Source organism: Lontra canadensis, unplaced genomic scaffold (genome assembly GCF_010015895.1).
Source record: "Lontra canadensis isolate GAN:19392208 unplaced genomic scaffold, GSC_riverotter_1.0 scaffold109, whole genome shotgun sequence".
NCBI classification, from domain to species: Eukaryota; Metazoa; Chordata; class Mammalia; order Carnivora; family Mustelidae; genus Lontra; species Lontra canadensis.
The window spans coordinates 4,717,085-4,861,263 of NW_022631103.1; the positions used below are offsets into that span (position 1 = coordinate 4,717,085).

A 144,179-nucleotide genomic window follows, 5' to 3' on the forward strand; every position below is an offset into this window, starting at 1 on the left:
TCACTTTACAGTTGAGGAGACTGAGGCTGAGGTATTAAATGATTTGTCTTTGTTATTAAGATAAGTTAGGGGTCCAAAATAGGAGTCCAAGTTTTCTAACTCATAGTTCACTGTTGTAAGTTCTAAGATTGGGCTGTATTCTGACCATATCAATAAGTGACTCTCTTTATCTGTCCAGCTCCATGTTATTGTAAGGGTCTAAAAACGGATTATCTTTCCTTTACTGGATATTATTCTATTATAATATGACATGGTTATCAAAAGAAACAACATCATAATTTTTTGGTCAATGTACTTTCCATTCAAAAATCACAGTGCTCCCCTGAATCCCTGGCATTACGGAAAGAGTCTGAGTTTGGGACTCAGTCCTAGCTCCCTTATTTACATAGTATCTGATTTTAGGCACTTTTTAAAGCCCTGCAGACCCTCAGTTCCCTCATGTGTCAAATGGGCGTAATCGCATTTACCTGTTGAGCTGTTGCAATGGTCAAATTACGTGTGTGCCGTGCGTACAGTGCCTATAAGGTCAAGTGCATGGTGGGAGTGAGGTCAATGTGACTTTTCTCTCCTTCCTTTTATCTAGCATGCTTCTGGTCCACTTCCAGATCTCTAAAACTGTCTCCTAACATAGTAACTAATAACAGTGGAAATGAATCTTTATCATTAATGTACGATCCATCTGGGAGAAAACCATTCCTTCTTAAATCAGGACTAATCAACGGGGCCTCAAGACCCAGCTCCGTCCTACCACGAGCTTGTAGGAACAGATGGAAAATGGGCTGGGCAGATGGAAAAACTCCATTTTCCAACAGGAATTATTTATTTGTGAAGTTGGAACCACTTGGAATGAATATTTTGAATTAGGAGGATGAAATATTGTAAGATTCACAACAGGGCCATGAAATTAACTAATGCACTGTGACTACCAGTCACTGTGAGGCAGGGAGTAGGAATAATAATGGGGCCTTCAAAAAATGGTTCAAACACATAAATTATTTACTTGTGTGTGTGCGTCAGTGTCAATGACTCCCTTGAAGCGGTTCTGCTGACGGCATTATCCTTCATGCCCTTCCTAAGAAAGGCTTTTCTTACTGCAAGGTCCTTTGTCTTTGTGATCAGGTTATTCTAGACATGAATATTATAAAACACGTAGCTGTCACTCTATGAGACCTGTTTAGTGTTAGGTACTGTGCGTGTTTTCCACACCTTATATCCAGCCTTTATAATGATTCTGGCAAATAGGTACTTTGAATCCTACTGTTTTACAGATGAAGAACCTCAAATTCAGTGATGTTCAGTGACTTACCCAAGTTACACAAATCGTATGTAAGAGGTTTTCCTGCCTCTTGTCTTGCATCTCAGAGCTTCCCCCTAAATGGCCCCTGAGCAATCAAAACATTCATCTGATCATACCACAGCCCTTTCTGCTTCACATGGAGTCTTGGCTGGGCATCAAGGGCCTTTGAGACCTGATTCTACCATCTCCAGCTTTGCCTCCTCCACTTTCTCCTGGAGCATCATGCTTGAAGTGTAGGTAACCACAGCTCACAGTTCCCAGAACAGAGGGTAGATTCATGTCTCAGGGGTTTTGTTCATCGTCTTTGTCCTATCTGGAGAACTCAGTCCTGCCACCCAAGCATGCCAACCCCATCCCCATTTTGGCCAGTTGCTTCTCCTTTGCCAGAACTTGTCTCAGTCCTAAATACTCTAGGAAGCCTTCCCTGACAACAGCCACGCTGTGGTCACTGGGCTGAGCTGTGTCCTTCTCTGTTGTGGCCGAGTACTTCTGGCTTCTCTCTTGCACAGATCTTAGACTCTGTTGGACTTGACATCTCTAGTGTCTGCTTTTGCTTACAGACTGTGAGTCTTGCCTCATTCATCTCCATATGCCTGGTATCCAGCCCAGCTCTAAGCACAGTGGGGTGTTTTTTTGCTGCTGTTATTGAACTGATGAATGAATGAATGGATGGATGGGTGGATAGGAATGACAAATGCTTCCTGCTGAAGGATCTGTGTGGTATATCTGTGGTTTCCATATGGCCTCAGACCAACAAATAACTAAGTTATCCAGGTAGGAATAAGTCACTCATGCCTCATCAAGATCCCAGAGAGGGCTCAGGGAAACCATAGTTTTGGTTGAGTGGTGTTCACAGAGTGAGAAGGATTAAGTGAGGAGAGAGGTAAATGGGAGTAGACTTGCATTTTCTGATCCACTAAGAGCCAGGGAGAGAAGCTACCAACACTCCAATTCCAGACAGAGGTCAGTATTAGAAGGAAGGAAGTCCAAGTCAGTCAGCAGGGTTTGGGCAAGGGCATTTTTTCTGGGAAGTCTAGAACTATTTTGGGAAATGTGACTGAGGCCTGACTATAGTAGGTGCTCAGTAAATACTTGTTAAATAAAAAAGAGAGAACTGTACAGGTGTGAGTTCCTCTTTTCTCTCCCTAGACACAAACAATCCCAGGTTATTAGAAGCCCCAGAAGGAAGCAGCACCCAGGTCATTTCTGCCCCCATAGGCAACCCAGTGTGGGGGTCATCACAGGATTTGGAGCTGGGAAAGTCTGTGTTAAGTCATGTCTCTACCGCTCTTTTGCTGAACCTTTGAGCCTCAGCTCTTCATTCGTGAAGTGGGAATAATTCCCATTTCTGAAGGCTGTCATGAGTATTGGGGGAAATTATAGTACCGGGCCCACAACATGTGTGTAATACTGAGAGCTCCCTTCCCCTTCCCTTGGGTTCAGGGAAACTTGGCATGAGGCAGCAGGACACAGATCCCAAGGCGTCCAGTGTGTGGGAACACAGTTTCTTGCACTCTGCCAATCTGGCTCTTGGAGTGGACAGACGTACTGCTTGCAGCTAGGAAAAAAGCCAGGAGGGAGTGGGACTGGCAGGACTGGCGAGGAATGCCCCTAAGGATGGTGTGAGTAAAGGAGAGTTCTCATCTGTCTCCAGCAATTCCCTCACCTTTAGCAAAGTCACAGAATTTCTTGGAGGCTCATCATGTTCACCTGCAAAATGCCCACCATTCTTGCATTTCACTCCACTCCTGGCCAGTTCTTGTGCTTTTTGTCTTCCTTCAGGATAGAGGGTTCACCTGGAAACATGCCCTAGATACTGCACAGGACATCGCAGCTGACCTGGTCAGAAATCAATTCCTTCAGGAGGCGGGGGGATAATGATCCCTAAATGTGTCTTCCAAAGGCAGGGTGTAGATTCGATCTCAGACTCTGCAATCTCCCATTGTGTAGAGTTCTTTTTTTTTTTTTTTTTTTTTTGGGGGGGTGGTCTGCCTGAGAAAGACCCAGGGCCTGACTAGACTGAATGCAAGAAAATACTGATTTAATTACAAGTGTGATGATGGTTACATAAGAGCAGAGGAGACTAAGCCTGTCTAAGGATAGCGGTAACTTCTCTCTCCTTCTTTGTCATTGGGTGGAGGTGTCCAAGACCTGGCAAGCTATCTGATGCTTTATAACCCAAATATTTCATCATTTGTGTTATCCTACACTTGGAAGGACCTGCTCATCATTCCCATCCCTGATAGATTTTCATCCATCTCAAGTGCTTCTGGTGGACAGAAAGCTACTGACCTTAGGGAGCGGCCCACTTTATTGTTTATCAGTTCTGATCACTAGCATGTCTTCTCTCTGGTTGAATCAAAATCCATCTACCTATCCAGTCCTTCCTCCACTCATGGACCCAAAAGGAACAGAGTGCCTCTCATACCTGCCTTTCTGCTTCATGCTCTCTGTCACATGCTGGATACAGGGGCACGTGGTGCCATGGTTGAGTAAGGAGTAAGTAGTGTTGCTAACCAAGGGAAGGGGTGGGGGTATTCTGAGTCTGAAATGACTTATTTGGGATGGGCTTCTTATTCAGAGGTACATACATAGGAAGGTGGAAATGGAGAGTGTAGGTCAGGGTATGCATTATGGAAAGTTTTATACAGTAAGGGCCCCTTCCTTAGCTCCCTCCCCAACTGGAGTCAGTCCTAGAAGAGAAAAACAAAGTTTTCTTTTCTTTTCTTTTCTTTTCTTTTCTTTTCTTTTCTTTTCTTCTTTCTTTCTTTCTCTTTCTTTCTTTCTTTTTGTTGTTGTTGTTGTTGGTGGTGGTGGTGGTGGTGTTTTGTTTTTTATTTTTAACTCCCTGATGCCTGGAAGGTCCAGACACAAGGTTAGCACAGTTGTTGTTGCCATGATTGCTTGATGAAACTTTACATCTCTTTGGCCACAATGGAGGGTTGAAAGGAGATTAAGATAGAGACCAATTGCAAAAGAACAAATTGGAGCTGTCTGGAGAAGGACTTGTCTTAGAGATGGCAAGTAATGAGGTCTGCATCCCTGGAGGTGTTCAAATATAGGAAGTCTGGAGGAAACTCTACTTAGAGACAATATGAGACTGTTGAAAATGGTCCTGCTGGTTGGAATCTCCCAGGGACTGGCTTGTTGAACAGTATTTTGGAATTCCAGTGAGACAGAACCTGGTAGAGGTCCCCTTGTGGAACTGTTGAAGAGTGTATCGGAGAGCATGATGTGTGTTTTGAGCAAGGGCTTGGTGCAAGGCACCAATTGATTGCTTTCCACCAGCTAAGTTTTCATCAGAGCTCAATCCGCTTGCGAATTTGTCTGGAATCCATTCCTAGCAGCACCATCTGTTTGCGATTGCCCTTCCATCTGACCATTTACCCTCTGTCAACTCCCTTCCTCTGGATTCTCCCACTGCCAGTTAGAGTCTACCCATTGTCCCAGCTACATAAACTGAGTCTGAGGAGAGACTGTGCAGTAGAGAGGGGAGGAGGAGGGAGACCTTCCAGTGTGTTGGCACGCAGGATCATGACATGTCTGGAAAGTCCCCACCGGGACTTCACATAGAATCTGGGGAGAGAACATGTGGCTGAGCCAGAGCCATATTGTGTTCCAGGCAGTCTGATGGCTCCACAAATAATATTGATGCCTTTTGTTTGGAAACTTTTCTTGGAGGCTTCCCTTTTCCCAACAAGCCACGCTAAGTGCAGGGCCTCCCCCAAGCCACTGCCTTTTGCATGGTCCTACGGCTAACTGTGCAGGTAGATGAAGGGCCCTGAATGCTAATGAGAGGGATGGCTTGGCATTCCTGAGGCACCCCAGCTCGGGGACCCCCCACCTTTGTTGCTAGGGAGCATTGGAACTGTAGCTGAAAGGCTCTAAGGAGGAGGGGAGAGGAGAGAAAGAGAAGAAAGGCCAGCATTTGTTTGTAGAGCTCCACAGTTCTCTGGCCTGCTCCAAAGCTGTCCAGTTGCTGATCCCAATTAGAATATCAAACCCTGTATTCTTTCTCTTAATGATCTTGGGAAATTCCTCTGAAGAGTCAGGGAGCACTTAGCAAACTCTTTGGACTGCATGATCTATACAGTTGTTTCTGCTTGTGTGAACACACAATGCCAAGAGTTCTGAAAACACCTTTCCTTTAAGTCCCCACAAGGCAGTGAGGTAGCTGGGAGAGCCAAGAGAGGGCAGAAGGCCATGGGGCTTCCAAAGTTTCATGTGGGGGCTCCATTCAACAGGTGTTTTCCAGGTGCCTACTTGGGGGGTGAATCTGTGCTCTGTGCTGGAGACAAAGCTGGGGAAGACATCAGCCCTTACTGGGAATGACCTCCAGACGTACTGGGGAGAGAGACCGTGTATCCTAGAGAGAATTTTGCAGGTTCTTTGCCCTGTGACCTGCAAGTTGTTGTTGGACTTGAAGTGGTGCCCTGGGTTCTAATCCTGCCTCAGTCATTCAATAGCTATTAGCCCTTATGCAAGTACCTTGATCACCCTGAGCTTCAGTTTCTGATCTGTACAATGGGCATAGTAGTGTCAGCTTAGCTGGGTTACTGGGAGGAGTCAGAGCAGGTGAGAGAATGAAGAACAGTAATGTGGAGGGCTTGATTTCTGCCCTCCAGGACCACACGATCATTGAGCTGCCTGTTAGCTAGGAAGGGGTCTGTACTTGGAAAAGGCATCGATGATTTGGTTAACTGAATGGGGTAAATGGAGATACTGTATAAGAATAAAATAGAAAGCCAGTTTCCCCTGATGGAGTATGTCTACGTGAGAGGTATAGTACTGGGCAGTTGGCACCATTATCTCCTTCAATATGAATGGCTCTGTGAGATAGGTCGTGAATTGCTCAGGGTCATACATCTGGGAAGGAGTCTGCCCAGCTGTTGGGATTCACAGCCTCTACCATGTCTTCAGTGATCCGTCTTTAGAGGCTGAGGCTTTCAGACAGTTGGGGGAGACACAGTTGACCCTGAGTCTCTCCAGGGCATACTGGAGTTTGAACAGTCCACTGTATACAGATACCTATGTAGAAAGGTTCTGCTAGAGAAACCTGGTCAAGACCACAGACACCAGACTTTCTCTCTCCAGTATTAGAAATTCCCAGTGATACAGTCACAGGGAGTGTACAAAACAACACTGATCTGAGGGAAAAAGAGAGAGAGAAAGAAAGGTAACAGATTTTCCATAAGCAAATCATGGAGAAGTCCTAGGATACAGGTCAAACCAGATTCTAAAGCATAATGACCTCATAGCATTTTCCTTTCTCTTTCCTGTGGTTTGTCTCAAGGTAAGACCTCATCCAACATCTGCTGTCACATTGTCACCTTGGTATCCTAGCTTTATCAATGACTTAAGTTGAATTTTGGTTCTTTTAATGTTTACTCGGAGAAAATCTAATGAGCATATACTTTTGCAAAGTTGAAGTCTTGCAAAGGCCCTCACGTGCACATTTGTGTGCACACACACATGAACACACTTACACACATGCACGCACACCCCTTGGGGTAAAATAGTGGACAATTCCAGACAGAAGATGATCCAAAAACAATTGTCTCTTGGTTCTAGAAGACAGATGTACCTCAAAATTTGTTTTAGCTATAGGGGTAGCCTCATGTCCCTATGTCATTTCAGGGACTATCGTTCAAACGTCCTAATGTTCAGCAGCTGAGGGAAAGGGCCCAAGAAACATCCATCTCCAGAAAGTTCTGTGCAAGAACTTTCCAAACGACATGACTCTCAGTGTTTAAAACACTCCTGTGAAACTCTAAGTATTTATATTATTCCTCTTTTACAGTTGAAGGAACTGAAGTTCAGAGAGCTTAAACACTTGCCAAGGCTCCCACATACAAGTGCCAGAGTTGGATTTTGGCTGGTTATAAAGCCTTTTTTTTTTTCTGCTCTCTGTTGAAGGGTAGGTAGTAGTGGTGGGGTGACTGTGGATCCAGATATGGCCATGGTTCCCCCACTTCCAGAAGCATTCATTCAGTCAGCCAGCTCTGTAGGAGGACGAGGTGTGCGTGACCTCTAGTCGCATAGCTCTGGGGCACCTTTCATGTTTTGTTGCGTGTCAACAGAGTCTCCTCCAATTGTGTGAGTTGGTGAGTGCTGAGGCTATCTATCAGGAACTAATCTAGATGTTGCACACAAAGAATTGGGTAAGGTGGGGCGTCTGGGTGGCTCAGCGGTTTAAGCCTCTGCCTTTGGCTCGGGTCATGATCTCAGGGTACTGGGATTGAGCCCCACATCGGGCTGTCTGCTCAGCGGGGAGCTTGCTCCCCCCCTCTATCTGCCTGCCTCTCTGCCTACTTGTGACCTCTCTCTCTGTCAAATAAATAAATAAATAAATAAATAAATCTTAAAAAAAAAAAAGAAGAATTGGGTAAGGTAAGGTTATAGCCTCCAGGATCTCATGATTGAGTCTGATAACCCTGGCTTCATGTTGAGGGCCTCCCATCATCCAACCCACTTTCCAGTCTACTTCCCCACAGAGATGTAGGGTGGACAGGGCATTCTTAGGATGTGACCAATGATCTCCATAAGGCTCTATCCCCCTGGCCAGTTATCAACAGGAACAGCCCAACAGTTTTTCTACCCTTTACTTCTTTGAGCCTCTCTTTCCTCAACGGTGTTGTGTACCATTTACTCAATATGGTAAAACACACCACACTGAGTTGTCAGAGTTGGATGAAACAAAGTATGTCCAGTTCCCAGCACATGTTAGTTGCCCAATGTATGCTTATTTGTCTGATCTAATGTTCTAATTTTCTAATATTCTAATATTCTAATTTTCCTCATTTGACATTTTGGTAGCATGAGAAAGCCATGTTTGTTTGCTTACTTCTCTGACCTAAAAGGCAGCTAGCAGTGCAAGGGTTCTAGAATGTTAGATGGTCAGCTGGTCTCACGAGGCATTTTTCTGGGTTACTCAGGGATTATAAAAACTGAAGCAGGTCAGACTTGGAGCCCTTGGAGATCTTTGATGTTAGTGGATCAAAATTATTTTGTTCTTAAGGTTTTGTTTATAAGATTTTATGAGATCCCCCCATAAAAATGGATAAGAAGGGATGTTCAGAGAGCATTTTACTTTCCCCCTTAACCTAACTCATTTGTCCTGTCTCCCACACAAATTTGAAAACCAGAATCCAGGTCACTCGGCATTAATGATGGTTCTGGGAACACATTTTTCTCTGAAGTCCTAGGTTAGTATTCCTTTGGTGAGCTCATACTATCTATGTGGTGTGATGTGCATGTGAGTACGAATTCTGTGGGAGATGCAAAGTTGGATAGAAGAACTATGGGAACTTGTGGAAAGTTTTGCTTGATTTTCCTGCCAGAGAGAGCAAAGGTGTTACCTACTTCCAGAACCCATTGTCCGATGTGTCAATCATTAAAACTTCCAAGTTTTAGATATATCTGGGAAAATATCTTTGGGGACAGTGTAGCATCATCTAGTTTTGTACTATAGAAAATATCTCACTTATTCAGAGAACTCTCTGGCAATTCTTTATTTTTCTTATGATGTGGAAATCCTTCCTAGAATAGTAACTATAGGAAAAGTCTAGTTTACTCATCCAAAAATGGTGTGTCAAGGTCTCTTATGTGACAGGCATTTTGGGGGGTTGACAACAATATCTAGCATATTTTTTACTCTATGTAATTGCAGGTTTGCAAAAACAAAGTTTCATCAGGAATATAGAAAAAAATCATGTAATGTTAATAAGGAGCTTTATTAGAATAGAAGGGGACTTAAAGAAATTGGGCTCTTGCTACCTTGGCAGAGGAAACCTGTTTTTTTGTTTGTTTGTTTGTTTGTTTTGGGGGGGTCATTCTGAGCTGCTTATGAGGCAGCATTATAGCCAGAAAAGAAGTCCAAGTTCAGAGCATCTCCAGATCTCCAGTCACTGTATCAGCCTCACTCAGGCCAGGGAGAAACACGTGTCTGGGTAAAAAGGAAGATAAAGGAAACATCTGTTCTCACAATATGGGCTTGTTATCATAGCTCCTTTAAGTACCGAAGTGCTGGCTCCAAGAGCAGATTTTCTCCCGCACGGAATTACCTCAAGGCTTGGTCAATTTTCCGAGGGCTCAGGGACAGGTTGTAAATGAGATTGTAGTTGTGAATGAGGCATCTGGCCCGTTCCTTCTCCAGGACTCTTGCAATTGGTTTGGGTGGGTGGGAAGTTTTGAAAAGCATGTGGAGAAACCAAAAAAGAGAGAGAAAAAAAATCTATATTAGCTTGAATGACTTCTGAGTAAAAACAAAATGCTAATATTTTTGACATTTTCAGCTTCTTAAAGCAATTTAAGCTTCTTCTTTGTGGTTATAAAACTTTAAAGGCCAATTTTTAAAACAAGGGGGTGCCTGCTAAAATCAATTTCTAATTTTTCTGGTTTATTTATTTATTTTTTTCTTACTGAAGTAGCCAAACATGTTCCTAAACATGCAGGATTGAAACAGCTCATTTTTATGCATTTCTGGAAATGTATTTACTGTGACTCCCTCCTGCTTGCTGTGTGATCACAGGTATATCCTCTCGTTTCTCATGGCTCAGAGTCTGAATCTGTGTAATTGGGCTGGTAGTGGGTATCACCACAGGATGTTCTTTCGTACCTGTCCGTTATATGCATTAATGCCAAGGTCCCTTCCAAGTTAAGGGTAGGTGGACTTGGGGAGTTGTAGAGAGGACCTTTAAGTGGAGAACATGGCATCAGCAAAGATGAATAATAATTCATTCTTAAGCCCCTAATTGTGAGCTCATATATGTCAGATACTATGCTTAAGAATATAGAAGATTTAAAGAAGGAACCTTTTACCTCAGGAAGCTCCCCAACCTTTAAGATGGTAAGATATGAAGAAAATTAGCTAGAGTATCACAATAGTGACTGATATTTACACATGTATATAACATTTACTATATTTCAGTTATGCCCTCAAACATTTTACCAGTAGTAATACATTTAGTACTCACAACAACCCATTTTATAGAGGGAGAAACTGAGGCATAGAAATGGTAAGTCACTTGCCCAAGTTTGCTTGAATTCATGCATTTAACCACTACACTCCATCACAGAATAAGGGGGAAGAGATTGTTGCAAGTAAGGCTCAGATCGTTTCCTAAAGATGTTCTTTGAATTGTGGAGATCTATACCACAGGTTCAAGAAAAGCTTTTCAGTATCTTTTATAGGGATTGAAGATGCATCCCTTGCAGTTTGTTCTTTTATCATCCTGTACTTGTACAGGCTGTAACAATGATTGTGATTTTCTTTCTTAAAGAGACCAGATGCGGTCCTCCTGTCATTTCATTTACAAAATGAAATGCCACAACAAGTCTATTAGAGTTAGAGTTTGGACACCTATTAACTCTGTTTAAGTGGCCAAATATTGTTCATATTTAAATGAGCAAGGACTGGGCACCTGGGTGGCTCAGTGGGTTAAGCCGCTGCCTTTAGCTCAGGTCATGATCTCAGGGTCCTGGGATAGAGTCCCGCATTGGGCTCTCTGCTCAGCAGGGAGCCTGCTTCCCTCTCTCTCTCTCTCTCTGCCTGCCTCTCCATCTACTTGTGATCTCTCTCTGTCAAATAAATAAATAAAATCTTTAAAAAAATATGAGCAAGGACTGCTGGGCATGGTGCTCCCCTCTGAACCTCTCTGTGATGGGTGTTCTTAACAGTGGGCTACAGATAGCTGGGGCCCTAATGTGATTTATTCTATCCAGTTCTAATTCACTTCTATACTGTCCCATTCCATCCCATCCCATCCCATCCCATCTCTGCTTATCTTCTGTTCTGTGTAGGGTTGTTTATTGTCTCTCTCTTCTATTAGAATGTTGATCCTTTCCTCTGCAGAAATCTCTTTCTGTGAGTTGGTCAATTACATCTTTGCAATTTTCTCCACTGGATGTCTACTGTTGGTCTGGTCTAGGTTGGATCTCTCAAGATATTTCCTCATATTCTGCCTCTGGAAATATAAGGCATGGGCTTTGGAGTAAGTGTCTGACTTAGGAAGGCACTTGAACTTTCTAAGCCTCAGTTTCCTCAACTTTAAAATAGGGATAATTAAACAATATGAAAATCAATAAAATAACAAAATCTTAACACAGTGTTCAGAACTATTAAGCACCAATAATACAAGCATTCTTATAGGATGATTATAATGTTGTAGCACCAATATTATTCAAAATAAACAAGAATGTGTTTTAATAGGAAGAAATTTTTAAAATGTATAAAATTGAGTTTATATTTAATTAAAAATTAAAAGTAGTGTTAAAAAATACATGTAGGAATCACCACTGGTCTGGGTAGGGGCATTTTCTACTATTTTCTAAGCTTTACTATTGGTAGAGGAATCCTAGTGTCAAACAAAAGTCCATTGACTGAAATTTGTATCTAATTTACTGTCATTTGGGGCTGCCCAGGAAAGCTGCATAAAATAACCCTTACAATCCATTTTAGTGTTGAAAAGCCTGTTCTTGTCCCACCAGAACCAAAATGAAAGGCATAAGAAGAAGAAACTCCTTAACATCCACTTCATTCTATAGTTTGCAAAGAAGCTCTCAAATCTCGTGTGATCCTCTCTCCATGCGGGAGATGTTTTATTATTATCAGTCTTATTTTATAGATGAGGAAATAGTCTTGGAGAACATAAACAACTGGTCTTCAGGGCTCAGCAATTAGTCTATTCTGGACTTGAGTCTAAGTCTCCCAGTAAAAACAGAAACAACCAACAAAGCAACAAGCAAAACCTCGTGTTCTTTCTGGTATGTCATGGGAGTTTAGTGTAGGGGAAGTTCAACAGAATTGGGTTTGAATTATGGCTCCACTTCCCACTGGCTAGTCTTTTACCACTTTAAGCTTGGCTTTTTCCTCCTTAAATAAGGCCATTAATCCCTTCAGCATGTGGTTGATGTGAGGAGTTAGTGATTCACTGTGTGCAAAGGCTAGACTCACGCAAAGAATGTCCTTGAGGGCTCTCATTGCATTCGGCCTCCTTGAACTGGAAAACGTTTTCTATCTAGCCTTCAGTTCATTGGGAAAATTCCAAATCTACCATTCACCCAAACATTTATCCCAACCCCCTTCTTTCTTTAGAAAACATGACCAGTTACTCACAGTCATTTCTTATTCTTTCTCCTCAAGGATATTTTCTTGACAACCCCTGTTAGAACATAAGCACAGAGTAGGTTCCCAGAAACACTAATTTGATGATGGATGGTCTGTCTTCACCCTGAATGAAGAACACTCTGGCCTACATATTTCCTTGCACATAATAGAGAACACTGATTCATCAATAGGCAAAGAAGGTATCATCTGCTCAGTGTCTCGAATGAGGCTGTGGTGGTCAGCTAAATACTGTGGTTAATAAACCAACTAAATGACCTCAGTTAATCCTCTTTCCTCATTAAAGATAGTTATAGATCAGGCTGACACATTCCCTGGCTGACGAGGAGCTAATGAATTTCATAGAAACAGAGAAAACAAGCATAAATAGTGAAGAGGCCATGAGAGAGGCATTTCAAATCTGCCGGAATCTGCCTCCAAAGTCAACAAAACTCTGTTTTTCCTTAGAACAGTTCAGAAGTATGAGAAAGGTCCCAGTCTTTGGGGAGTCTCTTAGCAACTAAGTTTATGATCCATCATCCATCACTGCTACTCAGCACTTGTTTCTTTAGAAATGTCTTCCCTTTCCACCTGATTTTTTTTGTATTTGTTTGTAACCCCGTCACCACTCTATGGTAGAAATACCTAGACTCGTGATTTATTTTATTTTATTTTTATTTTTTTTCGTGATTTATTTTTTAATTTAAATTCCATTAGCCAATATATAGAACATCACTCATTTCAGAGGTGGAGTTTAGTAATCTATCAGGTGATGTAACACTCAGTGCTCATCACATCAGGTGCCTTCCCTAATGCCCATCACCCAGTTACTCCATCCTCATGATTATTTCAGTAACCTTTTGATTTCCTTTTCTCCAGTATCTTCCCTAAATTATCCGTCTCTTCTTTTATGGTGCTCTCCTCTGGTCGAAACTTTAGTGAACATTGGGTAGAGGATTAAGCCTCAGCCTAGCACTTGAGAGTCACAATAGGGTCTCAACTTTACTATCTAATCTAGCACAAACCTTCTAAGCTTTGCAGGAGATGGTTTCATTCAACTCAGAATGCCTTCTCCAGCTATCCAAAGTCAACCTCAGCCTCTCCTGCAGTCTCACTCAAGCTCTCTTTCTATGGAACCTTCTCGGAAAACTCAACTCATATTTGTTTCTTAAGTTATAATACTTTGCTATATGTTGCCCTTGAGAATGTTTGTTTTTCAGCATTGAACTATTGTCTATCTTGGCGTCTTTCCTAAAAGGTCCTTGACCCTTTTTTTTTTTTTAAAGATTTTTTAAATTTATTTGACAGAGCTAGAGCACAAGCAGGGGGAGTGGCACGTAGAGTGAGAGAGAAAAGCAGGCTCCCCACAGAATAGAGAGCCTGATGTGGGGCTCGATCCCAGGACCCTGGGATCATGACCTGAGCTGAAGGTGGACACATAACCGACCCAGGCACCCCTTTGGTGTCTTACCTAAAATGTCCTTGAGGCCAGAGATCATGTCTCATTCTTTTGTTTTCCCTTCTGGTCCAGCCTCTAGCACAGTGCTGGGCTCTGTGTTTAATAAGTTTAAACACTTAAAAGTTCATGTTTAGGGCACCTGGGTGGCTCAGTGGGTTGAGCCGCTGCCTTTGGCTCAGGTCATGATCTCAGGGTCCTGGGATGGAGTCCCACATCGGGCTCTCTGCTCGGCGGGAAGCCTGCTTCCCTTCCTCTCTCTCTGCCTGCCTCTCTGCCTACTTGTGATCTCTCTCTGTCAAATAAATAAATCAAATCTTAAAAAAAAAAGTTCATGTTTAATAAGTTTAATAAACTAGATGAATTTTTCATTTAAAAGTTTCATCTCCTCCTCTCTTTGGTAAAGTGATTATTAGAAGTCCTGAAGTTATTGTATGGTAGTTATACTTTATGTGGAAATCCAAAACAAAATGAAACAGAAAATGCATTGCTACTGTTATGTGATTACTTCTAGAGAATGCTAATGTATCCCCTATTTTTTTGTTGAGATATAATTGACACAAACCATATTATAAATTCAAGGTGTACAATGTGATGATTTGATACATGTATATATTGGGAAATGTTTAACACAATAAGGTTGGTTAAAATATCCTTTATCACATGTAATTACCACTTTATTGTGGTTGTGTTATGGTGGTGAGAACATTGAAGCTCTACTGTCATAGCAACTTTCAAGTATACAATACAGCATCATTAACTAGAGTCATCATGCTGTATGTTAAATTCTTGGAACTTGTTCATCTTCTAACTGAAAGTTTCGTGCCTTTTGACCAAAATCTCCCATTTTTCCCAGCAACCGCCATTCTAGTCTCCACTTCTGTGGGTTCCATGTTTTTAGGCTCCACATGTAACAACTAACTCACCATAACTACAGAATGTAATTAAGCACCATCATTTCAGGGCACCTGGGTGGTTCAGTGGGTTAAGCCTAAGCCTTCGGCTCAGGTCATGATCTCAGTGTCCTGGGACTGAGGCCCGAATCAGGCTCTCGGCTCAGCAGGGAGCCTGCTTCCCCCTGTTTCTCTGCCTGCCTCTCTGCCTACTTGTGATTTCTCTCTCTGTGTCAAATAAATAAATAAAATCTTTTTTAGAAAAAAGTACCACCATTTCAGTCCATGTGCTTTTATATCTGCTCCCTCTTTCCCAGGTTTCTGACCTTGTTCTGGACTTCATTTTCACTTGGACATTGCAAATCCTTACTCCTTTCCCTACTTTCTCTTTCTCCTTCAATCTGCACATAACCATCAAGGATCTTTCTGAAATACAACTTCATCATAACGCTTCCTTTCTTAGAAACACTCAGTTCTACTTACTCTTTTGCAACTAAATTCAAATTCCTCGATCTGGCATCTAAGATCTTCCTAGATCTAGAGTGTTACATTTCTACCCTTATCATTTAACATTCTTCTTAATAGCCCTTATATTATTTCCAATCAAAACTTCTTGCACCGAGCTTCACACATAACAATTTTCTTGGCTAATGCACACCTTTGTCAAAAAGGTCTATTTCATTTCTTTATATATAAACTGCACTTTATCTTTAATGGTTAATTTTACACTGAGATAACCTTCCCTGACCGCCTCACTAGGAAGGAATACTCCTTTCTCTGAATGCCCACATTGCACACTGTAATGGAATTTATTACCTTTCTTCTTGGATTTATTTATGTGTTTACATTCATTCCTTTCTTCTTTCCCTCAAAAAAAAAAAAAAGTTGAACAGAACTGTGCAAAGTGCAAGGGTAGAAGAAGGAATATAGCCTACCGGTGAGATTGTAGTAAGTCTCCAAATGAAAAAAATATTTATCAAATATGGTAATGGTTGTTACAGAACTCTAGGAGGCCAGACAAAGGTTAGCCTAGATCTGTCTGGGGAAATCTGGGGAGTCTCAGAGGAGTAGAGCCTGAGTTCTAACCTGAAACATGTTTAGGCATGAGCTAGCCAGATGGACAAGATAGGAAGTTGGTGGGAGTGGGGTAGAAAGAAGAGAGGCAGACAACTCAGATGGAGAGCATAGGGTGAGAAAAGGAGCAGCCACAGGAGAAAGCATAGTATGTTTGAGGAAGGCAGGTTATCTATTATGATAGGGTAGGAGAAACTGGGAGAATACCCACTGAAGAAAAAGAGACTGGTTAGGTGGACAGAACTAGCTTTTGCCTTGCTAAGGAGTTTGGAGTTCAGCCTATCAGTGGGCATGCTGAAGATTTCAGTTGGGAGTTACAAGACTGGATTGTAGGTTAGACTCCAGGAGTTGAATGGAGGAGGATCAAAGACACAAAGAGACTGTGAGTAACTTGGTGGGGGATTCAGGTCTTCCTCTGATTCATCTCTGTATTTCCCAATTGTGCTCCCAGTGCCAGTGCACATGGTTTATGGACAAACTGTGTTTGTTAAGAAGTGAAAGAAAAGGAGGTGTCCACTTCCAGACTAGAACACACATGGAAAGTCCTATCAGCTCTAAGCTTCTCACTTTACCTGTATTACTCCGATCACACCGCTAGAGGGCATTTTCCAGCTTCTTGAACCCGTCAATCCATGTCTCATATTCTTCAGATTGGTTCTTCATCGTTGGACTTACAAAAGACTGTGAGACTGGCCTGACCTTCAGAGCATTCAGGGGATCTTAGGTGGCTGAAATCTCAGCAGGAAGGGTTTTTGGTTGTGGTTCTTCTTCTGGAGTCTTCCACCAAAAATAACACAAGCATCTCACTGGCAATACATATACCGCACAGAGCTCCTCCAGTCTCTTGGCCAAAGATGAGGCCACACAGCTAGCAATATTTATTGTAAGGTCTGGTTTTGTAAAGCTAGAGGATGTGTTTCAAATCCTCAGTGCCATAGGACCATATCTGCCAATTCTTGCTGTATATAAATACTATTTTTTTTTTAAGGGAAGGGTGGAATCACGACTTTATTCAGTTTACATTTCTGATTTACACAAAACAAAGGTTTTTGTAACTGAGACTTTTCATGATATCCTACTCTGTTTTATACTAGTGGGATACACAAGGGATAGGCTTCAGGCAATGCTTATAATTTCTTGATTGGAAAATGCATCATGAGTGTGAGATTCTTGACAAAAGGTGCTTGAAACAATATTGATATTATCTTAAGCTCATGGGTTCATTCTAACAAACCATAAAGCCCCTCTGTGGTCTGGCAATCCTACTCCTTTGGCAGAGAAAGCTGTAGCCCAGGGAGTGGAAGTGATTTACTAAGATCATAAGTCAATGGTAGACACAAAACTAGAAGGAGGGTATAGAAGTTACATCCAGCTCATTTTGGTATTCTAACTAAGTGTCCAGCACAAAATAGAGATGCTTTTAGCACAAATAGACAGATGAGTTCCCAATGTACCATGTAAGACATCCTATCATCTACTGTGAAGAGAGACAGTGGCATCACCTGTTTGATCTGCCCAACCCTGCTGCTCCAGGAATTTCCCACCCTCCCTATCACCATAGCTGTGGAGAGAATTGCCATGAACATGGTGCAGGCCTGGGCATCAAATGCAAAATGGGCCAACAAACAGTATGTTTTTTGTCCAGTGGTTTTGGAAATATTTGAGTGATAGTAACAGAAAGGTAGAAAAACAGAGGCCATTCTCTGTGAGATGTAGGAACTCTAGCCAGTTTTCCTCTTTGTATTGGAAATGAGAAAAAGATGGTCTGCTGAGGTAGACAGACAGATGGAAAAATAGGTTGATAGAGGTTAGGAAGCTGACAGCAGAGAGAAGAGAAAAGATACAGGAATTCATGATGTTGTCCAAGATCCTGATCTTAGTTCATTGTTACGGGTCTGTCCTTAGGTTGTATTAAATTGGTAGAGTTGGTTCTGTTCACCTCGATGCAAATAATCTTAACTAATTTGCCATAGAATTATGTCTCTAACTTCTGTAAATCTGTGCTTTCCCCAATTTTCAAATATCTGAATTTCTCATTTTGTACCTTTGTCTCAAGCTTCTCACATACAAGTTGTGAAAATCCCACAGCCCTAAAGAATGGAAATTGCAATAAGACCCCAAGTTTTGAGTTTGTTAAACACTCATTAAGCTGCTGTGGGGAATGGGAACGATTGTTTTGTCTGAAAGAATAGAATGCTATATGAAATTATAACCATATGGATGACCAGCAACAAGCAAATTGTTAAGAGATTAATATAAAAGAATTCTACTTTGATAAAATCAATTTTGAGAAAGAGCTGAAGGTTTTCACAAAGTAAATAAATAGGATTATTATACTTTTTAGAGCTTTGGACCACTTTAGAAATCTGAAGAATACTTGGATAATCTACCCAGCTAAATGCACATTGGCATAGATTTTGGTGGATGATTTTAGAGAATTCAGAGAGGTCCTTGGATCTGAGAAACTGTTTTTAAATAAATTTTTGTATTCTTTCAGATAGTTCAACATTCTCTTTGCCCACTAAAGGCGGTAGGGGGTGGTTGTATAGACCTGAATTAGGCTTAACTAAATGAGTAAGTAGTAAGTAAATAAGTAACATGCCCTATATTCTTTTGGTCCCACTGTATCAGGATAAAGTACAAATTCCTTACTTGGCACATAAGACCATTCAAGTTATCATTATTGCTTCTCTTCTTTTAGTCCTATGTATGCATCTTTTTCTCTCACCTTTTTCCAGGAAAAAAAATGAAAGTGCATGATGTCTTTATGCGTTATACATGCCATTCCCTCTGTCATGAGAGCCCTTCTTACCACTCCTGTCTTCATTGGTTGGGCTTCTACTCATCCTTCAAGACTCAACTCATATTTTGCCTCTTGTGGGGAGCCTTCCCCAAAACCCCAGGTGGTGTGAGGGGTGACTCCTTGTAGACCCCTTTGTCCATCACAGCATGTATTAGAGGATATTGTGACCTAAAGTTAGAGTATCTGTCTCCTCTACCAGAGATCTAGAGACGAGGCCTGTGAGGTAGGCATCCATGGACCTTCAAGGTCTGGTTAGCGGCCAGCACATAGTTGGTTCTAAAGACATGTTTACGGAATGAATAAATGATTTTCTCTGGGAAAAGAGGAAATGTGCTTTACCAAACTTCTGCTTCAATTTCACTCTCTAAAAGTGGGGCAATGAATGCTACTCATAGAGGAATGTGAGAAGAATCAATTATTGAAGAGATGCAGTAAAATCCTCAAACAAGAGGCAAAATAAAAGAGCAAAGTATATTTTTTATAATCTTATTCACAACAGACTTAACACTCAAGGAGAAAAGCATTTGCTGTTGTTTCTTGCGTGGCAAGAGGCTTGCCAAAATGGATACTATTTTCTAAAATATTTCAAAGTGTGAAGTGCGTGAAGAGGCCTCCCGTCATTTTAAGATGAATTATGTTCTAATCCGGGCATTTAAAAAACAACAACAACAGAAAAACTCAGGCTGTTTTTCAATTCCGTCTGCATCTTCTTTTGGCTAAGTGCTGGGAATATTAAAACGGATTTTAACTGCTTGCCAGATTTTTTTTTTTTTTTAAATCAAAGAGCCCATTACATTTTATAATGTGATGTCTGGGGAAAAGGTCACCCTCAGTTTCTGGAAGCTGGGCTTTCGATGTTAAAATAGGTCTCATAACCATCTTTTATTTTGATGGCAGTTGGTGGATTGGTCACGGGCTTTGGAAGGACACCTGTATACAAGCTACAAGTCCAATTTCTTGGGGCAGACGCAGGCCCATCACCGTGTGATTTCTGCATGCATATCAGCAAGGATAGGAACCAACCCACAGAGAAGGGAGTTCTGCCTCCCTTCTCTGTTGCAGCAGAGTCTCAAAGTCAAAGGGAGCCTGACATCAAGGTGCTGGGTGGAAACCAAAAACCCAGAAGGGAGGGCCCCACCCAGCCCCAGAGAATAGAAGACAAAAAATGGTCAAAGCCCCTCCTCCAGCTCTGTAGAGCCAGGTGCACACCACATGTTTTGTTTTGCCTGGAGACATCTCTGGGACTTTAGCCTGTGTTACCAGAGGTTTTCTTTAAGTTCTTTCCTGGACAAGCAAGAAAAAATGGAAGGGTTTAGTTTGTTCTCTTTATGTTAACATCTCCACGTATGCACCCAGGCCAAGAGAATGCGGAGGCTCTGTTAGGTGGTGGACATTGTGTTAGGTGATAGGGATACATTGGTAGATTGGAGCTCTGGTACCTGTCTTGCTGGAGTTCACAGAGGGCACGTTGATGCTAAATTACTACTCAAAATTATTATTGGGTTACAAAGTACCATAAACACAAACAGGGAAAAGGTGAAAATATTTACACTTATTTTGAGATGGGGCAGGAGTTGGGGAGGATCGGTGAAGGCTTGCTGGAGGAGTGACACTTAAACTGGGGGTCCCTGAGGGATGAATAGGAGTTTCCAGGTCAGAGTGATGCTGGCAATGCCTCCTGTGTGGCAGATTGTTCCAGATAAGCAGAGACAATAGCCTATAGCATCGCCTTGAATCAGGAGGGCTTCTACAGTTTGGCGAGCAGCAGCAAGGGGCCTCTTTCCATAGCTTGGCTTCTTTCCCCAAAGCAGGAACTTCTGCCTCTCACTCCATGCAGATGTGTACCTCAAGGATCAGGGAAAAGCTTTGTCTTCCCCCTTCCTTACTCCTGTCAGTGTTCAGAGGTTTGAACATTATCCCTAACCTGGAGGATTCTACCGTCCAGGTACTACTTGCTCAGGCTGATGCCTTATGAATAGAAATTTCCTTAGGATCCAGGAAAAGACATGCAGATCTTCTGCTCAGGTGTTTTCAGGCTTACAAGTGGGTATCATTCATTCGTCACTAGCACCTTTGGTGACTTATTCATTTATTTTACAAATCCAAGCAACTACCACACCGTACAGATCTCTGGGAGCTTTGGTTTCTGTATTTGGTGCATAATTCAAGTATGCCATTAACAAATGTATATGGTTTCTCACTGCCTTTGATAAAGATGGTTCAATCACTAAGTTTTTTCCTTTTTTTCAAAAGGTGGAGAGTAGCAGTGTAACATTGTGGTGGAGAGTGGAGGCTCTGAAGCCAGATGCCCTAGGATTGAGTCAGTCCTGGCTCCTTTCTCTATGACCTGCGTGACCTTGGGCAAGTTACTTGTCCTCTTTGTGTCTCAGTCTCCACTTCTGCAAAAGGTGGCTAATACCACCCATAGTTTATTACGAATAAATGGGCTAGAAGCTGTAAAGCAAACACCTGGAAATAGCAAGTGCTCAGTAAATGTGAACTAATAGTGTCATCTGTGTAAGGACATTCATGTAAATTAACTTACGTATCAGATTAAAAAAGGTTTGCCTCCCCTTTAATATTGCACCTGTGAATTATTATCAATTCCCCGCCCTCAGACTCTTGATGAAGACAATGTGACTTCAGAATGTCCACAGGCCGGGCACCGAGCAGTAGAATAAGTACTCAGTCCATGTTTGTAGATGAAATGAATGACTATGTGCCCTGATAGGAAGTTTAGAAATTAAAGCTGCTGAATGGATAGTTGTATTTCTCCCAGTTCCTTTTCAGACCTGATGGGAGGATAATTTTTTCTCTGCATTTCTTTATCTGCCCATCCCTAACCCAGATGTTAGATAGAGTACAACTTAATAGATGCTTCATGAGAATCCTGATAGCCAGCTAAGGCAGATCTGTTTTAATTGCTATAAATTTGTCACAGGAACCCATCATCATCAGGCAGCCCTGGGCCCTGCTCTTCTCACCCTGTATGTGAGAGAAAAGCCTTCTGGTTGCTGCCGGTGAAGAAAGGTTCTAATTACTCTGAATTACCAAGGTTGAGAGTTAAGAGGATTTTAGAAGCAGTATAGAGGATATAAGAAAAACTTGGTGTCATACCTGAATGCTAAACCCGATTCTCGCTTTTACCAGCTGCAACTTTTCAGATCTTAATTTTGTCAGTTGTGAAAATCGGACCAGCAGTTTGCAGGAAGATTGTGGAGATTAAAAAAAAAAAAAGTTACCAACTAAAAATACTTAACACAGGAAGATGCTCAGTGCAAGGCATTATCTGTAACTGTGTTATCGTTATTATAGGGTCTTAAACAAATCTAGCTTCCCCAGAAGAGAGGACTTAACATTAATTATCATGTGCCAGGCAGTTTTCTGGGCACTGTTCCTGTATAGTATCCCTTTTAGCCTAAGATCTAGAACCTAGTCTTTGTCCCAGGACAATTTCTTTCTGGGGTCTGCACTTCTCGAAGTTACATTAGGAGAAAATACATGCTGGTCTTCCTGATTTCGCTTAAGCTTCCCTTTCTCCCTTCTAATACCTAGGAGCATTTAAAAAGGTAATGGTTTGCACATGTAAAAATGGTTTGAGAAACCCGAGGCAGAGCTAATTTTTTTTTTCTTTCTAACACAGCAGGAAGGATAAATAATAACCATCTGTCTAGTCTGCCAGTTGATGATTTGTACTGGAGGAAATAAGCCAAGCTGGCTTCTAGAGATTTCCAGGTGTTGGAAGGGCCAGGTTTTACAGGGCTTCCAGTGGATTCTGACAGTCACACAGCCGGCCCTCCCCTCCCCCCTCCCCACTAATGACTTGAAATCAGTGGTCTTCAGCGCTGGCTGCTAATGTGCTCCCACCTGGGGAGCTTTAAAAATTACCAGTGTCTGGGCGGCACACCAGACCAATTAAATCAGAATCTCGAGGGGTAAGAACCCAGCTCAGGACTTCTAAAGAATTCCCTAGGTAATTCTAAAGTGAAGCCACGGGAGAAAACAGATTTGAATAAAAGCTTCTGGCCTCATTGGACCTAGTGAATGAAACTTTTATGAGAAGGAAACGTAAATATATGTTAAATATCTATATATGCCAGACATTTCTCACAGGTTTTCTTACTCAACCTAAAGAATAACCCTGTGAGGTAAAAATTACCTCCATTTTACAAATGAGGGGACTGAGGCAACACCAGGTTTGGTTTCTTGCTTAAGACAACAGAGGTAGGGATGCCTGGGTGGCTCAGTGGGTTAAAGCCTCTGCCTTCTGCTCAGGTCATGATCTCAGGGTCTTGGGATCGAGTCCCGCATTGGGCTCTTTGCTCAGCGAGTGAGCCTGCTTCCTTCTCTCTCTCTCTGCCTGCTTGTGATCTCTGTCTGTCAAATAAATAAATAAAATCTTAAAAATAAAAAAGACAACAGAGGTAGGGTTAGGTCTAGATTCTAATTCGTTCACTCACTCAACAAACATTCGTTAAATGCTAACTGTGATACAACAATGAACAAGACAGAATCTTCCCATAGAGTGTGTGCATTCCAGTGGTGAGGGCAAAAGAGAGATATGTAAAATAATGGCAAATAGTAATAAGGGCTAGACACACAGCTAAAGCCAATTATGGGGGTAGAATGCCTTGGCAGTTGTTATTTTATTTTATTTTATATATTTTTAATTTATTTATTTGTCAGAGAGTGAGAGAGAACATAAGCAGGCAGCGTGGCAGGGAAAGGCAGAGGGAGAAGCAGGCTCCCAGCTGAGCAAGGAGCTTGACGTGAGACTCCATTCCAGGACCCTGGGATCATGACCTGAGCTGAAGGCAGCCGCTTAGCCTACTGAGCCACCCAGGTGTCCCAGTGGCAGTTGCTATTTTAGGGAGGGAATTCACCAAAGGCCTCTCCACGTGACATTCAAATAGAGCCCTGAGAAACATGGGGGGAAAGGCATGCAAATGTCTGCAGAAAGAGCATTTCAGGGAAAAGCTATCATAAAGGCAAAGGTCCAAGGGAGGGAGAAGTGTTTGGTACATTCAGGCAATAGCTGAGAGGAGAGCTTAGCCGAAGTGGGATGAAAGGGGAAGAGAAGTTTAACTATTCACAGAACTGAAGGGCCTCATCGGCCATGCATGTGACTGGAATTGATTTTCTTTTTCTTCCATCATTCATTTCTTCTCTGGCGATTGTCTTCTTCATTACCCCCTTCTGGTGATAGCAACTATATTTTACTTTGTGCCCCCCCCCCTTCTAGTACTGTGGTTTGGTAAGAATGACACCTAGTTCCAACTCCAAGGTTGGTCTCTGATTAGTTGAAGACCATCATGGTGTTCTAATCACAGTCTTGGTTCTAGGGTGGATATAAAACTCAGTCTAAGCCTCTGAGATGAGAGGAGACATCTGCTACAGTTTCTCAACTCATAAAATTCTCTCCTTCTGGGCAGGACTGGCCAAAAGAGTGCTGTGAAGATATGATGACCTTGGCTACCATAGCTATTTTGTTATTAAAGTGTCTGGAGAAGTTGAGGCACTACCATGTAGAGCTTAAAGTTGATGCCAGCACCATATACAGCAGAGCAGAGAGCCAGAAAGAAACCAGATCCCAGATTTTGACATTTTTTTTTAAAGATTTCATCTATTTGACAGAGATCACAATAGCAGGCAGAGAGAGAGAGAGGAAGGGAAGCAGGCTCCCCGCTGAGCAGAGAGCCCGACGCGGGGTTCAATCCCAGGATCCCAAGATCAGGACCTGAGCCGAAGGCAGAGGCTTTAACCTACTGAGCCACCCAGGTGCCCCCAAGATTTTGACATTTTTAATGACTACATCAAACCAGCCTATGGCTCTTACTGCTACCAAACTTTTTATTTACATAAACCAAAACTCTTTATTGTCTAAACCAACTGAGTTAGCTTTTCTGTCCTGTCAAGAGAAACAGTTCTAAGTAGGAATTACTATGATTTTTTTTCCTTAATAAAAGGGAGGTTAAACTCTTAGTCATTTTTCTGTGTTGTCTTGAGTGATAGGTCTTCAAGAGATATTTGAGGGATCAATGAGACTCTAAAATTATGATTATTCTTTCCAATTTCCCTCCATTAGCAGCCTTGCTATAACCCTGCTCTGTGTTTCCTGCTTTTTCTTCCTCTTCCTCACTCACAGGCTCTACAGTGAAGAGATTTAAAGTTGGAGCCATACTTCATTTTTGTGAAATACTATTTTAGACCTCAGACAATAGCATATCTGGAGGGGTCTAAGCTCTTTTTTATTTGTCTCCATGGGAGTTCATAACACTTCTTGGATCTCTGGCTTGAGGTCTTTTATCACTTTTGGAAATTTCTTCATCATAATTGCTTCAAATACTGCTTTAGCTCTATTCTCTTCCTCCTATCTTTCTTTAGATGTATACTGAATATTCTTGCCATTTCCTATATATCTCATATACTTTTTTTGGTATGTTCTATCCTCATTGTTCCTTCATGCTTCAATCTGGATATTTCCTACTGAACTATATTTCAGTTCACTAATCCTCTCTTCAGCTACACTCAACCTTCTGTTCAACTCATCTAGTGAGTTTTTAAAAATTAATTTTTATGTTTTTCTGTTCTAGATATTCTTTATAAATTCAAATGACTTACTGAAATTCTCCATCTTATCCATTCTCTTAAACATATTAATTACAGTTATTTGAAAATCCATGTCCTGGGGCGCCTGGATGGCTCAGTGGGTTAAGCTGCTGCCTTCAGCTTGGGTCATGATCTCAGGGTCCTGGGATCGAGTCCCGCATCGGGCTCTCTGCTCAGCGGGGAGCCTGCTTCCCTCTCTCTCTCTCTCTCTGCCTGCCTCTCTGTCTACTTGTGATCTCTGTCAAATAAATGAATAAAATCTTTTTAAAAAAAGAAAATCCATGTCCTATCTTGTATCATTCCTGATTATTTGTAATTGAATGCTGGACATTTTGTATAAATAAGTCTCAAGGTTTTATATGATGTTAACTTCTTCCAGAGGGTTTTTTCCTCTTTTTTTTTTTTTTTTTTTCTGGTACTCAGTTTGAATTCCAAATAATAGCTTTCAAAAAGATGTTGTTTTATATTTTATCTAGTCTTCTAGTTGATCTTGCCAAGAGGTTTGGTCTGCTGTAAACTAGTGCATTCTAGACCTTAGCCCAAGTCACAGATATTAAGTATTTATATGATTATCATGTATGCATTAAAAAAGAATTTCATAGGATTCTTGGGGGTCCCACTGAGATAAATTTGTGATATAAGGCAGTACATATAAAAATGAGTCATTTTAATAGTTTATTATAGAATTTTTGAGTGAAATGAGGCTCCAGGAATGAAAAAAATCACAATTCTTTACATCCAAAAGGAGTAGCTGCCTTTAGTTTCTTATAATGTATTTTCTTTCAAGAAAACAGGCAAGTAAAATGCACCTCCCTCAGAGCACTTAATCATCACAGCTCCAGCAACACAGAAATGGGAAGAGATTAAGGCATTAACTTTCTCAATAAGCTATGGACTATCACAACAACAGTGCAATAGAAGTATCACCAAAGTCAAAGTTCTGTTGCTCTGTGGAGTGCAATATTGCCTAAAAAACTTTTTCATACTTGTAATCACCCTATCAGAGCAATAGAGCAGGTATTTTTTTTTCCTACTTTGGGTTCATTTTAAAGATGAGAAAAATGAGTCCAAGAGAAGTAAAATAAGTGTTCCAATAGAAGACGGTTATTTAGTTGCAAAGGTGAGACTTTGGCTCATCTTTTTGTACACTTTTCTATGTCATCCATTATGGGTTGAATTCTGCTCCCCCAAATACATGGTGAGGTCCTCAGCCTTACTTAGTACCTCAGAATGTGACTGTATTTGGAGACAGGCTATTTAAAGAGGTGATTCAGTTCAACTGAAGTCATTAAAATGAAGACACTTGTCTGACCGGTGTTCTTATAAGACCAAAAATTTGGATACACAAAGAGACACCAGGGATGTGCCTGCACTGAGAAAAGACCATGTGAGGACAGTGAGAAAGAGGCCGTCTGCAAGCCAAGGAGATTTCTTTCTCTTTTTTTTTTTTTTAAATTTTATTTTATTTTTTCAGTGTTCCAAGATTCATTGTTTATGCACCACACCCAGTGCTCCATGTAATACGTGCCCTCCTTAATACCCAGCACCAGGCTTACCTAACCCCCTACTTCCCTCCCCTCCAAAACCCTCAGTTTATTTCTCAGAATCCACTGTCTCTCGTGGTTTGTCTCTCTCTCCGATTTCTCCCAATTCACTTTTCCTCTCCTTCTCCTAATATTCTCCATGTTATTCATTATGCTCCACAAGTAAGTGAAACCGTATGATAATTGACTCTCTCTGCTTGACTTTTTTCACTCAGCATAATCTTCTCCAGTCCTGTTTATGTTGATACACAAGTTGGGGATTCATTCTTTCTGATGGAGGCATAATACTCCATTGTATATATGGACCATATCTTCTTTATCCGTTCATCTGTTGAAGGGCATCTTGGCTCTTTCCACAGTTTGGTGACTGTGGCCATTGCTGCTATGAACACTTGGGTACAGATGGCCCTTCTTTTCACTACACTTTCAAACTTGCTGACACTGGGACTTTGAACTTTTAGTCTCCAGAACTCTGAGAAAATAAACATCTGTTGTGTAAGCGACTCTATCAAAGAAATACATCAAGTGAACTGGATTTATACTAGAGAGAGAAAGAGAAAGTATTTGGTTTAAACATTTGTTGTGATCACCTTTGGATGTCTTTGTTTTGTTTTTCCAACAAAACTGAGTTCTCTGAAGTTATAGATGACATCATAAAAAATGAACCCTCACTTGCTATTACCCTATTGTCTTCTAGCACATCCCTTCTGTCTCTTTTCTATAATGCTGGGATGGGGATCTACAAGTACATTTCCCTGGCTCACTGGCTTCAGGCTAAATTTCAGCACGGGGAGATGCTTGGAGGGAGATTAAACTGTGGGGAGAGTAGAGTAGAAGTATTTTCTTCTTGTTTTTGGAGTTTGTCAGTATCTGTCCATCACCAGGGGAGAGCTACTGCTGTTGCTATGATTGATCTGTCAGAGAAGCCTCCTGGACCTCACTCTTGGGTCTGAAGGAGACTCCTGAGTGTTTTTCAACATTCTGAGCACAAGTCATATGTGAAAATTCAAAATCTAGATGAATAGCAACAGGACATCCCATTCAGTAGGCCCAGCATTCACCACATTGTGTTCTGTCAGAAATCCAAGCACCAGCCCTATTTGTGAAACACTGAGTTTCAAACTACACGGTGTAACCAGCTGTGTGGCACCTCCTTCAAAATTCTTTCTCTAACTGCTTGGCCTATTCTTGGAGATCCTAGAATCAGTGATGTAGTAGCACTTGCCAAGATTCTGCTAACAGTACACCTTTCACTATGTTCCCTCAACAGTAAGGATGAGAGCTGGTTTCCACAACTCCTAAGCTCTGGGTTACCTCAACTGTCATGGGTTGAATTGTGTCTTTGAACACAGCTACCACTAGTACCTGTTAATATGACCTTATTTGGAAGCAGGCTCTTTTTATATGTAATCAAGTTAAGATGATGTCATTTTGGGTTCGGGAGAGCTCTAAATCCAATGAACAGTGATGGCTTTATATGAAAAAGGAGATACAGAGACACCAAAGAGAGAGAGAGAAGAAGGCCACGTGAAGGTGGAGGCAGACAGTGGAATTAAGCAACCATAAGCCAAGAAATGCCTGGAGCCACCAGCAGCTGGAAGAGGTAAGGAAGAACGCTTTCTTAGAGACTTCAGAATGAGCATGGCCTGCTGACATCTTGGTTTCAGGACAGGCTTCTGGTCTCCAGAACTGTGAGACAATAGATTTCTGTTATTTTAAGCCACCCAGTTTGTCGAACTTTGTTGTGGTGGCTCTAAGGAAATGAATACACACACCATCCTTTTTGCTTGTTTAATGCTTGTGCCACCTGTTCCCCAATCCTCTGTTGTAAGTTCCCTGTTTGAAACACCCAGTAAGGTTATTGTTCTGCTGGAATGCAAACTGAGACACCACCCCTCCCCTCAAACGTTTGGTACCTTGTGTTTTGATCCAAAAGGTAATCACTAAATGGTTGATGAACGTAGTAAATAGAAATTGCAACAGCAGATTAATATCAATGCATATTTTTTCACCTGTCACATTTAAAACTTGCTAATTGCTAAATATTTTGCACAAATTAATCTTTATAATTTCACTTAATAATATGTCTTGGAAATCTTCCTGTATCAAAGCCAGCCATGTTATTTTATAGCTGCATAACTTTATCAGTTGGATATACCGTAATTTAATTAAATTGCCCCTGAAGGATTTCTTATTGTTTCCATTCTTATTTTTAACTTAAAATTTTTTTCTACCTCCATTTTTAGAGGCATTTACCAAAAAATGCTACACTGAACATTTTATTTTATTTTATTTTACTCTAATTTTATTTTTTTGAGATGCCAGTAAGGTAATTACCTAGGTGTGGCATCCTAGATCTAAGGGACTGTTCAACTGAAGTTCTAATAAATCATGTCCTCTTCTTCTCTAAGAGCTGCATTCATCTGAAAGGGCTCTCACTAGAGAATGTTTCATGATATAATACAACTTGGTGAATTATGCCTTTTATGATCCCCCTGGCCTAAAAGAATAGCCAGTAAGGCAATCCTGAGTCTTATTTTTTCTGCACTGCTGAGCCATTTACATTTCTGAGAGCAATAAGATGAAACCCAACCAGAAAACCACTGGAGCAAAGCAGCAGAGTCAACAGTGGCTCTGAGAACTGGGATGTCTCTCGAGGAACTAAACCACCAAACTCACCTGTGGGCAAATCAGAGGAAGCTTTGTTCAACAATTCAACAAAATTCTGCCGTCTGTACAAGAAAAGTAAACATAGCATTGGTACTCAATGTAGAAATCTCTGAAAGAATGTGCAATAAGGTCAATGTTTATATTGATAGTGATATTGAAGGAGCTTTTTGATACCTATATCATTCAAGGTATAATTCAGGAAACAGAAACTATTTTAGGGGTCTCTACTAGAACAGGGCTTTGATATAGGAAATTTGGTGCCTACGGAATTATTGCAGGGGTTAGTAGAATGGAGGTTGGCATCTGCTGCTAGGCTCAGAATTAGGCCTCACCAGTTCTGGAGAACTGCAGAAAATTTTGACGAATGTCTCAGTTGTCCCTGACTATGAGGTTGGTGACTAGGCAGTACAAAATGCATTTTGGCCACTGCAAAAACTCTTGCCTGCCAGGATCTGGAGTTGCTACTACTTCAGGAAAATAAGTAAATACTTAAAATGTCCCTGCCCCCACCCCCGCCACTTCTGCCTTTCAAATCTCACCCATGGAGATTTCACTGATGGAGCTTAAATCAATTCCAGAACCTTGGTGTCAAGGGAGTTAGAAATGTTATTTATAGTCTTCCCAAGAATGGGAACTATTGTGATACAGGAAAAAACACAAGAGCGGATAGATATGAGTTCTGAGTTCAAATAGATAACATTTAGTGAAATCCCCAAGCAGGAAGAGCATTAAGCATATAATTACATGTGACAGTCACTGAAGGTTTACAAGTACTTTAGGAAAACGTTGGTCATGAAAATTACCTGTATTTGCTTGCCTGACATCCATCCTCCATTTATATTCAAATGGTCTTCTCTGGGATGATGGACTATAATCAATATCCCATAGCCTACCCTGGCCAGTGTTGTGACTCACCTTGTCTAATTAATCTCTATCTATTTATCACTTTCTCCACACATCCTTCCCTAATTTCCTCCCTCTCTCCCATTCCCTGTCTCTGTATCTCTCATTAACTTTTGGCTCTGGTTCTTCCCAAAGTTTTATTTTCCCCCAGTTTTGTGTATAACTCCATATCTTTTCAAAATACTTCTTTTTGTTTAGGTTAAGACAGTTTCTGTTGCTAGCCACCAAACTGCGACTGGTAAGAATTGTTATCTCCTCCTTGCCCATCAGTGGTTAAGGAAATATAAAGCCCAAATTGTGAGATATAGAAGCCCTGGATTTTCTAGATGAGTTTTTTTTTTTTGTCAAGCATTTGACTCTTTACTAAGTATTAAAATATTTTGATGCATGCCATCCTGAAAGGGAGGTTGCTTATGGAAACAACCTGGAAGCTGGAAGCTTAAAAAACAGGGATGAAAAAGTATCTAGTGTAATTTTCCTAACCAAAGAAAATAATTGCTTTCTCATAGCCTGAAAATTACACAAACTCTTTTGCCCCTCACATTATAAGGCCATTTCCAATTTCCAAGTATGGCTGAGACCTCAGGTTATTCACATATTCTTTGAACATCAATATTTTAGACAATTATTTTTAGGGCAAGGTTTACATTGGATTTCATTTCAGTCTTCTGCCAATTGGCAGTATCACTATACAATTGATATTGAAACTTGTGTCGGCAAATTGCCTCAACCAATACTTTTTTTTTTAAATTTTTTTTATAAACATATAATATATTTTTATCCCCAGGGGTACAGGTCTATGAATTGCCAGGTTTACACACTTCATAGAACTCACCATAGCACATACCCTCCCCAATGTCCATAACCCCACCCCCCTCTCCCAAACCCCCCTCCCCCCAGCAACCCTCAGTTTGTTTTGTGAGATTAAGAGTCACTTATGGTTTGTCTCCCTCCCAATCCCATCTTGTTTCATTTACTCTTCTCCTACCCCCTTAACCCCCATATTGCATCTCCTCTCCCTCATATCAGGGAGATCATATGATAGTTGTCTTTCTCCAATTGACTTATTTCGCTAAGCATGATACCCTCTAGTTCCATCCACGTCGTTGCAAATGGCAAGATTTCATTTCTTTTGATGACTGCATAGTATTCCATTGTGTATATATACCACATCTTCTTTATCCATTCATCTGTTGATGGACATCTAGGTTCTTTCCATAGTTTGGCTATTGTAGATATTGCTGCTATAAACATTCGGGTGCACGTGCCCCTTCGGATCACTACGTTTGTATCTTTAGGGTAAATACCCAGCAGTGCAATTGCTGGGTCATAGGGTAGTTCTATTTTCAACATTTTGAGGAACCTCCATGCTGTTTTCCAGAGTGGTTGCACCAGCTTGCATTCCCACCAATCTAGAAGAGTTTTAATATCATGTGATTTTACTCTTTAAATAAAAACGATTCATTGTTTTGCTTATACCTCATATAACTTTTCCCATACATGACATTTCAGGTCAGAGTAGTTATTTTTTGGTATGGAAATCTGGCCTCTGGGGATTCATGTCAGTTTGGGCACAAGAATAGATAAGGTGGAGGTATGCAGAAATCATAAGCCTGATAAGATGATGACTCTATCAGCTGCTGAAGGGATACACAGGGAAAGAATGTTGGAAAAGCAGCACTGTTGGGAAATATCAATGATCATGCAAAGGTCTGATATTAGCACAGATCTGAAGTGAGCTACAGGGGAAGCAACTCCTGACTTCGATGCTTGCTGCAATTCTGTCCTCCTAGAAAGGCCAGGTTTAGGCCTATAGCATCTTCTGGCCCATAGAAAAACAGCCACAACAATGTGACAATAATAATCTAGATCCATCAATGTTTCTGTTGTAACCTTTGTTTTTTCAGAGCTCTTAGGAGTTATCAAATATGGGACAAGTCATCTGGACCAACAGCACCAGAAACTCTTCTGCCCCTTCTTGAATATTGCTGATAGTAGGGGGAGGAGACTGTGAGGAAAGTTTATTAAGTATTGAGCCTGGACACTGCCTGATTTAAATGTATAGGACTTATGTGATCAACGGAATCCTTGAGATCCTTCTAATTAAATTTTTTCTTTCTTCTGTATTCTTTACATTACCCTAGGACCTTCAAAGAGCCATTGGCAATTTAAATGGGAGAATGGGTTCCAGTTACCATAATAGGCACTATAAGTCTAATCACAGAAGCAGGTGCCAAACTCCCAACGCAGTCAGAGAGTTCAGGACTGGAGGACAAAGTCTGCGAGCCTGATTTTATATTCAGGCAAATCTGAGTTCAAATTCTAAATTCCACTAGGTTATTAAGTTAAAATAGCCTTTAGTAAGTATTCTGAGTACTTTGTGTGCATTATCTCATTTAATTGAGACAGCCATCCTATGAAACATGTAAAAGAGTTGCCCAAGGACCCACTTGATCAATGAGGTAGCCAGAATTTAAACTCTGGCTGTTTGACTCCAAATCTTGCATTCTCAACCATTGACTTATATGGCCTTACACGTGAATGTAATATAATTTGATTTCAGTTACATTTTTTTTTTCTCATGAACACAGCTCCAGTGTCTTCTGGTATTCTTTATTGCAGAAGTTTGAGGTCAGTCTGATTTGGGTTCATTTAAAATTAATGTTTTCCTTCCTTTGCTTTGGTTTAGTTTTATTTTGGTTTTGGTCTGCCTCCTTAAGTAATTTTCTTGTCTATATAAACACAAAACTCTTGTTAGGATAGTCATGGATGTATTTTTCCCTTCATTTAGCTTAGTCATACTGAGTCCTTTTGATCTGTACACAGAGGTTTTTTTTCTTTTTTCCCATCTCTGCAAAGTTTTTTTCACTTGTAGGTTTTGTTGTTAGTTCTTGTTCCATTTTTCTAGTTTCTTCTTCCACAATGCCAAGGCCTCTTAGGTTCAATTTCTATTTTTTCTCTTCTATGTCTACTATCTTCTTTCATTTTCTTCTCTGGTTTTTGTTTCTAAATTTTGTGGAAAACTTTCAAGTGTGACATTCTTAATAGATTTTACCTAGTTTCACTTTTTTTTTTTTATCCCTAGTTACCTCTTTTATTTTAGTAAATAGTATTTTATTGGAGGGTGAATGGATCACTCGGTTGGTTGAGCATCCAACTCTAGGTTTCTGCTCAGGTCAATATCTCAGGTTGTGAGATTGAGGTCCACGTTGGACTCCACACTCAGCATGGAGTCTACTTAAGATTCTCTCTCTTCCTCCTCCTTTGCCCCTCCCCCCACCAATCACGCTTGCTTGCTCTCTCTCAAAAAAATCAATTAATATTTTATTGGAACACAACCACAGCCATTTGTTATGCATTGTTTGTGGCTGCTTTCAAGCTACAGTGAAACGGTTGAGTAGTGTAAATAGGCTGTAGACTCATAAAACCCAAAGAGTTACTATCAGGTCATATATAGAAAAAGTTTTTTTTTCTTTTTATCTTTTTCTATAGAAAAGATACAAATATTTTAATATCATCAACTATCTAGCAATGATCAGATTTCCTTGATTGTCTCATAATTTTTTATTGAGATCTAATTTATATGTAACATTATATTAGTTTCTGGTATACAACATAATGATTCAGTATAAGTATATATAGACAAGGGATCCCATTTAGTCTAGTGGACATACATCAGTACATATAGTTACACTCCTGATTATCACTTAATTTGGTTTATAGAAGCTTCCACTTCCTTGAAACTGTCCATGTTTTACCAAGTTCCTTCAGTTTCTTCTGTTCACTTTAGTGCTTTCTAAATTTCATTTTAGTAGTTTATTATGCTTATTACTTTCAAGTTGGTTTCAATAGAGGACATGGCTCCATACAGCCTACAGAGAACATCAATGGTTTTCTAAACATTTCCTAGTGTTTAGAGTAATAATTTTCAAGAATTTGCTGCTATTTGGAATCTGTAGGATTCTCATTGCCTCTCTGTATTCTGCAGTATTTTTAAAATTAGATGTCATATTTGGGATTCTCTCTATTCACTGTCAAATGAGGAACTCTTCACATTCTGCACAACTCAACAGATCAGTTGCATAGATTTTCCTTGGTCCTATTCACTGCTCATTTAGTCCTACAGTCACGGAGTGAGTGCCAATCCTCACTGACACCTGGTGGCCCTTGGTTGGGACCAGCTCAGATGGGTTGTATATTAGACATGAAATTATCATGTATGTCATCATCAATACATTCCACATATACAACTACCAGGGATCTACCTCTCTCTGCTCCAACTCACATGACTTTATTGGCAGGAATTTCATCTCATCAAATGCAGACATCACAGCAAGGTTTGTCCCTGCCCTCCTTCTCCACCCCAAATTTTTGCTCTGTCATTCTCAGAAGTTGTGCTTTCTGCATTGGTACAGAAAATCAGTGTGTGGGTGAGCGTATGGGTATGTACCCTTAGGTGGGTATGGACACAGGCTAACAATACTCTTGCAGCTACAGAAAGTGGTGCTTATGTCATTTTTTAGTAGGTCAAGACTTGGGGCCTCCAAATCAAGGGGAAGTCTGGTGAAAGGATGAGAGATCTTCTGTCAGCTGTACTTCTCACAGGTAGACAGGGCCAAGGATGAATGCCAACTCACTGATTTTCCCAGATTCCATTTACTTATAGTTAGTGGAGACTCCTTCTAGATTTTGGCACTAGAGTGCTTATTAGTTTTTGCTACTGGTGAAGTTTTTGCCTCTTTATTTATTCATTGGAATTTTAATTATGGATTGTTAAGTGGATAATATTTTATACAGTACCTGGATGACATTTTATACAATAAGTCATTTTATACAGTAAGTCTTATATATCAAAACAACATGGAACAAAAGCCTAAACATACCAAACATACAAAAGGTGGCCTATTTCATAGAAACACCCTGGTAATCTTGATTAAGTTAATTACAGGTAACCTGTTTCTTTATGAGCTTCATAAAGGCTTAAACCAAAAGTATGTTGGTGCTTACTTCCTAAGCCCATTACCTTTCCCCAGCTTATGAAATGAATGCTCCTGCCATAACCAGTAGTCATAGTTCTCCAAATCCACAATACTTTTGCTTGCTTCTTTGTCTTGCTCTTTTTCTCTCTAAGACACTCTTCTCCTTCTCTTATCTGGTTAGTCCCTACAGGTCTCCACAAACTCAGCTGAAATGTAGTGTAGAATAGCACTGAGGTGCCAGCTTGTTCAGATTGCTAGAACCATAGTTTAAATCCCATGGTCTGAAGCATTTAATTATCATGCCATTCCCTTAAGGATCCTGTAATATTCTCCTCCAGCTGAGAGAGTACAGAATATTCTAGAAGGAGGAGGCAGGTAGGCAATTGTACCAGAATACCATAGGCTGGCAGTTAAACAACAGAAATTTATTTTCTATGGCTTGGAAAGCTAGAAGTCCAAGATCAAGGTATCAGCAAGTTCAGCTTCTTCTGAGGCTTCTGTCATTGGCTTGTAGATGGCCAATTTCTCACTGTGTCCTCATATGGTCTTTTCTCTGTATTAACCCATCTTTGGTGTTTCTATTTCCAAATTTCGTCTTCTTGTAAGGATACCAGTCAGACTGGATTAAGGCTCACCCTCATAGCTTCATTTTATTTAACTCAATCACCTCTTTAAAGACTTCATCTCCAAACAGGGTCATAGGGTAAGTTATTGGAGGTTAGGGTTTCAACGTATGAATTTGGGGAGATGCAATTCAGCCCATAACAGAAATAAAGATTCAATGAAGCCCAGCTTTTGGGACAATTTACTTAAGGTCTCTGAATCTCAGTTTCATCATGTGTGAAGTGGATATAAAAACACAACTCATGGGGCTATTAGGAGTAAAATGAGATAAGCCATGTAAAGCATTTAGTCCCATGCCTGGGGCATATAAGGTGCCACATGAATCAGTCCCTTACAGCCTCAAGTCAGGAGGTTATTTTTGTTATGTCATTTAACTCAGCCACTGGGATGCTCATTCCTCTCCACCATCTTCCTTTGTGTTCACCTTCTTGATGGAGGGCCCTGCATTGTATTCTTTTTGCCTTCCAGTTAACTGTGAGAAGCACAACACTTCCTTGATTCATAAGGGAATAAACTCTCAAATCCATACAAAATAATTTTTGTTTCCATTTGACAGATGAGAAAATTAAGGTAAAGAGAAATTAGTTACTTGCCCCACTTCCCAAAACTAGGGCATTCCAGAGCAAAGCTTTCTATCTAGGTCCATATGATTCTGGGACTCAAGCTGCCTTTCCCCAAGGTAAGGGGCTGAAGGGCTAGGGGAGGTGCTCAACCGGTGAGGGGAAGTTACCTCCTGGGCTGGGCCCTGGACTTCTTTGGATCATGACTCACCCTGGAACTTAAGAGCCTCCTTGCTTTTGTATCTGTATCTCACACCTCTCCTGGGTCTTAGGGAAGAGGAATGGAGATACTGAGCTCCTCAAATCCAGACTGCTCAGCACCAAGCCCAAGAATGGAGCCAGCCATGGAACTCAGTGGGTTTGCCTAAAGCCCTTATGCTTAGTCAGTGTTCTAGAAGTGTCCGACTTTCCTAGGACTTGCAGGAGAGTCTATATGGTGTATTGAGAGTTAAGACTCTGAAGCTGGAGAGCCTGCTTTTGACTCAGCCTGATTGATGAATTCATTAATCAGTTACCTATTGGTTTTACCCTCTCTGTGCCTTAGTTTCCTCTTTTGCAAAATAGTAGTACCTACCTCATGGAGCATTTACAAGGATTAAAAGAGGTAATATTTATAAAACACTTAGAATATTGCCTATAATATAGTTATCAGTATATAAATGTTGACTCAATAATAATGATAATAATATCAATTATTATTATTATTATTCAGACCCCATATGGATATGGACTTCTGCAAAAGAAGACAAAATTAGTGAACTCTTAAGAGCCAGGTCCAGTTCCCAAGACCCAGCTGATGGGAAGATCCATAACATTTCTCTAATTGCTCACTATCTACCAATTTTCCTATTCCCATTTATAAGTAATTGCTGAATCGGACACCTCATGTTTGCTTTATCTCCTAAAATCCTCTGATTGTTCCTGGGATTATCAAACCAGTCCTTTTCAACCTAATTGCGCTCTTCATAATGGGCCAGATGTGTATGATAAGTCCTACTTGTGGCTGTGTCAATTGCTGCATTCTATTTATGCAGCTTCCAGAGCAGCTTCATTATTTATCCCCTCCCCCAACACAATTTGGCTTGTGTGCCTGTGTTTTAAACTGGGTTTGAAGCATTTAATTTTGCCAATACAATTTTAGGGTATTAGTTTGCCTCCTGTTCTCTCTCTGCCCTCCTTAATTACCATTTATTGCAAAGTCACACAGAAACATTAAATGCTAATTCTGACTTACGTGTTCCTGGCCAAGAATGAGGATAATAATTTCCATCCAACACAACCTGAACTCATTTTACATAAGGGTGATTCAGAGTAGAGATTTGAAATCGTAATCAAGTCTTTCTCAAAATCGCCTTACCCTAGCAGACATTCACTAATGTCTCTGCTAATTGGTAGGCAAATGGCAATAAACAAAATCTCAGTTTAAAAAAAAACAACAACAACAACACAAAAAACAACAACTTTGTAACATCATTCGTGAAATTGCTCCTCTCATCAGCTCTTGCAACGTGACAGTTTAAGAAGGGAACACAACTCATTTTATTTGGTTAGATGGGGCTAATCCCACATCACCATAATCCCTCCTGATGTTTTATTGATTCTAAAGGACATTTAATCAGGAAGCAGCTCAGCACTAGAATCCTGCTAATTAGCAAGCAGCCACATTCCAAATGGGTTCCCAATTGAACAGCAGATTAATGGACAATATGTACTAAAATAATGATTCGTGCATTCAGCTCCTAAAATGTGTGTCTAAATTGCATCTTTAATCTCTTAAGGATATAGGTTTGCATACAAAGCCCTTAACAGAATGGATTTAATTCAATAGAAGAAGCTTTAGCCAATGACTGTTTAAGGATGAAACAGGTTTATCACTTATAAATGCAATTCTTTACTAGTTCTCATGGTTTGATGTCCTTGAACATTCAAAGGTCAAAGACAGGTGAATAAAGAAATCGGTGTGCTTCTCTGATATGCACATAAAACAGCGGGAAACTGACAATATTGATATACATAGCCTAACCTCATTTGCTCCCCAATCCCTTTATTCTCATATATCTGTTTCCTGGAATCTTGGTTCTGGACCCCATCTTTTAATCAAGTATACTATGTACCAGGTATAATGTGAGTGCTGATACTTGCTTTTCTCCATTTTGGGGGGGTATTTTGGGACTCCCAATTTTAGATGATTGGTTTTTACTTGGCTCTTAGCCCACTTTTCTGCCTTTTTTGCTTAACCACCTCCCTCCCCGCTACTCAACCACCCCCAAGGTTTTAGATGAGGGAAACCCCATGTCCCAAAGCTGGCCTGGTGAAAATTCATTGGCTAGATTCAGTCTCCTTCCATCATTTATTTATCAGTTGATGTTCACTGTAACCTTTACCCTTCTTTGCTTTTCTGTATTGCTCTCATCATCATGTAATATATGTCACATATTCCAGCTTTTTTATTGTTTTTCTTTCCCATTAGAATACAAGATTCACAAGGGATGAGACTGTTGCATTCATATCTGTGTCCCCAGTGATTAGAGTAGTGCTTGGTATACAATAACAGCTCAATAAGTATTTGTTAAATAAATTAATAAATGAATTAATCAAATATTTACTGTGTGACTATCATGTGCCAAGTATTGGCCTACAAGATGCTGGGGATATAATGTGAAGGAAACAGTCATGTTCCCTGCCAGCATGGAGATACCTACCTAGTCATTAAAGTAACAAATCACATAAATAAATGCATAATTACAAATAATGATAAGTTTTAGGAAAGAAAATAGCTGAGTGCTAAGAAGATAGCACAAGGAACCTGATTTTGATGAGGTCTTTAGGAATGGCCTTTTTCAATTTGGCCACAAGAGGGACTAGTCAGAATTTGTGTATCTGCATGTATCCCTGAGAGTATCTTGACGTTCTACCCCTTCCCTTGTTTAGTTCACTTTCATAGATATTTATTGAATTCTAGTATGTGCGAATTGAATTCTAAGAGGCCATGCTCTAGATGCTTAGGATACATCAGTGAGCAAAACAAAGAATCTTCCTGACCCCTGGCAGTATAGCTTATAGTCTATCAGAGATCAACAGATAACAATAAACATCATACATCAGCAAATCACTGAATACATTAGAAGTGTGTCGAAGAAAGCAGGGTAAGAGGAAGAGGGGCTGAGAGACTACAACTTCAACTAGGGTGGTTAGTGTAGGCTATGGACTAGGTGGACAAGGTGACATTTGAGTAAAAAATAAAGAAGAAGATAGAGTTAACAAGAAGATATCTGGGTAAACAAGTGTTTTAAGTAGAGGAAGTATTCAGAGGTTAGTTGCTAAGGTGGTTATATCCATGGTATGTGTGAGAAGGACAAGGATTACAGGGTAACTGGAACAGAATGGGCAAAGGAAGTTGTAGATGGAGCCAGAGAAGTAATCGGGGAGCAAATCAGGTAGCACTCTTTATAAGGACTTGGGTTTTTTTTTTTTTTTTTCCTTCTCGGAGTGAAATAAGATTCTCTTACAGTTCCCTGAGCAAAACAATGACATAAACTGTTTTAGGTTTTAACAAATCACTGTAGCTACTGTACTGAGGATAAACTAGGGACAAGGGAGAAGTCTAGTTCAGTTAGGAGGCTATTATACTAATCCAGGAGACATACAATGGTAGCTTGAATGAGGTGTAGTTAATTAACAATAGAGGTGGTGAAAAGTGACCAGATTCAGGGCGTATTCTGAAGATAGAGTTGCTTCCCTAATTAACTTTTGATGGATTGAATAGGAAATGTGAGAAAAAGAGAACAGCTAAAAATTACAGGTATGTTGTGTTTTCATTTTAATTCAATTCAAAATGTTTTCTAATTTCCTTTTTCTCTCTTACCATAGGTTATTTAGAAGTGTGTTGTTTAGTTTCATAATGTTTGGAGATTTCCAGGATTTTTGTTTGTTGCTTTTAATTTCTACTTTAATTCTGTTGTGATCAGAGAACATATTTTATATGATTTCATCATTTTAAACTTGCTGAGACTTGTTTTATGGCTCAGAATATGCTTTAATCTTTTAAGTATTTCATGTATGATTAAAAAGAATCTGTATTCTTCTTTATATGGAGTATTCTGTAATTGCTACTTGATTGATCAAGTTATTTGATCATTTGTCCAATTTTTTATATTATTACTGCTTATTATCAATTACTGACAAAGAGATATTATATTCTCCAATTGTGATTGTAAATTTGTCTATTTCTCCTTTAAGTTTTATGTTTTTGCTTTATGTAAATTAAAGCTATATTATTAAGGACATGAACATTTAGGTTTGTTATGTTCTCTTGATGAATTGACATTTTGGCATCCCTTGCTTTGGAATGCATTTTGTTTGACATTAATGTAACCATTGTTTGACATTAATGTAACTAAGGTGACTTTCATTTCATTAGAGTTAACATGGTGTATCATTTCCATCTTTCTACTTTTAGTATGTCTTGTATTTTAATGTGTTGGTTGTAGACAGCATTTAGTTAAATCTTGCTTTTTAAATGAAATCTGAACATCACACCCTTTTTATTGGTACATTTGGATCATTAATACTTAATGTAATTCTTGATATGGTTGGGTTTAAATCTAATACCTTGATATTTATTTCTTATTTATCTTATTTGTTTCTTGTTTCATTTTCCTCTTTTTAATCTTTTATTATTTAAATATGCATATGTATCCTTTTATCTTTTTAATTAGCATTTTAACTCATTATATTCTTCTTTCAAACAAAATTGTAATACTTCTAGTATAAGAACCTTATCAAGTACATCTTCCTTTCCTCTTTGCAGCTGTTATGCTATTGCCAAATGTTGCACTTATGTTATGAATCCCATAGTGCATTGTTCTTATTTTTGCTTTATTTTTATTTATTTATTTTTAAAGATTTTATTTATTTATTTGACAGACAGAGATCACAAATAGGCAGAGAGGCAGGCAGAGAGAGAGAGAGGAGGAAGCAGGCTCCCCGTGCAGCAGAGAGCCCGATGTGGGGCTCAATCCCAGGACCCTGGGATCATGACCTGAGCTGAAGGCAGATGCTTTAACCCACTGAGCCACCCAGGTGCCCTTATTTTTGCTTTAATAGTAAATTTTCTTTTAAAGAGATTTTTTTTAATAAGAAATATATTTTTTATTCATCCATATATTACTATTTCCAGCACTATTCAATGTTTTGATGTAGATCCAGAATTATCTTTTTCTTCTCCCTGAGGTCTTTTAATATTTATGGTATAGCTCTGATGGTTATGAACTCTCTCATCTCCATCTTATCTTTGTTTTAAAGTCTATTTTGTATGATGTAATTATAGCTCCCCCAGCTTTCTTTTGGTTTTCATTTGCATAGAATATCTTTTTGTATCCCTTCACTTTCAGTCTGTGTGTTATCCTTATATATGATTTGAGTCTTTTATAGGCAGCATATAGATGCATCTTGTTTCTTCTTATCCATTCAGTTACTCTGTATCTTTTGATTGGCGAATTTAGTCCATTTACATTTAAAGTAATTATAGATGGGTATGTACTTACTGCCATTTTGTTCATTGCCTTCTGGTTGTTTTGTAGTTCCTCTGTTCCTTTATCTCTTGGTCTCCTCCTTTGTGATTTGATGATTATTTAGTGATATGTTTAGATTTCTTTCTCATTATCTTTTTTGTATCTTTTATAGCGTTTTGCTTTGTGGTCACCATGAGGCTTACATATAACAGCTTATAATTATAACAGTCTATTTTAAGTTGACCTGAACTATTCTCAACCCTTGTGCAAGACCTAAAAATTTTTCTGTCTCTTTCTTTTGTTCTTCTTTCTCCCCACCCCCAGGCCATGGGTAGTTTCCTCAAATGGATACATTAGCCATTACTCAAGAGCAACTCTTTAGAAATCTCCAGAGAGAACTCTCTGGGGGATCTCTCTTCTCCACTTCTTTGTACTGTGCATTCTAGCCTCCTTGGCCTTCTTGAACTCCAAATGCCATCTCTTTAGTGGAAGAAGAATTCTGGGGTCTGGATTTCCTCTTTGTTCCATAAGCTTAGCTTGCCTCATTTATTTTTCTTTCTTTAGGGAATCACTGTTTTGTGCTGCCTGGTATAAACATCTGAAAAAACATTGCTTCATATATTTTGTCCTGTTTTTAAGTTGTTTCAGGTGAAATGGTAAATCTGACTCTTGATAGTCTATAATGGTTGGAATTTGAAGTTTTCTGCTTTGTATTTCGAAGACCAAGAAGACTGTCTTAATTTTAGCAAACATTTCTTAAGTATTTTCAATTAATGAAATTGATTACTTCAGGGGCATCTGGGTGGCTCTGTTGGTTGATCATCCAACTCTTGATTTCAGCTGAAATCTTTCATGATTTCAGGGTCATGAGATCAAGCCCTGCATCAGGCTCCATGCTTAGTGGGAATTCTGCTTGAGATTCTTTCTTCCTCTCCCTTTGCCCCTCCCCCACTCACATGTGCTATTTCTCTAAAATAAATAAATAAATCTTAAAAAAAAAAGAAATTGATTGCTTCACACATGAAACTTCTAAAAATAGATCTCAGTGTTTGGTATCCTAATAGAGGACTATGTGAGTAAAAAGTCAACTTACTTTATTTCACCATGGTAACCCAAATCTTGATGGTTTAGCAATGTCTCCAGGAGACTCAAAGTTAGATATAATCCATGTTTTCCTCATATAGTCTTGACCTGCAAAGTAAGAAAGGATTTGGAGTTTCATTATAATGAAATTAAGATTTAAATTTTATCTAATACAGCACTGTATGTTAACTATGCTGGAATTAAAATGTAAAAAATTAAAATAAAATTAGCAAATTTTTATGTGATTGATGCAGAGGTACAGTTCATTACTCAAAGCCATTGAACTTTGAAATGCTGATCTTAAATTTTTGCCAGCAATGAAATGGGTGGTCAAGGCCTAGAAATTATATGTACTTATTATACAAGTAAAGTGTAAAATATTTTTGTGTATCTCCTTTGATCTATAAAACAAGATTTATATATTAGTACAACCAGTATTGTTATCTGCATTTCATACATGGCAAAACCAAGACTTAAAAAGATTAAGTCACTTCCCTGATGTTACACAGTTAATAAATGATGGAACTTAGTCTAGAAACCAGATGCCCAGTAAATTTTTGTTGGATAAGTGAATAAAATGTCACTGTAGTTTCCCAGGTACTTAATATTTTCTGAGTCTAGCTGACAAATCAGTTCTCAGTTTGGTGGATGGGTGACTCTTAGATTCAAACATGTCAGACTTTAGGAGTATGATAGCATATATTGTGTGCTTAGCATATATATGTATATGTAGGTATGTATGTATGTGTGTATGTATATATATATATATATATAGAGAGAGAGAGAGAGAGAGAGAGAGAGAGACAAAGAGAAAGAGTGCATGGGCATGTGGGGGTTGGAGAGGCAGAGGAAGTAGGGGAGTGGGGAGGGAAAGGGAGAGAGGGAATCTTAAGCAGGCTCCACATTCAGTGTGGTGCCCCATGTGGGGCTTGATCTCATAACTCTGAGATCATGACCTGAGCCAAAATCAAGAGGTGGACACTTAACTGACTGAGCCACCTAGGCACCCCTAGCATAATGTTTAAACATAGACTTTGGAATGAAACAGGAGTTATTTTGGACATAAGATCTGCTGCTTGTGATCTGTGTGACCTTTCTGTGCCCAGTGTTTCATCTATTAAACAAGACTAGTATTTTCTAATTATTCCTAAGTTTCTGTGAGGGTTACATGAGAAAATAAACAGTTAGAATAATGCCTCGCTTTTAGTATGTGTTTGATTAATATTTGTTGAAATTAAGAGATGAAGAAAGGCAAGAGAGGAAAGAGGGATGAGAGGAGAGGAGAGGAGAGGAGAGAAGGGAGAAAGAGAAAACAAGAAAAGGAGAAAGAAGGGAAGAAGGGATAGAAAGAAGGAAAGAAGAAAGAAAGGGAAGGAGGAAGGAAGGAAAGGTAGGGAGGAAGGAAGGAAAGGGCAAAGAAAGAGATGTCTAATTTGTGCTTGATCTCAACAGTAGCTACTATTATTACTTTGAGACGAAGTTCAGTACAGTGACTGTATTATGCATGTTTTTTTACTGATGATTTGATTATGGGCTGTGCTGACCCTGGAGTGATTGCCCCTCTCAAGGCTAACCAGTTCCTAGCAAGGGTAAAGGACAGGCTTGAAAGTGTGTTTTTCTTTTATATGCAAAGCAACCTCCTCTTTTATGGGGGGAGGGGGGCTCTTGCACTGGGGCCACTATTTCCCTACCCTTATCATCCCAGGGTCAAGTACTAGGCAACTAGGGACAGCCCCTATACCCCAGAGATCACTGAAATTATTCAAACTAGCCAATCCTAAACTGGCTTACCCTGCCTCTCCTATTCCACAATAAGGGCTCCTGTCCACATTTTCCCTTCATCCCCTCTGCCGTCTGACCAACCCTGCTGCTTCTGGTGGAGGCTGTGTGGGTGTGCCATGCTCTCTTGCCTTGGAAGCTGTGTATAACAAACTGTCTCTTCAGTGGCACTCATCTCCTGATCTGTTGGTTGGAACATAGCAGAATAATAATAAAACCTCAACTGTAAAACAGTGACATAAAAACTAATCTTTGTTTATCTTTATGGAAGGAAACAAACAATACATCTAGGTTCAACACTTGTACTTGTTACTTCCTAGGTATAGAGGAGTCCTGTCAGGGATGCTTAACGAGGAAAGAAGATCAGTTTGGAACACAAAAAACAAAAAAACAAAAAAAAAAAGCGAGTAAGAGTTTACAGAAGAGTAAGGGGTCAGGGAAAATTCCAGGCAGAAGAAAATCATGTGTGATTAATGGATGAGATAGAGTATGGTACTTTTTAGAAACTGCATATATTTTGACATTATCCATTCTACTATAGTTTTATACCCTTTTCCAGGCTGGGCAGTAATGATGTGGTCACTAGAGTTTCTTTAAAAGACACTGGCTTAGTGAGGCCTGCAGTTGTGTTTCATTCATTTTTCAATGGCCACTTGTTTAGCACCACGTTGAAAAATAAAATATCAATAATTATTGAACAAACAAATACATAGATGAACAAGGAAGTGAATGAATGAGTTGAAGACAGTAAAGAGTAGAGTGTGTATGGGCAGAGAGTGGCAAAAATAAATTTAGAGAGGTAGAAATTAGTCACATTATGCCATTTTACTCCTTAAATAAAAATTGAATTATCCTCATGGTTATAGCATATTAATGTATTTTTAAACATCAGTGTAAGAGGTTATTCTAAAAACAGTTCATTTACTTCTGGCAACACTGAGTTTTGCTCTAGGCTAAAATGAACAGCAGATTAGAAATAGTACATCAGGGTTCCTAGAAGCAGATTGATTGATGGCTGCTAAGAGCTGACAGTTATAAAGGAGCAAAAAAACATCTACCAGAATCCTGGCAACTTAGTGTTATTCAGGATTATTACTAAAATTGCTTAAAGCTTGAATATTCATAATGATGACCCTTGTTCAAAAAGAAAACATTTCATTATGTGTAGTTTCTTCTGTTTAGTAAGGAAATGTTTTTAATCAAATGTAAATAAAATGTCTATGTTATTTAGAAAATGACATGTAAAATAAATATTCATTTCCCCAAAATGCTCCTTGAAAGAGTGGTGCACAGATGCTCTCTCAACTTCCTCTCTTCCCACTTAAAGCTCCATTTGCATTTTACCCCATCACTGTACTTTAACTGTATTTGCCAAGTCACTGGTAACTTCCATGGTTTGAATTTGCATGAGTACCCTTCAGTCCTAATTATAGATTGTCTCTTCACATCATATAACATGACCGATCATGCCATCCTTCTTTAAATCTCTTTTTTGGCTTTCTTGACCACTCCCATGCCTCTTGTGATTATTTTTAGTCTCCTTTGTTGGCTTCTCTTCTACCTACTCCTTAACAATAAGTGTCCTCTACTTTCCCTTCTCACTTTCCATTACATCCTTGGGTAACCCTGACTACTCCCATGGCTTCAACTGTATATTAAAGACCTTTAAATCATTATTTAGCTTTAATGTCTCAACCCAGAACAAAGTGTTTAAAACTGAGCCCCTCATCCTATCCCCCATCCCTCCAAAGCTACTCCTTGTTGGTTTTCTATCACAGAGAATGGTACCACCACTCACCAAGTTGCCAAGGCCAGAACCCTGGGAGTCCTTTTGATCTTCCTAATTCAGGGCCCATATCTAGTTAGTCACCAAGATATACTTTCCTACCTTCTTAATATCTCTATTTGTCCTATTAACATCCTGGTTTAAAACATCCTAATTTCTTGCTTGAATTATTGGAATAACCTTCTAAAGGGTCTCTTTGCCTCTGATTCTTCACATTCCATTAGAGTGCTTTTTCCAAATTTCAAATTTGAACATATCATTCACTGCTTAATATACTGTGATGATCCTTTTGGGTCTTCAGGACAAAGTTCAGCTCCTTAGAAAGACCTGTCATAAATTGGCCCCAACTTTCCTTTCTAATGTCAACTTGGGCAACATCTCCCACCATCCCCAGCCACCACACACCCACTATATTCTGTCTGTATGAATGACTTCCAGTTTCCTGAATTAGTTGTGCTCTCTCTTATTTCAGTCCCATTCCACACTGTTCTTTTTACCTAGAATACTTTTCCCATCATTTCCTCTGCCCTTCCTCCTAATTCTTTGCCAAATTCACTTGTCCTGTAAGATTTAGTATTTGCATCATCTCCTCTGTATGGGTTTTGAGCCGGGCTATGTTGTTCTTTGCTGTGTTCCAAGTTACTGCCGTCACTGCATTTGTCATACAGAACTATGTCATGTTTAAAATGGCCTCTTTCCCCTGAGCTCCTGGAGAACTCAGGAACTGAGTTCATAATAGTCTCTTGTCCTTGGTGGCTTATCATAGTGCTCAGAACACTGGATGAGGATCTATGTTGCCTCAACAGTCCTGCCAGAAGCCATCATTGCATCAAAGTTGAACTAGAGGACAGGAGGTGTGAGTCCACGGAATGGGGATGGTAGATATTTGACATGTTTTTAGACTATTCTTTGAGAATGGCAAAATTTCATTCATTTGAGTGGCAAGATGCAAGATTATCTATCCTTCAAGACTACATTTATTTATCTGAGAAGCTACAAATGATCTGTGAGTCCTCTGAAATGGCTGCAAGTGTGGCACCCCCTGCCACACACACACTGAAAGGGCACAGGGAATGTAGATTTCATGAGAAACTTAAGAAGCCTGTGATTCTTTCCCCTACACTCCAAGGAGATTAAAAATTGCTGTTCAAAAAGAGAAGCCCTTCCAACTCGTAGCCTTTCCCAATCTACCCTGAAGTCCTATGTCCAGGAACATGAATGCGAGGGTACAGCTGCTGCTGCTTTTTGTATCCAATGTCCCTTGGGCCTCAATTTGTCTCATGTTCTGGGGAAACAGAATTCTATTTTACATGCCTCCCAGACTGCAGTATACTCTGAGTGAGTTCCAGATGTCTTAAGAGATGCCAGATGGCTCAAAAGAGACAGACCAGCTTCAAGGAAAATGTGCCCCATTTCTTTGGACATGAACCACAAATTTAAGCTTTCAGGGCCAGCTCTCATAGCCAGTGCTCAATGTGGCCATCACTTGACCCTGGAAATATCCTTCTTCCTCGGGCTATTTTGAGTAATAATTTAACCAAATACTAATTTTTTTTTTATTAGAAGAGAAAGAAACTAGTGTTTACTGAGTGCCTCCTATATTAGTGTGGGAAGTGCCTTCACACACTTATCTTGTTTAATCCTCACAATAGATACAGGAAATAGATATTTGAAACCCAGTTTTTTTTCCAGCTGAAAAATCTGAAGACTCAAAAGAGTTTAAGCAAAATTATTTTTTTTTTTTTTTTTTTTTTTTTAAAGATTTTATTTATTTATTTGACAGAGATCACAAGTAGGCAGAGAGGCAGGCAGAGAGAGAGGAGGAAGCAGGCTCCCTGCTGAGCAGAGATCCTGATGTGGGGCTCGATCCCAGGACCCTGGGATCATGACCTGAGCTGAAGGCAGAGGCTTTAACCCACTGAGCCACCCAGGTGCCCCTAAGCAAAATTATTTTGATTCACAAGTTATTTATGTGTTATTCTACTAATATCACCTAAGAACATACAGGCTTCATTGATGGTGTCATGTAATTTCCAATCTAACAAACAATTGCTGCTTCTTATTCTATTTCCACTGATCTTATGAACATAATAAAAGCCATTTATGTTGTGTGGAAACTTCTGCAGTGTGCTTTCCAGTGAAACATGCTTGCATGTGTAATATTCACATACATAACAGACACATGTACACATGATCATGACCTTTGCTTTTGTATGAAAGCATAAAAAAAGCTGCTTCTGGCCTGGAATATGAATCTACTTCCAGCATCCTGTGTCCTTGCTTCCTTAATAAATGTCATGTATTCCTCTTAATTCTCTCCATTCTAACTCCTGTTTACCTAGATGAAAGGTATTTTCCAATCTTTTCTCTAGCACATTCTTTGTTACCCCGCCCCCCCCCCCATTGTAAATCCCTTCTACTCCTCTGGAATTCTAAGTCTTACATCCTTGACTCAATGGATAATTCCAGATATCTTTTGGTGAATAGAGTTCCAATTCTGACTTTCAATATCCAGTACTCTTCTGTACTTTGAACCCTGGCTCTGCTACTTGCTAGCTGTGGCCCTTGGATGATTCCATTGGCTGCCCTGAGACTCAGTATTTTTCATTAAATTGGTATTATAACATCCATCTGGATTTTATAGTTATCTGTAAATGTTAAATGAGAGAAAGTAAATAAAGCATTTAGTGCAGGGTTTGGCACTTGCTTAGTAAGAATTCAATAAAGTGGTGGTGATAAGTTGTTATTGATGGAATTGTAGTAATAATTGTAATTATTATTTCGCCTGTATTCAAGGTAGCCTTATGACTAGGGTTTCTTTGGCTAAAGACAACACTTGAGTTTATGTGGTTCTGTATCCTCTTCCATAAAACACATCTGCACTGTTAATTCTCCAAAACAGCACATTAATCTCTATCAGCAATAAATCACATTAGTTCCTAAAAACTCAGTGTTCCTAAGGAATGGGATACCACATGCTGATGTCACTGGAAGCTGGTAGAGCGTGTGAGAAATGAACATTTGGCCTTGGAAAAATTGTTTGTTTTCCATTGTGAAATAGTATTTGAGTGTTGTCATATTCTCTATTATTAACATAGAACATATCCCAGCCCAAGTAATTCCTGGACCAATTCTGCCCATTCTACAATTCCTTTCTCCTTTTGTTTTTCTCCTTTCAGGCACAGAAAACAAACAATTGTATAATGTGATCCACGGGCAGAACACAGATTACAGCTGCACTTTCTGCTAGATCCTGAGGTGGACTGTGGAGACGAACACACTGGAACTCTAATTTTGGTTACCTTGGGTGGGGGCAGGGAGCCAGAGAAAGAGTGGTCTTCCTTCTGGAAATTCAGACTGAGGCCCTCTATGTCGAGTTTGCCTTGGATTGTCCTTAGTGCCATCAGGATCTCCAGTAGGTTCTCGCCCACTTATGACTGTGGGCTGGCCTCTGGAGGAGGAGTACTCTGTGGAGTGGCAGGGGAAAATCTGTGACACATGAACCTCCCAAAGCTTCTGTGTTTTCATACCACATTTCTCAGTCCTGACATACACCATGAACCCAGAGAACCCACCCAGTAAGGGCTTCTAGATCTCAAGAACCTGATCATGGGGTCTTTGCATGGAGATTTCATAGATTATCTCCAATCTGTTCTATTCTACTGACCACTAGAGCCTCTTCTCCAGGAGGCACCAATGAATTCGGCTAGAACATAAACCAAAACTTGTAATCCACTCTCTCACTCTTTTTTCCAAGTTGAGAAGAAAAATTACAAGTGACCACAGTAGTTTACTTTAGCTGCTTGAGCTTACTTCTCTTAAGCCCATATAATTATTGATGGCAATTCAAATTTCCAAACTGTCCCTTGCCACAGGCAAAGCAAAGTGGATCCGGCCAGATCCCTATAACCAGGGATTTCCTTCTATAGAAGGAAATTTCGAATCAAGTGAACTTCCCATGTTATCCTTGACTCTGCAATTAGTATCTGGAAAACTCAGAAAAGTTTTGGGAGTAATGATTTTGCAAATGTTTCTAATTATTATGATTGTTTATCTCATTGACTATTGTAACTTTAAATGATAGGTGAAAACCCATGATAGGTGATAAAGCATTATAATCATTTATTTTATGAAACTAGTTTGAGATGTTTACTCATTTAGCATTCAAGTGATGTCTCCTTCTGGATCCAGCTATCTTCTTGGCAGTGAAGCTTTTCCTAATTTCCACTGTCTCAACATAACGTGCCACTTCCCTACAAGGACAGTCTGTGACATCTCCAAGCCTCTACTCCTGTAAATCATCTTCTTATCAGTGATGTGTCAATAAACCTTAATAACCTGCTCTTGAATATAATGCCCTAATTTATTGGATTACTGATTTTCATGGTGTAAGTACTCCCACCATGGATGACTTCAAGCTGCCAATAGGATGTCACTGAATGATGATGAATATTTTTTCATGTGTCTGCTAGCTATTTTTATGTCTTCATTGAAGAAGTGTCTATTCATGTCTTCTGCCCATTTTTTGACTGTTTATCTGTTTTTTGGGTGTTGAATTTGTGAAGTTCTTTATAGATCTTGGATATCAGCCTTTTGTCTCTAATGTCATTTGCAAATATCTTCTCCCATTATGTGGATTGCCTCTTGTTTTGTTGACTGTTTTCTTTGCTGTGAAGAAGTTTTTGATCTTGATGAAGTCCCAAAAGTTCATTTTCACTTTTGTTTCCTTTGCCTTTGGAGATATGTCTTGAAAGAAGTTGCTGTGGCTGATGTCAAAGAGGTTACTGCCTATGTTCTCCCCTAGGATTTTGATGGATCCTGTCTCACATTTAGGTTCTTCATCCATTTTGAGTTTATCTTTGTGTATGGTGTGAAATAATTTTCAAGTTTCATTCTTTGTATATAACTGTCCACTTTTCCCAGCACCATTTATTGAAGAGACTGTCTTTTTTCCATTGGATATTTTTTTCCTGCTTTGTTGAAGATTAGTTGACCACTGAGTTGAGAGTCCATATCTGGGCTCTCTATTCTGTTCCATGGATTTATGTGTCTGTTTTTGTGCCTGTAGCATGCTATCTTGGAGATCACAGCTTTATAATATAGCTTGAAATCAAGCGTGATGCCCCTAGCTTTATTTTTCTTTTTCAACATTTCCTTGGTGATTTGGGGTCTTTTCTTGTTCCATACAAATTTTAGGATTGTTTGTTCCAGCACTTTGAAAAATGTATTTTGATCGAGATGGCGTTGAAATTATAGATTGCTCTGGGCAGCATAGACATTTTAACAATGTTTATTCTTCTGATCCATGAGCATGGAATGTTTTTCCATCTTTTTATGTATTCTTCAATTTCTTTCATGAGTGTTTTGTAGTTCCTAGAATATAGATCCTTCACTTCTTTGCTTAGGTTTATTCCAAGATATCTTATGGTTTTTGGTGTTATTGTAAATCGAATTGATTCTCCAATTTCTCTTTACAGTTACATTGTTAGTGTGTAAGAAAGCAACTGATTTCTGTGCATCGATTTTGTATCCTGCCACATTACTGAATTGCTGTATGAGTTCTAGTAATTTGGGGGTGAAGCCTTAGCCATCAGGGAAATTCAAATAAAACCACGTTGAGATACCACCTTATACTAGTTAGAATGGCAAAGATGGACACGGTAAAAAACAAAAAGTGTTGGTGAAGTGGTGGAGAAGGAGGAACCCTCTTACACTGTTGGTGGGAACGCAAGTTGGTGAAGCCACTTTTGAAAACAGTGTGGAGATTCCTCAAAAAATTAAAAATAGAGTTATCCTATGACCCAGCAGTTGCACTACTGGGTATTTGCCCCAACGATATAGATGTAGTGAAAAGGAGGGCCATATGTACTCCAATGTTCATAGCAGCAATGGCCACAATAGCTAAACTGTGGAAAGAGCTGAGATGCCCTTCAACAGAAGAATGGATAAAGAAGATGTGGTCCATATATACAATGGAATATTACTCAGCCATCAGAAAGAATGAACACCCAACTTTCGCATCAACATGGGTGGGACTGGAGGAGATTATGCTCAGTGAAATAAGTCAAACAGAGAAAGACAATTATCATATGGTTTCACTTACTTGAGGAACATAAGGAATAACATGTAGGACATTAGAAAAAGGAAAGGAGAAGTGAATTGGGGGAAATCGGAGGGGGAGATGAACCATGAGAGACTGTGGACTCTGAGAAACAAACTGAGGATTTTAGAGAGGAGGAGCGTGGAGGAATGGGTGAACCTGGTGGTGGATATTAAGGAGGGCATGTATTGCATGGAGCACTGGGTGTTGTACATAAACAATGAATCTTGGAACACTGCACCAAAAACTAATGATGTGTTTTTTGGTGACTAACATAACACAATTAAAAAAAGAAGAGGATGTCACTGAATAAGGATCTGGGAAGGGGTGCTCCTAATTGGCCCTCAGTGGTGCTCTAGCACCTCGTGCTTGATCAGCTCTTTCATAATTCCTTCTTCTTTTCCTTAATAAGTCTTCCTCAGGTTGCAATCACATTTTTATTTCTTTAGCTATTGTTTCATGTCTGACTTCCCTACTAGACTGTTCCATCAGATGTGGTTCAAGTCTGTTTTGTTTCTTACTATTTCCTGAGGATCTTGTACAGTACATGGAATTGATTATTTTTATATGTATTTAACCTTTACTAGAGGTCATATTGTATTTTCTTTTTTTCTTAAAGGATTTTGTTTGAGAGAGAGAGAGAGGGAGGGAGGGAGTACATGTGAGTGGGATGAGGGGCAGAGGGAGAGACGGAGGGAGGGGAAGAGAATCTCAAGCAGACTCCCTGCTGAGTGCAATACCTGATGTGGGGCTCAATTTCACGACCCTGAGATCATGACCTGAGCTGAAATCAAGATGTAGTTGCTTAACCAACTGAGTCACCCAGGTGCCCCTCTATCCTCTTTTTGCTCTGTGACTTTTACTTGAGTTTTGGCCTAATAGCTCATATTTTCTGAAAGCTTAGTACAGGAAAGAAGGAGTGGCTGTTTAACTTTGTTTAGGTCATATAGTTTCTACACCCTCCTTCCCCATTCAGAATGTTCTCCACCTCAGGAATCTCTCTGTTTAGTGGAGGAAAATGCCAGCTTTGTGCTTTATAAGGCTCTCTTTGCTGAGAGAGCACATGACCAAGACCTTGGCCATAAGATGTATCTGTCCCAGATCTGAATCGCCAGTTTTCCTTCCTCTTTCCTTTTCTTGCAATGTCAGTTCCTGGGGGTAGTAATTCATGAACCTTTGGTCGCTGTCTCTGAACAGCAACTACAAAATGGGCAGGAGTTGTATGGAACCCATTTGCTTCAGCTGGTGGGGTTTCTTAGGAAACGGGTTGTGGGACATTGTTTCATCTGGTCCAACTTAGATAAGGAGAGCTGTTGCCATTCTTGTTGCCACAGCTGATGATGGAGGCTTTTTAAACATCACAGAGCTGCCCCCCTAAAGGCTCTTCCTGACAGAACATGGAGGGGGGGCTTTTTCGGCAGTACAGTAATTAACAAAGAACCTGGGTTCATGATAGGCCATCAGTTCTGCACTTCCACAGATACACTGTCTGGTTTGTATCAAGCAGCACCTTATCCCATGAGTTCAAAGTGATCCATCTGTGCACACCATTTTTATAGAGTAGGTATCCAGATGTCTCTGCAAGTGGATCATTGGAGGTGCCAATTACATTAAACAATATTCAGTGAGCATCTACCTTGTGCTGGGAACAATGCTAAATACTGAGTTGGCCAGGGTAGACTCTATTACTAACCTCAAATGTCAAGGGAGTAGTTACAGGTACAATGGCTGTCAGAAAGAGAAAGGATGGTGGGACCATACCACAGAGTGACAGACAGATCTAACCTAGTCTAGGGCTCAGGAGTGCCATCCTGTCCTGCACTCCTAAGACCCATATCTGCCAGTGGGTAGCCATGTCTTTAATGCATAGTCTGCCACCTCGCAGGGCCCAGATCTCATGGTTTGTGCTTTATGAAGTGTGGTTGCTGACTATTAAATATTTCTGGGACTTCATGGCCCTCATAGGACAGCTGCCCCCAGATATTTGACTGGTATACCTACCTGGCAGTGTCTTTCTTTGCACTTTGAGCCTTGAGGGAAAGATTGGAACTTGCCAACCTCTGCATTCACTGTGCTAGGCAAGGTTCACCTGGCCAGCAGCTGGTATTCAATGAATATAAAAAGGCATGAAAAGGGCACACTGTAGAAAGGAAGCAAGTCTGACACTTGACCCGGGGCCATTTTTACAGGAAACTACTATCCTAGTGTGAAGGGATCAATTCCAATAAGGTGACTCTTAACTTCAATGTCCCATTATTTGTAACCGAAAAGAGTGTCTTCTGGTAGGATAGTTTAAAAATAATTTTAAAAATTCCTATATAGCATTCCTTATATATCAGATACTATTTTTAAGAACTTTGCATCGGTTAAGTTACTCTCAAGATCTATGAAGTGAAGGGATATCTCTTATGACTCTCATTTCACAACAGATGCACAGAGAGGGTAAGTGACTAGCCCAAGGTTACATTGCCATTAATTGGCAGAAACAGGGGTTGAGCTTGGGTGTCTGGTAATGGTGGCTATGCTCCCAACCTCTGTAGTTTATCAACTTCCTTGGAGAACACAGAGACTAGCACACTCTATTGTGCCCCCTCTCTGAAGATACTCCTCACATCCTATTTTTACTTTATGTCATTTCTTATCCTTTAGATTACATTATTGATTCTGGTACCTGAAACCCTTCTTTGCTAGTGCCTGTAAACCAGGAGTTCATTGACCGAACATAGTTTTGGAGTCACATTTTATAGACTGGAATTCTGCACCAGTGTATGATCATTTCTTATTCCATGAGGGTTTTCATTGTCACATGGCAACCTCATTAAAATAAGACACATGCTTGATCTCAAGAAACCTGTGCAATTGTTGCAAACAAATTTCTGTGCTGGCCTGTGTACAAGAGAGAGGGGAAATGACAAGCATAAGATGGCTGTTGGTGAAGGGCACAGTGATTCTACATTGGGTGAACTTTTCGGGTAAATGACCTGAAAAATTACTACCTATTCTAGAAGCCTAGGAACACTATGCCCAAGGAAAGAACCTTTGGCCATGATGATGACAACCCTGAGATTTCCTCGGTTTGCTGCCTGCAACTTCTTTGCTTTGCGGTGGATCATTGGAAGCTGCAGCTTTTAAAAACCAGAGGAGCTTTCCATAATTCACCTGAAAATCCAATAGGAAACAGAACATCCTCATTTAGTGCATATGTAAGAGGAAGAAACGCCCATAAGGGAAATGCCAGTTGAGATAGAGCATTTGGGAATGTTTTAATAAAAGAATTTATGAAGGGGCAGCTGGGTGGCTCAGTCAGTTAAGTGTCCAACTTTTGGTTTCAGCTCAGGTCATCTCGGGGTCGTGAGATCGAGGCCTGCATTGGGCTCCAAGCTCAGCACAGAGTCTCCTTCAGATTCTTTCTCCTTCTGCCCCCTCTTACCTGAGTTCTCTCTCTCAAATAAATAAATAAATAAAATCTTCAAAAAACCCCTTTCAGTAAAAGTTTTTAAACTGGCTTTAAAAATAGAGTATAATAATTATTAGTGCTTTTTACCAACTATTCCTATTATTCTCCCTTCCTGATTGCCTTGTGATTGGTAAGGGCCATGGGAACATTTGTAGCCAATGAGTCATGAGCAGAAGTGACGTGTGCTCCTTCTGGCTGAGGGTTAAACTGCTCACACGAGATGCTCTAGAGCCTTCTTTTTTCCCCTCTGCCAGCCCATCCCAAAATATACCAAAGTCACTGCTTCATCAGCCTGGGTTTTGGAGCTAAGATGACAATATGGTTGCTGACTTATTATAGAAATGTAAGTGAGAAATAAACTTTTGTTGTTTGGGGCCACTGACACTATTTGTTACTATAGCCTAACCTAGCCTTTAGCTTCTGTCTCTCTCACATCTCTTATAAATTTATTATGTATAGCATAGGCTTATATTTAGATATATCCAACAGATATATTCAAATTATTTGAGAAAAAGGCCTTATTAAGCTAAACGAAAAATCTTAAGAATCTCCCCCTCCCCGACTCTTTCCCCCCAGGAAAGGACTGAAGGGATGTTGTCTATTTCCATTTCTGGTCTAGATGACATCCTAGGGACCTCTGGTGGGCAGACGACTCCACGGTGCTGGAGGAGGTAACAGTTGGGGAGAGAAGCTATATAAGTTTCTGATATAAACTTGGTCTCACACCAGAGAATCTGATGAAGCTGAAGATTCATAGTGGTTGTACTAAGTGACATTGTATCACTAAATACTTATCATCAGTATACAACAAATTATAGTTGGTTAGAGATGGGCATGAGGGACAACCAACATTTATTTGAGTGCCTACTGAATGCTAAGCACATGACCAGGTAATTTATATTTATTATATTACTAAATTCTCATAGTACCCCTATGAGGTTGGTTTTGGCCTGGTTTTCTATCAGCACATGCTCACTCATGATTTACCCACTGCTCTTACTTTTTCCTATTGTAGAAAATATTCCTCTAAAATTTGGTTGCTCTTGGACTGTGCTTTGTATCCACCCACAAATGTAAGCTTGGAAAGTGCAGTGCTCAGAGCAAGAGCCCTGGACTTGTCACTGGGTAGCCTTTATCTCTGCCCTGGGTCTGCTATTAATTCTCTGGGTGTGCTGCACTATTTCCTTCCCAACTATGGGTCTTGATTTCCTAATTAGAAAAATGGTGGTTATATTATATTTCAAAGATACCTCCCACCTGTAACTCTCTAGGAACTGTCCTGATACATCCTAGTCAAATTTACCATTCTTATCTCACAACTTACAGACTAACCAACTCGTCAATGAGACTCAAGTGAGCCCATTATCCTAAATCTGTAACCATCTCAATATTGCTAAGAGCAGACAATGAAAGTCAGGACAGAGAAGTCTTTGAAAAAGAAATCAAATAGGGCTGAGACAATCCATTTTCTCTTCTTGTCTATTCTGACTAGAGAATTCCACATATGAATAAAAATAAGCTTTGTATCTTAGGGCTTAATAGTAAAGGTTATTTTTTAAAAAGAAACCAAACTTTTAATTCTATTACTCTAGTGGATACAAGTAAAATAAACAAAGGAAACCACACTTTTTTTTTTTTTTTTTGACAGAAAGAGATCACAAATAGGCAGAGAGGCAGGCAGAGGGAGAGGAGGAAGCAGGCTCCCTGCTGAGCAGAGAGCCCAGTGCAGGGCTCAATCCTAGGACCCTGAGATCATGACCTGAGTTGGAGGCAGAGACTTAACCCACTGAGCCACCCAGGTGCCCCAGGAAACTGCACTTAAAATAGCAACATGGTTGTACCATTTCTGGAGAGTCCCTCCTAGAAAATTTCTGGCAAATGATCTTGACTGTTATTAACTGTAGAGGAACTTCATGCCTCAAGAAAATGCAGCTCAGTTGAGATTGGAGAAGAAATCCTGAAGCGATAGGATCCAGGGTCTTCAGCTCTTTCTGGAGCTTTTGTAGTAAGCCAGAGCTCAAAGGGTGTCATCTGAGCTCTTTTCTGACCAGGGCAAGAAGGAAAGCATCTTCTCTTGTTGTTCCACTTGGCTTCTGGTCAAAATCCTGACCTAAGAGCAATAGCAATAGTAAATTAACAGGGGTCTAAAAGAAAAAGCCTGAAGGCCAATGCAAGGAAGCAGAAGCCTAGTGGGGCTGGTAGCAGAGCACCCACTTGCAGGCCTGGCCTAGAACAGGGCAAATTGGTAACACTGGAGGCAGATGTTCAGTCTGGGTGTATTCTTCAGTTTGCAATGCCTCAGGACCTTTGCCTGCAGGAGAAGGAAAGAAGCAAATCATTTTAGAGTGCATACTCTTGTTGGAAGGCTCCTTAAGTTATAGCACAGGTCTTCTGTAAATTATTTTTTTAATTAAAAGGGAATTTAGAATGCCACGTCTTAGAGACCCTTTGGATCTGGGAGGAAGAAGGTAGGAGAAAGATGGAGAAAGATGAGAAGTTCAGTTGAGAAATCAGAGCTTTGTCTTTGAGCTCACCAGAGAACTTAGCTTCTTGCAGCTGATTGGACATAGGGCCTCTAATGTCCCCCAGTCCATCCTCTCAGAAGTTCTCATCTGCTCCACGTTAGAATCTACAGGCATCAAATAATACCCTTCATTCACAATAGAAAACAAGTCCCGTCTTAGTATAGGTATGACAGGCTGGGCAGAAATGTCCCTTGCCATTTGTTCCAGGGGCCAGTCTCTCATATTTCTTCTGGGGAAGCCATGGATATAGGATAGGGACTGGTCTCCAGTAGGTACAGAGCTGCAGTGGGCATTTGACTGGCTGTGAATCTTAAAGAAACAAAGACAAATGGTAGTAAGGTTCAGAAGGGGAGAGGAAAAGAGAAAGAGGAGAGAAGGGAGAATATGAGTGAGGAACCAATCTTTTATTTATTTATTTATTTAAAGATTTTATTTATTTATTTGACAGACAGAGATCACAAGTAGGCAGAGAGGCAGGCAGAGAGAGAGAAGGAAGCCGGCTCCCTGCCGAGCAGAGAGCCCGATGCAGGGCTCAATCCAAGGATCCTGGGATCATGACCTGAGCCGAAGGCAGAGGCTTTAACCCACTGAGCCACCCAGGCGCCCCAAATCTTTAAAACACATTCCCAGTTCCAAATAACTTCAACCCATATACTCATTGAATCATTCAGTCCCCCCAAAAGAAAGCTTGCCTCAACATCGATCTCAGCATTATGCAATTAACATATCTGACAAATATATTAACAATAAAACAATGCTGTTTCTTTTGTGCAAGAAAGAAGGTGTCTGTGTTAGACAAAGGAAAAGTAGGTCTAACATAAGGTATTCATAGACAAAAGTCAAGTTCTTATTAGAGATAAAGGTATCCTTAGGCTGTTTTATTTTTATTTATTTATTTCTTTTAAGTAGGCTCCAAGCCCAAAGTGGTGCTTGACCTTATAACCCTGAGATTAAGAGTCAAATATTCTCCTGACTGAGCCCACCAGGCACCCCCTTAGGCTGTTGTAATTAGCAGATTGAGGAAGGGCAGCAAAGGCAATTATAAGTTTTGTCAAGATTGGAATAGAAGAGATTAAAAAGCCCAGCATGTTTTATCCTAAGAGCAATGTTATTAAAGGTTACAATAGAATAAATGATGGAACAAAGGTTAAGGATAAAGTGTCATTCCCTCTTGCAATGGAGTATGGTATATTAATTATGTTTTTTTAAAATTTTCTAGATTTTATGATGTTTTGACATCTTGGGTATCCTTGCTGGCTGGAAGACATTGCCCTTCCCAGGGTTAATTAATTTCTCTCCAAGCAAATATTTCCCCTGCCCCAAATCAACCCAGTCCAGATACTAGACAGCTAGGGACAGCCCTTAGGCTTGAAGCCTGCTGGAATTATTCAGACTAGCCAGTTCTAAGCTATTTACCCTACCCTGCCTTGCCTTTCCTGTGGAAACCTCAGTAAAGGCTATAGCCTGGGATTTTGCCTCACTTCTGCCTCCTGACTGAGTGTGGCACTCCCCCATGTGATCCTGTGATGTCTCATATCCCCTTTTTGTGGGAAATGTTACTAAACTATTCTTTCAAAAGCAGTTGTCACTATATCTGTTATCTTATCATACCAGATAAAAAAACATCTTGGGTACAAATTGACACACATGGTTATTTTTAGTATCAAACAATTGAAAGGAGACAGTTACCAGAATGATTCACTGGAAACTCAATGTCTGTACTCATTGATTGGCATGTTAAAAAACCTGTCAGTATGGATAAAAACCTACAGGAGCTTTATAGTCATGAAGCATTTTAAAGAAAAATCAAGAGGCTCTCTAGAGTGGGAGGAGTGAACAGGAGTGGCGGAGAGTTCTAGAATAGACATAAAAATAACAAGACATTTATTGGACACATAATCTGTACAAGGCACAATATGGATGCTTTGTTTATGTCATTCCATTTAATCTTTACAACAAGTTCTCATCCATTTTGAGTTTACCTTTGTGTATGGTGTGAGAGAATGGTCAAGTTTCGTTCTCCTGTATATAGCTGTCCATTTTCCCCAGCACCATTTGTTGAAGAGACTGTCTTTTTTCTACCGGATATTTTTTCCTGCTTTGTTGAAGATTAGTTGACCACTGAGTTGAGGGTCCATATCTGGGCTCTCTATTCTGTTCCATTGACCTATGAGTATGTTTTTGTGCCAGTACCTCGCTGTCTTGGTGTTCATAGCATTGTAATATAGCTTGAAATCAGGCAATGCGATGCCGCAACTTTGTTTTTCTTTTTCAAATTTTCCTTGGCAATTTGGGATCTTTTCTGGTTCCATACAAATTTTAGGATTGTTTGTTCCAGCACTTTTTTGATCAAGATGGTGTTGAAATTATAAATTGCTCTGGGCAGCATAGACATTTTAACAATGTTTATTCTTCTGATCCATGAGCATAGAATGTTTTTCCACCTTTTCATGTCTTTTTAAATTTTTTTCATGAGTGTTTTATAGTTCCTAGAATATAGATCCTTCACCTCTTTGGTTAGGTTTATTCCAGGATATCTTATGGTTTTTGGTGCTATTATAAATGGAATCAATTCTCTAATTTCTCTTTCTATAGTTACATTGTTCGTGTATAAGAAAGCAACTGATTTCTGTGCATTGATTTTGTATCCTGCCACATTACTGAATTGCTGTATGAGTTCTAGTAATTTGGGGATAGAGTCTTTTGGGTTTTCACATAAAGTATCATGTCCTCTGTGAAGAAGGAGAGTTTGAATTCTTCTTTGCCAATTTAAATGCCTTTTATTTCTTTTTGTTGTCTTACTTGGTGTTGCTAAGACTTCTAGGACTATGTTGGACAATAGTGGAGAGAGTGAGCATCCTGTCATGTTCCTGATCTCAAGGGAAAGGTTCTCAGCTTTTCCCTAAATGAGAATGATGGTCACTGTGGATTTTTCATAGATGGATTTTATGAAGTTGAGTGTTCCCTCTATCCCTTATACTCTGAAGTGAGACAGGAATCCATCAAAATACTAGAGGAGAACATAGGCAGTAAACTCTTCAACATTGGCCACAGCAACTTCTTTGAAGATATGTCTCCAAAGGCAAAGGAAACAAAAGTGAAATGAACTTTTGGGACTTCATCAAGATGAAAAGCTTCTGCACAGCAAAGGAAACAGTCAACAACACAAAGGGGCAACCCATGGAATGGGAGAAGATATTCGCAAATGACATTACAGACAAAGGGCTGATATCCAGGATCTATAAAGAACTTATCAAACTCAACACACACAAAACAGATAACCATGTCAAAAAATGGGCAGAAGACATGAACAGACACTTCTCCAAAGAAGACATACAAGTGGTTAACAGACACATGAAAAAATGTTCCTCATCATTAACCATCAGGGAGATTCAAATCAAAACCATATTGAGATACCACCTTATACCGGTCAGAATGGCAAAGATTGACAAGGTAAGAAACAATAAGTGTTGGAGAGGATGTAGAGAAGGAGGAACCCTCTTACACTGTTGGTGGGAATGCAAGTTGGTACAGCTACTTTTGAAAACAGTGTGGAAGTTCCTCAAAAAATTAAAAATAGAGTTACCTTATGACCCAGCAATTGCATTACTGAGTATTTACCCCAAAGATACAGATATAGTGAAAAGAAGGGCCACGTGCACCCCAATGTTCATATCAGCAATGTCCACAATAGCCAAACTGTGGAAAGAGCTGATATGCCCTTAACAGATGAATGGATAAAGAAGATGTGGTTCATATGTACAACGGAATATTACTCAGCCATCAGAAAGGATGAATACCCAACTTTTGAATCAACATGAATGGGATTAGAGGAAATTATGCTAAGTGAAGTAAGTCAATCAGAGAAAGTAAATTATCATATGGTTTCACTTATTTGTGGAGCATAAGGAATAGCATAAGAGGACATTAGGAGAAGGAAAGGGAAAAGCTAAGCGGGGGGTAATTGGAGTGGGAGATGAACCATGAGTGACTATGGACTCTGGGAAACAGAGTTTTAGAAGGGATGCGGGTGGGGGAATGGGCTAGCCCAGTGATGCACTGGGTATTATACACAAACAATGAATCATGGAACACTACATCAAAAACTAATGATGTACTGTATGGTGACTAACATAATTAAAAAAAAATAAAGATGGGCTATGAAGTGGCTATGAGAACTTAGATAAAAGAATAAAATATTTTGTTTAAATAAAATCTTTACAACAAGCCTATAAGGCAGGTAGTCTTAGTATCCTTTTATATTTCAGAAGTTAAGTAAGTTTATTAAATATAATTTAAGAAATATTTATGGCTTGCCTAACCTGGGCCAAGCCTGGTGATAGGCCCTACAGGGCACAAAACAGATTTGGCTCCTGCTCTAATGGAGCTTGTAGATGTGAGGGGACAGCAAGCACTCATGACAGCACCACATGGAGCAGTGAGGGTCACTGTCAGAACTGTCCACAGAACCACCTAATCTGGACTTGGTGGCTCAGGTCTGGAGGCACTGACATTTAAGTCTAGGCTTGAAAGATGAATTAGATTTGAATTTGAATAGGCTAAGGAGTAGAGAGGAAGGAGAAGAGAAGAAGGAAGGGCCCAGGAAAAGGAAACTGGATATTAAAAACCTTAAAGGTACACACAGGTTCCTAAGAGAGAGAGGAATACTTCCAGAGCATAGTTTAAGTTTTGAAAAAGGCAAAAGGTAAGGCTGCAGAGGGAGACAGGAGAATGGGGGTGAATTGCCTCAAGTCTGATTAGCCTCTGCTTTCTTCTGAGGGCAGTGGGAGCCATGGATATGTTTTCAGTGGAGCTATTATTAGGTCAGAGTTGTCCAAAACTTACCTCCTAGTAAATTTGCAGATGAGAATTGAACCCTGCTTTGTACCACTACCCCAGCATGAGAAAAGATTCAGCATTCTGTCCACAAGGCAGATTCATGTTTTAAATATCTGGCTAGCCATTTCGGGTGTTTCTTTTTTTCTTTTTCTTTTCTTTTCTTTTCTCTTCTTTTCTTTTCTTTTCTCTTCTTTTCTTTTCTTTCTCTCTTTCTTTCTTTCTTTCTTCTTTTTTTTAAGATTTTATTTATCTATTTGACAGAGAGATCACAAGTAGGCAGAGAGGCAGGCAGAGAAATAGAGGGGGGAAGCAGGCTTCCTGCTGAGCAGAGAACCTGATGCAGGGCTCGATCCCAGGACCCTGAGATCATGACCTGAGCAGAAGGCAGAGGCTTACCCCAATGAGCCACCCAGGTGCCCCATTAGGTGTTTCTTAGAACAATATGTTTCATGGGAAATTTTTTTCGGTAATAGAAAACATTTCCATTTTCAGCCATGTATAAATATTTTTCTGTCTCTGAGAATTGATACACTTCTACACTGCAGTATTCTGAAGGACCATGTATCAATACTTCATCAAGCCCATGGAGTCAAGATGTCCCTTTTTTCATTTAAACACCAAAGCTTACTGAGGACCTTTGTTTTCAGCACTACGAGTACAAGTGAGCAAGGCAGGTAGAATTCCGGCCCTCATTGATCTTTCAGCCCAAGTATCACGGAATAAATTTTATGACCTCTCCTATGGAAAGAGGAATATACATTCTACTCCTAGGACTGCTGCAAGCAATGAGTATTATAATGTGTTTTAAACACTTTGTGAATTCCAGAACTTTGGTATTTGCTGTCTATCTCCCTCCAATAGAGTGTGAGCTCTGGGTGGACCAGAACTGTCTTGTGTCCTGCTGACTCCCAGCATTTAAGAACACTGCCAGATTGGAAGACCAAATAGAGAAACATGGTGTCAGAGTGGCGATGATGGCTTGTTCAGGCCCCAGATGTGTGGGAATTTACATTTCTCTCTTCACTGACATCAATCACGCTGGACTGCTGTTTCTCAAAACAATGTATCCACAAAGTGTCAAAATAGATAAAATGGAAAATGTTGACTAAGAATCACCATGTTTCTGACTTTAGGAATTAGCAGAATATCTATAAAATCTCCAGTATTATAAGTTTCTGTCATTTGCTTTACTTTGAATCACAAAACAGTGTTTGAGGATGACACGATAGCCTGAAATGAGTTTGGGGCATAATACTAGTTTTGTGTTAGTTACCTAGAGGAATTGTTACAAAAGGAGCACACAAATCTAACACAGATTTAGTATATCTTCTTGGGGTGTTGGAAACTTGCAAGTTTCTTGTTTTAAGATTACATATAAATTATTTTAAGGTGGTTGTATTGTGCAGTCCATGAACACTTTCCTCCAAGACAAGTGACACAACAAATTATCTTAATATTGCACAATGCATGGCTGGGGCTTGTGAGAAAATCCACAGAGACAGCATCAAATGCAGATTTGAAAATTTCTGTTTCTTCAACATTTTAGACCAAGGTGTTGACGTGTTCTAGAAAGCTGTTAAATGGCTCAAAAAGATATGCTAGTGATAATAAATACAACCACAAGAAAGATGCATATAAAAAACTTAATAAGATTTCTCAAGAAATGTAGAATTGAAAAAAAAGCAGTATTTCCAAATTAATAGATTTAACATATGATGTTAATATATACCATAACCCAATACAATATTAGAATTAATCATTTGACTGTTTTGTTTATGTTTGTAAAAATTTATGTTTTCTTTACATTTTAACTTATGATTATGGAAAACATCAAACATAGTCACATGTATCCAGGATAGGATAAGGGAACTCCCATATACTCATCTCCAAGCTGTAATTATCAGCTGACATTCTTGTTTTATTTATACCCACATCACCCGGGCCACCAGAAATGAAGGAAACCACAGATGGTGTATTACTTCATCCACATCTTTTTCAGCATGCCTCTATAAAGCAGTGGTCTTTAAAATGATGTCCTTGGGCTAGAAGCCTCAGCACCCCCTAGAAATGTGTTAGGAATGTGAATTCTTGAGACCCAGCCCAAAACCACCAAATGAGAATTTCTGGGTTTGGGGTCCCAAAATCTGTGTTTTAGTAAGCCCTCCAGTACTTGTAATGCATGCTAAAGTTTGAGAACCATTGCCTTAAGGATAACTACTCTTTGAAAATATAACCATGATAACATTATGATACTTTAAAAAATGGTAATCCCTTGGGGTGCCTGGGATTTAGGTGACTTAATCCTTAGGTGACTGCCTTGGGCTCAGGTCATGATCCCAGGTTCCTGGGATGGAGCCCTGCATTGGTATCCCTGCTCAGCAGGAAGCCTGCTTCTCCCTCTCCCCCTGCTTGTGTTCCCTCCCTCACTGTATCCTTCTCTGTCAAATAAATAAAATCTTTAAAAAAAATGGTAATCCCTTAACATCATCTAATATCCAGGCAATTATTCAAAAGCTCCCAATTATCTGATAAATCTTATTTTTACAGTTTGTTTATTCAAAACAGGAACCAATAAGATCCATATATTGCCTTTGACTTAAATCTTTTACACCTTTTAAAAATTCTACTTCTTCCTTTACCCCCTGCCCCTTTGTGTGCAGTTTTTCTCCTTGCAATTTATTTGTTGAAGAAGCTCTGTTGTCTGCCTTATAAAATTTTCCATGGTCTGGATTTTGTTGCTTGTATTTCTATGTTGTTCAACAAACTTTCACATTATTTATTGTAAAATAATAGCCAGAACCAGGGTCTTGATCTTCTTCAAGTTCAATTGTTTTAAGTAAGATCTTTACATAGCTGGTATATTGCCCCATGTGAACAAATGCTGTCAGGTTGTCTTTCTTTTCATAGGTGCTGATAACTCATTGCTTTAGTCCATTTTTTTTAATTTTTATTTTTTCCATTAGCATTTTGGAAATGATGATATTTTTATTCTATTATAAGTCTTCCCTTATTAATAGATTAATCGGAATACTATTCTACAGAGAAACTGCCCTCATTAGCTATTATCTAAAATACAGTTTGTATAGAAAAGGAAAACAATAAATGCTCCTTTGATTGAACAGTTTTAAAAGTAGTTTTTTCCCTAGTATTCTTCAGAGGTGACCAATAAGCTTTTGTTATTTTCTTTTTTTAAGAATCACTATAAAGTTAGAGATTTAAATATATATATAATGTGTTTAAATTACTATAATTGTATGTATTGTTTTACTGATAGCCAAAATGTAACTGGTTTGAGTTGTTTGTTTGTAGTGAGAGCCATTTTAAATTAGATTCCAAATCTTTTTTTTTTTTTTTTTTTTTTTTTTTTACAAAAAGCGGTGTTGGTTATCTTCACTGATTTTGGTATAAATAGATGTTCCAGGCTCAAAGCTGGGATCAGCCTTCAGAATTTACCAAACACGATGCAGGTGCTCGAATACTTGTTGTTATAGGGTTGGTCATTGTTTCTGTGTTTTTTCCAGTGAACAAAGTTAGGAAATCTATTTTCTTAAAAGGAGTTCATACTGATATTCCCAATTCAAATGTTAGGACTTTGGGGTTTTATAAAAGCTCATCAGTACTATATTTCATTTCTCCTACACTAGAAATCCCAAATCTAAAACCACCAATATAATGACTCATTTACTTTATTCTACAATACATACACACAATAACAATGTCAACATAACGGTTACTGAAAACACTTGGAGACAGTTTTTCAAAAAATATTTTCCTCAGGGTATACATCTCATTAGAGACACACAGTGAAGTCATTATGTTTTAAAATCATTTTGGGGTGCCTGGGTGGTTCAGTTCCTTAAGGCTCTGACTCTTCATTTCGGCTCTGGTCATGATCTCAGGGCTGTAAGATCAGAGTTGTGAGATAAGAGCCCTGAGTTAGGCTCTACGCTCAGCAGGGAGTCCCTCTCTCTCTCCCTCTGACCCTCCTCTGGCTCACGTGCATGCTCTCTCTTAAATAAATAAATACCTCTTTTAAAAAATCATTTACAATAGTTTCATTCTCTTTGGTTTTATTTCCAGTGAGTACATAGGTCCATGTGGTACCCAGCCTCCAAAGTGGCTCTAAGTAGTCCCTGCCTCCTAGGGCTCATGGTCTTGTGTGGTCCTTCCCCCACCACATCTCATGAGGATTATCTCTGTAACCAGTAGAATACTGGAGCATCACGTGTCACTTCTGAGATTAGGTTATTACAGACATTGGGCTTACTGCTATGGTTGGGTGCACACATTCTCTCTATCTTCCTTTCCAGCATAACTCATCTCTGGGATGCCAGATACCATGTCTTGAGTAGCCCTATGGAGAGGCTCCAGTACAAAAAAGACTGTTATCTCTGGCAACAATTAGCAAGTAGCTGAGGCCTCTATCAATAGCCACTCAAATAAGCGGAGAAGTGCATCTTCTTGCCCTGGTCAAGCCTTCAGGTGACTGTATTCCTGGCCAACATTTGGAGTGAAATTTAAGGGGAGACCTTGAGCTAGAAGCACTCATTTAAGCTGCTCCTGGATTCTTGTCCCTCAGATATAGTGCAAGATGATACATGGTTATTATATTGATTTATGTAGCTATGTTTTGGGACAATTTGTTATTCAGCAATAGATAACTAACAGAGACTTATTTTGTTTTTGATTTTTAGGAATTGGTTTTTTAATTTTCTAATTTGTTTTAGATTTATGTGAAATATTTATGTGATTCCAAAGCCAAATCTATAAAAATGAATAATTCAGAGATGAGTTGTTTCTGTTTTTGATCCTTCCAACATTTTCCCTTTATCTCCAAGTGATAACCACTTTAAAAAATCCTTTTTATTAATTCCTTCATTTTGAAAAACATAAGAAGTAGATAGAGGATAGATAGACAATACACAGACAGACAGATAGATAATAGATAGATACTTCGAAGCATAGTCTATGTATTTTTCTTCACCTTGCTTTCACTTAGTTAATGCTGTATCTAGCTAGATTACTCCATACAATGATACACAGTGATATTCATATACTGTCAAACTGTTTCTTTGTGATATTCTTCATTCCTTCTTACAGTTTTAAAGGTTTTATAATACTCTGTGTGGATGTGGATGTACTGTAATTTATTCAACCAATCCCTTATGGATGAAAATTTAGGTCTTTATATTTTTTTTTTTTGTAACAAGTAATGTTACAATGAATACTTTCTGCATAAATCTTTTCCACATTTTTTCCAGTGTATCCTTGGGATAGATTTCTGAAAGTGAGATTTTTCATGTCAACAAATAAATGCATATGTAGTTTTGCTAATTATTGCCAAATTTCCTGCCAAAGTGGTTTTTTACTTTAAACTTCTTCTACCTTCCAACAAAGTATGTTGTCAATTTTCTGGATTTTTGCCAACATAATTGTGAGAAATTATATCTCAGGGTGGTGTTAATTTATGTTCCTTTTATTAAGAGCAATGCTATATTTTTTGATATGCTTAGGGACCATGTACATTTATCTTGCTGTGAACCGTCCATATATTTTGCCCATTTTTCTAATAGTTTACTGTCTTTTTTTCTTTTTTTTTTTTTTGATAGAAGATGCTATATGTTAGGGATATATTTATGATATAAATTGCAGATTTTTCTTCAGTTAGTCAGGTATGTATGTATACTTTGTACACAATGGTTCTGGCCACATATGGCTAGTCAAAATTATCACATTTTTTTCTTATTGTATCTGCATTTTGAGTCACAGTTGAGAAATTTCCTCTTATCTTGGATTACAGAGGAAATCATCCATTTTCTTGTACTATTGTATAAATTTATTTTTTTATATTTCAGCCTCTGGTCCATTTGGAATATATCCCAGTGTATATCATATATATGTACAATATATGAGAGGCCCAATTTAAAATTTTCTCTGTGGCTATCCAATAATCCCAGTATTTTTTATTAAAAAGTCCATCTTTTCTCTACTAATTTGCAATATCCTCTTTATTATATACAAAACTGTAATATGCCATTGAGTCTGTTTGTTGATATTTCTTTTCAATTCTGTTAGTCTCCTATCTATCCCTGGGCCAAAATCATTTTCTTTTAGATATAGAGATTTTGTATTTTGTATTTGTTAAGGCTATCCCTATACCCATTTCTCTTCTATTCCTGACTCTTCTTTCCTGACTGCTATTTCAAATTAACATTTAATCAATTTGACTAGTTCCAAAAGAAAATGAAACAAAAATCTAGTGCCATTTTTATTGGAATCACATTAAATTTATAAATTACCTTAGGGAGGATTGATAATTTTAACTTTTTTCAAGATTTTTTTTAAATTGTGGTAAAATATACATAACATAAAAACATAAAAATATGTATAAAAATATACATATCTGAGAGTGCAGTTCATTGGGATTAAGTATATTCCTATTGTCCAGCCACCCCCACCATAAATCCCCATGGCTCTTTTCATCACACAAAACTGAATATCTATACCCATTCAACAATAACTACCTATTCCCTCCTTCCCCAAGTCCCTGGCCACCACTATTCTACTTTCTGTTGCTAGGATTTGACTACTCTTAGTATCTTTTGTAAGTGGAATTACATAGTGTTTGCCTCTTTGGGACAGGCCTACTGTCCTCAAGGTTCATCCATTTCATAACATGTGTCAGAGTTTCCTTCCTTTGTAAGGCTGGATAACATTCCATCATGTGCCTATACCCCAGATTTTGCTTACCTATTTACCTTTGATGAATACTTGGGTGACTTCCCCATTTTAGCTACTGTGAATAATGCTACTAAGCACATGGATATGTAACCCTCCTTTCAATTCTTTTGAGTAGGTGAGATGGATGATATGGTAATTCTGTTTTTAATTTTTAAAAATTTTTTGAGAAGCCACCATACAGTTCTCCACAACAGTTATACCACTTTACGTTTCCACCAAGAATGCACAAAGTTTCCAATGAATCCATATCCTGGCTAACATTTGTTGTTTTCTGTTTTTTTGTCTTCTATGTTTGTAGCTATCCTAATGGGTGTGAAGTGGAATCTCATTGTAGTTTTGATTTGCATTGCCCTAATTAGTGATGTTGAATATCTTTCCATGTGCTTACTGTCCATTTTTAAATCTTCTTTAAAGAAATGTAATTCAGGTCCTTGCTGATTTTTTAATCAGATTGCTTCTTTTTGGGTAGTTGAGCTTTGGAGTTCTCCATGTATTCTGAATAGTAATCTCACATCAGATATGGGATTTGCCAGTACTTTCTCCCAACATGTGGATTGCCTTTTTACAATCAACTGTGTATTGTGGTACACAACTTTTTTTTAAAATTAATTTGCATAAAACCCAATTTGTCAATTTTTTATTTTGGTGCCTATGCTTTTGGGGTCATAGCCAAGAAATCACTGTCAGGTCCAATCTGAAGATTTTGTCTTTAATCTGAAGATATTTCTTCTAAGAGTTTTATCATTTTACATCTTATATTTTAAGTCATGGATCCATTTTCAGTTAATTTTTGTATTTGATATTAGATAAGGGTCCAGCTGCAAACTTTGTATATGGACATCCAGTTTTTCCAGTGCCATTTCTTGAAAAGACCATCTTTTCCCCATTGAATCATCTTGGTACCCTTGTTAAAAAAAATCATTTGAGCGTGTATGTGAGGATTTATTATGGACCCTATCTAATCTGTTGGTCTCTATATCTGTCTTTATGTCAGTACCATAATGGTTTTATTATTGTACCTTTGTAGTACCTTCTTTTTCAGATTTACTTTGGATCTTCAGGGTCCCTTGAGATTCCATATGAATTTTAGGATGGGTTTATATTTCTTCAAAAAGAAGTCATTGGAATTATGATAGAGATTGATGATGTAAACTTTTTTTCAGTATAAGAACATACTATACCTTTCCGTTGTTCAAATCTACTCTTGTGTCTTTTAGGAGAGGTTTTTTTTTTTTTTTTCTCATTAAGTTTTGGACATTTCTTGTTATGTTTGACTATGCATTTGATTTATTTACATTTTTAGTTAATTTAATTATGCTTTGTCATTATAAATGCTGCCTTCTATCTTTTGTCCTAACTAGTTTTTGTTTATATATGTGAGGGACACTGATTTGTATATGTTGATGATATAATCTTGTTTTTGCCAAATTCTCTTAATGTTTTAGTAGTTTCTTCATAATCTGTTTTGAAATTTTATATTTATAATATTACCATCTGAAAATAGTTTTTCCTCTTCCCTTCTAATAATTATGCCTATAATTGCTTTCTTTTGTTTAATTACTTTGGCCAATACTTCCAACATAATATTAAAAACCAGCGGAAATAACAGATATCCTTGACTTCTTCCAGACTCCAATGTGAAAGCCTCTAGGGTTTGTCAATTAAATAGAATATTGGCTTTGGGTTAATATATAGAGAGAACCATTTTGGAAACAAAAGTGAAGAAGAAAATTCTTATTTTCAGGGAATTTACAGACTTGTGGAAGGAGACAAGGAAGCCTTTTTTTTTTTTAATTTATAAAGACCTATTCACTTATTTACAAGTATTTGCAAGAAGTTTTACCATAAATTATGTGTTTATGAGAAGCATTATAGTGTAATGCATACATTTTTTTTTAAAAGATTCATTTATTTACTTGAGAGAGAGAGAATGTGATCGGGGGAAGGGTATTGGGAGAGGGAGAGAGAGGGCATCCTTATGCAGCCTTCCCAGCGGAGCACAGAGCCCAATGCGGGGGCTTGATCCTAGGACCCTGAGATCATGACCTGATTTGAAGCCAAGAATCTGTTGCTTGACTGACTGAGCCACCCAGGTGCCCCAATGCACACATTTTTCTAAATATTGCCCTTAAGGGTGGTAAAAATTGTTTCTTTGGGGCAAATATTTCTAAAATATTACAGTGGTTTCTAGTGCTTTGAAGTTCAACTCTACTCAACAAAATAGTATTTCTTGGTATTTAATGCCTCTTTCTTTAGGAAGAGTTTTCCTTTTCTCCTAAGGGGTGGGGTCCAATAATGAAAAAGAGATTGGGAAACTTGGGTATGGTGGATCCAGACAACTTAGGTTCACATCCTAGACCCACCAATATTCGACTGGTTGTATGAGCATTGGAAAGTTTCTTAATGTCACTGTATCTCAGTTTTCTCACCTATAAAATGGAGATATTAGCCCCTACTTCACATCATTGCTTTTGAATTTTTAAATTCATTTTTGAGCACAATTGACACACAATGTTATATTAGAAGAAATGACCCATTTTAATAGTATAGCAACAATTGCTGTAAGGGAATGTACAGACTGATTTATGATTACCTTATGAAAAACACTTATTTTGGCAATCAGACAATGATGCTTCTTGGTAGAGCTGATATCTAAATTGAGCCCCTAGTATAATTAGGAGTTAAATGAAGATGAAGGGAAATTTTCATACTAAAGGAACAGCATTGGCAAAGCCTAGAAGTTAAAATGGAACAGAACTCTATTGGGGAAATGGAGGTTGTTTAGGAAAGGGTGCATAAGGGGAGAAGTAGAGAGTGGATAGAAGTGAGCTGGAATGGCGGTCAAGGAATTTGCATTTTATACTAGGGCAAAGAGTATTAAATAATGGTTTTAAGTGTTTTAAGTAGTGGCCACACTTGAGTAATTTTGATGTTCCTCCTAAAAGAGGCAGAATATATATATCCTTACCTGAGTGGTGTTGTGCTTTGCCATGTGGCTTGCCTTGGCCAATGGGATGGATGTTAGTGGACATGACATAAGCAAAGACTTAAAACGTACTTGTAGTTGAGTCTGTCCTCTTGCAATGTTTCCATTACCATAAGAAGAACTTGCTTTGAGGAGTCCCCTGGATTCAGAACAATAAGAAAAACACAGAGCAGACCTGAACCAAATCTACCATTTGGAGCCAAGCCTAGAAAAATCTAATATATAAAAAAAAGCAAAAGCTATCTTAGCTTATATTTGGAACTGGGAGCACAAATGATTATTGTTATAAGCCACTGAGTGCTAGGGTGATTTGTTGCACTGTAGTGTAATAGCTGACCAGTACAGAGAGGGAAGCAGAGAAAAGGACAGTCAGTTTGAAGATAATTAAAATCATCTTGCTGAAGTAGTATGGTGGTTTGAATAGGATGATGGCAGATGAAGCAGAAGTAAGAAGGTATTTTGAGAGGTACAGGGGGCAGAATTTGAAGGGCTCATTGATATTTGACTCAGGGAGAGGGAAGAGGAAAGCATGCCCAGGGTTCTTGCTGGTATAATTGGGAGAGTTCTGAAACTGTTCTGAGAGCCACAGACCACAGAAAAAGAACAAGTTTAAAGGTTCTGTTTTCAACCTAGTGAATCTACCAATGCACAGCCAAGTGGAAATGTCCTTGACATCTGTCTATTCACCTACGAAATGAGGATGACATCATGTGCCTCTACTTATCTCAGAGGACTACTGTGCAGAACAAACAAGATAAAACACACAAGTGCTTTGAAAAGAACACATAACCCATCAACTACGATAATTATTAAAATTTAAGCACTAACACTTTCATTTTCATGCTGCCAGATGCAAAAAACACACTCTAATTTTATTTTTGAAACCGTGCTACAGAATTTGTAGCTAGTCACACATTCTTTTTTATTTTCTGAGAGCAGGCAGAGCTGATGCTTCTGAGAAATAATACAAATGATATTTGTGTTTTCAAAGACACATAAGGTATAGAATTTGGAGTAAAAAGATTGTAGGGCTACTGTTGAGACGAGTCAGGGCTCTTGACTCGTGAGACCTCAAACTGATCATTTAAGCTCTCTGGGCTCCCCCTTCTTCATTTCTGAAGTGAAGGTTTGTACTTGTTGATTTCTAAAATATCTTGCTGTTCTCAGATACATGAAATCATGGGTTCTCATAGCATTTTCAGCTTTACTTACCTCCTACTAACTAATGATACTCTTCAAATTTGATCTGTAGTTTAGAAGAGTTTCACACTTGCCTGTCCTCACCCACGTTAGCTCAGTCTTTATCAGCAACTTTTCTTTTGGAACAAATTCAGGCAGTCCAGATTGCCTGTTACATCCCAGGCAGGAAGGCTTATTTTCATCTATGTGTGAGGGAGAAGGATCTAGAAGGAGTTCTGATTGGTTTACTTCTTTCACTACAGCAGAATTCCATTTACCACTTAGTCAAGGTGGTAATGAGGGTCTCCATACCAGGCAACTGTGGCTGCCATCTGGCAGGCCAGCACCACACACTCGGCAGACAGAACCAATTAGTCAGGCCCCACACCTCCCAGGAGGTCTTGCTGTATTTGGTGGCTGGGTGTCAGCTCTGCTGAGTCTCCCACAAGAAACCTCATCAAGTTGTAGAAGGGGAGGGGCAAATCATCTCCCTTTGGCAGGACAGAGCTAGCAAAGAATCCAGATCTTGGAGGTCCAAGGACAGCTTCTTCGAAGAACATTCTGCCCATGATAATGGCGAATGCATTATGTACCAGAAATGGGCAGCTTGATGTGGTAGAGGGAGTATCAAGAAACAAATTTCTGTTTATAAGAGAAAAACTATAAATGACTTCAATGCCCACCATTAAGGGATTAGTCTAATGAGCCATGTTATAGCCATACAAAGGAATGAATACAGTTGGTGATTAAGGATTTAGGATTTGGTCTTTGATTATGGCTCTGCCACTTCCCAGCCTTTTGACCTGGGCAAGGTGCTTGACCTTGTTTTTTTCTTGTGTCATCTATGAACTGAAGACGATAAGAGTTCTTATTTCTTTGGGTGCTTGGGAGTAGTAAGTTAGTCAACACATGTAAAGAACTTAGAATGGTGCCCGGCAGATAATAAATGCTATTTAATGTTCATTCTGAGTATGATTCTCATAGCCTTTCCAGATGATGCTTAGTATGAATTTTTTGAAGCCAGGGTGAAAATTCTTAATATGAAATGAATCAAGCAGGATAATGAAGGATATATACAAAATTACTCTCTATATATGCATAGAGAAGAGAAAGAAATATTATTATTATTTTTTCTTTCATTGAGTTTTCTTTTTTTCTTATTTATATTCTCCATCTGCCAAAATTGTACATGAGTATGCAATACTTAATAATAAAAAAGATGATTTTTTAAAAAAGGAAGAAAGGACTAGAGAAGAAAACCTGGATAAACATCTTATCTCTACACTTAAGAGTGACTTCAACTTTTCTGAGCCTCGGTTTTATCATCTATACTAAAGTGATAGAAAAAACACTGGTTTCTACTGTAAAAGATTAATTCCAAGGAATAAATTTTAAAATTTACCTGGAAGTAATCATAAATTACTTAACCAGTAATAAAGTGTTTTATAACTATAATATTATTACCAAGGTCATCCTAAGGGAGTAACAACAAATACATTAATGCTAGAGTCAAAATTATGTAAAAACTCAGATGTCTTTAGAAGTTCAGAATGGATCATTTCACCTCTGCCGATGCACTACCTCCTATTCCAACCAGGCCTTAAATTCAAGAACTACTTGTAAGACAGTCAAAAAGGGGCACCTCAGTGGCTCAGTTAGTTAATCCTCTGCCTGTATCCCAGGTCACGATCCCAGGACCCTGGGATGGAGCCCAGAGTTGGGCTCCCTGCTCAATAGAGAGCCTGCTTCTCCTTCTTCCTCTGCCCACCCTCCTTCCCTTGCTCATGCTCTCTCTCTCTCTTCCAAATAAATAAGCAAAATCTTAAAAAAAAAAAAAAAGTCAAAAGAACACATTAACTGGGGATTTCGAAGGTTCAGCTTGTGGTGTAGGCTGTGCCACTGACATTTTGGGCAAGTTACTTTCATTTCTGGACTCACATTCAACTAGACCTTGCAGAGTATGATCTGAGGTCCATTGGGGGGCCATTAACCACTTTAAATTATAAGCTTTGCAGAATCCTTATGAGCAAAAGACCACAAATCCATAGACTTTTATTTTCTCAGATGACTAAAGACTAGCTAGTATCTGAGTGATTTTGTAAGGGCTATTAAAATTATAAACTAAAATAGTTATGTTAGAGTTTACTGCAGACTCTAATTCAGTATTCTATGAAAATATTTGGCTGTCACTTAATGCTTGGCAGCACTGCAAAACTCCTACTCTATGTGTCCGTCTAATTGCAATTTCAGCAATTTTTGGAAATGGTACTTTGTTATCAATGAATCATTAGTTTTGTCTTGATTTGGATCCAGTTTTCAATTGCTGCTATTCTTTCTTTTTAATTACAAATTACTAATCATATAGATTTATCATTATCATGTTAGTTTGTTGTGGATTGTTTGGTTGCTTTTTAACAGAGTACAGTGATGTATATTTCTGTCAAGATTTTTGGCTGATAATTTTTTGATATGTAGAATGGTTGCATTGGATTTTGAAAATAAATGATCTCTTCCTGTAAAGTTAAAGCAGACAAACCTACCCCCCCAACACACCCCGAATTTGCATGTACATTTACTCGGATTGCTGTATGAGTATCACTGAGATAGCCACCGATAGAGTAGGTTGGCCAACTCAGTTGGTGGTCAACCAGGATGCAATATACAAAATGACCTAAAAATTTAGTTTCGGATTTAAAAGAAACAAATTCCAAGTCTATCTTAAGAAAAATATAATAATTACCAATAGAACAAGAGCCTGTGGTGTGAATCTGTTTCCAACCTAATCCTGTATTTTCCTAGTCAATTACCAAGGAAAGTTTGGGTATCTGTCACTCTCTTTGCCATCCAGAAATCTGCTACTGAGTGCTCCTTTTAGGACTTTCTGGTTGTTCTCTGGTTTCTGATTGTTTTCTGGGTGCTTGCTTTCTTCCTCACCCTCTGGGTCATGATTGAGTTGTTGATCAGTAGGATTAGTAGGAGCTGGGGAGTCTGTGCTCATCTGCCTTGTACCACCATTCATGGATTTTTGGAGTACTGTTTGAGTTTCTGCCTTCAAGTTCTCATTTTCCTTGCTGTGAAGAAACAGTTTTGTTCTTTGTTACTCACAGGGCAGTCTTGCATACGCTAGGCTGGCATAAGAAACAGAAGGTGTGAGTCTCGTGGTGTGAACAGTGGTAACTCAGCATGGTGGAATGAAGGAGTACACATTGATTATCTGTATGAATCATTTACTATAAAGAGACTGTGTTATCTTCTCAGAGTTTAACTCTATCCTCTTCCTCATATTCATGAAGAGAATCCAAATGCTCTTAGATCCTTAAAGTAAGTAATGGCGGTGTCAAAAATGAACCTTGCAGGTTATCACATATCTTACCGACAAATCTAATGGGTATTTTTAGGGTTGGCCACTAGAAGAAGAGCTCCAATCAAGGGGGTTTGCTAGCTCCAGTCTTGCTCCGTGTCTCTCATCCTGTGGCTTCTTTTTCTTTCAGTAGTCCTCCATTTAAGTTTAATATTAAATAGAGAAAAGAAAAGGAAAAAAGAAACTGTAAGAATGATTCAAATAGATGCAAATAAACAGCACAATTTTTAAAAGATTCAACCTTGTTTAATAACTAAAGACTCACAAATCAAAACAAGTATATAAGACATCATTTTAAATTTAGGAAACATTTTTGGAAGTAAGAAAGTCAAATGCTAATGGCCATATAAATAGACATAATTAATATAGTGGGTGACCTGACAAAACATTTGAAGAGTCAGTCAGGAAGTTGTAATGGGTTAACCTTCTAAATCAATATTTAAGATAGTTTATTATGGGTAAAAATATAGAAGAAGAAAAATTTCAAACTCTAAGTATTTAGCAATGGGTGAATATGTTGAGCATTTCATTCTGTGTTCATATGATAGACTTTATAAAGCCACGAAAATAGTAATAATTTTAATGACACAAAACATGTCCAGTTATACAAATAAGTGAAAAATATAATTATCTCAACTATGTAAAATGCATGTGCATAATATATATGTTTATGTGGGGAAAATGTGTAAAAAAATATGACAGAAATAAACAGTAAGTTTCTCTGGGTAGTAGAACTCAGAATATTACTATACTATCTTATAACATTATTATTCTAAAGTTTTTACATAAAATATTATTTTAAAATCAGAAAAAGTCAATTTCAATATAACTATAGAAGGTATTCTATAAACTTTAGCCATTAGTACTGATGCAATGGAAAAGATCCATTTTAAAAAACATATTATCTGAGCATAAAACAGTCGCTCTGATATTTACTGATTTGAAAAAGCCAAACCACAGACAATGATTTGAATGTATGTATACTTTTTATAATAATCTTCTTGGTTGTGGCAGCATAGACAGAAAAGAAGTCTTAAAAAAAAAAAGAACTCTGAGGAACACCTATGTTTACATAGAGAAGAAGAGCCCTAAAGGAGATTTAGAAGAAATTCTCAGTAAGGTAGAGGGGAACCAGGAGTATGGGGTCTTGGAAGCAAAGTACGATAGGATGTTTCCAGAGAGAGCATTGTCAACAGTATCAGAGGCTCCAAAGAAATGTGGGTTCTGAAAAATGTCCATTGAATTAAGCCTTAAGGACACCGACAAGCATCTTGACAAAGGTGCTTCTGTGAGGTAATGGAGGTGGACCCCAGACTGAAGTGGGTTGGGGAAAGAGGGAACCAAGAAACCAAATACTGGAAGTATAATCTCTGTGGAGAAGTTTAGCTGCAAGAGAGGAGAGAAAGGGGTTGGTGACTGGAGTGCAATATGGGTTTCAGATAGGGCTTTATTATTATCATGTTGAAGGACTGTGGGCACTTCAACACATTAAATGCCAACGGTGAAGAATCCACTGGGCCAGAGGGAAAGAGAGGACATTATTGATGAAATATGATGAACACTGACAAAGGGATATGGGGTATCATCGAGAGAACAGAGTTAGAAATGAAATCTCAGGGTAGGGGTAGTAGGGAGATAGGGAAGGAAGTCTGAACTAAGGGCAGATGGCCTGAGATAACTGCTATGAAGAGTTGAGAAGAGCTGATCAGAACAAGTAGCCATGAAGGTTGGAGACCACAGTTTTGTGGCTTCAGTGTGAGAGGATGCATGCTTTTCTCTAGGATTGCCCGGACGTCCTTGTGGAGATGCAGAGAAGGAGAGTCGGACTCATTCCAGGCTGGGATTTGCCAGACAGGTGCAGTCAAATAATAACAGAGCAAGGTGGGAATGTGAGAACAAATAGTGGATATTTAACAAATAATTCTTGCAATGAGAGAAGACATAGAACATATGATCTCTGACCTCAAGAAATTTAATTTCATTTGACTGTCCCAAAACAAAACAAATAATAAAGTTAACAACTGGTATAAACTTTTTAAAAAAATATTTTATTTATTTATTCAACAGACAGAGATCACAAGCAGGCAGAGAGAGAGGGAGAAGCAGGCTCCCCGCTGAGCAGAGAACTGGATGCAGGGTTCGATCCCAGGACCCTGAGCTCATGACCTGGGCTGAAGGCAGAGGCTTAACCCATTGAGCCACCCAGGGGCCCCAACAACTGGTATAAACTTGCTTCTAGAAGTCAGATTGATAGCTTCTATGTAGTGGTTACCTTTTGAGGGAGATAGAGAGCCCAGAAGGGAACCCTAGGGCCTGGTATCTGTACTATTCTGGTTTTTTGTTTTTTTGTTTTTTTGATCTTGGTGTTTGTCACAAGGGTGTATCACTTTTGTGAAAATTCAGTGAGACTATATATACAACATGTGTGGTTTTATGTGTGTGTATATACGATAGATATTACATTGTTATAACATGCTTAAAGAAATTCATATAAAATTTGCATAAATATGAAACATACCTAATTAGTGTATAAATCAATGTCAAATGAATATTATAAAGAATCAGTGCTGTTTGAAGTTCATAGGAAAGAGAAATAACAGTGTAGAGGTTCCTCAAAAAATTGAAAATAGAGCTACCCCACTACCCGGGAATTGCACTACTGGTTATTTACCCCAAAGATACAGACATAGTGAAAAGAAGGGCCATATTTACCCCAATGTTCATAGCAACAATGTTCACAATAGCCAAACTGTGGTAAGAGCTGAGATGCCCTTGAACAGAGGAATGGATAAGGAAGATGTGGTCCATATATACAACGGAATATTACTCAGCCATCAGAAAGGATGAATACCCAACATTTGCATCAACATGGATGGGGCTGGAGGAGATTATGCTGAGTAAAATAAGTCAAGCAGAGAAAGTCAATTATCATATGGTTTCACTTATTTGCAGAACATAAGGAATAACGTGGAAGACATTAGGAGAAGGAAATGGAAAAATGAAGGGGGTGAATTCAGAGGGGGAGATGAACCATGAGAGACTGTGGACTCTGAGAAACAAACTGAGGGTTTCAGAGGGGAGAGGGTGGGGGGATGGGTGAGCCCGATGATGGGCATTAAGGAGGGCATGTATTGCATGGAGCACTGGGTGTTATACGCAAACAATGAATCATGGAACACTATATCAAAAACTAATGATGATTAGTATGGTGACTAACATAATATAATATTGAATTCAAATAAAAAATAAATACATACATAAATATGTAAGTAAATAAATAAAAGTGAAATAGCTATGATTTGCAATGGTTGCAAAAATAATATTACTGAGCATTTAAATACACGACAATCCCATTATAGCCACTCAACATACACTAGTCCGTTAATCTTCAGATCAACCCTATAAGTAAGTGCTTGTATTACTTTCATTTTAGGATGAAGAAGTGAAGACTCAGAGATTTTATGTGATTTGTCCAATTTACATGCTTTTCAGAAGCGGAACCAGAATTTAAACCTAAGTTGGCCTGACTGCACTGAGATGCCTACATAGTGGCAGTAGGGTCCAGAGAGAATCCATGGATGTTTATATTATATGAGGAGCAGAAGGGAGAGGAGGAGGAAGTGCAGATTTAAAAGCAATGATGGGTTTGGGGCCGAGAGTTAACTCCTCAGGCTGAAGGCAATCAGCTTTGCTTTAATCACCTTGGAATCCTTTTGTGGACAGTCTCAGGACAGAATTGCCCGAGAAATGTGAAATGTATCTGCCTGCCTGTTAAAACAGTCACAGTAGATGTAAAACCAAAAATAACCTGTTAAATCTGTTCAAAGTAAAAACTGGTTTAAAAAAACAAAAATCAAAAAACCAAATACAACATACATAGCACTTTAAAATTATCATGAAATGCCTCCCCAACTGAGAAATGGCATGTGCCTGTTAGCACAAACAATTTGTCAATACGCGTTGGTTGTTATGCCATTCACACACTCCTAGCTCTTTCTTCTAGACTTGTGGACTATCTACCTGAAGTACTGGAAATAGAAGTTTGCCATTTCGGAAGAAAGAAAAAAAAAATGCCACCAACACTCTCTTGGAAGCAAGGCAGAACTAGCTTCTTCATAGGGACTTCTGACCTCAGCTGCTGCACCTCGGGATGCTGTGAAGAGTTTAGTGTCATCCCAGAACTACAGCAATTAGAGAGGGTTACTGTATTGCTGGATGATAAATAAATGAGGCGAAAACTGTTCAGTTGTCTCCTGTCACACTGGGCTCTTTCTGCAAACCAGCCCTACAATGCCACCCTCTACCACAGCTCAGAGGCTCAGGGTTAGAAAGAAACATTGCAAGGGCATCTGGTAGCATCGTCTGCCCGAAGGCCCACCTCCCATGTGACTCCAACTCACCAGATCTCACATTTGATTTGGATTACACCCCTGCTGAGAACATCAAACCTCAAATGGAGGACCCAGGGGGGCTCAGCAAAAAGGTCACCAGATGCCATCTTAAAGGTCTGCCAGCCTTGGCAGCGACTCAGTGCCACCGATTTCCAACTGTGCGCCATCTAACAGGCCTCCAACCCTCTGGAGAAGACAGTCCTGAGTGTGCCAACGCAGTGAATGGGGATCTAATTTCAGTAAATGAAAGCATGTTCTTATTTGGAAGTAATAGCAGATAATCAACACAACCAGACTTTCCTTTTTGAAAAAGACAACAACCAAATAAAAATATAAAATGGGACTGGGGAGGGGAGCGCAGCTGAAAATCTCACCAAACTCCATGGGGATGCTGAAATGTGAAGTCTGTGTTAATGTAGCAAATGTTATTGTGATGAAGTGTGAGGCTTTTTTTTTTCCTTCTTCTCCTTCTTCTTCTTCTTTTTTTTATTCCAGAGAGCCATACCATATATAATTATCAAAGAAATTTAGTCTTCAGAAAGATTTTTAAAGTACTTTAACTCCCAAACCTATACCAGAATCATCTCTTCATCAATGATATAATATATATCATATAATATATAAGCTAACATTCTAAATGCTTTTCTGTGTCAGATACCACATATAAATTTACATAAATTCTTTCATGTTATCCTAATAATACTGAAAAGTAGATATTACTGTCTTTATTCTGCTGACAAAAAAATGGACGGTCAGAGAGGTTAAGTACATTACTCAAGGCCACCTTGTAAGTAGAGATCTTGGATTCACAGCTAGATCTGTGTGGATCTAAAGCATATGCCCCTTCCTCTGCATTACTCCTCAATTTTATACCCATAATATACAGACTGTCTGTTTTAAACAATAGGATTTTTATCCTCTTTTAAAGTGTTAATAAAGAAAACATATATAAAGCCCTCTAGTCTATCTTCCCAGCTAGACTTAAAGTCCCCTTCTGGAACACTTAAGTGGCTGACATTCAACTTTGGTTTGTAAACTTCGCAGGCGCAAGGAATTCATTATGTTCCCAAAGATATTTACAGCGTATCTCATTTCTTTCCTTAAAACATTGAGCCAAATTCTAAAATCAATGAAAATAACCAAAGTATACTTTTTCAGGGCAGAATAAAATAAAAGGGTTATTTTAGACACAGAATTAGCAACCCATCCAATCAACAATTGTTCTTTGGTAGGAAGTACTTTTAGCTCTTAGAAAGTGATACCCCAGCACACCTACTCCTTTGTGTCCTTCTTTCTTCACTTAAACACGCAGTTCTATAGCATTAGACATATATTTCCACCATGGATGTTTCCTTCTATCTGACTTGTCCTTCAGCTGTGCATTATTACTTTATTGGTCAATGTTGTATTGGCATCCAATGGACTATTTTGTCTTCAAGTTTATGAAAAAATAGTGTGATAACTGAAAAAAATAGAGGAGGTAAAAAGATCATAGAGGAATTTCAAACCAAATCTGCTTAAGGAGGATGGAAATGTTTCTATGAAGGTGTTGGCCAAGAGGAAGAGGCTAGAAAACAGGCAAAAACATTGGTGTGAGGTCTTGAAGGATTGCAATCTCAGAGACACAGGGTTGACCAAAATTGAAAGTGTGCTCCAAATTGCAAGTGGCAAGTGCAAGCTTAAAAAGGCAAAAACCACGAGATTATATAGCTTGTTTTGAAGGAATTATGATCTGTGCTGACAGAGTTAAACTAATAGACAAGTGGCTATTTAGTTAATAGATATTACATTGTATCTGTTTTAGTCCAAAGGTGAAGGATGTGTCTCAAGAGGTGGTGGAGATGCAATTGTCAAGTTGCAAATGACAAAAGTCAAAAGTCCAAAAATTGAAACAGGAGACAGTGCACAGGCCTTGCTTCCTCAATATCCTCCCCTCCCTGTTTTGAATGATTCTCTTAGTAATGCTTACTTCACTTTGGAATCTTCTTTCACCAAGGAATTGACATAAATGTAGTTGAAAGAGGAAATGAGAGGTAGAAAAATACTCCAGATTGGATGAAGTGCTTGGACTTGGAGAAAGTGACAGTGATTTCTAACCTTTGCACCTCAGACCACCTGAGGGGGTCATAATCATGCAGGGTGCTGGATAATAAAACACAAACTTGGATAACACCGAACTCACTGAATTGGAATTTCTGAAAACAGGACAAGAAAATGTGTATTCTTAGCAAACATGTCAAATGATTCTTGTGTACACTAAAGTTTGAGAAAGAACAGCATAGAGAAAGAAAAAGAAAGTCTTTCCCATAATTGTGCAAAATTTGCCTATAATTATAATCACTATTAGTATAGAAGTTGAGGACATGGACTATCTGTCTCATGGATCTGATTCTGAATCCTAGCTCCAAATGTCATTTCACTTTGGCAATTTATTTCACATCTCTAATTTTTAGTTTCTCCTCTGTGATGTTAGAAGAATAATCCTTATCAAAATATGATATATAAAATATTTAGCACAGAGCCTCGCTCAGCCTTTGACAAATGATAATTTTATCTTAGTCATAAAGTAGAGTGCTATCTCCTTTATAAACACCTCCCTCATCACCTGAGTACAGAAGGAGTGCTCTTTCATTTGGAATCTTGGAACTTTTTTTATTGATAGGCAAAACTAAAGTTCAAAAGATCAAAGTTTTGTAGTACATAAGAACTGAGGAAAATTTATTTAAATAGGTAAAAAGAGATGATGTAACCTAACTGACCACCTTGTAATTTACGAGTAACCGTGAATAGGAGTTCTAGAAGTCACTCTCTTTAAAAACCAATGCAGGTTAATCAGTATCAAAACCTGCTCTGATTAAGCACAATTCTTCAGAATCTGTTTCCTTCATTTTACAGAAACAAAACAAAACAAAACAAAACAAAAAACCCAAACTTGGTCTCATCATGATGTCCTCAGGTGGCTTATACCCAAGAGTTTTGCAGACTGTGCTGCCTTTAAATCTTTGAGCCAGTCTTTATCAGCTTGAAATTTAATGGCCTTTGCACAGCATTCTAGCCTTTTCTGCTTTTGCAAGTCTAAGCAAAGTGATTGTGCAACTGGCTCACCTTTCCCCCAATTATCTCAGTGCTTTAAGGCACAATTTCTGAGCCAGGACTTCTGTCCATATTGTGAGAGGATGTAGCACAAACAGTTCTTTCCCTAAACTACCCTCTGGATACATCCACACGGTCTATGGGAATGGGGAGTAATAATTATTGCTATGTTACTTTGTTTAATTAGTTGAACTAGGGGTATTGGGAGATCATTGATTTAAGAAGCATACTCTAGGGAAGGAGGAAAGAGATGAATGGATGAAGCACAGGATTTTTAGGGCAGGGAAAATACTTTGTTATGCTACTATAATGATGGATACTTACTACTATACATTTGCCCCATACCTTAGCATGAAGGACCCCAGGAACCGAACCCTAATGTAAACTACAGACTTCAGGGGATCATGCTGTGTCAATGTGAGTTCTTCAACGGTAACAAATGTATCACTTTGGTCGGGGCTGCAGATAATCGAGGAGAAGATGCAAAAATCCAGACAAAGGGTGTGTGTGTTATCTCTGTACCTTCCTCTCAATTTTGCTGTGAATCTAAAACTGCTCTAAAAAAGTTAAGTTCTAAAAAAAGTATACTATATAAATATAAATCTGTGATTTTTCAAAATTATAAGTGGTCAAACTAAATGTGGCAAGGTGTTACATTATCTCATTATAGAAAATTTCTACCTAGGCACACAGGAACTTGTTTTGTTTTGCTTTTAAACCAAACTAGGATTATGCCCTTTTATAATCTTTTAAAAGAATTTCCAGTCCATAATATAATGCTGATATCGTTACACATCGATACTTAGTCTCTGTGAGAACATTCTATATGTCTAACTAGTGTTTCATTGCATGCAGATACAAGAGTTTATTTAACTAGTCCTATTTTGTTGAACATTTACTGTTTCCCCAATGTTTACTCATTTAAATATTGCTGCCCTGTTGGACATGTTCCTTTGTGCTAGCTCCTTGCAGTCTTCCTTACCCCAGAAAGCTGATCTGTGTGGACTAAAGATCTCCTCTCATGCCTTCTGATTCTGGCTGGTTTTGGCCAATGTGTAGCCCTGGCAGAAGATGGCTCTGTCGTGCAACATTGCCTTAAGCTTCTTGTGTTTCTTGCTCAAAGGTCACTACATTTCTCTAAGCAGCCTAAGCTACAGAGTGTCTCTCCTCGGCAGCTTTGCCTCTGCTGGCTTGCAGTTCCTGCTACATTCATGCATTTCTCTTATTTTTATAAACAAACTCTTTCTGAATCATCCTCCTCTGAATTAGGTCATCTATTTCCTACTAGCGGGTTTGTACATTAATATGTAAATTTTTGAAACCAAACCATATATCCATCTATAATTGTTTCTACAGAAGTGGTTCATGGATAGAGCTGTTTTACGCCACAGTACATACACTTTTTTAAGGGTTTTATTGAAATTCTAGTTAGTTAACATATAGTGTGATATCGGTTTCAGTAGAATTTAGTGACTCATCACTTTAGGTACAACTCCCAGTGTTCATCACAAACTACATGTACTTTTAAGGCTTTTGATAAATATACTTAAAAGCCGATAGTGGGACGGCTGAGTGGCTCAGTGGGTTAAGCCTCTACCTTCGGCTCAGGTCATGATCTCGGGGTCCTGGGATCGAGCCCCACATTGGGCTCTCTGCTCGGTGGGGAGCCAACTTCCCCTCTCTCTCTTCCCCTCTCTCTCTTCCCCCTCTCTCTTCCCCTCTCTCCCTGCCTGTCTCTCTGCCTGCTTGTGATCCCTCTCTCTCTGTCAAATAAATAAATAAAAATCTTAAAAAAAAAAACAACCAATAGCATATGAGTACTCTTTTTCTAAATTCTTGTCAACCCTGGATATCTCCACTATAAAAATATTTCTGATTTTACTAGTAAAAATAATGTCCAGTTGCTGTTTAATTTTTTTTTTAGTCCCAGATTGAATCTCCCCCACCCCATCACACACACATATCTAGTGTTCATTTTTATTTCTTCTTTTGTGAATTGCCCATGTAGATCTGCCACTTTGTGAAATTGGGCTGCTCAACCTTTTCCTACTGATTTGCAGGAGTACCTCACACATTTAAGAGGATTAATTTTCCCCTGTCATAATCTTGTAAATAGTGTTTTGTTTTTTCTGTTTACTTTTTATTCCATTTTTTAAAATATAGGATTTCAAATGGTAAAATAACAACTTTTATTTCATAGTCTCAATAGTTAGGAATAATGGGCACCTATTTTTTTTTTTTTACAACACTGATTTGGCATTCCTTTACGTAATGCTATATACTCTTATTGTAGGTTTCATGCCTATGTCTTGCACCCCTTTGTAGGAGATTATAAAGAAACAGCTTTCTGCAGTAAAAAGGCATGAGACGTATGATTTTAACATAATACTCCATCGCTGTGAACTTGTGAAAATGGATATAATAGTGTATGCTCTGGTGTTGCTCTGTTTTAAGGAAAGATTGAGTTCATGGATATTAAAGTATGTAGATTATATAGCAAGAAAAGCAATTAAAAAAGATAAGACATTATGATCAGTTATTTCTTTTCAAAAAAGAATATATCACAAATTTTTATCCAGGTTTTATATAAAGGCTATAGTTGGTCATTGCTACAATCTCCTGCATGGATTACCATCATGACTCCCTAAATGATCTCTGTCTCTCTTTCCTCATGTCTCTTCCAACTTGTCCTCCACATAGCAGCCAGAACTATTCTTTATGGTGCTCCCAATTTTCCAATGGCTTCCCACTCTACATAGAACAAATTCTAAGTTCCTACCATGGTCCACACAGCCCGTGATCTGAGTCCTGCTGGCCTCTCTGACCTCATTTCCTATCCTCTCCCCCTTTGTGCACTCTGCTGCACCAACACTAGCTTCCTTGCTCCTCCTTAAATATGTCGCAAAGGCTTTCTATTCACTGTTCCCTCTGCCCACAATGCTCTTTTTCCAGGGATCTGCATGGTTTACTTTCTACCAGGATCATGGTGAACACCTGTGGTGTCACTTGGGACAGGTTGAACCTCCAGGGCATGATAGTGGCGGCTACATGGGTGCCCTCATCTCTGATTACTGTGCTTCTGGAAAACCACACACTCTTACTTTTTATGAAGTGAGCATAAGGCAGCCTTGTACAAAAAAATCTGTTTGGGCTCCAGGTGATCAATTTAGGTGCTGTTTGTAGCAGGTGCTGTGTACAGCAGTTGCTAGGAAAGCCAGATGTCTAATATTTAAAGAACTTGGGGCTGTGGGAAGTTGCAGCCTCTTCTTCTGAGGCAGGAGCAGGAAGAAGAAACTAGAACTGCTAGTTATATGGGAAGTTGGAATCTGGTGAACCATGCCCACCTGGATAAATTAGGACCAATCTTAGCCAGCTCACTGCTAACTAATAACTTGCTCAGAGGCCTTCTGGGAACAGCTTTTGTGACTCAACATCCCTTTTGATCCTCCTCTATTTTTCTTCATGGCACTATGCTCAGTTAAACAGTCATTATTCATATGTCTGCTATGTTGTCTCCCATCATTAGAAGTTTAGGTATTAGAAGTTTAGGTATATCATTTAGAAGTTTAGGTATACTGCTGTATTCCTAAGGCTTGGCACTCAGTAGGTGCTCAATTAATGCTTTTGGAAGGAATGATGATGGAATTCCATATATGCATTGATTTATAAAATGGTTAACATTAGTGCTTTTAAAAAGTTCAAGAAAGGGAAATAATAATGTATTAATATGAAGGGCTTTGAGGGACCAAAAAATGACAGACTATGCGTTCCAGGATAGTCATGTGGGAAAACACCAAAATTTTATATTTCTAGGCTATCAATATCAACACATATCATTACAAGTATTTGCTACCCTTTCCTATAAAAATTTGCAGCCGACTTCCCTTGTACATGACAATACTATACCAACAGCAGTGTAACTAGAACGAAGTGCTTTGGGTCATTGAATCTTGGCACTGGAAGGAACTAGAGAAGCCAGCTTTATTCACTGGAAGCATCTCTACTCACAGGAATTTCTTGAAATGGATCCAATTCCTTTTTTATTTAACAACTCAATCCCCAGATTCTGTAAATGATCCCCTATGCCACAATTCACACCCTGGATCTTCTATCATGCTATACCTTTAGCATCCACACTTCTAGTGTGGCAGGGTCCCTCCTAAAATATGGCATGCATGCAAATGGAGGTGCAGTATTGCACAGGGGACGTATCCAGTTCTGAATAATTGGGCCACCCGCATCCCTCTCTGTGGATGCTCTTGGCTCATGCTGAGCACAAACAGAAATGTAAAGGGGAAAACACTCCAATTTATCCTCTACTCTCTACGACTACCACATACAGCCAGTCACCAAATGTGTGTGGTTTTCCCCATACCAAACAATTCTTCAACACCAGCTGGGTATCCCTACAATTCCATTCAGTTCTGATGCTATCTACCTAATTTAGCACAGACCCCACAGGTTCAGGGCTCCATCCTACAAATCTGTCCCACCCCCTTCAGACATCAATCACAAGTCTAGATTGTTACCTGTGGTTCTGATAGACCCACTATAAAATAGGATTCTCACAACCCCACCTTGGGTTTGATGAATCTGCTAGAGCAGCTCACAGAACTCAGAACAGTTTACTTACCAGATTACTGATTATTATAAAGGGATATAATTTAGGAATAGCCAAATGGAAGTGATGCATAGGGCAAGGTATGTGGGAAGGGGTGTGGAGCATCTATGGCCCCTCCAGGCACACCACCCTCTCAGCACATAGATGTGTTCAGCAACCTGGAAACTCTCTAAACCTTATACAGTTGAGATTTTTAGGGAGGCTTCATCATGTAGTTATGCTTAATCATTAACTCAATCTCTAGCCCCTCTCCCCTTTCCAGAGGGTAGAGGGTAGAGCTGAAAGTTCTAAGTTTGTAATCATGGTTTGGTCTTTCTGGTGACCAGCCTCCATCCTTAGCTCTCCCAAGCTCTCCATCCCTATGGGAGTATCCTCAGGGGAGTGGAGACAGGAAATTCCAAGGATTTAGGGGCTTTGTGTCAGGAACCAGGGTTAAAGACCAAATATTAGACAAAAGATGCACCTGGTGCTCTTATCTCTTAGGAAACTGCAAGGGTTCTAAGAGCTCCATGTCAGGAATTGGAAACAGAGACTGACAGATAGATTTTCTAGTCTTTTGCAGCAAGTAAAACCCAAACTTTTATTCCATATGATCATTTACATGCACTCTTACCTGAAGACAGACTTTGCGTATATCTCCGTTGATTTCATTTTGTTGGTTTTAGCTTTTTCCTGCCAAGGCTTTTCAGCATTCCTCTAAGTAAACCTACATGTTTACTGAAGTGGTTTCAGTTATGGATTAAAAATGACTAAAAACAGGGTCCCACACGAATCCTCTCAGCCTCTCGGCCTCTAACACAGTATGTTGACATCAATTGTTCAGTCACTACCGTGTGAGCATAATATGGATTTAGTCAGTGTGTTGCCAACCTTAATGACCATCATTTTTGTTTTTGTTTTCACAGCGAATATATTTAATTCTTTGGCCTGCAATTCTGCCAGGGATTGCCCACCAGCTTCAAGTTTTGTGGTTTTATTACCCACTTTTATCTCCTTTTAGAAAATGGGAATATTTGTCTCCTGTCAGTTGGCATTATCTTGCTTTCCATGAGCTATCATCAAAGATGACTCCTCAGGGTCCCCTGGTAACATCTGCATGCAACTTTAGCAACGCGGGCCTTTAGACTTGGATTGAAAGCAACTAAGTATTGTCTTTCTAGATCTTTATTTTTCTTGGCATCCATTGTGCTCTAGTTCATTTATTAGGCTCTCAATATGTATCAGACTTTGTATTCAGTGCTGGGGTGCAGTTGTGCACACGGGATTTATAGTTCAATGGAGGAGCCAGAAATGCATAGGAAATCATCACAAAGTGTAACAGTCCCTTAACAGTGCTGTGGAAACCTATGGGGGAGGATGGGTAAATCTGGGGCTAGAGGTGGTGGCATCTCATTAGATCTGCATTTTAGGAAGATGATGCTGGCCATAGTTGAGAAGTGGGCATCTCAAACTGGAATGTTACACAGGAGACACTTGGGAATGAACAAAAATGCAAATTGTGATTCTACATCTAGCCAGTTCCCAGGTGAGGCTGATGCTGGTGGTCCATGGGTTACCCTCTAGGGAGCACGCCTTTATAAAGTGGATTAGAGAAAGAGAGAAAGAGCAGGTTGGAAGTCTGGTGGAGTGATCTGAGAGGCAAATGATGGTCGTGAATCTCAGGTACACTTGTTTTGCTCTTTATAGCCTGGAGATTGATCTCCTTTATAAAGAACTTGACTACTAAATGGGTATTGAGTATTTTCCTTTCATCTGTCAATAACTGTACAGGCTAAACTAAGAAAAGAGGAAAGGAGCTCGACTTCAGTCTTAGTTCTTAGTAACTGGCCTCCCTTTAAGCCCAATGGAGGTCTCAGTTGTTTCATCTGTAAAATGGGAGATTAGTTGTTATGGGCTAAATTGAATCCTAAAATTCATATGTTGAAGTCCTAACCCCATGGGCCTCAGAATATGACCTTATTTGGAAATAGGGTGATTGCAGATGTAGTTAGTTAAATTGAGGTCATACTAGAATAGGATGTACCCCCAAACCAATTGACTGGTATTCTTATAGAAAGGGGAAATTTGTTCACAGGCACAGATACAGGGAGACTGCCATGTGAATTTTAGAGTTATGCTGCCATGAGGCACAAAACTATCAGAAGAAGGGAGAGAGACCTATAAGCTCTCCTTCCTGGGCAGCTGTAGAGGGAGCACGGCTCTACCAACACCTTGACTTCAGACTTCTCACCTGCAGAACTGTGAGGCGATACATTTCTGTGTGGTCTAAGGCACCCCATGTGTGGAGCTTTGATACAGCAGTCCTAGCAGATTAATACCCTGATTGACACCATGAAGGTCACATTCAGGTCTGCCATCCTATTCCATCCTCTCCAAATATCCTACAGGAAGTCTGAACTAAACGTGGTTAGATGGGAAGATTTCTGTTTTTCATCCATTATTCATTTGTGATTTTTCTTTTTAGAGACTTCTTCCTTTTTTTTTTTTTTTTTTGGCTTTCACTTATGTTCCCTTTTTTTTTAAAACTCAAAAAACATTTATTTTTTTTCATTTAAGCAAGTACTTAGAACACATCAAACAAAGCAACATTTATTCTTTCTTCTCATCTTCTGGGGTGGGGTCTGTTGGGCTCCTCCGCTGTTATTCTCTAAGCCAGGGCTACTCTCACGGGTCCCTTCCTCAGTCATACTGTCTACCCCCTCCTGCCTGCTCTCCTTGTCATCAGGAGTGGATGTGTCTTCTTCACCATTCTGTTGTCTTTCTGGTGCTTCTTCAAGGTGTGTCTCCTCTGTCTCCACTGGGATGCTCTTGTTGGTCTTTTATATATATATATATATATATATATATATATATATATAATTTATTTATTTGACAGAGAGAGAGAGAGATTACAAGTAGGCAGAGAGGCAAGCAGAGAGAGGGGGGGAAGCAGGCTCCCTGCTGGGCAGAGCACCCGAAGCGGGGCTCGATCCCAGGACCCGGAAATCATGACCTGAGCGGAAGGTAGAGGCTTAACTCACTGAACCACCCAGGCACCCTCTTGTTGGTCTTTCTCCTCCTTGGTCTTACTCACAGCTTGCTCTCCCTCAGGAACCATGCTGACTGCGTTCAGTTTGCTCTGCGGCCTCTTTCTCCCTTTCCTCCTGTCTTTTACCAGCCCTTTCCTCTGCCTGTGCAATTTCAGCGGCAATTTTTTCCATATCCGTTCCACTTCAAACTACACAACCATTTAAGTTCATCGTTAAATGAATCTGTGCTTTCCAGAAATTTCCTCTTTTTCTGGTGTCATTCGTCCATTTAAAGAAGTTCAGCTTCTAGTTTTCACTGATGAACCATTAAATACTGGACGCATTGTTTAAGGACCTGCCTACTAGCTGTTGTGACAACTGATGGAACATTTGGCTCTACCCTCTCACTACAGATTTCACTGATGAGGTGGTGGTTTCTCTGGAAATGGGTGGTAGCCGTATGCTTCAGTGAAAAGTCATCATCATAGCCATCTGGATCTTCAGCAGGCTGGATGCTCATGTAAGATTCTCTTTTCCCCATGCGAGAGTCTCTGTTGACTTTCTTCCTCTAAAGCAGCTCCTGTATGACGTTTTGCATTTATGTAAGCAACGTATGCAGGGAGATTATGATAGCCCTTCATAGATTCATTGTACTCTATCTTTTCTGCTTCCTCTTCACTTAAATATTCTTGTTTTTCTTCATCAGTGAGATCTTGTCACGTACCACCAATAATCTTGCCAATTTCCCACAACTTTAGATCAGGGTTGGAAGATTTTACTTGATCCCAGACCTTTCTGCTGTACCTCATGTAGGCCATCAATGGCTCATCTGGTAGTTTGTGGGGGTTTGGAATCATAATACCAGAAGATGCCATGACCTGACTGTTGATGCCCAGGTTCCCTCCCAACCTCTAGTTGTTGCAGGCGAGATGACCGTATGGATTATATCCCACAAACCCTGGTGTGCTGGGCATTTGTGTTATAGGAGCTGGGGTGGGAGGTGAGGCATAAAATGGTCTTATTGACATTTTGAAAGATTATGTTCTCAGTTCCTTAAGAATGAGTCTGAGACACCACAGGCAGAAAAAGCCTCACTAATGTTTCATACATAGATATTTTACTAATGGACTCAACAGATTCAACCCATAGAAAAAGCCTTTTTGAGGCTCAGGCTGAAAGCTACAGAGGTAGACACATTTTGGGACACACATGACATGATAGTGGTGGGTTTGTTCTTACCTTGGCAACAAGAACCCTTTTGAGAATCATTTGTTTTTGAACCATACAGAAATATTTTAGCAAAGCATGTCAGGGGTCCTATGTCATTCCAGCAATAGCAACATCAAACCCAGAGAAAATAGAGATAAAGCAACCTATCTTGATATTTTTTTAAGCTTTTTTTTTTTTACCATTGTCACAGAAGAAATAGAACTTTGCCTTTTATTTCACAATTTATGTATATAATCTAATGTACACTTTTATTTCTTAGATTGTGAAGTTTAAAGAATAGAGAGAAAAAATAAAAGACACTTTTTTATAAGACAGAAAGAATTTTTCCTTCCATATTTAAAAGGACAAGGATCCTCCCCCAGAAAACTCTTTAGGAACATTAGATTCTGATCCTCCTGGAAAAAAATAAGGGATTTGGAACAAATAGGCTAAACAAAGAACCCTGGATGGGAATGGAATTAGTCTAGTAGTAATGTCAGCTTCTGGATGGGAGGAGAACTGAGCAGAGCATCCAAACAGATCCTAGTACGTTCCTTGTGAACCATGGGCCTTTGGTAGAAGATCTTATTATTATAATTATGATTATTATAAGGTCATATCACAGCATCTTAGTTATCTCATCTACAAAACAGAGGTAGACTGTGTCCCACACACAGAATATAAAAGGAATGGCAAGCATTCCATAGAATGAGATTTGATTTTTTTATTAAATGTCTCACATCCCTGGAAAGATATGCTTCAATCATAATAATAAAATCACGGATTGAGCATGTTGCATATACTACTAGACACTGAGAAGGGGTTTTGCCTACTTTTTCTCATTTGGTCTTCACAACAACCCTACTGGATATATGGGTTTTAGCCTTACTTGAGAGATGGTAGGATCTGAGGCCAGAGATATTAATTGTCTCAATGTCAAAAGGCCAGGAAAGCACAGAACCAGAATTCAAGTCCACATCTCTCAGCTCTGTAGGGATCTCAGATGCAGGACTCATGGGCTGCAAAACTTACTTCCTGTGTCAGGATAGACATTAATAATTGATTATAGCACTCACTTTGGAATTTCTCTAGTCTGACAACAGTGATGGTGGAGAGTTAAACCAATTTCCCCTGCTAAGCTTGTGCTCCCCAGCAGTGTTCTGGATGGCTTCATCTTCAGAGATTCTGATTTAGTAGGTCTTGGGTTGGACCCCAACTCTTTATTCTTAAGGATTTTCTTGATGTTTCTGATGACAGCCAGGTTTGATATCCACTACTTTCTGCAACTATGTTCTGTGAGGCCAGATCTTTTCTGCTTGTCTATTTGTTTGGTCTGCAGGTTTCTGAAATAAAGGCAAAAGCTATGGAAATAATCTCAGGCGGGAAAAGAAGCTATTGACCGCTGCTACTAATGGAATGGCTACTATATGAAAGATGGGTCTGGTGCCTTCCTTTTCTTTTGTGAACCACCAAAATGCTGGAAGAGAGACCTAGTCATACTCTTCTGTGCCAAGTATCTGGAGAATTTTAGAGATACCTGAGTGTCCTCCCTCAAATATGACTGTGATGAGCCTGAAGGGAAGAAAGACCTTTTAGCTATGTTCTGAGAAGCCTTCACTTGGAGGAGTATAGAATCTTAAGTGAAAATCTTATAATTTATGATTCCTTATTAATCCTACTCCTTTAATCCATAACAAATTGACTAACACTATTTCCCCCTCCCCCTCCAAATTCCTACTGTAGGAGATTATAAACGTGATGAGAAGCAGCAGCAATACCCCATTAATAGTTATAAATGTCTCAATGCTCATATTCCTCATCGATTTGAGAAATCTGCCTAAGTAATTCAAGCATAAGGGGAATTAAAAAGATGAAAAATATCAGGAAAACAGGGCTCATGGAAGTTATCAACACTATTTTATTTCTACTGATACTTCTTAATGACTTAATTTCCCATGGACAACATTTTAAAAATGTAAATTTCTAGATTAAGAAAAAAAGGCCCAGACTTCATTATCTTCCCAGCAAAGCAGATATTTGTCAAACAGTAAACTTACATCTTTGGCTTCTCCAAAAGGCACTGAAAGTATTTACTTCCAATGATTTTCACCACCTTTTTTTACCCTTAAAAATAAATAGTTGGGGTCTCATGCATTGCTTCTGATCCACGGAGAGTCTCCCAAATGGAAGGCATGCTTCTTCTCAAAGCCCTTTCAAATCCTTGGGTTGGAAAATAAGTACATGTTTCTTCCTCTTGATTTCCCATTAGTCGGTTTAGCATCCTTGTCAGTATTAACAAAAACAATAGCAGGACCAAATGCTTTACCTATCTTATCTCACTTGACATTCTTAATAAAGGCATAATAAGATATTCTTAACTACTGTTATCATTCTTGCTTTATAGTTGAGGGAACAGGCATAACGTAGTTATGTCACTTACTCAATAGCATAGAATCAGTAATGAGCAGAATTGGGAATCTCACTCAGGAGATCTGCAAAACAGGTCTACTGAGTCATTTGGAGACTCTACCTTCCTGACGCCAGATGGGATTCTCATGAGGTCAGAGAGGAAACCAGGGCTTTATTGGGTAATATGAAGATCTTATACTCAGCTCTCACTGCTCAGTTTCCCTGCTTACAAAACTGGGATAATTCCAGTTCTCCTTTCCGGGATTTAGGGTGAATCCAATAAGATAATGCATCCGAAGGAGTGTTGTGCATAGGAAAGAGGGATTTTTGTTGTTATTGTTGCTGTGTGTTTCTGCAATAATCTGGTGAATCTGAAGTTGAGATCCTGTACTAGATAAATACTATGTGCTTATACAGGTCTGAGGCCAAGGACAACTTAGAAGTTCTATATACCTGGCCCCAGGCTGATCACTCTCTTTCAGAGACTTTCCCAGACTGAAAGCTCTTCAGAGATCATTCTAATTCAAATGCTTTACAGATTGGTAAGCAAAGATCCAGAGAGGTATATCATTTGACCAAACTCACACAGCAAGTATGACTAGACCCGTTTCTAGTGCCCAGGTTTAAGGTAGACCAGCATTTTTCCCTGGACTCCAGCTTCACTTAGTGTGTGGTCTACAGGAAAGAAAGACGTGCTCTGAGCGGGTAGCCCTATCCAGTGGGACCTGCAGCCTCTTTGAAGCTGTCTGGAAATTTCAGGAACCACAATTTCTGACGGTGGGGTACCCTCTCTGCCCAGCAGTTGCACATCAGTCCTGAGTCCTTTCCTGAGATAGAACAGGGGTTTTGGCATTACTGCTGAGGCAAGCGTTTCCCCACTCAGGCAGCTCAGGGGTACTCTGACGGTGCTCTCCTAGGGATCAAGAGCTGCAGTGGCCTGCGGGGAACAGGACAGGTGATAGGAGCTCAGGAGTCAGGCCAATCACAGCACCCGCTCCTTCAACTGCTCCCTCCCAGGTTGCGAAGGATGCAGAGGCTGTTGCTAGGCAGGGACCAAGTTTCCATCCAGCTGTGCATGGCTGGGGGCCTCTCTGCCGCTGGCGCCTGAGTGCTCCAGCAGATAGGCAAAGAGTATCAGTGTTCTCAAATCTGTGCTTTGGAGCTTCTCCAAGACCTGTGAGCATCTTTCTTGAAGCTCATCTTGCTCACCTGTGTAGTCACACTTGTCCTGCTCTTTCCCTGAAGCTTGATTTTCCCTTGGTGAGATTGGCAAGTAATTGGAATCTTGCACTTGTCCTTTCAAATCCACTGTACGGCTTTGGATAAATACATTCTTTTCTCTGAAGTTCAATTTCCTTATCTGTAAAATGAGGAAAAGTAGATCCCACAGTGGGGCCAGACAGCTATTCTTACCTTATACATTAACAATTACCAGTAACATAATTTGATTTATATTTATTTATTTTTAAAAGAGATTTATTTATTTATTTATTTATTTATTTATTTATTTTTTGAGAGAGAGAAAGAGAGGCAGAGGCTGAGGAAGCAGCAGGCTCCCTGTGAGCAGAGAGCCTAATGCGGAACTCCGTCCCAGCACCCTAGGATCATGAGCTGAGCCGAAGGCAGACACTTAACCAATTGATCCACTCAGGCGCCCCTGTATTTTACAGATTAAACAAATAGAGCTCGGGGTGTTGACTAATTACCCAAGACCCCACCAAGCCAAAGGACAGAACCTAGGTTTGAATATATATATTCCTATACCTCCTGAATTTCCAGAAAATTTTTGTTATGTTTAAAGACTTCAACAAACATGGGTAAAGACACTTTAAATTGACTCCAAAATGTTGCTACTATTTCCAGCAGCAGCAGCAGCAGCAGTTCCAGCATCCATACTGCCTGCCTCTTGCTCTCTGGCTCCACTGTATGTGGTTCTGTATCATCTGTTGGCACGTGCAGCATGGTGATACACTCAGCTCCCCTTTAGGGGTTCTGTGCTATACAAAGTACCTCAGAGTAGAGGAAGCAGGGCAGCTTCCTTTTCCTCTTTCAGCCCAGGTTCACATTGTCCTCAGATTAGTCCTCCAAGGTACAATTCTGAGAAGCCTCCTCAAGTCCAATGTCTCAAAGGACTTCCACCAGTCACAGAGGTTGTCCGTGGTTTCAGTCTTCTTTGCCTTATCCTCAGGCTAGATCTCTAGTTTGATCTCCTGCTACTTCTCCCAGGCTTGCTATACTCCGTCCCACCCAGTCTACCAACTGGTTTGAATCTGCTTCTTATTTTTCTGTTTCTGTGCCTTTTTCATTCATTTCATTCATTCTGTGCCTCATTTTCATCCTATCTATACAGGACACTTCTGTTTACTCACTGTGACAGCCTGCCATCCATTCTGTAAGTTACATCTCAAATGGTCAAGAGTATGCTTCTGGGAGTCAGATACCTTGGGTTCAAATCCTAGCTGTGCTAGTTCAAAGTGATCTTTGGCAAATCACTTACAGTCTTTGTGCCTTAGGTTCCTCTTCTATGAAATGAGGATGCTTTTTTGTAAAGATTGAGTTATATAAGTAAGGCACTTAGAACAATGGCTGACACATAGTGGGCAATACAAATGTTTGCTATCATCATTATTACAATTATCTGTCCAGAAGCCAAGTCAGACCCCAGAAGCTGAAAATGGTTTCTCCCTTCTCTGTATAATCTGTGGTTTCTCTCTTTTATAAAATGTGTCTTTCTTTGCCTGATGGTATGACTATTTGTTTGCATTGGTTGCCATAACTTCCTGGACTATGCTTCTGGTACTTTGAATAATGGTCCCCAGACATCCATGTCCTAATCCTTAAAACCTGTTAATATTATCTTCTGTGGCAAAAGGGACTTTGCAGATGTGACTAAGAATCTTGAGATGAGATTTTCCTGGATTATCCAGGTGGGTCTTAAATATGATTGCAGGTGTCCTTAGAAGAGGGAGGCAGAGGGATATTTGACTATAGAAGAGGAAATAGGACACGTGACTGTGGAAGCAAGAGGTTAGAATGATTTAAAGAAGGGGTTTGGTCCAAGGAATGTAGGTGGCCTTCAGAAGCTAGACAAGGAAAAAAAAATTCTCCTCTGGAGGCTCCAGAAGGAACCAGACCCTGCTAATTCCTTGACTTCAGGCCAGTGAGAATGATTTTGGGCATCCAGCCTCCAAAACTCTGAGAGAATAAAGTTGTATTATCATGAACCGCCAAGTTTGTGATAACTGATTACAGCACCCATAGGAAATAACTGCAATGTTATTGAAGGACCCACTTCTTCAAAGAACTGACCACAGTCTATGACTTAAGTAGGCCAAACAGAGTTCTTATTGATGACCAATGTACAGGTGTTGGATGAAAAAGAGGCCTATCTGTTGGGGTCACTAAAGGTGAGGATAAGGTATTGTGGCTGTGGGAAGATATTTATATTAATACATCGATTTCTTTTCAGCAGATGAGGAGAAGCCAGATCAGAGCTGAAGAGCGGAGTCAGTGTGGGAAACGGATGAGAGCAAAGAGCCTGGATCCTGCTATGCCTGAAGCTAGAAAGATTCTAGAATTCCCAAACACAGAAGTGAAAAATTTCCCTCTAAGATATTTTGAGGTGAGATTTGTTAATCTTTACCCGAAGAGACCTCATGAATACAGAGATTTTCAGATTTCAGGTTACTAAGGTTCATATGTGGGGTGCAGTTAATTGATTCAATGCCATTCTAAGTTTCATTGTTAATTATGTGATGAAGCTTGAAGGAGTAAATGGATTTTGATCAAATCAGATATTCTACTAAAGACTCTCCTTTAATCTTATCTTGACTTACAGATTTTATAAATGCCAACTCGAAAAACAGTGACCTAGAGGGAGACTTTTCATTGTAGCTCTTCTGTCGGTTTGAAGGTATTCATTTGAAATGTGATATAATTTTTCAGACCAGAAGGAACCTCTGCTTTGCCGCTTCCAACCCAATGACCTTGAATAAGCAATTTCACTCTTATCTTTGAGGTGGAGACAAACAATAATTACCCTGAAGATTGCTATCAGGATTGGAGATAATATTCTTAGAGCCCCTTACCTGTAATAAGCTTTCATAAATTGCATTCTTGTTCATAACAATAGCAGCTAACATTTCGTGAATATTTATTATGTGCTAGACATTGTGCTAAAAGCTTTTCATTTGATATCTTCTTTGATCTTCACAACAATCTTATGAAATAAGGATTTAATATCCCCATTTTAGAGATGATGAATTTGAGGTTTAGAGAAGATAACTTGCTCAGAGGGAATGTAGCTAGGAAGACTCAGAGCTGCAAAAAAATTCAGGTGTGTCTGATTCTAGAAGTATCTTTATCATCACTACTCTATACCTCCTCTGGAAGTTTACCATTGTTGTTGTTGTTACTACTATTATTATTAAAGTTAATGTTTTCATTGGCACTGTTTTAAGGTTCTAGTTCCCTTTGAGAATGCAGATTTTCTGACAGAATTCATAAGGAGAAGTGGCCTCTTCTTATCTGGGATTTTCTACTTCACACTCTAGTTTATGAAATGACACAACCAGGAAACATCTCTCTGGAGATGTGGTTTATATTAAACAAGGCAAAACAAAAAGCTATGTAATAAATGTCTCTAGAAGATTAAATACTGTGGTTAAAACTTTCCTTGAATTCAACAGCTTTAGATTACAAGTCACCAGAGAAAGATTCCAGAGAAATGTCTTCCAAAAGAGTCCGCTCCCTCTTTCCCCAAAGAAAGATGAATAGTTGTAATAAGGAAACCAAAGAATGCTCCCTCCTAAAACTTCATGATTTTACATTTACCATCAAATAAAGTAAGGAAAAGGAGAAAAAAAAATTGTCTCCAATGTTTTGTTTTTGCCCATATAAGTCAAAGTAGAGCAAATTTATAAGCAGGAAGCAATAAAACTCTGCTTTTGGGGGGTGCCTGGGTGGCTCAGTTGGTTACGCGGTCGATTCCTGATTTTGGCTCTGTCATAATCTTCGGGTCCTGAGATTGAGACCCTGTGTCAGGCTTTGTGCTCAGTGCAGTCGGCTTGAGATTCTTTCTCACCTCTGCTCTGCACATCCCCCAACTCTAAAATAAATACAATCTTTTAAAAAGATTAAAAAATAAGACACTGCTTTTTTTAACAGTTTAATCATAGATCTATAAAAATGAAGGATTTTGCATTGAGGTCCCTGTTCAAAAATAGAGGGGACAGATATTGACATTAAACTGAGCTGTAGTGCAAAGAATTGGGGGCATCATACTTTTTTTCCCCCTAAGAAACATACAGGACCCAAGCCAGTGATCGTCATGACTAACGGAGGACTTCGGGTAAAAAGAGTAACAGCAGGCTGATTTCAGAACAGAGTGCAAACATGGCCAAGTTTCTTTTCCTTTTTAAAACCCCTCCCATAGTTCTGGTGAAACTATCATGTGATCATGTCACATACTGGTAAGATAGGCCAGTTTTGGGCCCTACATTAATTTGCTAGGTTTGCCATAATGAAGTACGATAAACTGGGGGATGAAACAACAGAAATTTATTATTTTACAATTCTGGGGGCTGGAAGTCCAAAAAGGTGTCAGTGGGGTTGGTGCCTTCTGACGGTGGTGTGGGAGAATCTGTTCCATGCTTGTGTCTTCTTGCTTTTGGTGGTTTACTGACAATATTTGGCATTCCTTGGCTGGTAAACTTAAGCCTCTATGTTTGCCCATGTAGTGTTCTCCCCATGTGCACACCTGAACCCACTCTACTCCAGGATAATGTCACTAATTGCCTGTGCAATCATCCTGGTTCCATATTAGCTCCTATTTTTTTTTAAAGATTTTATTTATTTATTTGACAGAAATCACAAATAGGCAAAGAAGCAGGCAGGTGGTGGGGAGCAGGACCCTGGGACCCTGGGACCATGATCGAGCCGAAGGCAGAGGCTTTAACCCACTGAGCCACCCAGGCTCCCCATAAGTTCCCATTTTAATATACTGAGGGTTAGGATTTCAACTTGAAGGGGATAGAGTTTGCTATCAACTGAATGTTTGTGGCCCCCCCAAATATTCATGTTTTCCTAATCCCCAATGTGATGGCATCTGAGATGGGGCCTTTAGAAGATAATTAGGTTTAAGTGAGGTCATAAGGGCAGGCCCTCATGACGGAAGTAGTTCCCTTGAAAGGATAAGGAAGTGAAGGGATGCATACTCCCTTTCTCTCAGCCCTGCAAGGGTACTCTTGGAACTGAATTGGCTGGCTCCTTGATATTGGACTTCCCAGACTTCAGAACTGTGAGAAATGAGCGGTTGTTATTTATGTTATTTAGTCTGTGGTATTTTTGTTATAGCACTAAGATACAATTCAACCCAGTGCAAACCCTAATTGCTTGGGCTCCAAACCTGGCTCTGCCCTTAGTATGGTGTTACTTCCAGCAATCTGTACCTTTATTTCTTTGTGGATAATACCAAGACCTACTATAATGGAAGATCAAAAGGAATTACCAAACGTTTAGAACAGTGTTTGGTATCTGGTAAGAATTTGTTGTTGTTAGCCTTACTTCTTTAATATAATATGCACACCCTTTATTCTGGCCCCCTTGATTTGGTTTTTGCCCATTTCTCCACCCTTGTCTCTGCCCTCTCTCCCTGTCTCTCACCACCTAACTGAAGCGTCCCCACATTACCTGCAATTCCTTAAAACTTCCATAAATTTTATCCCTTAGGCCTTTGCAGAGATGGTTGTGTTTGCTTGAAATATCTTCCTCATGGCCTGTTTCTAACTTTGAAGGTAAAGTCAAATGTTACCAGCTCTGTGAAGCTATCTATTCTCAATATCCCCAGGCAGGTAGGTGTGCTCTCTTCAGTAAACCAGCAGTCTTACCGCCCACAACTCTTCACTATAATTACTGGTTCGAGATCTTTCTCCCCTGCTGAGTTGCCCTTGTTGATGGTGAGTGCTATGTCTTATTCATTACGTGGCCAGTTCTAAGCACAGTGCTGATTCCTAGTACGTGATCATAAACACATGTTGGATAATTTGTAATAGTATAATAATGATAATGTTAAGTAACCACAATTTAATGAAGGATGGCATCTTCTGTTTATTTAAGGTTTACTATGTGCCAGTCACTGAGGGAGGCACTCATTTAATTTCAATAATGATCCTATAAGGGGTATATTATTTTATTTGTTCTGCTGATGTGGAATCTGGTCTTGAGTGCTGGATTATACAGGAGTATTGGTGGTCAGTGGCAGAAACTCCACTAAAACAAATTTTAGCAAAAGGCGTTTTTGTCATGAAACCCAAGTGCAGAAAGGAATAGCCCTCTGACACAGTCAGGGACATGGAGGAAAATTCTCCTTTTCTAACTGTTGTTTCTACTTCTCTCTGTGCATCAACATTGTTTATTCTTTTTTCCACTATACACTGCTATTTTCTGATCCCAAGGCCACTGGAAGGACAGTCACCCATAACAATTCATGAGTTTACATCATTTCCATTCAAGAGACCAGTACACCCAGTATCCAGAAGGTTACAAAACATAGGAATCTGGTAGAGATTAAACAGAAAGGAGGTTGAATAACTTGCCCAAGTCTTATAGCAAATAAATGGCAGAGCAGTGGTGAAAATTCATATCTGTGTGACTCTAAAGCATTATATCTTCTCTTGGAACATGGGTTTTTAACCTTTGTAGTGTAATACAAGAGGCCTGGAAAAATGTGGTTGGATTAAAAGGTTCTAGAGAATGACCACAGAGAAACTTGAGACCACAGAAAGACCTTTCTGGCCACTTCTACCCCAGATTGTTAGGAACCTTACTTGCTTTTAGTTTTGAACATCTCTAAATCATAGAATCTCAAGGTTGAAAGGATCCTCACAAGTCACCTTGTCTAATCATTCCTCCACCCAGCCAGATGGAGCATGGATACTCTTCGTAACATGCTTGCCTAGTGATTCTGAAGCTCTCAGAGAAGCTGTGGTAGAAGAATTCAGAACATTGACTCTGAAGCCAGAAGGCTTGGGTTCAAATCTCAACCTTGTCTTTGACTATTGTGTGTCTTTGGGCAGTGGGTTTAGCATTCATGCCTAGCATCTTAATCTGTGAAAGGATGATAAGAATTACATCATTCTGTTTTTCAAAGCATTATTTATTGTGTACTTATTATATGCAGGCTCTCTTTTTAGTGTTTTATTTTTACCAACACATTTATCATCACAATAATTCTATGAGGCTGGGAGTATTGTTTTCAATTAAGGAAACTGAGGTAGAGGAGACTTAATTACCTTGTCCCAGGTCGCCCAGTTAGTGGCAAGGCTGGGATTTAAGCCCATGCAGTCTGCCTACAAAGCTTATGCACTATCCACCATGCTATAATACCTGTCTACTGTATGGAGAAGAACAAGTGAGAAAACAAACCTAAAACTGGTCCTGGCACACTCTATATTCTCAGTATCAGTGCTATTGCTACCCTCTTCCAAGTTCCAATCTACTTAATGCCAACCACCAAGCCTGATGCCATAAACTCCTCCATTCTGAAATGCTTGTGGGAAACTCCATTTCCTAATATGGCTTCATGCCCTGGAAGAAGAATTTGTGTAGATGTAGGACTTTTCACTGCCCAGTACCCCCACCAGCTACTAAGCATAGCTTGATTAAGACAATGCTGCATTTTTGTAGGAGAGATAAGAAAGTAGTTGAGAAAAGGAATGCTTCTTGATAGTGCCCTAAAAAGGCCTCCATTGATTTTATGGTAAAATTTACTATATTAGTAGCATGGACATATCTATATCTATTAAATATTTACTGGGCTTAATTTTAAGGCCCCAGCACAAGTTGCTGAGGATACAATGATGAATCAGATTTGAATGATCCTCTCCAAATTACCAATAGGAGAGTTAAAGTTTATTCATTAATAATCATAATCCATGACTAGGTAGATTAATATTATCAAAATGTCTATACTGCCCAAAGCAATCTACAGATTTAATACAATCTCTATCAAAATTCCATGTAATATTTCACAAAATAGAACAAACAATACTAAAATTTGTAAGGAACCACAAAAGCCTCCAAATAAATAAAGCAGTCTTGAGAAAGCAAAACAAATCTGGAGGCATTGTGCTTCCTAATTTCAAACTATATTACAAAACTATAGTAATAAAAACTGTATGATATTGGCATAAAAACTGACTCATAGATTAATGGAACAGAACAGAAAGTCAGAAATAAACCCATGGTAAGTTAATATGTGACAAAGGAGTCAAGAATGTACAATGGGGAAAAAAACAGTCTCTTCGATAAGTAATGTTGAAAAACCTGGACAGCCACATGCAAAAGAATGAAACAAGACCACTGTCTTACGCCATGCACAAAAATCAACTCAAAGTGTTTAAAGATTTGCATATGAGACCCAAGACCATAAAAATCCTAGAAGAAAAAAATTGGCAGTAATCTCCTTCATATTGGTCTTGGCAGTATTTTTTTTGGATCTGACCTCAAAAGCAAGAGCAACAAAGCAAAAATGAACAAGTGGGACCATATAAGACCAGAAAGCTCTGCATGGCAAAAGAAACCATGAACAAAATGAAAAGGCAACCTACTGAATGGAAATATTTGCAAATCATATATTTGATATGAGAGTCACATCCAAAATACACAAATAACTCATAAAATCTCAATAGCAACCCCACCCCAATAATCCAATTAAAAATGGGCAGGGGTTTCTGAATAGACCTTTTTTTTTTTTTTCCCAAAAAAGATACACAGATGACTACGTATGTGAACAGGTATTTCACCGCACTCATCATCAGGGGCATGCAAATCAAACCCACAGTGTGGTATCTCCTCATATCTATCAGAATGGCTAGCATCAAAAAAGAAAAGAAATACCAAGTGTTGGCAGGGATGTAGAGAAAAAAGAATCCTCATGCACTGTTAGTGGGAATGCAAATTGGTGCAGCCACTATGTATGTATGTATGTATGTATGTATGTAGGTTCCTCAAAACATTTAAATAAAAAAAATAAAAAAAAAATTAAAATAGAGCTACCATATGATCCAGCAGTTCCACTACCAAATATTTATCCAAAGAAATGAAAATGCTAACTCAAAAGATAAATACACTCTCATGTTCATTATAGCATTCTTTACAATAACCAAGACATGGAAACAATCTAAGTGTCCATTGATGGATAAGTGGATAAAGAAACTATTATATATTTATAAAATGAAATATTATTCAACCATAAAAAGGGAAATCTTTTTTTTTTTTTAAGATTTTATTTACTTATTTGACAGAGAGAGAGAACACAACTTGGCAGAGAGGCAGGCAGAGAGACAGGGGGAAGCAGGCTCCCTGCTGAGCAGAGAGCCCGACATGGGACTCGATCCCAGGATCCTGAGATCATGACCTGAGCTGAAGGCAGAGGCCTAACCCACTGAGCCACCCAGGCGCCCACAACTATAAAAAGGGAAATCTTGCCATTCGCAAAGCCATGACTGGATCTTGAGGGCATTATCTAAGTGAAATAAGTCAGAGGGAAAGACAAATATGGTATGATTTCACTTACCTGTGGAATCTGATAAACAAAAGGCAAAACTCATAGGTACAGAAAATTAGTGGTTGCCAGAGGTAGGGGGTGGGGAATGGGTAAAATGGGTGAAGGAGTTCAAAAGGTACAAGCTTTCAGTTATAAAATAAATGAGTCATGGGGATGTAATGTACAGCATAGTGACTATAGTTAATAATAATGGATTATGTATTTGAAAGTTACTAAGAGACTAGATCTTTTCAAAAAGATTTTATTTATTTGAGAGTGAGATAGAGAGATCATGAGCATGAGGGGAGGAGGAGAGGGAGAAGCAAGCTCTCCACTGAGCAGGGAGCCCAGTGTGAGACTCGATCCCGAGACCCTGGGATCATGACCTGAGCTGAAGACACATGCTTAACTGACTGAGCCACCCAGGAGCCCATTAACCCTTAGGAGTTCTCACCACAAAAAGGAAATTTTTTAGCTGGGTGTTGATGGATATTAACTAGACTTACTGTGGTGATTATTTCACAATGTTGACAAATACTAAATCATATGTTATACACCTGAAACAAATGTAATATGTTAATATTAAAGGGGATATAAAGTAAGGGGGGTATGAAGTAAGGGGATATAAAGTATGGGGAATATAAAGTAAGAAGGAGTAATAGATAAATATAAAAATTTGAAGAAAAGAACAATATCTTCAGAATAGTGGGATTGGTATTATGGAAGATTTCGACTTTTTAAAGGTAGGTAGTAACTTGACACGCGAAAAGGGGAGAGACAATGTTCTAAGCAGAGGGAGTGGTAATAAAAAAAGAAAAAAAAGAAATTGTAAGATGTGGTCAAGGGATTGTGTTTAGTTCCATTCAGGCAATGGTGGAAAACAAAATTTGGATAGTAGGTTGGGCCCAGATTGTTGAAGATACTGTGTATTCAATTAAAATGCATATATTATTTTTTATTTGGACAGAGAGATATGGATTCTACTTTAGAATATGAATGAAGTGACCTCACCCATAGTGTTGCTCATGAGAGTCCAAGTTATGCTGTGGTTAGAGACCATGCCTAAAGCTCTGTGGCTTAAGAAAAGAAAAGTTTATTTTTATTCATGCACATTCTGCTCTAGATTTGGGCAGTTCTCAAGGACAATTACCTCTATGTGTTGGTTCAGCAATCTGGTCTCTGTAGACCCCACGGCACCTCATTTCAACACATACTTGTGTGATGACTGTGGCAAAAAGGAAGAAAGTTGTGGAAGGTTACCCACCTGGAACTAAGTGCTTTGTTCTAGAAACCACATATGTACTGCTTCTGCTTAAGCCCATTGGGCAGATGAGGACCATGGCCTACATCATAAAAAAGGGGACAGGGAAGTATGGTCACTATATGCCTGAGAAGAGAGAAGTAGATACTGATGAGCCCTAGTAATGTCTACCACATCCACACTTACAGAAAAAATTACTATGATTCAGAACAAGATTGTATTTACAAACAAAATTAAGATATGTAAGATTTCTAATATACTACTAACAGAAATTTTCCCATCTGTTGCATTTACCACTTTCAAATGCAGGAAATGTTGTTGACGGTTTATCTACCCACAGCACATAATGAAAGAAAGATATCTACTTATTTCTGTCATCTGCCTGTTATTATCTCTAGAGTAGCATGAATTGGTATACATTGCATGCGATGTAGGCTCTGCCAAGACACAGCTGATACGTCCTTCGGCTTCAGCTGCAAGCTGCAGTCTAACCAGTATAGACCAGAGCTTCCAGAGGAACACCCCCTCATCAGAGCATGATGAGAGAGAAACCCATGTTTAAAGAACTAAGGGCACCGACTTGATGAGTATACACACAGTGGTCTACATGTGATATTAACATGTTACATGGTCTTAAAGATAGTATTTTTACACAGAGTGGAATGTAGAACTGGTAGGATTTGATTAAAAGTGTCTGAGCTTTGGAGTCAGAGATAAGTTAGAAGCCTAACTCTGTTTCTTCTTCTGTGTCAGTTTCTTCATTTTAAAAATGACATTGCTGGGGCACCCAGGTGGCTCAGTAGGTTAAGCATCCACCTCTCGATCTCAGGGTGGTGAGTTCAAGCCCTACGTCGAAATGGCATTGCTAACATTAGAGCTGTCAAAGATGTATTAATTATCATAGCTAAAATGGTGAACCAGGTGTATGTCAAGTGTTTCACATGTGATACTCTAGTGTACCTGTCCATCCATCTATCAGTCAACCGTCTATCATTAACATGTATAGGACATTGATTCAGTTCCTGTGTCGCGGGAGGGAGTGTTTCACACTGAGATTTAGAAGTATCCAATGAACTGAGACTGAGGTGTTGGGTTTGCATGAGGGATTTTTCCAGGGTTGGAGAAGAGTTGTGGAAGGAGAAAAGTGACTTGGTTTTATGTGACTATGTAGGACTGAGCCTGAAATAGGAGAGACCTTATGGTGTTTATCTGAATTTGGGTATCCCACCCATGTAGTCCACATCTGCACATAACTAGAAACAAATGATCAAAGAGATAGTGTAGGGAGACTCCAAGGCACAGAGACACAAGCAGCATCTGTTTGGTAAGCAGATGACAAAGTGTGACACAAAAGAAAAAAGAGAGGATGTTTCTCTCCACTTTGGTGTGAACACTAACAATTAGAAGGCAGGTCTGCTAGAGTCTCTTGGGGGTGTGATGCTTTCAGTGCACTGGACCATAGCATCTTTGGCCAGTAATTAACATTCTCCTGGAGGACACCCTCATCTCTGACAGGGGTGAGATGCTGTGCTCCTCAACTGGCTTTCTTACCAGATACCAAATCCTCAAGGGAAAAAAGAAAACAACAGTAAAGTGTGAGTGTGTTTATGAGAAGGTTTGTATTACCCACTAGGATCCTCTGAAATTTATGGGAAGCTGTGTCTTTATTATCAGATCTGTAGACTCTAATCCGAGGTCTGACATGTAGGGGCTCAGAAAATCCTTTATCAAAGAAAGAAAGAAGGAATGAAGAATTTTCTCAATCCTGGTGGGACGGTATTAGCATTCTTGTGCAAGACTGTCCAGAATATTGCAGGACATTTAGCCACTTTAACCCCTGAACCCTTGATTCTAGGAGTGTACTCCATTCAATATAACAATCAAAACATAGTCATTCATCCATTTATCTCTTTTTAAAAAAAGATTTATTAATTTATTTGAGAGAGAGAGGGGAGGAGCAGAGGGAGAGGGAGAAGCAGACTCCCTGCTGAGCAGTGAGCCCGACTAGGGGCTTGAGACTCAAGATTGTGACCTGAGCGTAAGTCAGATACTTAGCCGACTGATGCACCCAGGCTCCCCATGGCCTTCATCCATTTCAGATTCTCATTGTGGGGATGCTGTTCTTGGATTAAAAATCATTGATCTACTGGGACTCAACATTTCTGTGCAGCTTTAGAATCAATATTCCTGTGGGAACTCATTGGGTCTCCATAGAACAGGACCTTTCTTCTTTCTGTATGCTCAGTACATCGGGACTGAGATTTTTCTCTTGCTTCCTTTGCTTTGTACTTCCGGAATCTCCTAGGAAAGAACTCCACTTGCCACCCCAGTGTGCTGGTCCAGGGCAATGAGTCTGCCAAGTTCAGCCTAGTAATCTGAGAAACTGATCCTGGCTGCTAACTTCTCTGACCAGAAGCTTCTCTGTGTTGCATTCGAACTGGTAGAGATTTTGAAAAGAGAAGTCAGACAGGAGTCAGAATATCAGCTTTGTTAATGGTCCAATAGATATTAAAGATCACGGCTCTTTGGCAAAAGTAGATTTAGGATATTTTCTCTATCCTAGGCCATTATCCAACCTAGAACCTTATAGATTTTGGCTGGAATAGTGAATGTGTGCATGGGAAAAGCAAGGTGGAACAGGAGAGAAAGATGCCTGTCGGAATCATTTGTTTCTCCTATACTTGGAAACATCTGCCTCCTGAAACTCCCAACAGCAGAAGTGCCAGTTCTAATATACACCATTAGGTGGCAGTAAAACAGAAATGTCTGCAAAGAAAGCAGAAATCCCTTCAGAATTATAATAAGTTTTATAGACCAAGACAACTGCAGTTGTAAAACATTATGGTGTATCAATTGGCATATTTGCTGATCAAATCTTTACAAGGTTCGAATAGGCTTATAAATCCTGGGTTTTCTAGTTTGGCCTATTCATGCTTCATGCTTCTGTTTAAGACATTTAGGGAGGCGGGAAATCCAACAAATGGTTGAAATACCAAAGCAATATGCCACTGACAATTTGTTTTCCTGTGATTGAGGCAAAATATATATGCCTCGATTAGAAGCACTACCCAAACAAGCAGAATCTGCTACATTCAAAGATGAGCTCATTTCTCATGCAAAGCACAGCCCGGGCTGGAGAGAACCAACAGCTAAATCGTTTTGCTACTTGATTTTTATAAGTGAGTTCCAATTCCTTTACTATTCCCACAAGAGTCTTTTTATACAAGGATGTTTCCATTTTTTTTAAAAAGTGGCTATTGGCTGATGATAAAATCAGGTTTTATGTTAAATGCATAAAATCACAGGGCAGGAGGTGATATCAAAACACCCCTTTTATTAAGGTTGTTGGTCTTATGTGAATGGTCGAGAAGAGGAGTGGACTGGTTTATGACTGTCAACATTTAAGAATGGGGAAACTGAGGCCTAGGTGTTAAGCAACTTGCCCAAAGACGTATGACCCATGAGTGATTTAGCCAGACTGCGAAACCAGATTTCCCATTAGGCATTGGATGGGCTGTGACACTGATTACTTTTAGGGACCTGTTCAAGATTTTTGGCTACCCAAGCATGCCAAACAGCTAAGCTTCTCTCTGCTTTGTGTTTATAGATGTGCCCACCAACCATTTTTTTTTTTTAAGAGAAATTGAAATTCCTTGCAAAGATCACCTTTGTCGTATGGTAGCTGCTTATCATGCGTGTACAGATAAGGATCTTGTCTCTGACCAGTTAGTTCCTACAGATTCTGCCTTAGGAAACATCTCTCAGCTTCTTCCTTAAAGCTAATGCCTCTATGCCCTTTGTTCTATCTAGAATCCTCTGCCTCTATGCTCATTTGGCTAAATTCTGTTGAGAATGAGTTTAGGGGCCCTTTGACATGTTCCCCAGATTCCCTCCCTAGGCACTTTTGCTCATGGAGGAACAACCGTTTGTTATCACTGCCTGAACATCCATTAGATACAGGGCAGAGACCACATCTGTTTTGCTAGTAGTTATATGCATGAAAGTGCTTGGCACAGAGGAGGTATTCAATAATTATTGTGTGATGGAATAGACTGAGCCTATCCTACTTTTGCACAGTGATGCTTTTTTTGAAGAGGAAATATTTATTCAAGAATTCAAAAATCTTGGAGTATAAAAATGTACTATATATTACACATTATATATTACATATACTTATGATCATTTTAAATGACTGTATTTTAATTTATCTGCATAATACTATATATGTATGTGTGTGTGTGTGTGTATATATATATATATATATATATACATATATATATATACCTAAGTATGTACGTATGTACCTATGTATGTATCTGTGTATTTATTAAGTATGTATAGACTTAATTGTTTTGCTGTAGTGAAAGAGAAATTAATGATTATTGACCTTGGTTATGTGCTGGGTACATTGTTAGGTCTTCATGTATATTGATACTATTTAATTGTCAAATATAAGCAGTTCAAGTGATGAAATTAGGGCTGAGAAAATTGGATAACCTGTCATGCCTCCATAATATAGGAAAGCTGGATTTTTACCCAGATCTACCTTCCTCAGAAGTTAATGGTATCTCTATTCTCCAGAAGGGACTAGGGCTCGGGGGGCAGGGATCACTTTGCTGAGGTAAGACAGCTAGTCAATGGCAAAGCCGAGTGGTAGAATCTGGAAATTTAGGCCTTTTCCTCCCCCTTCTGCATCAGACTTTCTATTCTGAATAATGAGAAAAGGTAAGAATTCATTTTCATTCAACTGGAGTAATTTGGCAGATTTCAAGATTTCATGAAGCCCAGATTTTCCATTGGTTCTGTTTACATTGAGAAATGTATTCATTTGGCAACTGCCTGGGACCCATGTGAACATCTGCTAACTTGTGGAATTAGCTAGTTCACAGATTCCTTGGTCTTCCTGACTTGAGCTCCTGCAGAAGTTCAGGATTGGGAAACACAGATTTTGTAATCCATTTGTTTGCATGTAAAAATGCATTTTCAGCTCTCCCACTCCTTAGCGATTCTCTTCTAAGCCATCTTGCTGTGCATTTGTCAAGGAAATTTGCCATTTTCAACTTGGAGACAACAATTCAAGTTAGAGAAAGCTAAGCACCAGAATTCATTGAAAAAAAAAATTGAAACAGCTTAAAAAATGAGAATGGCTATATTTGCTCTGTAACAAACAGGGCATTAAAAAATCAATAATAAGAACAACTAATGGTGATAATGTCTTCCCTGACTCATAGGGATATTTAAGAGTAAAATGATGTAATTGATGGGAAACACTTTGAAAAATAAAAGCACCATGCAGTACAAGACATTACGATTATTATACGAGTATCCCGAAGCACAGCTATAAGTGAGCCTTATCTCCCTCAGGACCAGATGTCATCACTGATAAATCATTGGTGTAATTCCCAGCATACAAAGGATGTCTGCAGGGCTCCAGGCTCTTGTACTTGCTGTTATGATCTCTCTATCATGGTGTTCAGGGGATGTGGCCAAGGGCAAGTCACAACCTCTCTGAGCCTTTGTTCCCATATCTTTGAGCTGGGAATTCATATTATCATAAATGGCTACCATCTACTGAGCAATTCTACGTCCAAGATACAAAGCATCTTAGGTTTATGATTTCATGTAATGTTTATGGCCCTATGAAGTGCCTTATTTTATAGCTGAGGAAAATGAAGGACAGAGCAGAGAAAGGTCCAAGCCTAGATCACAGAGCTAGAATAACATGAGGTGTCTGTGGACACCCACAGACCTTAAGTTTAGGTATGCTGGGTAGTGGATTGTGTAGATTTGACTCTCCAGCTTGCTGACCTCTATCCCTTCTTTTTTGGAGAATTGCCCCTCCAGCAGAACATATTCCACAGTGCTCTGATAGGTCTGCTAATCATTCCACATACCTCTTCCTGTCACCATAGGGTAAAAGTATGACCATTCCTAACAGTCACAATAATTCACTCCAGTCTCATTAATTGACTCAAGGAGTAGGTAAAGAATGAAAGCTTGGGTAATCAGAATCCCTAGGATTTATATATACAAGAGTGGAAAGAGAGACACCTTTAACAAGGTGTCAATCATATTGGAATAATCTCTCATTTATTCTGAATCATCCAAAAAAATTAACATTTTTCTAGCTATTAAAGTACATACATACAAAAGGCCCAAACTTATTTTGATAATGCCTTGATTTAAACCTAAAATATCTTTTACTCTATCATAGCTCTTGGCAACAGAATTCTGATTATGACTGTATATCTACCTGATAATCTAGGTCATAGTTGTCCCTATCATAATAGCACACTTGATCATGTTTCTAATTAAATTGTATATTTTTCCAATTAGATGGTAAGGTCTGTGAGGATGGGTAACATGCTGTCATAATGTTAACAATAATCCCGTATGAGTTTCTAGTTCTTAGCCCAGTACCTGGCATCCAGTGTCAACTAAAGGCCTGACATGAATGCATGTATAAGTCGGCCCAAATAATTATAAAATGAACCTGAATAATTGTAATGCAATTCAATTACTAATGTTTTAGAGGCTACTGAAATATGTCTGATCGGCCTTTTGCTGAGCCCCAGGTAACGAAGGTATTTGTCTGTGTTGCTGCCTCTGGCTGTGGGCTTTATTTAGGTAGTATGTAGAAAGGGAAGAGAGATCTCAAGTATCCTATAGATCCTGACTGTGTCCCTTAATATTTGTGTGACCTTGAGCATACCTCTTCATACCTCTGACCTTCCCTCTCTTCCTCTGCAAAATGGAAATCTGATAAGTTATCCTAAAAATGTGTGATGAGGATTAATTGAGATAAGGCCATAAAAATCACCTACTAGGTGAACAACAAGCACTTTTGTCTTTTTATTTTTTTTTTTTTTTAAGAGAGAGAGAGAGAGAGTGTGTGCACACATACGTGAGCACGGGGAGGGGGTGCAGAGGAAGATGGAGATAATCTCAAGCAGTTTCCCTGCTGAGTGCAGAACCCCACCTCATGACCCTGAGATCATGACCTGAGCCGTAATCAAGAGTTGGATGCTTAAATGACTGAGTCAGCCCGGAGTCCACAACAAACACATTTTTAATGAGATTTTAGAGGAATTGGAAACTGAGTGCTGAAGTGTGCAGAGTAAGTACGTGAACGCTTGAGCTGGCTTCAGTGAAAGACGTGCACGGGGAAAGGAAGACGTCCCACAGAAGGATTTTCAGTGTGGTCTCCTCTCTGCAGTTAAATGAGTACCCTGAGGCCAAGGCCCGCTTGAGAATAAGGAGAAGTTTCTTCTACAGTGTGGAAGGACCAGAGCTTGCTTGGAGAGCAAAGGATGTTTCTTCTTCAGTGACTTAACGAAATGAATGCTCATGCACAAACACTTTTAGAGCCCTTCTGGCTTCAGCATGTGCAAACCCTGAAAACACTTCTAGGGACCCAAATCCAGACAACTCCGTAAGAAATCAAGCTGTTGCTAAGTCTTAACATGTTTCCTTTTCCGACTCACATCTATACTGTTCATCAAAGATCAAGGAAGATAGGTGCTAGGAAAACCATTTGGGAAGTGGGAGATCCTTAGGTCTGGTTATTTACCTAAATAGGTAACTACTGGCAATGTGTTCACAGTAGAGGGTGGCAGTTAGGAATAAGGCCTGGAAATCCCACGGACAGAGATCAGATCTTTCTGTCTGTACTAGTTTTGTGAGTTTGCACCATTGCTCAACCTCCCTAAGCCTCATTACACTCCTCTATATATTGGGTGTAAAAATACCTACTTGGCATTATTAAAGAAAAACCCAGAAACTGCTACCTAGGACTTAATTGACTGCTGCTCTTGTAAAGTATTTTTGTACAAGGACAGGTTATGTCTGTGTTTCCAGTAGCTAGCAGGACCACCTGTGTGTGACTCTTTAGCTTTATTGGATACTTCCAGAGGTTTTCCAGAGTTGTGCAACCGACTGATTCTCTCAGCAGCGGAGAATGAGAGTTCGTGTAGCTCCACATACTCACCAACAATTGGCGTGGTCAGAATTTTAATTTCAGGGCACCTGGGTGGCTCAGTGGGTTAAAGCCTCTGTCTTCAGCTCAGGTCATGATCCCAGGGTCCTGGGATCGAGCCCCGCATCGGGCTCTCTGCTCAGCAGGGAGCCTGCTTCTCTCTCTCTCTGCCTGCCTCTCTGCCTACTTGTGACCTCTCTCTTTGTCAAATAAGTAAATAAAATAAAAAAAAATGTAATTTCTACCTGTTCTATTGGATATGTAGTGCTATTATAATTTCAATTTGCATTTCTCTAATGCCTAACAAAGTTGAGTACCTTTTCATATGCTTATTGTCATGTCTCCTTTTATGAAATGAAACTTTTTCAAGTTTCTTAAAAAATTATTTTTTTAAATTATTTTTAAAATTCTGGATATGGATTCTTTGCTGTAAATATGTTGGCAAATATATTCTACTCTGTGGTTGGACCTTTTACTCTTTAAATGCTGTTTTTGGCTTATAAAATACTTAAGTTTTATATGGTGTTATTTATAACATTTTCTCTTATGTTGTTGATTTTGTGTCCTGTTTAATCTTTGTTTACCTTCAGGTCATAAAGATATTATCTCTTTTCCTAGAAGTTTTAATGTTCTACTTTTTATGTTTAGATCTACATTTCATGGGCAATAGTTTTTGTTGTTAGGAAGGGTTCAAGACTTACTTTTTCCATAATAATTTCCAGCTGACCTGGTACCATTTATTGCAAAGTGCATTATTTCCTTACTGCACTGTGAATTATCTGTCTAGATCAAGGGACCACCTAAGTATAGGTTTAATTTTGAATACTCTCTAGTCTTCTATTGTTGAATTTATCTAGCTACATGTCAGTACTACCAATACTACAATGTGTTAATTAGTGTAGATTTAAATGAGTCTTTGTATTTGGTAGGTGAATCGTCTAGCATTTTCTTTCTCAAGACACTATTTTTAGTCTTTTGTATTCTACATGACTTTTACAATCAGCTAATCAATTTTTACAAAAACAAATAGCTGATTCAACCGGAGATGTTGAATGGGGTAATATTGATTCCAGTGAACCACTTTTAAGGGAATTAACATTTTTATAGTAGGAATTTTCTAATACTTAAACATGGTATATTCCTCCTTTCATTTTGGTTTTCTTTAATTTCTCTAATGAATGTCTTATAGTTGTGAGTACAGAAGTCTTGCATGGCACATTTTTCATTATTTTTCCTAAGTATTTCATGTCTTTGATGTTACTGTAAATGGCATTTTAAAAATACTGTTTTGTTTTCACTGATTGAAAGGGTTACATGCACCCCAGTGTTTATAGCAGCATTATCAAATAGCCAAATTATGGAAACACGGATAAATGGATAAAGATGTGATGTGTGTGTGCATGTGTGTGTGTGTGTGTACACAAAGTAATATTACTCAGCCATAAAAATTGAATGAAATCTTGCCATTTACAATGACATGGATGGAGCTAGAGAGTATTATGCTAGCCAAAATAAGTCAGAATGACAAATACCATATGATTTTACACATATGTGGAATTTAAAAAACAATACAGATGAACACAGATGGGAAAGGGTGAGAGAGGGAGAGAAAGAGAGAGGCAAACCAGAACCAGAAAACAGACTTTAACTGTAAAGAACAAACAGGGCTACTGGAGGGGAGGTGAGTGGGGGGACGGGCTAAATGGGTGATGGGTATTAAGGAAGGCACTTGCTGTGATAAGTACTCGGTGTTCTGAGTGATGAGTCATTGAAAACTATACCTGGAACTAATATTATACCATATGTTAACTAAGTAGAATTTAAATAAAAACTTACAAAATGAAAAAAATGCTATTTTATACTTGTTATTGCTATACAAAAACATTTCCTATTAACCTTGTTAATTTCATTGGTTACTTTTTTTTTTTAAAGATTTATTTATTTGACAGACAGAGATTACAAGTAGGCAGAGAGGCAGGCAGAGAGAGAGGAGGAAGCAGGCTCCCCACTGAGCAGAGAGCCGGATGCGGGGCTCGATCCCAGGACCCTGGGATCATGACCTGAGCCGAAGGCAGAGGCTTTAACCCACTGAGCCACCCAGGTGCCCCTCATTGGTTACTTTTAATTGTATATTCTTTTAGATTGTCTTTTGCATACAATCATGTCATCTGTGAATAAGAACATTTTAATTTCTTCTACCCGTTCTTAATTTTTCTTCTTCCCTTATTTTACCAGTCAAGTCCTCACTACAATTTTGAATAGAAACATTAGTATCGAGCATGGTTTTTTAAAAGATTTTGTATATTTATTTGACAAAGAGAGACACAGCAAGAGAGGAAACACACGCAGGAGGAGTGGGAGAGGGAGAAGCAGGCTTCCCACTCAGGAGAGAGCTTGATTCGGGTCTCGATACCAGGCCCCTGGGATCATGACCTGAGCCGAAGGCAGACACTTAATGACTGAGCCACCCAGGCTCCCCTCAAACATGTTTTTTATTCCCAGTTTCATGGAGAAAGTTTTCAAGATTTCACAATTTAGTGTGATAATTGATATGTTTTTAAAGGATAATACATATCCAATGAAGAAAGTTCACTCTATTCCAAGTTTGCTAGGAATTTTTAGAATGAAAAGTGTTAGGTTTTATCAAATGTTTTCATCTACTGAGATTGTCATGATTCTATTCTTCATTCTATTAATATACTGAGTTACATGGATTGAACTTTGAGTGCTAACCCAACCAGGGATTTTTATTTCTGGAATAAACCCTAACTGGTCTTGGGAACAATCATGTTTACATATGCTAGATTGGACTGGTTAATTTTTAATTCTTATTGTTGTTTAGGATTTTTACATGTTCTTGAGAACAATTTTCTGACATTTTCCTTTTTTGTACTGTTCTTGCTAGATTGTTGAATCAAAGTCATGCTGGTCTCATAAAGTTAAATTCTCTTTACTATTATTTGGAAAAATGTCTAAGATTGGTAGTTCTTCCTTAAATATATGAAAGAACTAACCACTTAGGCTTTCTGAGCCTCGAGACTTCTACATTTGGTAGATTTTTTTTTTTAAGGATTTTATTTATTTGTTTGAGAGAGAGCGAGATCACGAGCAGAGGGGAGGGGTAGAGGGAGAAGCAGAATCTGTGCTGAGCAGGGACCATGATACAAGACTCGATTGCAGGACCACGATATCATGACCTGAGACAAACGCAGAAGCTTAACCAATGGAGCCACCCAGGCACAATTGGTAGATTGTTTTAATTGGAGGTTTAACTTTTTAAATAGATATAGCTCATACAAATTTTCTGTTTATTCTTATGTCAATTTAAGCAAGTTTTGCTTTTTTAAGGAATTTGGCGATTTTATTTAAATTTTAAAAATTTAAAATTTTGTCAGAAAGTTATTCAGAATATCCTCTTATCCTTCTTTCTTTTTTTAAAGATATATTTGTAAAATATATTATGAAATGATCTTTTTCATAACTGTTTATCATCTCTATCTCTTTATCTCTCTCTTCATGCTAAGTCTTGCTAGGAATTTATTCACTTTGTTATTCTAATGATCAATTTACTTTGTTCACTTTCTCTATTATATTTTTTCCATTTCATTATTTGTTGCTTTTTAAAAACTTTTCCATCCTTCTACTGTTTGAATTAATTACTTTAAATGTTGGATTTGGGATATTTAAAATTTCCTTACTAATAATGTGCATTTAAGGCTACACATTTTCCTCTAATCTTATATTTCAGCACTATCCTGCAAGTTTTGATATGTTTTATTGTAATTTAATGCAAAATATTTTCTAATTTCCATTTTTATTCTGTCTTAATAATCATTTAGAAATATTTTCCATAAATTTTGGTTTTAGGGATTTTTTTTTTTGCCTTAACTATTTATTTTTTATTTATTTTTTTATTTTCAGCACAACAGTATTCCTTGTTTTTGCACCACACCCAGTGCTCCATGCAATCCGTGCCCTCTCTAATACCCACCACCTGGTTCCCCCAACCTTCCACCCCCCACTGCTCCAAACCCCAAAGATACAGATGTAGTGAAAAGAAGGGCCATCTGTACCTCAACGTTTATAGCAGCAATGGCCACGGTCGCCAAACTGTGGAAAGAACCAAGATGCCCTTCAACGGACGAATGGATAAGGAAGATGTGATCCATATATACTATGGAGTATTATGCCTCCAGCAGGAAGGATGAATACCCAACTTTTGTAGCAACATGGATGGGACTAGGGATTTTTTTTTTAAGATTTTATTTATTTATTTGAGAAACAGCATGGGAGTGAGAGAGAGAGAAAGAGAGACAGAGAGCACGAGCAGGGGGAGGGAGGGACAGAGGCAGAGAGAGAAGCAGGCTCTCTGCTGAGCTGGGAGCCCTTTGATGGGCTAGATCCCAAGACCCTGAGATCATGACCTGAGCCAAAAGCAGATATTTAACTGACTGAGCCACCCAGGTGCCCTAGTTTTAAGGAACTTCTATTTAGATTTTTATTACAGAATTCTAGCTGTAAACCACTGTGTTCAGAGGGCATATTCTCTATGATTTCAAATATTTGCCAGTAGTTGAGGCTTACTTTATGGTCTAGCATATGGTCAATTTTGAAAAATGTTCTATACACTTGAAAATAATGTGTGTTATGTTACTGCTTGCTTTCATTTGCAGTGTTCTGTCAATTAGTTCCAGAGTATTATTTGTGTTATTCAGATCCTTTTATTTTATTTTTTTTTCTTTTCCTTTTTTTCTTTTTTTTTATTATTTTTTATAAACATATAATATATTTTTATCCCCAGGGGTACAGGTCTGTGAATCGCCAGGTTTACACACTTCACAGCACTCACCATAGCCCATACCCTCCCCAATGTCCATAACCCCACCCCCTTTTCCCAACCCCCCTCCCCCCAGCAACCCTCAGTTTGTTTTGTGAGATTAAGAGTCACTTATGGTTTGTCTCCCTCCCAATCCCATCTTGATCCTTTTATTTTTTTAAAGATTTTATTTATTTATTTGACAGGCAGAGATCACAAGTAAGCAGAAAGGCAGGCAGAGAGAGAGGGGCGGGGGAAACAGACTCGCTGGTGAGCAGAGAGCCTGATGTGGGCCTTGATCCCAGGACCCTGGGATCATGACCTGAGCTGAAGGCAGAGGCTTTAACCCACTGAGCCATCCAGGCACCCCTCAGATCCTTTTTTTTAAAAAAAGATTTTATTTTATTTTGAGGGGGAGAGAGAGTAGGAGGGAGGGGCATAGGAGGAGGGAAAGGAACAAGCAGACACCATGCTAAGAATGGAGCCAGAAGCAGGGCTCAATCCCACAATCGCAGGACCCCATGACCCCAACCTGAGCCAGAACAGAGTCAGATGACCAAATGGCTGATCCATATTTTATTAACTGATATGTTTTTTGTAAGTGTACATATCATTTTTGAGAGAGACATGCTGATATTTCTATGATTGTTGATTTATTTTTCCTTTTACTTATATCAATTTATATTTTATGCATTGTGAAGCTATGCAATTGAATTTTTAAAATTAGTAAATGTTAAATCTTTAATGAAAATTTTTTTAAAGACTTATTTATTTGAGAGAGAGAATGGGTGGGGGGAGGGACAGAGGCAGATGAGGAGAGAGAGAACTTTAAGCAGACTCTCGCTGAGCACAGAGCCCAACACAGGGCTTGATCTCAAGACCCTGAGATCACGACTTGAGCTGAAATCAAGAGCTGGACACCTAACCAACTGAGCCACCTAGGCGTTCCTTTGAAATACTTATTTCTGCTAGCTTGTCCTGCCTTAAAGCCTATATTGTCTGATATTAGGATGGCCACACTCGTTTTTTGTTTTTGTTTTGTTTTGTTTAGTTAGTGTTTGCATGATAGACATTTTTCATTTGTGGCTCAAGCTACTGATGCCCTGTCCGTTTTTCCTCAGTGTTCCCTCTTCCAGGACGTGTCAAAGGATCTTCCGGAGTCCTTGTGAAGCCAGCCATGACTCTCCCTGACAGTTTTACCTTTAAAAATGTTTTTCTTTCTTTCTTTTTTTTTTTTTTATTGAAGTGTTGTTGGTGTGACTCATGGGGCAGGCAGGATGTAGGTGGTACGTGGTCCCCCAGATACAGCCCTCTACCAATAAGGTAGGGAGTTTAGGGATAAATACCTCAGTTTCCTCATCACTCTGGTGAGACGACTGTGATACATATTTTATACCATCTCTCAGTTGTCCATGCCGGGATTCAGTTATGGTTGCCTCAAGAATTAAACTGTTCATTAATAGATCCCATATTCCTTTCTTCTCCATCTTATTTTTCTTACTACCCTATGCACAATCCTGGCATCCCCTAATGCTAAACTCAGTCTTGTGCCAGGGTCTGTTTTTGTGGAAACCTGGCTGAAGAAGCTATCTTTCTACTTACAGTTTGTCTATGTTTTTATATTTAAAGAGTGTCCCTTATAAGGAGCATGTTGTGGTGTTGTGTTTCGTTCAACCTGACAACTTTTGTCTTTAGTTGAAATATTTAGTCCACTTAATGCATATACCAGTATGTTGGCTCTATTTTCTCTACCATGTATGTCTTTATGATCTGTCCACCATTAACTAGTTATACATTCTTTTACCATAGTGCGTAACCAAGAAGTTATAACAAGCATCCTTAACTAATTACGGTGTAATATTAATTAGATCTTTTATAACTTCCCAGATATTGCTAGGATCTAGAACCCTTACACTTCATTTATTCTCTTCCTGATTTTTGGTGATTAATGCTAAGTCAAGTAATACATGCATTTTAACATTTACAAGATATTATTATTATTATTATTATTATTTTATACAGAGAGTAGGCATTTAACTTTATATTCTTATGTATCTTTACCAATTGCTCTTAATGCTTTCCTGCATTTTTATTTTATGGTCTGGGATAATTTTCCTGCTGTCTAAAGAATGCTTTTCATATTTCTTTTAGTGTAATTCTGCTGACAACACATTTTCCGAGAGGTTTTTGTTTGTTTGCATGTATGGAAATATCTTTATTTACCCTTTGCTTTCTTTATCTTGATATAAATAACATTGTTTTTATTGAGAAGCAACTTGCATATATTCAAGTTCTTATGCATATATTCAAATCTTATGTGTTTGGCTTGATGAATTTTTGCATGTGCCACCCAAGTCAAGGTTTTGAATGCCTTGAATGCTCTCTCTTTCCCTCTCCCAGACAAGACCCTTGCTACAGATTTAACTACAAGTTCATGTTCTCATCCATAAGTTAGCTTGGTCTGTTCTTAAACTTCATATAAATGGAATCCTACAATATCTACTTTTCTTTTTGGCTCTTACATTCAACATGAGGTCTGTGAAGTAATTCATCTTGTATGAGTACTATAAGTTCATTTTTTTTTATTGCCATGTGGTATCCCAGTATATGAATATACCACAATTTGTTTATCCATTCTAGGACTGATGGATGCTAGAATTTTTCATTTTTGGCCATTAAGAGTAACTCTGTGATGAACATGACTGTGCATGTCTTCTTTTTGTAGATGTAAACCCTTATTTCTATTGAGTATATACCAGTTTTCATTGGTTTTAGTTTTGAGGTAGAGAGTTACTTCCTTGAAGCAATTTTAAAAGCATTTTTATAGTTCTACAGCTTCTAAAGTTTCTACTGAGAAGTCAGCCATTAAGTCTTGTTATTGCTCCTTTGAAAGTAAATGTGGTTTTTCCTCTGGCAGTTTTTAAAATGATTTTTGTTTTTGGTTTTTAGTAGTTTTAGTATGATAGGCTTAGGTGTGGTTTTCTTTGTTTATATCCTGCTTTAATCTATAACTTTATGTCTTTTGTCTACTTTGGATAATTTTTAGTTACTTCAGATATTGCCTGTGACCCTTTCTCTTCTGCTTTTATGTGATTTCATTTATATACATGATAGACCTTTTAATCATCTCTCATATATTCTCATGGTATTTTCTAAATTTTCCATGCTTTTTGCTCTCCTTGTGTTAGCTTGAATAGTTTCTGTTGACTTCAGGTTCACTGTGATGCTCATATTGAATTTTTAGTTTAGATTATTATATTTTTTTAGTTCCAGAATCTTTGTTTGTTTGTTTGTTTATTGTTAAGGAAGAGAATCTACTTCTGTATGTATTTTTAAATTTCAGTATAATTAACATAGAGTGTTATATTAGTTTCAGGTGTACAATATAGTGATTCAACAGTTCGAAGGAGGGTATTTATGGTGAGCACTGGGTGTTGTATGTAAGTGGTGAATCACTAAATTCTACAACTGAAACTAATATTATACTATATACTAACTATATGAATCTAAATAAAAACTTGGAAAAAAAATCCATATATCAGTCCATGCTCATCTGGATTAGTGTACTCTTAATCCCCTTTTCCTATTTTACCCATTCCACCCCACCCCCCATCTTCCCTCCAGTAACCACAAGTTTGTTCTTTGTATTTAAGAATCTGTGTTTTGAGTTGTCTCTTTTTTTCTTTTTCTTCCTTTTTTTTTTTTTTTTTGGTTTCTTAAATTCCACTGATGAGTGAGATCATATGGCATTTGTCTTTCTCTGACTGGCTTATTTCACTTAGCCTTATACCCTCTAGATCCATCCATGTTGTTGTATGTGACAAGATTTCATTCTGTTTTGTGGCTGAGTAATATTCCATTGTATATACATACCACCTCTTCTTTTTTTTTTTTTTTTTTTTTTTTTTTTTTGACATGAAGATTCAGCCCATGTATTTTCCACCCAGTTCAGGGATACTTGTATCAATGGGAGGCTGGGCCAAGGGGAAAGAGGGAAAATGTAGCTCAAAGACCTGGGCTGCCGCATGCCCAGAGGCACCAGGCAGAAGCTTGGTCTCTGCTCAGTTACCCCATCTCTGAACTGGGCATAATAATAATTACCAGCTTCATGGGAGGGCAGTATGGATTAATGAGCTAATCTTGTAAAGTGCTTGGCAGGTGAAAAATTCTTGAGAGGTGCTGTGATTGTGCTCATTAGTTTTCGTAGACATTCCAGCAGTGGCTCTTCAGCAAGGAGACGTAGAATGCAGCAGCTCTGTGGTTAGCGTGCTGTTCACTCAGGAGAGGAGAGCCTTGTGCTGATTTGACCAGTTTCTTCCTTTTGATGCCTGCTGACTGCTTTTCCCCCAGCTCCAGTCTACCCCCACGTGCCTTCTCTGGGTTGTCTTTCCTGACAACTGACCTTGCTGCTGGAATGTCTTAATTAGATTCGAGATTTGCTTATTGTCTTGGCGGGTTCAGGCTGCTGTATAATGAAGTACCATAGACTGGGTGGCTTACAAACAACAGACATTTTGTTCAGGAGCCTAGCGGGTTTGTCTGGCAAGGGCCTGCTTCTGGGTTCATAGCTGGCATCTTCTCACTGTGTCCTTACGTGGCAGAAGTGGTGAGGGAGCTCTCTGGGGTCTCTTTTGTAAGAGCACTAGTCCCATTCTTTTTTTTTTTTTTTTTTTTTTTTATAAACATATCTTTATTTTTTCCCCAGGGGTACAGGTCTGTGAATCTCCAGGTTTACACACTTCACAGCACCCACCATAGCACATACCCTCCCCAATGTCCATAACCCCACCCCCCCTCTCCCAACCACCCTCCCCCCAGCAACCCTCAGTTTGTTTTGTGAGATTAAGAGTCACTTATGGTTTGTCTCCCTCCCAATCCCATCTTGCTTCATTTACTCTTCTCCTACCCCATTAACCCCCATGTTGCATCTCCTCTCCCTCATATCAGGGAGATCATATGATAGTTGTCTTTCTCTGATTGACTTATTTCGCTAAGCATGATACCCTCTAGTTCCATCCACGTTGTCGCAAATGGCAAGATTTCATTTCTTTTGATGGCTGCATAGTATTCCATTGTGTATATATACCACTTCTTCTTTATCCATTCGTCTGTTGAGGGACATCTAGGTTCTTTCCATAGTTTGGCTATTGTAGACATTGCTGCTATAAACATTCGGGTGCACGTGCCCCTTCGGATCACTACGTTTGTATCTTTAGGGTAAATACCCAGCAGTGCAATTGCTGGGTCATAGGGTAGTTCTATTTTCAACATTTTGAGGAACCTCCATGCTGTTTTCCAGAGTGGTTGCACCAGCTTGCATTCCCACCAACAGTGTAGGAGGGTTCCCTTTTCTCCGCATCCTCGCCAGCATCTGTCATTTCCGGACTTGTTAATTTTAGCCATTCTGACTGGTGTGAGGTGGTATCTCATTGTGGTTTTGATTTGTATTTCCCTGATACCGAGTGATATGGAGCACTTTTTCATGTGTCTGTTGGCCATCTGGATGTCTTCTTTGCAGAAATGTCTGTTCATGTCTTCTGCCCATTTCTTGATTGGATTATTTGTTCTTTGGGTGTTGAGTTTGCTAAGTTCTTTATAGATTCTGGACACTAGCCCTTTATCTGATATGTCATTTGCAAATATCTTCTCCCATTCTGTCAGTTGTCTTTTGGTTTTGTGAACTGTTTCCTTTGCTGTGCAAAAGCTTTTGATCTTGATAAAATCCCAATAGTTCATTTTTGCCCTTGCTTCCCTTGCCTTTGGCGATGTTCCTACGAAGATGTTGCTGCGGCTGAGGTCAAAGAGGTTGCTGCCTGTGTTCTCCTCGAGGATTTTGATGGATTCCTTTCTCACATTGAGGTCCTTCATCCATTTTGAGTCTATTTTCGTGTGTGGTGTAAGGAAATGATCCAATTTCATTTTTCTGCATGTGGCTATCCAATTTTCCCAACACCATTTATTGAAGAGGCTGTCTTTTTTCCATTGGACATTCTTTCCTGCTTTGTCGAAGATTAGTTGACCATAGAGTTGAGGGTCTATTTCTGGGCTCTCTATTCTTTTCCATTGGTCTATGTGTCTGTTTTTGTGCCAGTACCATGCTGTCTTGATGATGACAGCTTTGTAATAGAGCTTGAAGTCCGGAATTGTGATGCCACCAACTTTGGCTTTCTTTTTCAATATTCCTTTGGCTATTCGCGGTCTTTTCTGGTTCCATATAAATTTTAGGATTATTTGTTCCATTTCTTTGAAAAAAATGGATGGTACTTTGATAGGAATTGCATTAAATGTGTAGATTGCTTTAGGTAGCATAGACATTTTCACAATATTTATTCTTCCAATCCAGGAGCATGGAACATTTTTCCATTTCTTTGTGTCTTCCTCAATTTCTTTCATGAGTACTTTATAGTTTTCTGTGTATAGATTCTTAGTCTCTTTGGTTAGGTTTATTCCTAGGTATCTTATAGTTTTGGGTGCAATTGTAAATGGGATGGACTCCTTAATTTCTCTTTCTTCTGTCTTGTTGTTGGTGTAGAGAAATGCGACTGATTTCTGTGCATTGATTTTATATCCTGACACTTTACTGAATTCCTGTACAAGTTCTAGCAGTTTTGGAGTGGAGTCTTTTGGGTTTTCCACATAGAGTATCATATCATCTGCGAAGAGTGATAGTTTGACTTCTTCTTTGCCGATTTGGATGCCTTTAATTTCTTTTTGTTGTCTGATTGCTGAGGCTAGGACTTCTAGTACTATGTTGAATAGCAGTGGTGATAACGGACATCCCTGCCGTGTTCCTGACCTTAGCGGAAAAGCTTTCAGTTTTTCTCCATTGAGAATGATATTTGCGATGGGTTTTTCATAGATGGCTTTGATAATATTGAGGTATGTGCCCTCTATCCCTACACTTTGAAGAGTTTTGATCAGGAAGGGATGCTGTACTTTGTCAAATGCTTTTTCAGCCATCTATGGAGAGTATCATATGGTTCCTGTTTTTTCTTTTATTAATGTGTTGTATCACATTGATTGATTTGCGGATGTTGAACCAACCTTGCAGCCCTGGAATAAATCCCACTTGGTCGTGGTGAATAATCCTTTTAATGTACTGTTGAATCCTATTGGCTAGTATTTTGGTGAGAATTTTTGCATCTGTGTTCATCAAGGATATTGGTCTGTAGTTCTCTTTTTTGATGGGATCTTTTTCTGGTTTGGGGATCAAGGTGATGCTGGCCTCATAAAATGAGTTTGGAAGTTTTCCTTCCATTTCTATTTTTTGGAACAGTCTCAGGAGAATAGGAATTAGTTCTTCTTTAAATGTTTGGTAGAATTCCCCTGGGAAGCCATCTGGCCCTGGGCTTTTGTTTGTTTGGAGATTTTTGATGACTGTTTCAATCTCCTTACTGGTTATGGGTCTGTTCAGGCTTTCTATTTCTTCCTGGTTCAGTTGTGGTAGTTTATATGTCTCTAGGAATGCATCCATTTCTTCCAGATTGTCAAATTTGTTGGCATAGAGTTGCTCATAATATGTTCTTATAATTGTCTGTATTTCTTTGGTGTTAGTTGTGCTCTCTCCTCTTTCATTCATGATTTTATTTATTTGGGTCCTTTCTCTTTTCTTTTTGATAAGTCTGGCCAGGGGTTTATCAATCTTATTAATTCTTTCAAAGAACCAGCTCCTAGTTTCGTTGATTTGTTCTATTGATTTTTTGGTTTCTATTTCATTGATTTCTGCTCTGATCTTTATGATTTCTCTTCTCCTGCTGGGTTTAGGGTTTCTTTCTTGTTCTTTCTCCAGCTCCTTTAGGTGTAGGGTTAGGTTGTGTAGATACCACCTCTTCTTTATCCATTCATTTATTGATGGATGCTTGGGTTGCTTCCGTATCTTGGCTATTGTAAATAATGCTGCAGTAAATGTAGGTTGCATGTATCTTTTTGAATTAGTGTTTAATTTTCTTTAGATAATACCCAGTAGGGTATTATCATATAGCAATCCTATTTTTAATTTTTTGAGAAGCCTCCATATTATTTTCCATAGTATCTGTACCAGTTTGCATTCCCACCAGCAGTGCACGGAGATTTCTTTTTCTCCGTGTTCTTTCCAATACTTGTTACTCCCTGTGTTTTAGACTGGAGCCATTCTGACAGGTGTGAGGTGATACCTCATTGTGGTTTTGATTTGCACTTCCCTGACGATGCGTGATAGTGAGGGTTGCTTAAAGTATCAGTAGGCCATCTATATGTCATCTTTGGAGAAATGTCTGTCTTCCATCTATTTTTAAATTACATTGTTTGGTTTCTGGTGTTGAATTGAGTAAGTTCTTTATATATTTTGGATACTAAACCCTAATCAGTATATCATTGGCAAATGCCTTCTCCCATTCAGTAGGTTGTCTTTTTGTTTTGTTGATTTTTTCCTTTATTATGTAGAAGCTTTTTATTTTGATGTAGTCCCAATCATTTATTTTGGTTCTGTTTCCTTTGCCTCAGGAGACATATCAAGAAAATTATTGCTGTGGCTGATAACAGAGAAACTATTGCCTATGTTCTTTTCTAGGACTTTTATTGTTTTAGGCCTCATGTTTAGGTCTTGAATCCATTTGAGTTTATTTTTGTGCATGGTATAAGAGAATGGTCCAGTTCCATGCTTTTGCATGTAGCTGTCCAGTTTTCCCAACATCATTTGTTGAAGAGACTAGAATGTCTTTTCCCTTTGCTTATTTTTGTCTCCTTTGTCATAAATTGATTGACCTTAAAAGTGTGGGTTTATTTCCTTGGTCTCTATTCTGTTCTATTGATCTACATGTCTGTTTTCGTACCACTCCAAGCTGTTCTGATTGCTATAGATTTGTAGTATATCCTGACATTTGGGATTGTAATACTACTCAGTTTTTTCTTCTTTTTCACAAGTGCTTTGGCTATTTGGAGTCTTTTGTGATTGCATGCAAATTTTAGGATTATTTGTTTTAGTTCTGTGAAAAATGCTGTTGGTATTTTGTTAAGAATTGCATTAAATCTATAGACTGTTTTGGGTAGTATGGGAATTTTTAACAATTTTCTACCAATATATGAGCTTGCAATCTCTTTCTATTTGTGTTTTCCAATTTCTTTCATCACTGTTTTATAGTGTTCAAAGTTAAAGTCTTTCACCTCTTTTGTTAAGTTTAATCCTAGGTATTTCATTAGTTTTTTTATTATTATTATTCTTTTTTTATTTCTTTTCAGTATAACAGAATTCATTGTTTATGCACACAAGAAGGGAAATAATCAAGATTAAAGCAGAGATCAATGAGATAGAAACTAGAGATAGAGTACAACATATCAATGAAACTAGAAGCTGGTTTTTTGAAAGAATCAATAAGACCGATAAATCATTGGCCACACTAATCCAAAAGAAAAGAGAGAAATCTCAAATTAATACAATTATGAATGAAAAGGGAGAGATCACAACTAACACCAAGGAAATAGAAACAATCATCAGAAATTATTATCAACAGTTATATGCCAATAAGTTAAGCAACCTAGATGAAATGGATGCATTCCTGGAAAGCTATAAACTCCCAAGATTGAACCAGGAAGAAATTGACAACCTGAATAGACTGATATCTAGTAATGAGATTGAAGCAGTGATCAAAAACCTCCCAAAAAACAAGAGCCCAGGACCTGATGGATTCCCTGGGGAATTCTACCAAACTTCCAAAGAAGAAATAGCACCTATTCTCCTGAAGCTGTTTCAAAAAATTGAAGCAGAAGGAAAACTTTCAGACTCTCTTTATGAAGCCAGCATTACCCCGATCCCCAAACCAGGCAAAGACCACACCAAAAAGGAGAATTTCAGACCAGTATCACTGATGAATATGGATGCTAAGATTCTCAACAAGATCCTAGCAAATAGGATCAAACAACACATTAAAAAGATTATCCACCATGACGAGGTGGGATTCATCCCTGGGTTACAAGGATGGTTCAACATTTGCAAATCAATCAATGTGATAGAACAAATCCATAAGAGAAGAGAGAACCACATGGTCCTCTCAATTGATGCAGAAAAAACATTTAACCAGCTACAGCATCCACTCCTGATTAAAATGCTTCAAAGTATAGGGATAGAGGGAACAGTCCTGAACTTCATAAAATCTGTCTATGAAAAACCCACAGCAAATATCATCCTCAATGGGAAAAAGCTCACAGCCTTCCCATTGAGATCAGGAACATGACAAGGATGCCCACTCTCACCGCTCTTGTTCAACATAGTATTAGAAGTCCTAGCAACAGCAATCAGACAACAAAGAGAAATAAAAGGTATCCAAATTGGCAATGAAGAAGTCAAACTCTCTCTCTCCACAGATGACATGATACTTTATATGGAAAACCTAAAAGACTCCACCCCCAAACTACTAGAACTCACACAACAATTCAGTAATGTGGCAGGATACAAAGTAAATGTACAGAAATCAGTTGCTTTCTTATACACTAACAATGAAAATACAGAAAGGGAAATTAGAGAAATGATTCCATTTACTCTAGCACCAAGAGCCATAAGATACCTGGGAATAAACCTAACCAAAGAGGTAAAGGATCTGTACTCGAGGAACTACAGAACCCTCATGAAAGAAATTGAAGAAGACATAAAAAGATGGAAGACCATTCCATGCTCTTGGATCAGAAGAATAAACACTGTTAAAATGTCTATACTGCCTAGAGCAATCTATACTTTTAATGCCATTCCAATCAAAATTCCACCAGTATTTCATTAGTTTTGGTGCAATTCTAAATGGGATTGTTTTCTTAATTTCTCTTTCTTTCTTCTACTTCATTACTAGTGTATAGAAATCCAGCAAATTTCTATACACTGATTTTATATCTTGCAACTTTACTGAGTTCATTTTCAGTTCTAGCAGGTTGTTTTTTTTTTTTTTGGAATCTTTAGAGTTTCCTATATATAGTATCATGTCATCTGCAAATAGTGAAAATGTGACTGCTTCCTTAACAATTTAGAGCATTTTATTTCTTTTTGTTATCTGATTGCTGTGACTAGGACTTCCAGAACTATGTTAAATACTAGTGGTGAGAGTAGACATCCCTATCTTGTGCCTGACCTTAGGGGAAAAGCTCTCAGTTTTCACCATTGGGTATGCTGTTAACCATGGGGTTTTCTATATATTGCCTTTATTATGTTGAGGCATGTTCCCTCTAAACCTATTTTGTTGAAGATTTTTTATCATGAATGATTGCTATACTTTATCAAATGCTTTTTTGCATCTAGTGAAATGATCATATGGTTCTTATGATTTTCTTGTTGGTGTGATGTATGATGTTGATTTGTGAATATTGAACTACCCTTGTATCCCAGGAATTAATCCCACATGATTGTGGTGAATGATTTTTCTTAATGTATAGTCAGATTTAGTTTGCTAATATTTTGTTAAGGATATTGCATTTATGGGCATCAGAGACATTGGTCTGTAGATCTCGTTTTGTTTTTTTTTTTTGTTTTTGTTTTTTTGTAGTGTCTTTATCTGTTTTTTTGTATCAGGGTAATGCTGGCTTCATAGAATGAATTTGGAAGCTTTCTTTCCTCTTCAATTTTTTTGCAATAATTTCAGAAGAATAAGTATTAACTCTTCTTTAAATGTTTGGTAGAATTCGCCTGGGAAGTCGTCTGGTTCTGGACTTTGGTTTGTTGGATTTTCACTTATTTTTTTAAAAACATGTTAGTTATTTTAAAGTTCATGTCTGAAGATTCCCCAAACCAGGTCATTTCTGGTTCCTTTTCTATTATTTGTATTTTTCTCTTAGTTCTGCTTGTTGATATGTCTAGCATGTTTATTTGAATCCCAGATTCTATGTATGGGAATTTATAGAAGTTCTTGGTGGTGACATTTTCCTCCAAAGTGAGTTTATCATATGCTCATGATAATAAGTAGAGGACAGCTGTTATTAGTATAGTCCTAATCTGACATGACTGAAAGCTGGGTTAATACTTTGGTTCCATTTGTCTCTGATTTATCCCCTACCTAAGACAGTAGTCCTCTCAGGCATTATTTATTTTATCTTCATATTTTTATCAGGTAGAATTACATTGGCTGCTACAAGTTAGAAAAAGAAAAAAAAGTAGCTTAAGCAAAATAAGTTTATTATCTTATACAATGAGAAGTCCAGAGATAGGATGAGGCTCTTTGGCTGTTAATCCATGAACACATCCTATCACTGATCAAGCTCAGCTTCTCTAAAATTCTCTTAGCTCTATTCTCATGGTCCTTACATGGCTGATGAAGTTACAGGGGCCACGTGTAGCTGAAACTGTCTTGAGGTAGGAAAGTGAAGTTTGTCTTTATGGGGCTCTATGTAAGAGTGAATAATCCATTTTCCGGAGAACTCCTTCCCCCAAAGTCTTCTCAGATGTCTCTTTGGCCAGAATTTTGTCACATGCTTACTCCTAAACCAGATATTTTCTGTGGCAATGGCATGATTATGTTTCACTTAGACTGGTCAAGATTAACCACTTAGGCCTAGGGAGAGGTCCTTCCTCTGAATATAGGCAGGGAAACTATGAACCCTACACCAAACTGAGACCTGATGAACAGGGAAGAGGGATTCATAGGTATCTGTCCCAGGAAGAGATACCTGACTCTCACACAGCAGTCCTATGAGAAACATATTATTGTTATCCATCTACTTTAATTATGAGAATTCTGTGATCAAGTTTACCCAGCATAAGGTGCAGTATTTAGTGGCAGAGTCTCTATTCAAACAAGCCATCTGATTCCAATTTTGTGCTTGTTTTAATGCTCTGTAGTCTTCCAATAGGGATATAAGTTTTCTTTTTTATGAACATTCCTACAGGGTGTTCACCTATACAAATTGAGGTAGACAACAGCATTTTCCCCCTACCTTCCCAGACTCTAGCAGAAGCATCACATTCAGTCAAGGTAAGAATGCTACATAGAGAGTATTAATCATCTATAGATCTAAGATGGCCTAAAACTTTAATACTTATATTTATGTCGCCATTCCCCAATATGTAATGGACACAAGCCACCTAGGTCCTAAGCATTATAAGGTGTTGCTAGTCAGGCTGAAACCAAAAGGGACCAATTAGGTTTTTCACTTCCATTAGCATATATGATTTGTGTCCACTCCCTACTGCCATTCATAATTTGGAATTCCACTCTACTTAAGCTTCAGCTGAATGATTTTCACAAGAATCTGCCTCTTTGAGAAGTACCCTAAGAGTGATGGATTACCAGCCCTGACAGCATTTGCTAAGTTGGGAGCACATTAGCCATTTCCATTTCTCTCCTCCAGAGTGGAGGTGGGAGCCAAGAATCTTTGCCTTCAGAAGAGTTGGGGAGTAGACGGCTTCATGACAAAGCAGCTGGAACGACCACAATTGCAGCCCTTGAGAACAGCTCAGGCCACGGGGTCAGAGGAGCAGCATTTTATGTTCCTTTGTAGAATAAACTGAATATTTTTATAAGAAACAAATCTTCCATCTATGATCCTGTTCCCATTAGTGGGTCAAGGCAAGAGCAAACCAGAGAGGCTTAATTTACTTAGGAGACATTCAGTATAAATACTATATTCCCTTGTGTGATGTTCTTGTTCTGTTGGCCTTAATACATGCAAACAAAGATGACTCACTCAAAGTTTTGATATGCCCAAAGACCATTCTTCTTATAACACGGTGTTCCTTTTTGGTTGGGTGTCAAGAAGATCCAGAAAGTGTACATCAACACAGCATGTATTTTCCCTCCACTAAACTAGTATACAATCTGTAATTGCTAACCTCACAAGTTTGAAAGTTTACCTTAACATTTGTGGAAAGCAGATGGTTTCCATATACTGCCAACCTGTTGTTACCAAAGCATTTTCCAGGAATTGTTTCCCAACCACAGTCACTAGCATAATTAACCTTTCCGTGGATTGTATAAACAAGAGAATGATCACCAATCTGCATGAAAGCCAAATGTACCATTCAAGATTTTGCCTCAGAGCAAGCTCTGAGACATACATAAACTACACACAGCATGATGAATGACCTACTTATGGTAAGTTTTCTGATGACCACTCTTCTTTCCCTGTCTCTTTCTAGTCCTGTGTTCCCTTTTACCTATTTCTATCTGCAGCTGTTGATCTGGCTGGGTCCTGAGATACTTTTCTTAATAGAATAGTAACCATGCAAGAAACTTCTAGGCTGTGAGAGAAAATGGCCTCAGATTTGAGACCTTCGGACTCACACTCCACAGCTGTTCATTTCCCTGGAGGCTTCATGTAGCCTTTTCCAATACTTGTGGATTTCCTGTACTTTCTTCTGCACCCCCCCTCCACCCTTTCTGTTCTCTGCCTCATTTTCTGCTGTTAGTGTCTTGCTGATTTTTTTTCTCTCTCTTTCTTTCTTTTTTTCTTTCTCTGGTTTATATTTTGCTTCTCCTTATTTTTTTTTAATTTTAATTTTTTTAAAATTTCTTTTCAGTGTTCCAGAATTCATTGTTTGTGCCTTATTTTTTAATTTTTTTTAAATTATGAAACAATTGCAGATTAATAAGAAGTTGCAAAAAAATGTACAAAGAGGTCTCTTGTATACTTTCAACTAGTTTTTCTCAGTGGTTACATCTCCCATAACTAAGTACAACATTATTCGAACCAGGAAATTGACACTGGTACAATTCCCAGAGCTTATTCAGGTTTCACTAGTTTTAGATGCACTGTGTGTGTGTGTGTGTGTGTGTGTGTGCACTCCGAGTTTTAAAGAGGAAACATCTTTAGTCTTCTGCCTGACTTCGTAATAGCTTAGAGTCAGATTCAATAAACACTTATTGAGCGTATGTGCAAGACAATGTCATAGAATTCACACGAGCTTGTTCAGTTAATCTCCACAGCCCAGTGCACATCATATTGCTTGCCTGGTCCTTAGTCTCTGTGCGGACCATGACCTCTGTTTTCATGCTTTCCGTTTTTCACATTTTCTTTGTTTGATTCACAGGCTCAAATGGTTCTCAGCTTTGCAGGCTCCTCCTTCCTCTTAGCTTCTCTGTCTGCTGATCCACAGCTGAGAGTCAATCCTGTGCTTTTTGTTTTTTTCTGATTCTGACATCTGATTGGGGGGTCAGAATGTCCAGTGACCCATGGTGGTATTTATATTTATGCCTTAGATACTGGGAACAATTTATGAGGTTCTTCCCCAAGGATAATTTGTGGTTCTCTTAGCATACTGGGGTAGGTAGGGCTGATGTTACTATTCTGATTTTGTAGAAGAGGTCACGAAGACTCTGAAGTGATAAAACCAGAAAACTGAAGTAAAAAAGCCAGAGGTAGGGAGGTATCTGGGCAGCTCAGTCTGTTAAGCATCTGCCTTAGGCTCAGTTCATGATCCCAGAGTCCTGGCATCAAGCTCTGCTTCAGGCTCCCTGCTTAGTGGGGAGTCTGGTTCTCCCTCTCTCTCTGCCCCTCCCCCTACACGTGTGCGCTCTCTCTCTCTCTCTCTCTCAAATAAATAAATAAAATCTTAAAAAAAAAAAAAAAGCCAGAGGTAGAACCCCTAATAAAACTCAGGTCTTTTGACTGTTAGTGAAAATTCTCCACACTGGTTCATGCCAAAATGTGGGAGGATGTTTTCCCTTACATGATGATGGGTTTGATTGACAGAACTGACTGTATGTCATGAGCTATGCTGGGCTTCCTACATACACTGCATAATTTTTTCACGGAACAGTCCTATGAGGTGCTGTTAGCATCATCCCCATTTTACAAATGAGGATGTAGACTCAGAAAGCATAATTGACTTAACTTCAGGCCCAGAATTAGCAAGTGGTAAAATTGGGATTGAAGCATAAGGCCACTTTTAACCTGAACTTGCAACCTATGTTCTTCTTGCTTTGAAGGAAACAAATAATTACCTCCAGACACCAAAACTAAACAGAATGTTTCAAACCATATGGTAAAGGGTTAAACATTGCATACTGTGCATTAAAATCTATAGTTACTATAATTCAAATTGATTTACTAATAAATATCTACTAATTTATTTACTAATAATTTTAAATTGGGAGATTTCACATAAAAAGCTGGACTTCTAGCTTCTGGTGATAGATCAACACACCTAACAATGGATTCTTGGTCTAGTCCTAAATCGGTGCTTTCCAGTTTGCAATAGTTCCCTGCAAGCTTGTAACTTGCTGGTGGCTCCTCAGACAGTGCAAAGGAATGGGATTTGGAGTGAAAGTCATGGGTTTAAATCACAATTCCAATATTTCCTCTGTGCCTGTGGTGGTCTTGAAACATAATCATAGCTTCTTTGACATTTCCTCCTATTAGAGATGGAGTTTATGCTCTCTCATCTTGAATTTGTGTGAATTTATGATTACTTTGGCCAATATAATGTGGGAGAAGTGACCATGTGGCTTTTGTGCTTAAGTCATAAATGTCATACAGCTTCCATCTTGCTCACCAGGACACTCTCTTTTGGAACTAACCAGAGACCATCATGGTGGAGAGGCCATGTGTAGACACTCTGGTCAAAAGTCCCCTTGATTTTGATAATCCTTCCACAGTATAAACATATATCAGATCATTACATTGTTTACTTTATAATCTATACAATTATATTTGTTAATTATTCCTCAATAAAATTAAGAAAAAGTCCAAGTTGAGTGCAGCCTTCTAGCTATGCCTGTCAAGTCACCGGACATAGGAGTGATACCATTTTTGATCTTCCAGAATGGATCTGCTGGATAAATATCACTCAGAGATCACAATGCTACATGGAACAGAAGAATCATATAACTGAGCCCTGCTCATATAATTAACTGCAAAATCATAAGCTACCATAAAATGGCTTTTGTTTTAAGCTTGGAATAATGGTGTTTTTATTTTTATTTTTTAAAATTCTCAACAATGCATTAAAGTACTTCATGTCCCAATTTGGTCATGTATAAACCAGGACTTATAAAAACAATATATGTCCTCTCTGCTTCATACAGATGAAAAGAGCAAATGAAAGAATGGATTTACAGCATATTGTAAATGACCAAGTGAGATTCAGATAAGGTTATCATGATGATTGCAAAAGGCTGATGACTCTGTGACAATCTTCAAGACTTCGTTCAAGGGTAATGGGAAACTGCAATTCAAAAAGAGGGAGTGAACAGGTTAAATTTTAATCAAATGCTTGTGTAAGGATTTTAATTAGAGTCACACGTCTCAGTGATATACTCCTAGAGCACCATGGCCTTTTTAATATGCGGTATGCCCACCAAATGTCCTTTTAATGTCTGCAGTCATGGAGAACATAGGGACAGTACTCTAGTGAAACCTTGCAACTTTCAGCTATGTTGGGACATTAAAATAACCAGAATGAGGGTTTCATGGAAAGTCAGCCAAGCAGATTTTCTGGATAATGAGCTAGTATTCGGAAGAGAAATCAGGTCATGTAGGACTGAACGCAGAGAAAACAGGGCAGAATGCTTTTACCAATTGGTTGATTGAAAGTCCAGAAACAATTCTATTTTCTTTTTATATTTGAGCAACGAATTTCTACAGAGCGCTTTTGGCTATGACCGGTGACTATCAGATGATAGCAAGGCCTTATTCAAGCCTTTCCCTTTGCTTCTTCCTACCACAGGTGACTTTTCCATAGGTTATTTTGCCTGGGATGGTCCCCTAACTCTCCTGTGTAGTTAACTCAAACTCCTGATTTCAGCTCACACATCACTGGCTCAGCCTTACCTGATCCTGCAGATTAGTTGAGGTTTCTCTGTAAAAGATTAACTTCGCTATAGTTGTCACAGCAGTGTTTGTATTTAGTGAGAGGGCAAAATCACTACATTCAGATATAAAAGAAAATGTAGCTACTACATTTTCTGTCATGGATCTGATCTTTGTAAGGAGTGGTGACCCTGCTGGCTTAGCAGGGAAACTCAACTTCAACTAATTACAGTGTCTCTATTGCTGTCAGTGCAGGATCTCGGGAACTATACAGTCCTTGCTGGTGTCAATGGCCAGTTGTTCCAAGTGCCCCCATGAAGATATCCAGTGGCTAGTAACCCTAAGCAGATTAGAGTGACCTTGTGGCTTTGGGGAGAAGAGGGGTCTCTGTATGTTGTGTAGTGCACACTGTATGCTCTGTGAAGTATTCTATATGAGCAATTTGGTTTCCTTTTTTTTTTTTTTTTTCCAGAATAAAAGTGTGGTTAAGAGCTTTTGCTCTGGATTCAGGTTGATTTTAATTCCTGTCTCTACTCTGCCATGTAAAGAATATTCTATTCTTTAACAAGATGCTTCACTACCCTCAGACTCAATTTCTTTATCTATACAATAGAGGTATCATTAAGTATCACTGGTTTTGATTAAGTACTTAGTCATAGTGCCAAACACATAATTAGTTCTTTCCTTTGGTTCTTTTTAGTTCCTTCTAGTTCTTAAGTTTCTTGTTTTTATGACATTTTATCCTTGGATATCCTTGGACTTATGTTCCTGATATCTAGTCTTTCCCTTTACCCATCAAAATTAGCAATCGGGCTTCATTGACTTATGGCCCTTCTAAAAAATATGGTGGGGGTTGGGGAGATGGCATGCTCATTTTTTCAGAGGCAGCATGTTGCAATGAAGTGAGCAGAATTCTTGAAATCAAGAATTTATAGGATTTTGCAGATGCCTCTCACATGAAAGCAACTTCATATCAAGCCAGTATATTCGAATACTCTTCATGAAAAGAGATAAAATGGGAGAACAGTTTGCTATCTGTGACTCTAAATCAAATTAACTGGCTTAGCCCAGAAGACTGCCTTGATGTATTCGATATACAGTTTCTGATGTGTATTCCAAAATACCTGATTCCAGATGTTTCAGGTTTGCTGTTCATGGTATGACTATTTGGTACCTTTCTTTAAGGTGTCCAGCAATTTCCTTTGAGTCAAACAGTAGTTTGCCTCAAAGGAACTGTGAGTTTTCTCACAGTAGTTTGGAAAAAATAACAATCAGTATTTATCTCCATATTTGACTTCTAACTCAAGAACGGAGACATCTTTAAATGATGTTAATGGGATAAACACAAACTCATGACTGACACAAACTCACTGTGAAAGTCATCACCGACAAAACAACTTCTTTTTCTAAGATTAGATTTCCAACGGTCTGGGCCTATTTGTTTTCCCAGAGTCTAGGCAACATGAAGAACAAAAGGCCTGTATAGAATAACGAGACCCTGTGGAATGGGCCACGGAGTTTCTGAGAGGATTGCTTGGTAGCTAAATACTTGCTGTGCTAGTCCCTGAAGTTGCTTTCAGTATATGTGGATTCAGAATTATACCATGAAGCATAAAAGCACTTTGTTAGTTATGCCTGTGAATGTAATGGGCAGCTTTTGGTTTTTCAGTATGAGATGTTTGTTCTCACATTCAAACTCACGTAAGAGGTTGGGGGAACCAGGTGGTGGGTATTAGAGAGGGCATGGACTGCATGGAGCACTGGGTGTGGTACAAAAACAATGAATACTGTTATGCTGAAAATAAATTTTAAAAAAATGATTAAAAAAAAAAAAAGCCTAGTTAACTCTTACCCATCCTTTCAGACCTATTTCTTCCTTGTCTGGAAAGCTGCTTAAGCCATTTAAACACAATTAATCACTCTACTCATTGTGGCTGTATTGTTTACAGTAATCACTTTGACTATAGGATGGCCAAAGAGCTTTTATTTTATTTTAGTTTATTTTTAATTTTTTAAGTATTTATTTATTTGAGAGAGGAGAGAAAGCACATGTATACACAAATAGGGAAGAGTCACAGGGAGATAATATCCAAGCAGACTCCCACTGAGCCAGATGCAGAGATCCTAGGACCCTGGGGTCATGACCTGAGCTGAAAACAAGAGTCTGAGGCTTAATTGGCTGAGCCACCCAGGTGCCCCAGCATTTGCTGTAATTTTGGTCTTCCTTATCAGTCTGTGAGCTCTCTTCAGATAAATGCTATGCCTGAATCTTTTATGATTCAGAGAGAATACTTACTAATTGTTTAAATAATTATTTACAAGGCTTTGAGGAAAACAAAAGCAGAAAAGGCTTAAAAGACTTTGGAGACAAGAAGAGGAACATAACAATATTTATTGAATGACTAATATTTATGCCATTTAACATAAAATAATTCATTGGCTCCTCATAGCATCCTTTAGAGAAAAAATATTACTGTCCTCATTTGACAGAGCAGGAGCTAAAACTCAGAAAATATAATACATTTATCAAAGTCACATAGTCAAGAATTGGTGAATTCGTAATTTGACTTGAAATCTATGCGATTCCAAAACCAACTCTCTCCAACCAAATTTACCTTTCTTTATGTAATAATGTGCCCTGGGAGGGAAAAAGGTTGAAAACTATTCTACTTTGTTAATAAAATGACTTAAAGTGTCCTAGAAATTCTTAGGCAGGGCCAACTGCATAATTTGTGGAGCCCCTTGTTGAAAAACTCTTGAGTTTCATGCCAGTGACAGCAGAGGTCAAACCAGGTGGCCCCATGTCACTGCATGGGTTGTAATGCCTGTGAGGTCTCATGGGCTTTGCATTTTCAAGAAAATCAAGGGAGTAGTATTTGGGGAAAGCAAAGGATTTTTTTTTTCTAGTTTCATTCATTTCCATTCATTTAAGGCACATCTGTGCTACCATATCAAGAGCTGGGGTGCTGCAGTAAGTTATAGCTATCATCTCCACCCTCGTGGAGAGGGTAGAGATTGCTGAGAGCTTTTCAGGTGCTAATTTTCATTATCTGGCCCAATTATGTCTTGGCATATTAAGCATCTCAGAAAAATATTGAACTTTCCATTGAGCTTAACTTTATATTTGTAAATATACTGTAAATTGAAAATACAAAAAGAAAATAGTGTTTTTTTTTTTTTAAATATTATTTCTTCCCTACTTCTCAGTGAGACTGGAACTCATAGTTGGTCTGCTTCTAACATATAGAATTTCTGAAAGTCTGATTGGTTTTGCTCTATTTTGCCAGAAGAGAACGTTCAGCCACGTCTCAAACATCAGGCATCTTTTCCCCATGAACTCCTGAGTTCCAGGCTACTTCTAAGGCAAATATTGGCAGACTGATTGTGGAGAGCTTAAGCATCGGGTTAGGCTTTGGTTGCTAGCTGGTGAAGGCACTGGGCTTAAATCACATCATTCCTTAAAGCTTAATTGAAGTATAACTGTTATATAAAAAACATATATTTGAAGTGGTAGCTGGGTAAATATTCATGAAAGTTTATATATATAGATATATATAACATATTTATTATACATAATCTATTATATATCATATATAAATACATAAAATTATATATTAGGTAATCTTACATATGTAAAATTATACATACATATATATGTGTGTATGTGTGTGTGTGGTGTGAGTGTATATATCTCCATGCAAAAAAAATCACCATAATCAAGATAATGAAATATCTATCATTCCCTAAGTTCCTTAAGCTTCTCCAGGGGCCTGGAAAGAATATCCAGTGGAAAGATGAAGAGAAGTCATTCAGTGTGGTGTCTTGACTTGTGGTTTATCTTAGAGGAAAGCACTCAATCTTTTACTGTTATGTATGATGTTAGCCTTAGGTTTCTTGCAGATGTGATTCATCAGATTGAGGATGTTGTCTTCTGTGCCTCGTGTGCTGGGAGGGTTTTGTTTCTATTTTTGTTTTTTAGTCAGAATTGGATGTTAGCTATTGTCAGATGATTTTCCTGAACGTATTGAGAGGATTTTTTTTTTTTCTTGTTAATCTATCTACTGGTGAATGACTCTCAACATCCTTTATAACATTTAGATTCTGTGTGTCTATGCTTATAAGTTATTTAAATAATTGGATCTATCTTAGCAAAATTCTGCTATTGCTTTAGACATTATATAGCTAAAAGCTAATGACTAAGGATGATATAAATATATATCTTAATTAGTATATTAAATTCATAATTATTAGATACATCACTGGATTTCTTATCACACCATCCAAACAAATTACTTTGGACTTTAACATTTATTTATTTTTTATTTTATATAAAACAAAATTCATTCCTGATCATATAATCCTGCAGGTTTTGATAAACACAGAGAGTAAGGCAAACACTCCTGAAATCATGATACAGACTTACCTCTCTCTCTCCACCAAAATGCTCTCATATAGTTTTCTTTCTAGACCAGCCCAGTCCCTGTTCCCAACCATGGCAACCATCGATTTGTGCTCCAGCACTTACAGTTTGACCTTTCTCTGAATATTGCACGCATGAATTCAGAGAGCCTTTGGGGAGGGGCTCTTTTATCTAGTAAAATGCACTCAAGATATGTTGATGTTTCCTGTATCAATAGCTTGGGAGCATGTTTTCCTAGCAATTTCCTGAAGGGAAAAGAAAATAAGTTGTTGGGAATGTGGTATGTTTTTCAAAAGAAAATGGAACCAAATATGTAAATGATGAACTAGGGACTTACTTTGCTCTTTGTTTTGCTGTCGTAGTACAAAACTCACATCTTTTTCCAATATGTTAAAAAAAAAAAAAAGAAAGAAAGAAAGAAAAGGAAAAACTGTGAACTCTTCCAGTCAACAAGTAACAATATCCTGTGATCCCACAATCAGGAGTGACCTTGTATCAGGCCCCTGTCTTTGGTGCTTTTTCTATCCACATTCTGTAGTCAATCTGCCTGTTTTGCATATTCAGTAGTAATTCATTAAATCTTTGATTGGTGAATTAAGCTGGATTAGATAGCATTGTTGTGTGTGTAGTCTATATGGTATTGGAAGGAAATAGTAAACAGAGATGGGGTAGGTCGGGTTTGATTTAGTGAATGGATTTCCGTTTTCCTCCCCAGTGAGGGCCCCTATTGGTCGCTACTCTGACAGATCAAACAGTGTGGATCTAGGGCAGCATGAGGCCCCAAGGAAGCATTTCAACAACAGCAGGGGGAGAGGATAGACACAGTAGATCATATTGACTTAGCCATTTTACTCTAAAGGTATTCTCT

The 144,179-nt window shown here is 38.8% G+C and overlaps 1 protein-coding gene and 1 pseudogene across 1 annotated transcript; both read right to left on the reverse strand.

Annotated features, from left to right (window-relative positions):
• Window positions 1–9,238: 9,238 nt before the first annotated feature.
• On the reverse strand, window positions 9,239–98,558 carry CUNH1orf87 (chromosome unknown C1orf87 homolog). Its single transcript, XM_032839775.1, is given in 14 exon segments — window positions 9,239–9,454; window positions 15,499–15,501; window positions 16,397–16,601; window positions 19,837–19,878; window positions 22,114–22,178; window positions 29,460–29,512; window positions 43,123–43,220; window positions 49,980–50,146; window positions 55,825–55,936; window positions 58,076–58,339; window positions 58,931–59,060; window positions 77,312–77,575; window positions 96,245–96,300; window positions 98,361–98,558. Coding segments are annotated over 14 exon segments (1,815 nt in total). The 3' UTR covers window positions 9,239–9,296.
• Window positions 92,560–94,006, reverse strand: LOC116856389 (annotated as a pseudogene).
• Window positions 98,559–144,179: the final 45,621 nt, after the last annotated feature.